Source organism: Salvia splendens, chromosome 14 (genome assembly GCF_004379255.2).
Source record: "Salvia splendens isolate huo1 chromosome 14, SspV2, whole genome shotgun sequence".
NCBI lineage: Eukaryota > Viridiplantae > Streptophyta > Magnoliopsida > Lamiales > Lamiaceae > Salvia > Salvia splendens.
The window spans coordinates 28576167-28720345 of NC_056045.1; the positions used below are offsets into that span (position 1 = coordinate 28576167).

The 144179-nt window shown below is 38.4% G+C and overlaps 12 protein-coding genes and 2 pseudogenes across 13 annotated transcripts; 9 read left to right on the forward strand and 5 right to left on the reverse strand.

Annotated features, from left to right (window-relative positions):
• The first annotated feature begins 9054 nt into the window (after positions 1-9054).
• Positions 9055-11844, forward strand: LOC121764581 (alpha-soluble NSF attachment protein 2-like). The gene is made up of 9 exons (XM_042160595.1): positions 9055-9337; positions 9536-9585; positions 9735-9807; positions 9974-10053; positions 10324-10475; positions 10659-10818; positions 10909-10956; positions 11127-11207; positions 11469-11844. The coding sequence occupies exons 1-9, from the start codon at positions 9193-9195 to the stop codon at positions 11547-11549; spliced, it is 870 nt and encodes a 289-aa protein (XP_042016529.1). The 5' UTR covers positions 9055-9192; the 3' UTR covers positions 11550-11844.
• On the reverse strand, positions 11808-24914 carry LOC121764580 (serine/threonine-protein kinase Nek6-like). Its single transcript, XM_042160594.1, has 13 exons — positions 24633-24914; positions 24489-24555; positions 14306-14371; positions 14155-14201; positions 14018-14063; positions 13850-13930; positions 13732-13774; positions 13612-13661; positions 13444-13525; positions 13317-13366; positions 13049-13122; positions 12909-12960; positions 11808-12340 (listed from the first exon to the last, which is right to left on the reverse strand). Exons 1-13 carry the CDS (start codon positions 24716-24718, stop codon positions 11879-11881), a joined length of 1206 nt encoding a protein of 401 aa, XP_042016528.1. The 5' UTR covers positions 24719-24914; the 3' UTR covers positions 11808-11878.
• A 9985-nt stretch (positions 24915-34899) lies between these two features.
• On the forward strand, positions 34900-35787 carry LOC121765932 (wound-induced protein 1-like). Its single transcript, XM_042162230.1, has one exon. It carries the CDS (start codon positions 35127-35129, stop codon positions 35454-35456), a length of 330 nt encoding a protein of 109 aa, XP_042018164.1. The 5' UTR covers positions 34900-35126; the 3' UTR covers positions 35457-35787.
• A 5269-nt stretch (positions 35788-41056) lies between these two features.
• LOC121764010 lies at positions 41057-42919 on the forward strand. 2 transcript variants are annotated; one of them, XM_042160105.1, is made up of 4 exons: positions 41057-41535; positions 41939-42008; positions 42110-42187; positions 42627-42919. In XM_042160105.1, exons 1-3 carry the CDS (start codon positions 41176-41178, stop codon positions 42163-42165), a joined length of 486 nt encoding a protein of 161 aa, XP_042016039.1. In that variant the 5' UTR covers positions 41057-41175; the 3' UTR covers positions 42166-42187; positions 42627-42919. The 2 variants fall into 2 exon arrangements, with proteins under 2 accessions (XP_042016039.1, XP_042016037.1); XM_042160103.1 differs by lacking the exon at positions 42627-42919 and having other exon boundaries at positions 42110-42595.
• Positions 42920-43115: 196 nt separating this feature from the next.
• Positions 43116-44969, reverse strand: LOC121764011 (annotated as a pseudogene).
• A 969-nt stretch (positions 44970-45938) lies between these two features.
• On the reverse strand, positions 45939-53085 carry LOC121764473 (G-type lectin S-receptor-like serine/threonine-protein kinase LECRK2). Its single transcript, XM_042160486.1, has 2 exons — positions 52767-53085; positions 45939-46645 (listed from the first exon to the last, which is right to left on the reverse strand). The coding sequence occupies exons 1-2, from the start codon at positions 53083-53085 to the stop codon at positions 45939-45941; spliced, it is 1026 nt and encodes a 341-aa protein (XP_042016420.1).
• Positions 53086-61031: 7946 nt separating this feature from the next.
• Positions 61032-63650, reverse strand: LOC121764474 (G-type lectin S-receptor-like serine/threonine-protein kinase LECRK3). The gene has a single exon (XM_042160487.1). It carries the CDS (start codon positions 63648-63650, stop codon positions 61347-61349), a length of 2304 nt encoding a protein of 767 aa, XP_042016421.1. The 3' UTR covers positions 61032-61346.
• Positions 63651-68560: 4910 nt separating this feature from the next.
• LOC121764475 lies at positions 68561-69406 on the reverse strand (annotated as a pseudogene).
• Positions 69407-74246: 4840 nt separating this feature from the next.
• LOC121763549 (G-type lectin S-receptor-like serine/threonine-protein kinase LECRK3) lies at positions 74247-76812 on the forward strand. The gene has a single exon (XM_042159589.1). It carries the CDS (start codon positions 74307-74309, stop codon positions 76620-76622), a length of 2316 nt encoding a protein of 771 aa, XP_042015523.1. The 5' UTR covers positions 74247-74306; the 3' UTR covers positions 76623-76812.
• A 1874-nt stretch (positions 76813-78686) lies between these two features.
• Positions 78687-82228, forward strand: LOC121765729 (G-type lectin S-receptor-like serine/threonine-protein kinase LECRK3). Its single transcript, XM_042161937.1, has one exon. It carries the CDS (start codon positions 79059-79061, stop codon positions 80964-80966), a length of 1908 nt encoding a protein of 635 aa, XP_042017871.1. The 5' UTR covers positions 78687-79058; the 3' UTR covers positions 80967-82228.
• Positions 82229-82431: 203 nt separating this feature from the next.
• LOC121765728 (G-type lectin S-receptor-like serine/threonine-protein kinase LECRK3) lies at positions 82432-85171 on the forward strand. The gene has a single exon (XM_042161935.1). It carries the CDS (start codon positions 82725-82727, stop codon positions 85050-85052), a length of 2328 nt encoding a protein of 775 aa, XP_042017869.1. The 5' UTR covers positions 82432-82724; the 3' UTR covers positions 85053-85171.
• A 12743-nt stretch (positions 85172-97914) lies between these two features.
• LOC121764476 (G-type lectin S-receptor-like serine/threonine-protein kinase LECRK3) lies at positions 97915-99882 on the forward strand. The gene has a single exon (XM_042160489.1). It carries the CDS (start codon positions 97915-97917, stop codon positions 99880-99882), a length of 1968 nt encoding a protein of 655 aa, XP_042016423.1.
• A 4958-nt stretch (positions 99883-104840) lies between these two features.
• LOC121764477 (G-type lectin S-receptor-like serine/threonine-protein kinase LECRK3) lies at positions 104841-107192 on the forward strand. Its single transcript, XM_042160490.1, has one exon. It carries the CDS (start codon positions 104841-104843, stop codon positions 107163-107165), a length of 2325 nt encoding a protein of 774 aa, XP_042016424.1. The 3' UTR covers positions 107166-107192.
• Positions 107193-132988: 25796 nt separating this feature from the next.
• LOC121763892 (receptor-like protein 12) lies at positions 132989-138106 on the forward strand. Its single transcript, XM_042159988.1, has 6 exons — positions 132989-133618; positions 134105-134248; positions 134365-134508; positions 134725-134940; positions 135024-135167; positions 136673-138106. The coding sequence occupies exons 1-6, from the start codon at positions 132994-132996 to the stop codon at positions 138007-138009; spliced, it is 2610 nt and encodes an 869-aa protein (XP_042015922.1). The 5' UTR covers positions 132989-132993; the 3' UTR covers positions 138010-138106.
• Positions 138107-144179: the final 6073 nt, after the last annotated feature.

A 144179-nucleotide genomic window follows, 5' to 3' on the forward strand; every position in this document is an offset into this window, starting at 1 on the left:
AGTAACTAATTAAACGATGTCATTTTGAGTCTCGGAAATTAAAAGTAATGAAAAAAACAAATTTGGTCAGATGGGACAACTGAAATTTTTTGAAACTTTGTGATATGTCGTACAAACTTAATTATTTCATAGGCAATCAACCCTTGTTAATATAGATATTGACATGATTATGCTTCACAAACTTCTGTTGAATAGAGTACGATGATGGTGCACAAATTTGTAGCCCAAAATCCACTTCATTCTTGTCTTTGATTAGGTTTAAGACTAATTTAACATACGTCGTGGAGATCCACTTGTGTATGGAGTTCGATGTGTTAGTTGGTTTAGAAATGGATTCTTGTGCGGACGTATTCAAGGCATTTTTTTAATTTCTTCCATACTTTTTTACGATAGTGATCACTTTTTTATTTTTACTTAGTTCGAGCTGGATAAAATAATAAATGTCAACTTTCTTAATAATGAGTGGCACGTTTCTTAATAATAATTTATTGTCACTTTAATGTGTTTGCATTGTGCGAACGCCCTCAAACGAACATTTGGAGTTTAGAATTTAAGATGCTACATATGTCAATTTAATTGTTTAATTAATTCCATCTACAAAAATTTCATTACAAATATATTATACATACATATCAAACAAGATTAAATTGGGGCTATGTTTTGATTTCAAAATTTTATGTCTAATTAAACAAAAATATTTTACAAAAGATAATCAATTCGGACAGTTAGAAAACAAAATATATAGTACAAATATCATGTGAAAATATAAATCATTATGTCCCACTGGAATAAAATTAATTACACTAAAAATATTATGCAGTTACGTTAATACCCTCTTATCTTTATGTCTGGTAATGCATCATATATTCCTCTATGCAGACGGAGCCAGACAATTCACGTTGGATCCCAAGAACATATATCTTGTCTTCATCTTCTCATACTATTCTCCAATATACGACCTTGATCGCAGGGAACCGTTGGCTAGCCCAGCTATAGTCATGGCTGATGAGAAGGAACAATCATTCAAGCACAAGGGACAACAACGAGCTTGCCCTACACACCAGTATCATTTTTTTATTGACTACCTGTGAATTCATTTGTTCAAACAGTTCTCATTAGTCATGTCAATTCATTTGTTTTTTTTATTTTAACATTATGTATAACTATTTTACTAATTTACAACTGTAGAAGGGAAAAATTATGCATTAGGAATGTAGCAATGCCATCAATTTGACCTCTCTGGGGGAAATGTGTAATTTACAATACATAAGCAGTGACTAGGCCAACTGTTAATTTGTTTATCTAAATCGATAATTAAGTCACCTATTTATTGTGATAATCGAATATCATCATTAGTTATTATTCTCGGTGTCTAATTAATCAAATTATATCTGGAAGATTTGATTTATTGTGGGGCCAATACTTTTGCAAAATGTCACATTAATTTTGTTGTTTGTAATTTTGTATCACTAGAATATCGGATTGTGTTTTAATAAAATTTTACAGCCTGAGAATTTAAAGGTCTCCATCAAGATGTGAAACAAGAACCTCGTATTTATTTGTGATTGGTAAATGTGGAAGGGTAAAACATAAGAAGTGATCTCAATGCCCTATAAGATTGATCGAATCCAAAAATTGATGGTGAAAAAAGTTTATCCGCTAGACTAGTTATATAAGGTTTGAAAACCCTAATACCCGGAAAGGACACAAATAGAAAATACGAAAGTTAAATAAAATCCAGAAAATAAAATGATGTTTTTGCTTATCAAACGATGTATGATGACCAAAATTCATTCATCCAGCACGTTTCGCAAGTCCAATGTGAATTTGAAGCCATTTCAAGACTGACTTTTTCAGCTTCGTAGACTCAAGCTATATTACAATTCCAATGTCCTTGAAGAATTACATCCACACATATATATTGGCCAATACAATTTTTTTTATGATGCTTTAAGTTAGCATATAAATTTGGCCACTATTTTACGGAATTATTACTATAAAATAAGTTTTCAACTATTGAATGGAGAATTATTTTATTGGCGTGACTGCATGATATCTTCCCATAATTTTAGGGTACCATCAGCAAACTTTTTACTCTAGTAATACTCCCTCCGTCCCGTACTACTCGCACATTTCCTTTTCGGCACGGAGATTAAGGAATGAGTGTATAGCAAAGTCAACAATTGCGGCTATAGGTGATAATTTTTACTAAAAATGGAAAGAGTGCAAATAACTTGGGACGCCCAGAAAGAAAATAAGTGCAAGTAGTCCGGGATGGAGGGAGTATTTGTCTAAAGAAAAACGCCGAATATATTATATAAACAACCCTAATAACTAATACTACCACCATTAACCAAGAATTAAGACTATAAAATCCAGTATGAGATAATGAGATAGTTAATCAACCCTAATTATTAATATTGCAATATTTCTATTCATTACTATATGCGGTAATATAATAATTAATTACTATTATTATACTTATATACAACAACCGGCAGAAAAATCTATATCAGGAAAACTGTCAAAAACCCATGAGCAATTTTTGGCTCCAAATGGATTCAAAATAAATCTGAAATCAGCTATTTATATAATTTTATTTTATCCTATGGTCAGTGAGTATATCACGAGATGTCATCAGTATCTGCATAATAACATAAAGTTTTATTTTCGAAAAAAAAGTGATTTGGTTATATATAGATAGATATGTGTGTGTAAGTTGGCATTGCTTCTGGCTATCAAAGATTGTCTCTATGCCTCAAAGACAAATCACGTACCCACCTATTCACATGTGCACCCCTTCCATCATTACATAAAACAATCCTCTCCACACATATCTTGTAACTTCCCTCCTAATTAGGTTTTCAACATAATATTCTATATTAAGAAATTATATAAAATAATTAATTACATATTCATATTTACATGTAAGTTTTGAAAGAAATTGATAATTTTCGTTTGGGCGTTCACCTAATAGTGAATTTCGTATTTGTAGGTCAGATGTCTCAAGTTCGAATATCACCAAAACTATAGTCATTTGACTCGGCCCTTGTATATTGAAAAAGGGCGAAGAGGGTCGAAATGAAAATGCAAGTTTTATAAATGCGTTTAGTTATCATGAGAAATAAAGTCGATTGATGAAGTTTTGGGGTTGACTTCATATTGTTTTCCTAATGTTTCTATTGGCATATTGCATATTAATGACTGTACCAATTGCTAGCAACTTAGCATAGAAAAGTTTTCAAAACTGGAGTCGAGTATATTATTTCACTATGTGTCAAAAGGTTAAATGGGCTAGCAATTTTGTGCATTGAAAATTAGGGTTTGGAAAAACTTGAATTTGAGGATGTTACTTGTTAGAGCATCCCCATCGCTGCTCGATGGGGCGGACGGCATCCGTACCGACGGCGCGGCACACTCGTGTCTGCCACTATGCTCGCGCCGACGGCACGGCGCTGCTCGATAATAAGAGCACGCCTGTGCCGCTGAGCAGGTCGACGTGCCAGTCTCCTATTGGCCAACGGCAATGCCGTTGGCTTTTTCTATATTTTTAAAAAAATTTAATTTAAAAAATCATTTTTACATAAATAAAAAATATTTTCCCACTTCCCAATAAATTATATCCGTTTTCTCCCCACTTTTACTTTATTTTTCATTTTTCCCCTAAAATTCACATTTTTCATCTATAAATACCTCCATTTCCACATAAAAAATTTCACACCACATTATACAATTATCATCTAAATTCTCTCATCAATTCTCAATCTTTTCACTATTGCAAAAAAAATGTCCGGCTCCGATGATCACTCCTCCGACTCCCGCGGATGGAACCACGAACGGTTCAACCCAACACCATTCCCCCATCCGGATACAGAATTCTCGGCCCCTCCTCAAACCCAAGGTTCTCAAATTTTGAGTGGCTATCGGCCTTATCCAGTGGACGAGCAAGATGCCACCGATTGGCGATACGGGTGGACACCCGAACAAGGATCAGGAGGGATCGGCGGCTCCCAAACTCTAGAGGACAACCCCAGCGCTCCTCCTCCTCGTCCTCGTAATGTTCCAACTCATAGTCGTGGCGGTGACGTTCAAGTCCGCACCGCGTACACTCCGCCGGATATGGAGAAGATATTCACTGCCTATTTCGAAGTATCCGAAGATATGGAAACCGATACGAACCAAACCGTGGAGAGGTTTTAGCGGCGCGTTTCTCGCCGGTACAATGCCAACCGACCGGAGGGAACCATCGATCGCATGAGAGTATGGTGCGCAATGCCATCTTCAGAGCCAACGAAGAAATCCAAAAGTTCCAGGGGTATTACCTCCAGGAACAGCGGTCGGCGGGGAGCGGCATGATCGAGGCCGACATCATCACGACCACCATGTCGACCTACCATTCCTTGCATTACAAACCATTCAAGCACCTCGGCGCTTGGCAGCAGGTGCGTAGAAATCCGAAGTATAGGGGAGGCTTATCATCCTCCTCCAGCTCCTCCAGCAGAGGTCGTTATCCCTATCCGACGGCAGCTCTGATGAGATGGCTATCCAGCTTGCCGGAGCTAACTTGGGTAGCCCAAACGCCGGCACCAGCAGTTCCCAACGCTGGCCGCAAGGAAGGAAGAAGGCGACGGCCAACCGCCGCCGCCCCGAGACTCTATCCGCCCCTGCTCCCGCTCCTTTTGTGCCATCTCAACCCCCATCAACTCGTTGTGGACCCTTTTGGCTCAACTCAATTAGGCCGATAGGTCTCGGATGACTCCTGAGCAGCTTGATTCACATTTGACAATGATACGGGGTCTCCGAAAAACATTGGGGATAGGGCCAGAGGACTAGTCTTCCACGGGGGTATTTTTAATTATGTAATTTTTAATTTTTAGGATTTTAATTAGGTAGTTTTTATTTTTTTTGGATTTTAATTATGTAATTTTTAATTTTTAGGATTTTAATTATGTAATTTTTAATTTTTAGGATTTTAGTTACGTACTTTTTTAAAAAAATTTAATTTGTAATAGTATTCCGAGTATTTTTAATGCATTTTAATATTGTGGAAATATTTTTATTTAAATTGAATAATAGAATGATGGGACCCTTGAGCATGTCATTGCGGAAGAGCATGAATGTGAGTGTTGTGCTTTAGGAGAAGAACAGGGAGTAAAAAATGAATAAAAGTGGGTTCGGACCCACTTCCATGCTCTTGCCTAAGAGCACGGGTGGGGATGTTGTTAGTGATTTAGTCAAGTCAAGTTAAGTCAAGTGTGTAGATGGAAACGAGGATTCTTGAAACTTCATTTTTAATGGGTCTATTTCTTTTCTTTTCACCTAGGGCCCTCGAAGTGCCATGATTGGCTGTCACCTGAGTCTGTCACACTTGATTTTTCAGTTGTGATTTTCTTTTATGCGTGCCTATCCAATGCATATCTGAATTTAATTTTTATGACATACATAATACTTTGTCTCACAAATCTTAAAAATCACGTCTTAGTGAATACTTTGTTATCGAGTCAACTATCAGCTTGTAGTTGTAGATAAATTAAATGAATTGGACATTAATTTACCTAGGATTCCTCGATCTATTTATTTTCCATACAATGAAAATGAAGTGGTGGGCAATAAGTAGTAAGAATTACATTCAATTAGTGGTGTTGTGTTTACCTTATATACTCCCTCCGTCCCGAACTACTCGCACATTTCCTTTTCGGTACGGAGATTAATGAATGAGTGTATAGTAAAGTCAACAATTGCGGCTGTAGGTGATAATTTTTACTAAAAATAGAAAGAGTATAAATAACTTGAGACGCTTAGAAAGGAAATAAGTGCAAGTAGTCCGGGACGGAGGGAGTATGAATCATGACAAGGGGCGTAGTGTACCGTACGAGACGATTCTATCTCTTATTAGTGTATAGTTAGAAGAGAGGTACGTACGGACGTATTGAAACGTAGCTGTCCAATTTTTCGTGGAAGCTTAGCTCGCCATGATTAGTCATCAATGTTGATAAATTAATTAGTATCGTACACTACTTTATAAGAAAATAGTACTATATACCATTATATTGGTATCAATTATAAAATGCACTTATATTGTTGGGATCACCTTCCGTGAACACCGATTAATGTTTAATCCATATTAATATTTTTTATATATTTATTTTGATAGTAATATCTGATAAATTGCTATTGACATTTTTAATTTTACAATTTATTTAAAAACGAAAAATAGATAGAGTTAATAAATCTTATCCAGACTGCACTGATGCAAGGAGTACTGAAGAGAGTTGACGAAGAAATTAGTACTATCTAGAATAATAGTATTTTCTAATGTTTAAATAGTTTACCTATAGTTGGTATTACATATATCCCCCACCATTGTGAGAATGTTTTCAAGAATATATTCCATTTCGAAAAAATCCGCAGAGGATGAATATGCATTTAAAAGGTATGTTTATGCAAGAAAGATGTGATATTTAGAAGATAGAGTTTTATGTGTTCAATTAATCTCTTGTGATTATACTGTATTTAGTGAGTTTCAAAGGAGAATAATAGAAGAAAAACTTAAACAACAATATAAAAGGTTGATTGTTGAGTTCAAATTTCACCATCATGATCATCTATATCGCATTGGTTATTTTTAATACTATTATTATTATTATTATTAAACAAACGAATTATAAACCGCGTTGGTATATTGGTGGTACCTTAATTGATCACGTGAGTTGCTCTTCGGGAAAGTACATTCACATGCAAATGTTACCAATCAAAACAAGATAATTTAAACCATTAAGTATAAAGAAATAAACTACAAATAGGATGTACGCATCAAAGGGTAAAAATTGCCATAGTAAAATACTAAAATACATTATTTAACCTCTCAACACACATACTCATAAATTGCAACTAAACAAGTCAGACAAAACCTGATACACAAGATCGGATCTATTATGAACCCTCTTTAATTTGTCCCATGACCTAAAATTCATCCAAAACATACTTCCATTAACGATTAAATACATATTTCCACTTGTAACGATTGTGCACATCATGACCCATCGCGCAAAGATCGTGGTTGCTACGAGGCCTTCTCGACCCGTGAGCTAAATCTTAACGCGATGCATCACGTAGTGATTGATCTTTCCAAATTAAGAGAGTGACTAAAAGCCATAGATTCTATATACATAGAATTGTGGGTCGCTCTCACAAGAGAATCTATATAAAAGCTGTGTAGGGGAGAAGTCATTTTCAGTTTATCAATGGCTCGTGAAATTCCAATGTACAGTCCAAAAAATATCCATCCATTTAAGGGCAAGCATTCTGTTTGTGGAGAAGCCTACCCGTGCGCCATAGGAACCCTCCAACTGTGACAGCTACATGCTTTTGTCTTTACCTTTCTTTTCATTCACTATATAATATCATTCATTGAAACGTACCTCATACGAAAGGTAAGACCAATCAAAGTACCCTAATGAGGTTCTATCTCAAAACCAATTGTAGACTCTAATATCTCAACATTACCGCGATTCTAGCCCGATACAATCTTGATGAGCCGTGGTAGGTAGACGCTGACTGTTAAGATATTCACATGTGATTTGTCTCGCGTAAAAAAATGTGAAGTAAACAAATCTACTTAATATCAGGTGAGTCATTTAGAGTTCATCTCACATCTTCTACGAGAAAATTTCAATCTCAACCATTTTGAATCATCACTGACAAAGATAGGCATGTTTCTTGAGACATTTGATAGTGAAATCGAAATCTTGAAAGCCACTGTTATCTAATGGGATATAGAGTGTTTTGGACCAGAAATAATTTATTACATCAACTTGTCGTAGAAAAAGACATATCATATCCTCATAATTGAGTAAGTTCGAATTTCACACACACACACACACACACACACAAGCATGCAAATACACATCAACGCATATGACTAAATATTTTAGTAAATGGTTATCATTAATTTATCAACACTAACATATATAGAGGTAAATACTTGTTTTAAAATCTAGTTTGAGTGAAAGTGTCAAAGCATAAGCCAAAAATGTGAAGTTAATCAAATAAGATGGAGTATTAATTAGCACATGCATTAAGACCACTCAATAAAGTGAAGTTAATGCAATTACCTATTCAGCTAGTTTGAGTGAAAGTGTCAAAGCAGAAGCAACAACGAATTAACAAGAGAAAATCGCAAATACAAAATCAATCGTTTTATTCAAAATAATAGTATACAATAAATACTCGACATAACATTGGTGGAAATAGGCATGCAACTTGTAATCACGCCAAGTATCATCATTATCGACGCTATAACTTTTTTTTATCTCACTATTTGATGTATTACTTTCTTCGATTTTTATTTCTTCTATTAGTATTTCATTTTCTTGATTCTGATTTTACTTACGATTGTTTATAATTATTTTAGTGTTTATTTTTATACTTTTAGTGAATATTAGGATTAGTTATCTTATATACTTAGGATTTTTAATTTTTAGTATTTTAATTACTCCACTAATTAATAAATTATATTCCTTCCATTCCTTAAAAATAGAAACTCTTGAAGCATCACGAGTTTTAAGGCAAAATTGAGAAAGTAAAAGAGATGTAGAAAAAAGTGTGTTAGTGGAAAATAGGTTTCACATCGTTAGAAAGAAATAAATTTCCTTGAATAGAAAGTTTTTATTTTTAGGGAATGGAACAAAAAAGAAAGAGTTTCTATTTTAGGGGACGGAGAGAGTATTTATGATTATCATTACAATTAGTTTTAATATTTCTAATCATTTATCATTAACATAAAAAAATGATATGAGATATTTATTGTACATCAAAATTACCCAACAATAACAAATTGTCTCTCAATCAGTATGAGATTTATTTTTGTTAAATATATTCGATTAGATTTTAATATATTAGAGATTGTTATTAATATTATTAATTTTGAATTGTGAATACTAATTATGAATTGATTTGGCATGGAATACTGCAAATATTGATGCAAACTATATTACCAAATATAGCATAAACTAAAATAGAGATTCAATTTCATTTGATTGATTTGATAAAGAGAATTTAGTGGACGTATAAATGGATACATGAATAAATGAATGGTGGTTTCTGATCTCTCTCTGCCCCCAAAATTCCATCAATTTCTGCTTTCATTCCTGCAAAAAACCAACCGCAGGAAAATTCGCGTGAAGAAGAAGAATGGGCGATCATCTAGCGAGGGCGGAGGACTTCGAGAGCAAAGCCGTGAAGAAGCTCAGCGGCTGGGGCTTATTCGGCTCCAAATTCGAAGACGCAGCCGACTTATTCGACAAAGCCGCCAACTCTTTCAAGCTCTCCAAATCATGTAAGCCGCCGATTCCTCTTCTTCATCTTCGTTTGGTGTGATCGTCCTTCTCGCATTTTCCTTCCGTGAATTCAACTGTAAACAATGGGGGATTAAGTCGAAATTGAAAATTATGAATCGAAATTGAATTTTTTTATAGCTAGGGATTCAATTTGGGCGATGACACGAGTCTAATCGATTATTTTGATTCATTGTCAGGGGATCGAGCGGGAGCAGTTTATGTAAAGTTGGCTAACTGTCATTTGAAGGTAATTCGATTGCGATTTGTGCTAGAAATTGAAATGATTATTTCTTAGCACATTATCGTATTAGTTTCCAATTCCATCACATTTTTTCATATTGTTATAAATAGTAATATGAATTTGATTAAGTATATCTTCCGTTCCCCCTTTTGCAGTTAGATAGCAAGCATGAAGCTGCTAATGCGTATGCTGATGCAGCTCATTGCTACAAAAAGTGCAATACACAAGGTGTGGTTATCTTTTGTTTAGCTTTAATTCTCTCCGTTTGTAAATGTTCTGGTTGGTATTTTTTGATATTCATGATGAATAGTAATTTTGATCATACATATTATGCACACTCGTCTTGTTTCGCTTTCTAGTTTGAATTGCTCTGATTCAGTTTCATGGTTGGCAGAGTCAATTTCATGCTTGGAGGAATCTGTAAATATCTTTCTGGATATTGGAAGGTTCAATATGTCTGCCAGGTATTATAAGGTAATGCATTAAATGTTTGCAGATTATCTGATATTGCCATTATTCCGTAAGAATTTATCACATTAGACCACCGGGTTCTGTTTCATCTGCTGAATTTGTCAGCCTTCGTAGCAAAAGTAGTTCGACATTGTTATGTTATAGCTCATAGTTTAGGTCAAAACTTGATTCTTGTAGAATTTTATTGCATTGAAATAGCTGAGTTGTATGAGCATGACCAGAACTTAATTGAAAGATGGCAATTTGACTATTTGAGAGATCTTAATTTTGCAGGAAATAGCTGAGTTGTATGAGCATGACCAGAACTTGGAACTAGCTATCGTGTATTTTGAGAAAGCTGTTGATCTCTTCCAAAGTGAAGAAGTATCAACATCAGCAAATCAGTGCAAGCAGAAGGTAGCTCAATATGCTGCTCAGTTAGAACAGTAAGTCTGTGTTCTCTCTTGTTATTACAAAACGGGTTGTTGGATGATTTTATTCCATTATCATTAGTTAAACCATTTCATTATGCTGCAGAGTGTGAAATTTTGTTTGTTTAGCATTATAGTTATGTGTTTTACGAAGATTGGTTATTACACTATTAAATTAATACTGTTCACCATTATCAGATATCAAAAGGCAATAGAGATGTATGAAGAGATAGCACAACAGTCTCTCAACAATAACCTGCTGAAATATGGAGTAAAAGGGCACCTTCTCAACGCTGGCATTTGCCAGCTATGCAAGGCTGATTTTGTCGCAATCAACAAGGCATTAGAGCGATACCAGGTCCTTTAGATTTTTTTTTCCTCTTATCTGCAGCTCTACTGTTTGTCTGGTAATGATGCTAAAGATGTGCTTATTTTCTTAATTTTTTAGGATCTAGATCCAACATTTACTGGAACACGTGAGTACAAATTGCTAGCGGTATGTGATAGCTCTCAATCATTTATTTTCCTTTCTGTTTCCTTACACCACCCCCTCTCCCGTGCCCAACATGTTATGAATCTCAGCCTTCTGATGTTATGAAAAATAACTGCTTTAAACCCCTTAAGAATTGGTTATACGATTTTATGTTTCATATCTATTGGCCATAGGACTTAGCTGCTGCCCTTGATGAGGAAGACTTGACCAAGTTCACTGACGCAGTCAAGGAATTCGATAGCATGACTCCGCTGGTAAGTGTGTTTTGGCATTATAATGTTTCTTGAGCTCGTGTATGCTGGATAAATAAATATCACAAAAATCAACATAAAAACCTCGAGTTCTGTATATGGAGTTTTGGAGTAAGACGATCATAGCCAACTAATATAGAACCTTTTGAAACTTTAAAAAAAGATCATCTTACAAAGTATGACACGGTATTAGAAATGTGTGTAGTTTTCCTCACTGTGGACGCAGTTATTGCTAACACTTTCGGGTATTACTTGGTATGATAGGACGGTTGGAAGACAACTCTGCTGTTGAGAGTAAAGGAAGCTCTGAAGGCCAAAGAAATGGAGGAGGATGATCTTACTTAAATACACTCTTTCTAGCTCTTCTCGTATCACTACTAACTCCATTTTTTCGTTTCATTTTCATTTTTTTGTCCTACTGATGACTATACCTTGAGTTACACATCATTATGCCTATTGCAAAGCAATAATGTCATAATAATGTAAAATCAACTTTCAGATTGCTGCATGCCTATGCTTTTTCATTGGTGAAATGCATATTTTTGTAAATACATCTATTGTTTTATTTTATCACGACAGTTGTGGAGCTTCCATCAAGCTGTATTTACTCGTAGTGAACCAGATATATATATTGAATTAATAATATGTGACACAATCACAAACACAATATCATGTTACTGAAAAAAATGCAGTCTAGGTAGTTGATTTACTCTCTGAATATTCATCAACCCTTTAGTCAGCCAAATGGCAGTCTCTCTAGAGGAAACAGCTTCCTCTTCTCCAAAGGGTTTGAGCACTCCAGCCAGCTCCTCAAACCTCTCCCTCTTTAGCAGCTGTGCGCATAGCTCAAGCAACGACTCCATCGCCTCCGCCTTGTCGTCTCCCATCCCAGGCTGATGGTCCTCGCTCAGCGTGCTCGAATCCGATGAGGAGGATAACTTGCTCGCTTTCGCCTGCACTTTCACTTTCACATCATCGTTTTTTTTCTCCATTTTTGGGATGGCCTCCCTCTGCCCTGTTCTGCAAGGTTTCTGTGGAGACTCAGTCTCGGACTTCACCGGGAGGAAGACGGGAGATAGGTTGGTGTACTCGGCTAGATATGGCTGCAAATGCTGATGCCTCAGTAGCTCGGCAGCCTGCACAGTTTCATTACAATCTCATGCAGTTGTCAGAAAATACCAAAAATGTCCCAAAATTTGATGTTTCTTAATAACATTAGCCATGTTATGTGGCCATGTAAATGAACTGTAGAACATCTTTCCTGGCCACAACCACACTTATTAAGCAGTGACGAATCCAGAACCTGAGACGGGAAAACCAAACCGAAAGGACAAAGGTGGGGCAATGAGAGAAGAGAAGGATCTCACACCTTCCTATTGGGAATGTGCTATTTAAAATCTAAATGGGCATTGGGCCTTCTTTCAAGACCCAAACACAAAATGTAGATTTTCGAAAAATAAAACTACACCCTATAGATTCCGGCCTTCTCCTTCCGGAGATTCCGGCTATCAGTTTTTCGTCGACCCTAAAGGAAAATTTTCCATTGGGGGGCACATCCGCCACTAGTATGAAGTCAATTTTTCTCACGACTTAGAAATTTTGACGCTAAAAAAAGCTAGGCCAGTGACAGTACTATAATAAAAAGGTTGTAACTTTGTGACATTATTGAAAAAAAAAATAGAAGTACAAGTATATTGCACTAACCGTTGGTCTATGCTCGGGGCTTCTCCTTAGAATGCTTCTGATGAGCTGCTTTCTGCATTATTAAGTGATTCTTCAATTTATTTATTTTTTGATGAAATGTGACATTTTTTTAATCAAGTACACAGATTTATTTAACTTACATGGATGAGGAATATAGTGTAGGCAGAGGAGAAATTGAGGATCTGTTAATTTTGTTAACTAGGGCAGCCATATCCTGTTTCATCACAATTCACAAATAGTTGATTTTAGAGTAAATTGATAATTTGCCTAAAAAAACTCTAACACATCATTTGTTTTTAAAAATGTCTCATCATTTTAATGTTTAGCCGAAAATTAATGTGGAACATTTTTAACCTAACTTGCTAATACGATGGGACAAAAGCGATAATTTATCCTACAACGACTTACCGTAGCCCTGAAGGGAGGTTGATGGGCAGCGATTTCGAACATGCAACACCCTGGCATAGTTTAATTTAATTAGAATTATGCATCAAAGGTTAAAGTGAAATATGCAAATTAATCAATGTATTGTTACCTAAAGACCATATATCAGATTTGTAGCCATAGGGTATATCTGCTAATATTTCTGGACACATGTAGTTTGGAGTCCCCACTATCTGAATCTCATCACAAACAACACTAATATCATTAACTATAAAAACACAACAAAGAAATCTATTTTAATGAGAGAGAGGAGTAGTACAGATGAAGCAAGATCATCTTTGACAAGAAGCTTTGCAAGGCCAAAGTCACCTGCAACGACTCTAATTAGAAGACGAAGACATCACCAAAACATCGTAAAGATGCAAGTTGTTGGCCTTACCGAGTCTAATCTCGCCGTCTCTTGTAAGGAAAATGTTGGAGCACTGCCAAAACAGAACAACAAAGGAATAGATTACGAGATGCATGCAACAAGACACGGGGCCAACAAACATACGTACCTTGAGATCTCTATGAAGGACGCGGTTAGAGTGAAGATAGTCCAAGGCTAGTAGCAACTGAGTAAGCCACCTGCAGATCTTCTGCAAACACGAAAACACATAGTACTACATTATAACAAGCCTTCACTTCTTGCCTAAAAAATGGATAAACTCATTGCGAATCCATACCTCTTCGGAGAAATACACACCTCTAGCCTTCTTGATCATCCCTGCCCTGAAACATCGCAAAACGATAAGTCGAAAACATTGTGTAATTGATCAAGGAAGATTGGTGGTTAAATTGTGTAGTTTTGAGCTCAACTCACATGTCTCCACCTTCACAATATGTTGTTACAATGCACACAAATGAGTCCTGATTCAACACAAGAACAAACTTCCACATTTAGTTTTCTTTAATTTCAACACACAAAAAAAAACAAGATTCCATTTTGTATTTGTTTCTAATTGTAAATCTACCTTCTCCACCCATGCATCTTTGTAACCGATGATGTAAGAATTTTTTAATTTTGCCATCAATGCCATCTGCAAAAAGAAATTCTTTCACATTAAAATTTGATAAAAAAAAGGACCTAGAAACAGAGCTTTAGGAAATGTAGTTACTATATATTTCACAATCCAAATTGCTTTAAAAAAATTTCATTCTATATTTGTTGCTCTTATGCGTACTATGTTAAAATTGGTTTCATTATTCCCCCAAAAAGCCTTATAAGGGAATTAATAATTGAATATGGTGCCCTCAGTTCAAGAACCGGCGATACCGGTTTAAAATATGAAAGGATATGGGCTAGATTAGATTAATATGGATTAAATAATTATAGTTGGGCTACAATTATAATTAGTCCATAAGCCCAACAATCATGAAACCCTAATGACCTTTTGTCTATATAATGGTTATTTATTCTCCATTGTGGGTGATGAAAAAGATCGTAATATTAGAGAGAAAATACGTAAAGCTTTGTAGAGAGAATTCCTAGCTTTCTTCTACGAAGCAATTGTACCGGGATAGTTCCTGCATCGGATCAGAATACACGTGGACCTCGATAGTAGTGGATTCAACTTGCAGGACACAATCATAGAAGAAAACACAACAACAAGTAAGATTTAGTTTCGTTGTGTATTACGTGCTCAACTTGCAATATGATTATGAATCTAGATCTGTTATTCTTGTATGCAATTTCCGCTGCGCTCATTAGATGAATACAAGAATTCCTAACAGTGGTATGATACGAGCCTCTTTTGCATATTTTGTTTAGATCCTTTTTCTATTATTATTATTTGGTTTAGATATATTAGGGATTTGCATATCTATTTCTATATCTTTATTTTCTTGTTCATTAAGTCAGTAGCATTATAAATAGGAGTTATTGTTATCACTTTAAGAATTCAATGAACATATTATTTTCCACAAACTTGTCTTGAGTAACAAGAATATCATATTTCGTTTCCAAATTGTTATTCATCGGAGAACGTCCGAAAATCAGCAATTCGTGAGCTTTCCTTCGAGCACGTCGAAGGTTCGATCACCTTATCTCTCCGAGAAGTTAGCCATCCGGCCTCGTTACGGAGAACGTCCGTAACAACTGGTGCTTTCATCCAGAGCTCATCCTCCGTCTTCGTTCATCCATATCTCCCAAACAACTCACCAAAAAAAAAAAAAACAAAAGTCAGTCGCATCACCACCATCTCTACCACACCCACGCTTCAGTCCGTCGACATGTCATACGACTACGCCGGCTACCGCCGTCGTCAATACAACTTCCCTCAGACCACACAGCCATTCCGTCCCTACCAGCCGGTCCAACCTCGCCGTGTAACCTGTTGGGACCCTCCGAGCAGCCGGGCGGAAGTACTCCGTCCGCCGTCGTGGCCTGATCCAGAATCACCCTACGTCTCACACCATTTGGATTCACCCGATCCATCGCGTCGCTTGTCGGTGATGACCCACTGCGGGGATGGTCAACCGGGGTGGTCCCTGCGCGGTAATTCGGAAGGCAACAATCCTTCCCGGGATCAAGCGAGATTTTCTCCGCCGAGGTAGAGAAGATCATGGCCCGATTTGACAAATTAGAGTCCAGGCTGGAATCACGATGTGAAGTAATCGATCGTCGTGTGAAAAATTTGCATGCGTCAAAAGCAGCGTATGGAAGACAACCCTATGCGGATTTCGATTCGGGAGCGCCTAGGCGTTGTCCAACTGGCTGGGATCCGCCCTTCCAAACTTCCAGTCACCGTGTGGGAGAAACTCGTGCTCCTCCGCTGTCGGAATCACCGCTATACCGTAAGTCGCACTACACCGACTTGGATTCGTCATACGAGCAGCCAAGGCAATACACGACCTCGACTTTAAGGCACCCACCCTATTCGTCGGACGCCCCCCCACGAAATCCCCATGTCGAGTATCACCAATGGCGGCACGAATACAAACCATCGCGGTCTAAACCACCGCCGCTGCCACCAGGTCACCGCCGCTCGGCAGCGCAACTGCCTTTTGCGGCTGCAACGCCGCTGCCGAGGCAATCAGATCGCCTGCCACAACAGTCAAGTCCGGCATCACCCTTAGAGCTGCAGCCATACGTCTCACCAGGGGCTTACCGGCCCTTGCAACCACTGCCCGTGACATCTCCATTATTGGCCGTTAGTCCACATCCACAAGCTGTTGTCCCGAGCTCGTTGAAAAATGAGGAAGAAGAAGTGTTAGACAATTTGCCCTCTCCACCAGCTATGGTCTCTCCGCCGTGCAGCCCCTATATCAGTGGAGAGGAAGAAACATTGTTAGATGGCGACGAGGATGTTGATTCCATTGAGAAAGTGAAGAAGGTCGTCGCATCTCTCGATGCTGCTCGAATGACATCTCACGATGTTGTTGAGAATTGTTTTAGTGAAAATGGTGGTGCTTATCTATGTGCATTAGTTGGAAATAAAGTTGCACCGTCCTTTCCAATACATTTGAAGGAGATTGCCTTTATCTGTGGGGATTTGCATCTGAGGGGTGCTACACGTCGGAATTCTCGATCAACATCACTCGACACCGATGCAAGGTTGATCCCTCCGGGCAATGACACGTCATGTTTGAGCATTCTTGGAAGCGTTGACAAGCTTTTTGTTTTGGCATGGAATTTTTCTGACCACAGTGGGTCTCCTTTGTTGATTTTTGATGGAGGTGATAAAGGGAGATATTCAGTTGTTCGATATGTGTTTGATCCAGGAGGAGATACCTCGCCAAAGCTTCTGCGTTCGACTCTCGCCCTTGCTTTGTGGTTCCCACCTTGAGGACAAGGTGGATTTTAACCGCGGGGGAGTTGATACGAGCCTCTTTTGCATATTTTGTTTAGATCCTTTTTCTATTATTATTATTTGGTTTAGATATATTAGGGATTTGCATATCTATTTCTATATCTTTATTTTCTTGTTCATTAAGTCAGTAGCATTATAAATAGGAGTTATTGTTATCACTTTAAGAATTCAATGAACATATTATTTTCCACAAACTTGTCTTGAGTAACAAGAATATCATATTTCGTTTCCAAATTGTTATTCATCGGAGAACGTCCGAAAATCAGCAATTCGTGAGCTTTCCTTCGAGCACGTCGAAGGTTCGATCACCTTATCTCTCCGAGAAGTTAGCCATCCGGCCTCGTTACGGAGAACGTCCGTAACATGGTATCAGAGCTCGGGGCTCGATTCATAATTATTTTGTGTGATAATTATTCGTGGATTAGTTTAAAAAAAATTAAAATTAAACCTATGTAATTGGTTCGCATGGAAGTCGGACTTCAACTATGCGTTGGAATTGAAATTTGATTTCTTGTGTTTAACTTTTAAAGTCAATCTCACGTTAAAAGTTTTGGAACCAACAGTGATTTTGAAACATGGAAATCAGATTTCCACAATTTGGGAAATTAAGAAAACTGAATTGCGAAAATTCTCTTGACGAAAATCCTTTTGGTAGTTTTCTTTAATCAACGTTTAATTTACAATGAAATATTAATTGGATTAATATTTTATAATTTTATATTAATTTAGAATTAATATAAATAATTAAATCCACGTTTAATTAAAGAATAAAATTTGATTTTATTTGTTGAGCATTATTTGATATCCTATGTGATAAGCATGCTATTTGATTTATGCTTATTTATTTAACTATAGTAGTTAGAGACCGTGTTATATTATGTCTGGGTAGGCGGCGCCCAGTATGTGTAGTCCGTGTTATACTATGTCTGGGTAGGCGGCGCCCAGTATTTGTAGTCCGTGTTATACTATGTCTGGGTAGGCGGCGCCCAGTAATTGTTTGAAATTTAATATTGGATATTATATTCACAAAACTAGTATCACACTTTTCCCCATAAAATATAAGTCTTGTTTTGATACAAACGCATCGTCCATCATAATTGTTTGATGTTCCTAGCCTTTTCGACCACGAGTTTTACCCCAAAGTGTTTACTCTAAATCTACAAGGCCTAGGCTCATTCATAGATGCATGGTTGGCATCGTGTGATGGGGTTGACTTGCTTAAATTGTTTAGTGACGCCAAAGCGACCTAAATAGTTTATGGATGCATATTAGTTGGATTAATAAACCAAGAATTGCAAAATAGTTGTTGCAATTGGCTTGGAGGCCTACCTTGTGATATTATTGTAGTGATCAGCCAAAGCAGGGGCTGCAATAATGTAGACTTGGATCTTGGACCACTAAAATTTATATTTGATATAAATTCGTATTTTATGTTTGGGGGACATAATATACGTTAAAATTAGTGGGAGCTAATCAATACAATAAACCCTTGTTTGATTAGTGATCCGAATGTGATCTTTGTATGCTTTTCTAATTTGCTTTTCGTTTTATTTTCTGTTCAGATAATATGTCAAACTTATCTTATGAGTGTATGATGGAAACAAACAAATTGACTAGGTCAAATTTCACGGAGTGGCAGAGAGACTGCCCAAAACTCAAGGCACAAGGTGCAATGAGTGGGAGTTCAGCTATGTTTGTCATTGAGATAAATATGTCTATGAATAACTCACAATCCTGGGTATTGGATACCGCTTGTGGTTCACACATTTGTAATAATGTGCAAGGTTTAATTGACAGCAGGAAAGTGAGGCCTGGGGAAGTAGACCTATGTGTTGGAAATGGAGCAAGGGTTGCTGCCGAACGCGTAGGAACTTATAGATTAGATCTTCCCTCAGGACATAGACTAGATTTACATAATTGTTATTTTGTTCCAGTTATTTCAAAGAATATTATTTCCATTCCGATGTTGGACATCGAAGGTTTTTCCTTCCATTTTGCAAACAGCAGATGCTCGTTTTCTAATAATGGATTGTTTTATGGAAATGCCTCTTTAGAGAATGGATTGTATATGCTTGAATGCAAACGGGATATTCTCAATATGCAAAATAAAAGACTTAAACTAAGTAATACGAATAATGCAACCTATCTTTGGCATTGCAGACTTGGTCATATTAATGAGAAAAGAATAGCAAGATTGAGAAAGTTAGACTATCTCACTTCATTTGATTTTGAATCATATGGTGCTTGTGAATTCTGTCTCAAATGAAAGATGACTAATAAGCCACTTTCTGGGAAAGGGGTGCGTGCTAATGGTGTGCTGGAGTTGATCCACACAGATGTGTGTGGACCGTTTCCAACTCAAGCAAAAGGTGGTTATTCGTACTTCATTACTTTCACTGATGATTTGACAAGGTATGGATATGTGTATCTTATGAAACACAAATCTGAGGCCTTTGAGAAATTTAAAGAGTTTAAGTGTGAAGTTGAGAAACAACTTGGGAAAAGTATCAAGACTCTCCGATCAGATCGAGGAGGGGAATACTTGAGCCGGGAATTTCTTGATTACTTGAAATCACATGGAATTCAGTCAGACTGGACACCTCCTGGTACACCACAAATGAATGTAGTATCTGAAAGGAGAAACTGAACATTATTAGATATGGTTCGATCCATGATGAGTTTAGCTAGTCTTCCTTTGTTCCTATGGGGTCATGCCTTACTAACGGCTATTTACATTCTAAATATGGTTCCTTCTAAATCAGTCGAGAAAGCACCATATGAGTTATGGTGTGGCAAGAAAGCAAGTCTTAACCATATCTGGACCTGTGGTTGTCCAGCTTTTGTTAAGAAAATGATGACTGATAAATTGGAAACCAAAAGTGAGAAATGTTATTTTGTGGGATATCCTAAAGAAACTAAAGGGTACGATTTCTACTATCCTGAAAATCACAAGGTGATAACATCAAGGAATGTGACGTTCCTTGAAGACAATTATGTCGGCAAGGAACAAGGTCAAAATACAGTAGATCTTGAAGAAATTCAAGAACCACAAGTTAACAATGAGGATGAAGTATTATCCACTGGATTGGACAATAACTTAGTGGGAGTTTTTGATGATCTATTGGGATGGGAAATTACTCTTAGAGAGGACCTTAGAGAGACTCTCGAAGGACCACCTCAAAACAATGAGATGCATCAAAGACAAGATGATACAATAGTTGCATCACCTCTACCTCAAGAAGATCATAGTGATATTCCTGAACCTTCTCACATACAGAATGAACAGCCTGAACCAGAGCAAAACCAACTCAATAGGCCTAGAAGGATTCGTCGTGCACCTGAGAGACTGAATCTAATGGTTGAGAACCAAGATGATGAAGTTGATTTAGATGATGATGAGCCTAAGACCTATACCGAGGCGGTGTCAGACACCGATCGAGAGAAGTGGCTTGAAGCCTTGATATCTGAAATGGACTCGATGTACTTCAACTTAGTCTGGGAACTAGTTGACTTGCCAGATGGGGTTTACCCCATAGGTTGCAAATGGATCTTCAAAAAGAATAGAGATGCATATGGCAAAGTACAAACCTACAAGGCTAGGTTAGTGGCAAATGGTTATAGTCAGCGTGAAGGCATTGACTATGATGAAACCTTTTCGCCAGTTGCTAAGATCAAGTCCATTAGGATATTACTTGCAATTGCTGCATACTACAATTTCGACATTTGGCAAATGGATGTCAAAACCGCATTTCTCAATGGAGAATTAGAAGGCGATGTCTATATGACACAACCAGAAGGTTTTGTATCGAAAGAAAGGCCGAATGCAGTGTGCAAGCTAAAGAAGTCCATCTATGGACTTAAGCAAGCTTTGAGGAGTTGGAATATTTGTTTTGACAGAACAATCAAATCGTTTGGTTTTGTTAGAAGCAAAGAGGACCCATGTGTTTATAGTAAACGCGAGAATGGAAACGTTGTCTTCCTCATCATATATGTTGATGACTTCTTGATTATGGGAAGCGATCGTTCCATGATGCAATCCGTGAAAGAATGGTTGTCTAGTTCTTTTATGATAAAGGATCTGGGTGATGCTTCCTACATCCTTGGAATTAAGATCTATCGAGATAGACCAAATAGGATGTTAGGATTATCACAATCCACTTACATAGACAAGTTGCTAAGGCGCTTCTCAATGGAGAATTCTAAGAAAGGTTTTCTTCCTATGGGACATGGCATTGTATTGTCAAAGAAGGATTGTCCTTCTAACGACAAAGAAAGAGACAACATGAAAAGGATCCCGTATGCTTCGGCTATAGGATCTATTATGTATGCCATGATTTCTACTAGGCCAGATGTGGCCTACGCGCTTAGCATGACAGACAGATTTCAGCAAAATCCCGGTGAGAAACATTGGAAAACTGTTAAGACTATTCTTAAGTACCTTAGAAGGACTAAAGAATATTTCTTAGTCTATGGTGGACAACCAGAGTTATCAGTTACTGGGTACACTGATGCTAGTTTCCAAACAGACCATGACGACTATAAGTCTCAGTCTGGATATGTTTTTGTCCTCAATGGTGGAGCAGTGAGTTGGAATAGTTCCAAACAAGGTACAACTGCCGATTCCACCACCGAAGCCGAGTATATTGCTGCATCTGAAGCTGCCAAAGAAGTTGTTGCTTTGTTAGAGTTCGTTAAAGAACTGGGTGTCATTCCGAGTGCCAATAGTGCAATACCTTTGTATTGTGACAACACTGGTGTTGTTGCGCAAACAAAAGAACCCAGAGCTACGAACAGGAACAAGCATGTTCCCAGAAGATATCATCTGATCAGAGAAATAATTGAAAGAGGCGACATAAAATTAGAAAGAGTACCCACTGATGATAATTTGGCTGATCCTTTCACCAAACCGTTATGTATAGCAAAACACAACAAGCACTTTGAGAGCTTAGGTGTTAAGCATCTTGGTAGATGGCTTTGAATCAGTGGGAGTTACAGTTTTATATGTCTTAGAAACATTTTGTGTTGAGACAATATTACTTGATCACATTATATGAAAATTTCATTTTCTATGGGTTTTGTGCACTTATTGGAATAATTGTTTTAAATGTTTGATTTTATTCTAAATATTTGTTCCCTTGAATTATGACTGTCGTTAATGGTGTGAGACATTAATGATATAGTATAATTCTAAAATAGCCCTAACCAATGATCATCAAGAATGGGATATTGATGATATGTTATAGGTTAGCATGGGGTTTGCATCACATTCTTCGAGAATGTAGTTGTTCTCACAACTATGAGATATTAGATACTCGTGATGGACACATGGTATACTTTGGAGAGTATTGGTATACCCTACTATTAAACTGTTTTGTTGAGTGTCTACAGTTTATTAGTACATGAAGTATGTAATATCCTAGTATCTGAGGTCATTACACATTTTGTTTGTTGAGTGGTGTGCTTTGATCTTGTCCAACGCTTTGCCTCCCAAAGGAGGATTGAGACACGGACTTGTGTTGGGTACATCATAAGATAAATGGAAATGGTAGTTGAGCCAAGAATGAGATTCATTCCTCGATTAGAATTTCGAGAGAACACTCAAATTCTCTATATTACTTGACCATTAAGTCATTGGCCAATGCAAATATATATTCAATTAAAGTAATTGAATATGATCGAATGGGTCATTTAATAAAGATGAGATAAAGTGATTGAGCTATTTGGATGACACATGACAAATCTTAGGCTCAATCGGGTGGTTCGTGAATGAAAGGATATTACTATAAACTTTGTGTAAAGGTTTGTTTACCGAATTCACGTAAACGTCCGTCATATATCGAGCTACGCTGCCAACGCAGTCTAGGAGTTTTGTGCAGACTTCGATTAGATCGTCGTCGATAATGAGGGCCTAAAGGGTCACACTATAAGTGTATTTTGATCCGCTCAAGGGTACAAAGTTGGAACTGCGTATTATATCTAATGCTAGTCCAAGTGGGAGATTGAAAGGATATGGGCTAGATTAGATTAATATGGATTAAATAATTATAGTTGGGCTACAATTATAATTAGTCCATAAGCCCAACAATCATGAAACCCTAATGACCTTTTGTCTATATAATGGTTATTTATTCTCCATTGTGGGTGATGAAAAAGATCGTAATATTAGAGAGAAAATACGTAAAGCTTTGTAGAGAGAATTCCTAGCTTTCTTCTACGAAGCAATTGTACCGGGATAGTTCCTGCATCGGATCAGAATACACGTGGACCTCGATAGTAGTGGATTCAACTTGCAGGACACAATCATAGAAGAAAACACAACAACAAGTAAGATTTAGTTTCGTTGTGTATTACGTGCTCAACTTGCAATATGATTATGAATCTAGATCTGTTATTCTTGTATGCAATTTCCGCTGCGCTCATTAGATGAATACAAGAATTCCTAACAGTGGTTTCATTATTCCCCCACAATCTGTTATTCTTGTATTCTTGTATGCAACTTTCCGCAATCGCTCTATAGAGAAAGCTAGGAATTCTCTACAAAGCTTTACGTATTTTCTCTCTAATGTTACGATATTTCTCATCTCCCACAATGGAGAATAAATAACCATATATATAGACAAAGAGTCATTAGGATTAAATAATTATTCTTGTATACAATTTCCGCTGCTCTTTTGCGTACTATGCTAAAATTGGTTTCATTATTCCCCCAAAAAGCCTTATAAGGGAATTAATAATTGAATATGGTGCCCTCAGTTCAAGAACCGGCGATACCGGTTTAAAATAGGCAGTAGGGTTCTGAAAAAAGCGGAATCACTTCTGACCTAGCAACATATTTGACTGGTCCGATTTTGAACCAGTGACCAACGGTTCTGGTTCAAAACCAACAGTTTTTTTTTACAGTTTTTCCCGATTTTTCAACGTTTTCCCAGCATTCCACGGTTTTTCTCGGTTTTAGGCCAAAATCGATGGTTTCAGTTTGAAAATAATGGAACCGGAAATAGAGCTTCGAAAAATCTTTTAATTAATTAATTTTTTCATTAAGAGATGGCATCATAACTTACCTATAGAGCAAGAGACAGAGTGGTAGGTAGTTATGTAGTAATGAATGAGCAATGTCAATCAAGAAAGAGTGGTAGGTGCATCTGATCCGACACATTGTAACTACATAACATAATGACAAAACAACTTGTTCAATGATCTTTTTGTAATAAAGGGCCTTATCTCATTCATTCCAATCACAATATTTGTTGCCTAATTACAGATAGTGTGATCATATCTCAAAAAAACACATCACTAATTAATCTTGCAAGAAAAAACATAACAAAAAAAAAAGAAATATAATGACCTCTTGATGTGCAGTGTGCTTGAATTTCTCAGTTTGCTTTGCCAGCCTAATCTTCTTCAAAACATACCTGCATTCATATCACAAAACTTCATCAAATCACCAAATAAAAAACAGAAAATTATCTTAAACTAGACCATCATTTACCTCTTCTTTTCAACTTTGTGATGAACAAGAAAAGCAGCACCAAAAGCCCCTCTTCCAATCTGCTCCACCACTTGATAATTCTCCATTCTTCTTCTTCTTCTTAGAAGATGCTGTTTATATTTATATTCACTAAAATTGAAAGATGAAATTTCAAAGTGAGATCACAAAAAATGTGAAGAATGATGAGAAAAGCATGAGCAAGAGCGAGGGGTGTATTGAATGGCGCACGAGTCAACAATAAAAAATATTAATGCAAGAAAAGGGAATGAGGAAAATAATGGTTGGTAGGAGTAGTAATATTATTAAATTGGCTGCGTTGAAATAAAATTTAAAGAAAAAGGTGGAAGCAACCACTCACTCAAAATGAGGTGAAATATTTAATTGGCGAGGGAGGGAAGATTTGAGCCAAAAGCAAAGGGCTATGCAAGGGTTAAAAAAAAGAAAAGGAGAGTGTGACAGATGTGATGCATATCATTTAAATAAAATAGGTACTACTATAAAGTTTTGCTTGTATTATCAGACACTAAAGTGTAGAGAGAAGAATGTATGTTTTACAAGTGTGTCTTTGTTTATGGTAGGTATGTCGGTTTCCTTCTTCTCTTCAAAGAGAATTTGTTTTTAGGATGAATTAAGATATTCACATTATATGTAGTAGCCAACTACCTAAATCAATAAAAAGGAGTATATAAATTTGATAGAAGAAGGGATGATTGACTGTGAAATTTCAAAGTTTCAACAAATTTTGATTTTGTATATCAATTTTAAAATTGACTTCGAAACTTTTGATTTATTCTGATTTTGCAACCAATCAAGATTTTTGTGCAACGCAGCTTTAATTTAGTATGTATGATACTATATTGTGTCACTCTCTAACAATGTGATATCATTTTGGTTAACGTCCTGTGTCATATAAGTAAGATAAGTAAGTTATAAGCTATGCTAGTAATAATATTTTAATTGGTTGCAAAATCTGAATAAATGAATAATTTAGTTAAAGTTTCAGAACAAATCCAAAGTTTAGTTATTTACAAGCAGATTTAGAGATGGTATTCAAAACTAGAATAGAGCGAAAGTAAAGAAATTTACAGGAAAATTACTTTAAAAATAGGTTAGGGAAGAAGATACAGCTAGCTTAGTCTTTCTTTGTGTATCCAGTTGGAGAATTTATATTGATGTATTTGACAATAATTATAATCAATATGAAAATATTTTATTTGATTGAGGGCATTAAAAAGTTTTTGTGATGCAATGATTGCATCTATATTTCTTTTATCTTTCATCCGATACAAATTAGTAACTCCTTCAAATTTTATTTTTAAAGTGAAGTACATACTGAATATGTTCAAACTAGTTGGGCTAATTTGGTTTGGTGGGCCATGAATAATTGGGCTGGATTAAGCTTTATGCAGCCAAATCGTAGGCTCAACTCAACCCCTGTATTTAACTTTTGGCCCAATGGGCATTGGCTGGGTAAAAGACTTGCCCAATTCAAATGAGTTTTTATCAGATCATCGTCAGTTCAAGAAGAACAAAAAAGTTTTAATTTAAAAGTGCAAAATAGATGAAAAATCATGAAGTTTAGTATAAAAAATTGGTGTGCTTGCGCAACTTAAAAATAGCTGAAGAGATCATGATGTTTGAATTTATTCGCAATTATTTCATGGGAAAAAATCAAACGACCTATGTGCAATAGTATTTTTTATGTTATTATACTAAACGAACAAATCCAAACTTCTTAATTTTTTTCATGGATAGATGACATCGTTCTCGTAGGCGGTGATGTTAACGTATGATTCCACGGTTTCAATATATATCAAACCACAATTTAACTAAAAGGATTGGTAACGAGATATTGCGAACAAATTCAATTTGTAGCTAATTTTTTAGAACTAATTGTCAAATAGACTTAAATTTGCTCGAATTTCATGAATGATTTCTCGTTTACCTTTGTGACTATGGTAATTCGAATCTTAATTTATATATCGAAAGGAAAAAATGTTCTATCAACTAAGCAGTAAAGACTAAAGATTTATCTATCCATACAATAGATTCTGTAACTTTTTATTTGCGACAATTGTCACTTGCCATCACCAAGAGACATTTTCATAATATAAATTTGGGTGAAAGAATTAGCCTCAACATATTATTATAATTGATGAAAGACAATAAAGTAGTTGATGAGTTCAGTGGGTTCGAACTCTTTCGGCATAAAATGCCAGATTTTAAAAGTGTAGCTTCACAACACTGTTTTTAATGAATAAACTAAACTCTGTTTCGACCAATCTTAGATATGTCCTTAGATTCGCTTCCACATATGTTTCCATTTTTGGACAAGGACGGTGGCTAGAAATATAAATATTTTTCTTCTGCTAATTATGTGTATGTTTCCTCATAAACATTGTTTTTTACAAGAAATATATGTACGGTGCATTGAAAAACTAGGGTCCATTTTCAAATCATAAAATAAGCTATATTTTTATACACTCAGCCCATTTATTTTGTGATTTGGACTTTTGATTTCTTATTTTAGACCAATAGACTATTACTAATATATATTCGAAAAAGAAAAGAGAGAGACACTAATTAATGAGAAGTGAAAAGTACGAAAATCAAGAGCTCACATACTCCCGTTATTGCCTCGTTTCGGCCAACAACTACTTAGCCTTCAAAGTTCTAAGTCATTGGAATTATTTATCGCACCTGAAAAACATGAATATGTTGAGATCTAATTTGGCTGGATTACAACATTGCCTATCGTATCGAAGAACTTTGTACTATAAATTTTCTCCTCATCAACATTGTTTCTTATTTCTATATTTTTTTTGTTAGACCAAGGGTATTCACCCGCTAGTCTAATAACTATTCTCCATGATAATTAATAGGTATCTTGAAGTATTGGATGGCTGGCTCAAGGATTTAAAGCTGCTTCATACTCAAAGACAATGATTGTCTCCTAACCATTTGGATAAAAATGGATGAGTCTCTGCGACTCGAGCGTACCCCTAGGTACCTTTTTTTCATTTTTAGTAGGCTCTTAATCACAGCATTATGAAAATGAATGGAAATATTAAATAATCATATTTTTTTATATATTCGTTAATGTTTTTTATACACATATAATAACACTTCCTATATATCGTCATATAAAGCGTGGTTCTTCAAATTTAAAATATTACTCCATAGAGTATGAAATACTAATAAGCTTTACTAGATGTTAAGTAGACTATTAAAAAATTGATGAAAAACTAAATCTTTTGTACAAAGAATCATTCATGTATATATAAAACAAAATAAGCATGATTATGATAACTAACAATTCAATTGATTCATAAATCATATGGCAGCCACAAAAAGAAGTTGTGCGACAAACGACAGAAACATGACATAATTTCATTTACATATTTTCCCAATAGAAACAAATTATATGACTAGCTATATGTGTTTGTAAATGTAGGATATATGTGTGATTCGTGGCTCTACTCCCTCTTTAGTTAAATACATATGAATGACTTTTGAATCAAAATTGCCTCTTGCTTTTTTGTGAGAACAAAGATTACTATTGCCCTCTGCCCAAATGAAAGGTCAATATTAATTACTTTTAACCATTTGATCTCGCCAGTTTGTTCATTGTTGAAATATTTACATTTGCTAGATTCATATTTAAAATACGTACTTTATGAAATAAGGAGATCAACTTAAATGTTTAGCTTGAAACTCTTCCTATTACCAATTGATTTAAGATGGAACTTTATTAGGCATTGATTTCTCATTCACGTATCAAGTATTCAAGTGCGCTTCATGTACAATCAAACCTCATTTGATTGAGATAAAGATCAAAAAATTTAAGCATATATTATTAAAACAATAATATTTAACTACATAATACAAAACATAACAAGCAATCTAATTATAAATTTGTATTCATATGAACGGGCTAAGTACTACTCCCTACTTCCACTCAGTATAGAAATTAAATATAATACTTTTTGTCAAAATATGAGTACCATATAATGTTTTAATGAGAAATGACTCATTTATCTCGAGACAAAGTTACATCAAACTAAAGTGCATTATTGAATTATTTCGCGCTCTATATGCAAATAATGCAATAATTAAAGTGTTTGGCGTTACAAAAATCAAGCACAGAAACGGAATTAAACAAATTTTAACCACACATTATTATTATATCATTAAAAAATGATGGGTTCAATTAGGAGCTTAAGATATTAATTAATGATTAGATGCTGAGATTATAGCATATGCTTTGCTTTATAATGGCAGACACGGATTTTCCACTCTTCGAGTCTGTTGATATGTGTTTGTCATTTTCTTCTAATATTATTGCAATATTTATAGTAATGCATGTAAGGTAATGGAACCTCAACAAGTCACCAAATCCACCAAATATTAATTAATTAGCCCAATTATCATTTATTCCCTATTTCCTTCTCAAATTCAACTAAGTTATTTAAAAAAAATTTGATGGAGAGGTGTTTAAAATCGTTTTCTAGTTGTTTGAGCTTCTGCCGAATATCTTAAATGTGGTTTATATTTAATTTTTATGACTTGATTTTGCAGTATTGTTGATATTTTCTCGTAATTGTTTAATGGCTGTTGTGGAAATTAAAGTTGCATTGGTGTAATATATAATTGAATCGTTTTTTTTAGAAAAAAGCGATTGAATTAATAATAGTTGCTAGTTGGATATATTACTTTTAAAACTATAAATTATACTATGTAGGAATAGTATAATATTAATTCAATATGAAAGTTTCGTAACATTTTTTGTCGTTATTCTATGTAAAATATTTTAATATTAGAATTCTTAGATAGTAATAAGTTCCCCGCGCACTCAACTCATAAAGTCTGCAATTTTATATGGACAAGCACACACATCGTTCACAAAAACTAGTAGTACTATCTATACTAATATAAAGGTTGAGTTTTGAGGGCAATTTGGTAAATGAGAGATGTTTTTTTAGGACAATTTAGGTAGCTGAGAAATATTAATGGAATTTGGATTGAAAGTAATCGATAATAAAACGGCGTTTTCAAAGCATCAATATGATAATTGTATTGGTTTCATTTCCTTAATGACATCATTATATACTAACTTGGCGTTTTAAAAAATAACCGCAATTGTCGTTACTTTTTATAAATAATAACTATGGCTACTATGTGCAAATAAGTAGTACTATAAATATAATTATCTCCACTTTAGAATTTGCATTAAATATTTGTTCAACTCTTGCTATTCAATCAACTCAAAAGTTTTGAAAAAAAAAACAGTAACACCCTAATAATAAGAAAATTGTGGCCCGTACATTAATTCTCACAATTATTATTCATTTAAATGCACAATTCTCATCCCAAATATTGACGACACTTAATATTCAGCCATCCCTATATATCTTTTTTCTCTTGAATCCCTAGGCACTCACCATGCTTGATGTTTGAGAGCTATCCGTCATCACAATGGTATAAATCATTCGTTCTTTAATTTCCGTTTCTCAATTTTAATATTCTATGTTTATGTATGCTACTTTAGCATTTTATCTGTTTTTTATGGATTATGCTTAAACTGCAGAAGTTGTAAACCCAAAGCATTTCCGTCAATTGTCCATAACAATTCTTGATTTAGTTCACCAAGCTGCCAATTTACATGCAGCATAAAAAGGGTGCTAATGAAGGTGTGGTGTTTTTATGTGTTGTTTCTCAACACTAATAGGATTCTAATAGTGTATTCATGGTCCATGAAATCAATATGGTGTTTGTGTTTTATTGAGTATGCGATTTCTTATCATTTCTTTATATTTTTGGTAATCTTAAAACATATTTTATTCCTGTGTTGAGACATCATACGTAATACTATTTGGTTTTCTTGCTGTTTTAGAGTTGAGTTTCCATAATTTTCTATATCCATTAAATAGAAAAATTAGTATTTGGCTCGATTATTTAATGCTACAAAATTATTGTATGACTACTAGCCATTTTAGGGTTTTGAATTTCCATAATTTTCTATATTGATTTTAGATTTTGTATTTTAGCCATCTGGCATCTGGGATTCGATTATAATAATGATAAATCAGTTTGGCTATTGAAATTCATTGGCTTCTTTTAATAAATGAAATATTTTGGAAAATTATGACATTGTATTTAGTTTTGGTTAAAATTATTTTACTATTTAATCTGTATCTATTTTTTAGGCTTGGGTTTAGAGAGTTTTAAGTGTCGGGCTTAGTCTTAAAAATAATTTTCATGTACCATTATTGCAAGCAATATATATTAACTAGGTTGATGATATTTGTGATTTCACTATTAATATTTTTTACAAAGAACTTTTCCAAAATTTATGAATTATTATATTATTATCATCTTATAAACTTTTTTTACGTCTTGCATACTTAGCTACTCTATATCCATATTTCAATGACTCTTTATTAATGATGATTATTATTATTGTATGTTAATATTTTTTATATGAATGATATGAGAGTGTTTATAATGTCCATTAATATAAGAAAGTGGTCATTCAAAGTAAAATGAACTGGGGCGGAGAGAGAATTTTATTGATATTTGACTCATTTGTAGGTCACGATGAGTATATTTTAAAGTTAAGGGTTTATGATTTAGGTTTCAAGGTTTGGGTTTTTAGTGTATAGGGTCACTATATTGCAATGAAATGAAGCTCGACTAGGAAGTGTCTCACCAATGCAATCTTAAATTATTGCAAAGTAAACTTGCTCCTGCAGTTATAACTCAACGGTTAATTCATATTTTCACAGAATTAAAATGCTTTTTAATTTTAAGTCTGATATTTAAATGTCAAGACAGTTTATTAAAATGTCAACACAAATATGTGTTGACATTTTAATGTGATCGTATTGACATTTTTAAGAAAAGTTAGCATTTAAATGCATTCTTCGGCCATGTGGGGTTAATGTGATTGAAAAAGTATAATCCAAAGTAAGAGGATGTCGAGTATTCTTTTGTTTATCATTTCACAAATTTTATTTCGCATAATAAAATAAATACGAAGAAATTAAAATTACCCGTGCATCGCACGGGCGTGATACTAGTTTTTATTAATACAACTGTTAACTTTATTCAATGGGATCAACAGATGATGATTTGAGTAAGGCTATAGGGTGGAATGAACCCAAATAGCCTCGAGGAGTCATGAGCCATATGATAGTTGATCAAGGTGAGATGACGTCTTCCTCGGATATAGTGGACACGTTACTTTTAATTCCAGAGGGAAATTCGGATATCCGTAGATACCTGATTCGAAAATTTTGGGTAGCCACACCTGAATAATGGTTGTCCACCCCTCTTGATACCTGACCCGATAATAGAATTAGGTCAGATACCCGAACTCGACCAATAAGATAGCTGAAGAAACTGATTTTTTGGTGCCGATATATAATGATTTTAACTACTCCATATTCCTAATTTTGTAACTCTTAATAACAGTTTATATCCCTTTTTCGTATAAATATATTAAACTATATAACATCAAATGAAATTCATAAAGAATAAACACCAAAAAGTAATAAGTTTATGCCCAACTCAATATATACTATCTATAGAAAAAGAGATAAAATGGTTAGAGAATTGCACTCATGTAACTTGATTTTTTTAAGTGAGTATTATTATGTAAAAATTTATTTAATTAAAATAAATAAGTTGTTTATATGATTTAAAAGTGATTAAAAACAATACTATTAATAATAATTCAACACTGAACTGGCAATTAAACTGAGAAAATTTATATGTCATGAAATGACATAATGAAAATTTTCAGCTTTAAAAATCGGAATATTTGAATCTCAATAAAAATACCCCTTTTTTTCTTAGAAGGTACATGTAAAATGACTTGTGACTGTGATAATTAACTAATGATCATCGAAAGTAGGTATGAAAATTTCCCACCCAAGTAATAGTATATACTTACTATAAAATCTTAAATTAATACTAGTACATTATATCGAATTGTGTTATTAATTGTGATTTCTTGCAACTCCAAAATCCATATGTAAATAAATTGTTAGGAACCCAACCATTATTCGAATACAAAAACTACTTTACGAAACTTGTTTGTATTCTTCCTATTTGTACACTTATTAATTTAATTAAAGTAGTAAAAATAAAACTGTTTATTTATCATTTAACTTTGAACTAATTAAGAAAACCGGCACACAAAAACAGAAAATATGCTTTATTCATTTGCATCCAATGGAATGTTCTAGTAGAAAGGGGAAATCATTTGGTTAGACTTCGAAACTATTTTATCAATAATTCAAAAGCTATTTCAATTGATGATTGATGATAGATGATAGGTTTTATGTGGTTGTCCTTGCATCATCATTAAACCGTAATAATTGACAGATTTTAGAAACGGAATTTATTTCCTAAAAGAAACAAAATAGAATTTGCGGTTGATGATATATCTTTGTATTTGAAATCAATTTTTGTTAGGTTGAAGTGTTGAACTTGATAGCATACTTCCTAAACAATCAAAGGCTATATGAAAAGAAGAAATAAGAATCCCAATCTTCCTAGTTGATCAATTTGATGGGTGACAAGGTAAAATTGCTAATAAAATTGCGAAGGTTGTTTGAATAATGATTTGTCTCACGCTTTTCAAATTTTGAAGACAATTGCAAATTTACAAATAAATGAAACGATGTCGTATTTTAGCGTTAAAAAGACATAGTTTTCCTTAAATCATCCCATTTTCCATTTTTTTTAATATTAGGGTTAACTACCTAGTGGGTTTTGATACTATGAGACTGGATCTTGTTCAAGGTTTATTCTTTTTCGATGAATCAATTGTTTGATTAATGTTTGATTAATGTTTGATTCAAACTATAAAAATTTGTACAGTTGGATGAGTGAGTTAATTCATTGTGCTGCATAATTTGATTTTTTGGTTGATGGACAATGATGAGGAAGAAGGGACTACGGGAGAAGATGAAGAAGTAAAGAAGGTGATGATGAAGAGGAATGGAAGTGGAGAGTGATTATCTTGATGATGAGTTGAGTGCTGAGAGTGAAGATAAGAAGTTGTTGATAGATATATGAATAAAGGCACCAAGTGAAATATATGACAAGATCCAAGGATTATGGTGAGACGATGCGATGATTGAGGCAAAAGTATGGAGTGATCGACAGTGCAAAGACACAAACAAAAAGTAGTTTATACTTTAGAAGCGGACGAGGAGATAAATGAACCAAAATATATCTGATATGCGTTACTCATGTCAACAAGTGCTTCTTCTTTTCTAACACATGTGCTTTGCAATTAATTATGAGTGGATGGCCTATTAGGAAGTTTCTCATGGTAACAAAACATGCTGGAAATACATGAATTGATATGTAGGACAGTTGTCAATTTCGGAATCGGGTCGACTTATGTTAGCACGTGGGAATAATTGTTAATTTGAAAGTTGGAACGTTACAAATGAACTCAATAAGTATTACTATAACGAAAAATATGCTAATGAAATTATAAAGATGAAGACGAAAAGACATTTAGGAAACTTCTCTATCATTTCCTTTTTCATTTACTACGAACTCAGTAAGTATTACTATAACGAAAAATATGCTAATGAAATTATGAAGATGAAAAGACATTTAGGAAACTTCTCTATCATTTCCTTTTTCATTTACTACGATCTCAATAAGTATTACTATAACGAAAAATATGCTAATGAAATTATGAAGATGAAGATGAAGACGAAAAGACATTTAGGAAACTTCTCTATCATTTCCTTTTTTATTTACTATTAATTTATATCATCTAAATCATTAAACGTTTGAGCCACATTATTTTTTAATTTGCCGGAAACAGTTGTCATGGTCCATGGAACAATTGCGATTTCTCCAAACTTCTATATAGAACACTCAATTTGACTTGCATTTGCATATCATTATTTCAAAACAATTTTCCACTTGTAAAAATGAATTTCTCATTTAATTTAATGTTTATATTCTTGACCAAAATGGTAAGGATCCAAAAATACAAAACTGAAGCAGCGGGCCCCGCATACCCCCTTCTGTCTGAAAAATCCCATTCCATACACCTCAACCAACTTGCTAAGCGCCACGTAGCTTTCATGCTACTGACTAGGAATATGGGATCCCAATATTCCCCATTCTGCCCTCCACAACCTAAATCCCAAATCTACCCTCTACACTCAAAATCCCTCCAAATCCCCAAATTACCCTCACACTCATCTCTATAAAATCCTTCTCCTCTCTCTCCATTTCCTACCAATTCCCCCAAATTCCTCCAGCAAAATCACAAAAAAAAAAATCCCCAATTCTCAGGAACTGGCGTTACCCACGGAAATTCTGGAGGATTCTCGAAACAAAGGGGTGGTGACCGCCCTGTATGACGCCCTGAGCCGCCGCGACGCCGAGGCAATCCAGCAGATCCTCGCCCCCGATCTCGAGTGGTGGTTCCACGGCCCCCCTTCGCACCAGTTTTTGATGCACCTCCTCACCGGCAGCAACAAGGACTCCTCCTCCCCGGAATTCAGCTTCGTCCCCCACAGCGTCGCCGCCTTCGGCCCCACGGTCCTCGCCGAGGGCTTCGACCCGACCCACTCCATCGCCTGGGTCCACGCCTGGACCGTCACCGATGGGATAATCACCCAGGTCCGCGAGTACTTCAACACCTCCCTCACCGTCACCCGCTTCTCCGCCGCCGCCGGCCAATCCGACTGCAGCATTGCCACCCTCCACTGCCCCTCCGTCTGGGAGAGCAGCCTCCCGGGTCGGGTCGGCAAGTCCGTCCCCGGTCTCGTCCTCGCTATCTAAAAACTTAAATTACCCGACCCGATTCCCGGGTCCGGTTTCCCGAATATAATCGCCGCCTTTTTCGACTTTTTATTTTATTTTTAAATACTGCTGTGTGTGTGGAGAATAAATAGGCATGGGCTGAGGTGGCACCGTCGATCTTTTTTTTATCCGTCTATCAACGGCTAGGATTGATCTCGGTGGTGGTGATCAGCTGCTTGTCACGTGTTGTGGAGTCGACCAATACGATGTGGATTGGGAGTCTCTTTTCCTTTTATTGTGTGTGTGAAGTGGAATTTGCGATGAATGAAGTGTTGTGTGATTGGTTAATGAATCGATTGTTCCTTTTTAATGGGCCCGAGTCTAGTCGACATAAACCACACGTGATAATTTCGCGTATAAGCTATTCAAACGAATTGATGATTTTTGTCTTGGACCTAAATGTTAGATAATCTAATAATTGACAGCTATATTTTAATCAATTATTTTCAATATCATAATCAAACCAGCAAAATTATCTGTTCTTGAGTCAATGGATTGGACCAATTTGATTATTGGTTCTTGAATCATAATACATCAAATGCCAGTAAGTGCATAAAATACACAAATAAATACAGTAACTTTTTTCAAAATATCTTAATAGAAAATTACAGTATAAACCTAAACATGATATTCAATAATTGTCTCCTTTACAATTTGTGGATGGTTAATACGACTCAAATCATTAAATATACTATTATCACTATACAAAATTAATCGTCTGTCAAAATACTAGGAGTAGTAATTATTTTTTTGATTTTAGATTAAGAGAAAACAAGTTCTTTTACCATTTCTTTTCTTGGAGGAATTGCATAATAATAAATATTAAGGTATTATAAATGTGGCTAGCTAGTCATATTCGTTGTGATTTGGAGAACTTATCCAACTCCATGTAGAAAAATTGTTATCTGATTTGATGATAAGATGGAGCGTTTATTGGACGATAAGCAAGATTTTTCAGCTAAATGACATCTTAACGTTGAAAGTAATAAATAAATATTTGAAATATTAAGGTATTCCTAAAGTCATGATCAGACTAATAAAAGTCTATATCATACGTATATCAGTGGTGGAATTGGGAAAAATTAGTGCTCATGCCGTGCACATCATAACTTTTGCAAAATAAAGTATTAGTAATTATGCATTACCTCATATAGTATTAGTTCATGGTGGGCTTATTCTATGCAATATAAATTATTAAGAAAATCATTTTACTGTTGAATAATTCTATTTTAATATTTTTCAATAATTTAAAATCTCAAATTTCAAATTTACTTGACAAAATAGTTTTTTAAAAGTATTGTGTGAGCAGTCATAACATGATCATTAATATGGTCGTTTAACGTCAATGTGAAAAATGAGTATTTATTGATTTATATTTCATATTCAGTTAGGAGCATATTCCAATAATATTTTTTTTATTTTATGTTTCCTTTTTTTGGGGGAGGGTATACTGTAAAATTCTATTCCTTTATGCCTTTAAATGGATATGATTTATTCCATCAAATGTCACACAGATATTCAATAGGAATTATCAGATTATGAATTATGGACCAAATTGGTATATATTGATGGGAATTAAGATGTCATTAAATTCGAATTAATCCTAAATTCATAGTATATTTTGATCCCTCGAGTAATTTGATGCCTTTAGTATTTCTCTCTCTTTTTAATGTAATTTTTGATAAGCTATCGTCTTTAATTGCAAGAAAAGTAGTAGTGATTTTAGGAGTTAAAAAGTAGTATGTAGAATAATAATAAAAAAAAGCATTCTTAAAGAATATCAATTATTTGACATACCATATCATTACTTTTTTGTGGTCGGCCAAATAATCATATAGGTCCAACTGATTGTAATTAATGAAATATGTTATGTGTGAAAATCATATCAAGATCCACCATTAAAAGAAAAGTATCACCTACAAAAAAATGAAAATAGAAGAAAATTAAACATGAGTAGATATGAATTATGCATAGGGATGTGGTTCAAATGGTACATATAGTAACAACTTAATGAAATATCCCTAGAATTATATTCTGAATTCGCCATTAAATGTTACGTACAAGATATACGTTACTTCAATGTTATTTAAAAGAATACTATAAGCACTAGGTCTTAAATCTTTAACAATACTACAAGTATACAAAGCTTTAGATATCAATTCCAGCAAACCTAAAATTAATTTCATAAACCATTTATGTAGTACTAATGAAGTCAACATCGATGGAGTTGTAATTTACGATATTTTAGTTGAAGAATAATGGACCAACCCACCACTTTCATTTGATAATATGGTGAATCGAACAATTGGATTCCACTATATAAATTTGCTTTTATATACCCAAAACCTATGTGCATCGAATAATTTAGTATGTCTAGCTGGAAACATCGTTATGTTATAAGCATTATTCTATTTAATTTGTCAATTATATTGGTGTGATATGTCCACTTTTATGTTAGCAATGTTAAGAAGTCTTCAATAAATAGTGTTTATTAATATAGATCTATTTTGGTTGCTTTCGGCTTTGTAAAAGCTCCTTTTCCCCTTTGAATTACAGTGTAATTATCGATTTTCACCAATCTTTTAAAAACCATATTGGTAAGCAAATCGAAAGCTATCAGTTCATGATTCATTTGATCGGATCAATTTAATTACTGATGGAGACGAAATACTATGACATATACTTCCTCCATTCCATAATAATGGTCACTTTTATTATGGACACGAGTTATAAGAAATGTAAAAAAATTGGTTGGAAAAGTTAGTGGAATGCAGGACCACTTTTTTTTTTATATTGGTATTACAATAAAATGGGAGTAAAGTGAGTTAGTGGAATGTTAGATAGACCTATTTATCATTTATGGTAAAAATGGTCACTTTTATTATGGGCACGAGTTATAAGAAATGTAAAAAAATTGGTTAGAAATGTTAGTGGAATGTAGGACCACTTTTTTTATATTGGTATTATAATAAAATGAGAGTAAAGTGAGTTAGTGAAATGTTAGACATACTTACCATTTATGGTAAAAATGTAGTGTGACAATTAGTGTGGGACGGATCGAAATAGAAAAGAGTGACAATTAGGGGTGAGCATTCGGGTTTCGGTTCAATTTTTTGCCTAAATCGAATTTAGTTCAAAATCCAAACAGAACCGAACCCGAAAAACCGAAAATCGAACATAAAAAATCGAACTAAACTGAAATTATATGAAATAACCGAAATTAATATAATATAATATATTTTATTTTATATATATTTATATATACAAATAGAATATATATATATATAATATAAAATTAATAGAATATATATATATATATATATAATACATATTGTAGAGAATATATTAAAAGAATATATATTATGTACATAATATAATATATTACATTAATATAATATTATATTTAAAATATGATTCGGTTTGTTATTTCACCCGAACTGAATCGAAAAATAAAAAAAAATCGAACCGAATTTTAAAATTTCGGTTTGCTTCGGTTCTGATATTCGGTTTTTTTGCTCACCTCTAGTGACAATTATTGTGGAACGAAGGGAGTAGTATATAATTAAAAAAAATCGATAATCCATTTCAAATTTTACAAAAAATAAATAATAGTTATAATTGATTATTAATTTCTTCTATATATATTATTCCTTTCGTTCTGAAAAAATAGACAAACTTATAAAAAAATAGTACGATTTTTAATGTGCAATGAGTAAAATAAGGGATGGGGAAAAAGTAAAAGAAAGAGGGAAATGATAGTGATATTATTGTTAATGGATTGTGGACTCTATATTATTAGTGGTGTGAATTTTTATATTTAATCTTCGTTTATTTTTGGAGGATGATTAAAATGGTAAAGTTAATCCATTTTTTTTAAGGAACAGAGAGTATAAATAGTGAAGTTTTTTAAATCGATCCATGAGATTAGAACCACATAAATATGACAACGCAACATCGACTATATACATAAAATAATGTGTCTGAATTGAGTTGTTGCAGTATCAATTTACCACGTCCATTGTAACTGTGTATTAATAGTATCAACATAAAATAATGTTTGCAATTAATAAGAAAAAGTAAGTATCAAACTTTATATTTTAAGTTGGGTCTTGATTTCTGATGTCTAAATTTTAACTTTTGTTGGAAATTTGTGACACTGACGACAGTGGAACTTTTTTTGTTAGATTGTGACACATATTATATCTCTGAAATATCCAAGCCAGGTTTCTTTCATGCTAGCAAATCATTCATTATATATACTCAAACACCATCATTGATTTATATAACGAAAATTTAATTCTTGATTTCATTGGACAAATGCATACTTTTACCTGAACGCCAATAATCTTCTAAACATTAAATATTGGAACACCGAACACAAATAATCTTGAAATTAATTCAGCGACAAAAATTTGTGCAATATATTCAACAACTACATTCATTAATCATTAGTGGGAGTTTGGTAAATACAAGTTTAAATGGAAAAATCGGTGTATTTAATATATTTAGGTAGGGAATAGATAACAAGATAATCATGATAAAACTTTTTTTAAAGTCAAGAACACATATTAATATCAGTTCGTAAAAAGTGCCAAACAAACATATATCGATGATCCAGTTACGCTTCTCATCCTATAGAAAAAAGAAAAATTGATAACAAAAAAATAATTCTACAATTACGATTAATTAAATACGCTATATGACATTATATGTGGACCACAAACCTCTAAATTTTACTAGCATTTCACAGCTTAACTTAGATTATTTTTGGAACATCCAAAAAAGAAAAGAATTGAAAGATTTGTAGTAAATACACAAATTTTACAAAACATTTCATATTTATCTCATATTTGTATAAAAAGTTTGAAGTGGACATAAATTATACAACGAGTTTCATTCATGTTATTTATGTTTAGAAGCCATTTTCTCTTTGTCTAGTAGTACAAAATATATCATCATTGTTTTATGTTGTTACAAAAAATTGTGTCATTGGTACAACAAATATCATTATTGTTTCTCATTCGTGTTATTTATATTTGATGTCATTATATCATTGCTTATTAACATGTACAAAATGCTTCATTATTATTTTATGTTGGTATAAAAAATTATCTCATTATCTTATGTTGGCATAAAAAATTTCATTATTATTTTATGTTTTGCTAACGATATTCAAACACATATAAATCATTGTTTTATATCTGGTATGCTCAAACTAATATGACAAAAAGTATTAAATTGAAATGTTAACAAATTTTTTGTACTCCCTCCGAATATTTTCTCCCGTCCTACACTACGTGAATGATTTTCCATACTTAGTTAAAATCAAAACATCTAATATCAATTACTTTACTCTCTTTTATACTTTACTCTCTTATCTTATCATATTTTTTATTTTATTCTTTCTATTTAATTTTAAAATATTATTTTATTAAATTCCGTATCGAAAAGAAATTAACCACCAATGGTGGAACGGAGTTACTGAGGCTGAGGGATTTATACAATTCTCAATATTTTTTTTAACTATATAGTCTAAAAATAAAATATTTTATATGAATGTAATTATTCAGGAAAAAATCAAATGATGTAACCTATTCCTTTTGCTAAAACCCCAAATCAAGATAATCAATTTGGACGAAAGCCTCGCCCTACCCACACACCGAACTGGAAAATTTCCTCCCAATTCACATCACCCTTTATGTTTATGGGAAGATCAATTCAATCTGCACAAAACATCCAGCAATTTGTCCGATTCATCTCTTCCCCTCAAATAGAGTCACGCCGCGCTGTCCAATTGAAACCCAAATCCAGTGCTCGACCCGACCCGACTGAGCCCACACCCGACCCGCAAAAGCTAAGGGTGCGCACCCGCCTCATGGAAGCGGCCGAGAACTCCGAGCGGCAGCGGAGGACGCCGCTGGCGGATGTGGTGTCGGACTGCGCAAGGCGGTGGTTTCAAGACGCGCTCAAGGAGGCCAAAACTGGCGATACCGCCATGCAGGTGCTTGTGGGCCAGATGTATACAAGTGGATACGGGGTTGCTAAAGATGCCCAGAAGGTGTTTGATGATATGCCTGTGTTGCTTTAGTTTGTTTATTTTTCTTCTTTCTTAATGTGCAAATGTTATGTCTAGGCGAAAGATTATATTTTGTTGCAAGAAATGAGCATATATATGTAAATTGAGTTGGGAGAATTGGGAATTGATTCAGGTAAAGGTTATAAATTACACTAAGCTGCAAGTCTTGTGGTAATTGCCAATTGGGAATTGAATTGAAGTGCGAAATTTCGGAGAATAGGATTTAAAATGTTAAATATCCTGATTTCTTTGTTTTATCAGCCTTTTGAACATAAAGGAAGTCATAGTTGCAATGTATAGTGATAAGAGCATGGATTAAAGTAGCTTTCTTTATATGCTATGGATTCTTGGATTAGCTAAGTTTGTCATTGCATTTGGTTTTCAGGGAAGAGCGTGGATTAACAGGGCAGCGAGAAGTCGGTCTTCGGCATGGAAAGTAGGCGATAAGCGTCCAGGTATTTGATTTTGATCATGCTGTCGTTGAACTCAATTACTAGTGGTTCCTGCCATTTGCTATTGCTCTTGATTGATTTGTCATATTTTTGTCCTCGCCAAGGTTATAATGCTAGTGATTCAGATTCGGACGAGGCAGAAGAAGTCTCAAATAGTTAAATGAGTGTACATCGATGATAATGTGAGTCCTCTTCTCGCCACATGTCATCGAGCTTTCTCTTCTTGCTCCCCCCTGTTATCTATAGTGCTTTACTGAAATTGGTTTGTATTGAGATATGCAATCCCTTCTCTCCTTTTCATATCTCCTACTATCTTTTACTCGTATCTTTTCACTTTAATGTTATAACCATACTTTTGTAATGAATGGCTTGATGTTTGCTATTGATGGAATTGATGCAATGCAGCCAAAAAAGGAGGCTTAATATTAGATTTTACAATAGGTCTGATTGATAGCAAAGTTTGGCCTTAAGTAGAGCTCCACAAGGTGCAACCAATACAACTATTGTAATATAATACCGTATACTAGTATGTATTTGTTCGGCTTCCCAGACTTACATTATGTGAACGAAAGATATCGATACTTGTTTTAGTTATACTAGTAAAAGCTGGTTTTATTGCAGTGTACTTCTATGCTGACTGGACACCTCTGGCTGCCATGCTCGCGATGATCTGCCTCGTTCTCACATCTCACATTTTTCTTCAAATTAAGATATTGTTTGGATCTTATTTATCTTCCAAGTGCTCAATTTTAAAATTGTGTTTTCTTGTTCTTGGTCATCTGCTTACATCTTAACACAGCTCTTCATTGTTGTTGGATCACTCCATCCCTTTTCTTCCGATTCTTCCTGAGTTTGGTTGATATGCTGTATATCTGTGGATTCTGGTTACTACGGGAAACCATTTATTCAGTTTATATTTGCTGGGTTTCAAATATGGAAACTACCTATCATACTCTTTCCTACATTGCGCTCACGACTCATGCATGCATCGCAAAGAGAGGAAAATAACACTTTCGTTGCGAAACACCACTTGATCAATAAGCAATCTTAACCTCATGTGGATCTTGAAAATGGGTGAGGTTTTGAGCATAATTACATAGCTCTAATATGTTAGGAGAAACAAAAGATTTCAATACCATTCCTAAATATAAAGGCCTATCCAAAATAACGGGACAACAAGTTAATGTGTACTACGAAGATAACCTTATCCAGCTCCGGACGTCGATCATAGGCTTTGTAGTGCCATGCTATCCCCTTTTTAATCATCAACTCCTATCAAAACGACGAAATCCAAACATTTTATATATCACATTGTGTTAAGATGTTGTTGAAAAGACTGATACAGGAATCTGATCACACTACCTGGACGAAGATGTCGTTGCAATATACATCTCCCACGCACCTACCGTAACGATCTTCACCAAACACAAGCACTCTTAGACACTTGTTCTGCACAATTTTCACCTGTTCTTCCTTGGCTTCTTGTCCAAATGGCATTTCGTGCTCGGGTGCATCAATTCCCCTGTTTAAGCAAGTCCACACACATCAGAAATGTCTCAACAAACACCAAATGCATTCAAGAAATCACTACCTTAGCTGTATTCTGTATTTTTTGGCAAGAACCTCCTCATTTTGAAGTTTTATCACCCTGCATACAAAGCCTAATCAGCATCGATTTTCCGATCTCAACATTGATCTGCAAGCCAAGAGATAACACATATCCAACCTGTATCCTGCGTCAATAATAAGCTTGTGGAGTTCATCAGCATCACCATAGTTCCTCCGTGCACGAGCCTTAGCTTTTTCATCAGCAGCAACTTGGACTACCCTAGGAACATTAGCAGACTCTCTAAGGTCCGCAACACTTACATAGTTATTGTATCACCATCCGCCACAGCCCTCGGGTCTACCTGTGGACACACACCAATTGCACAGTTATTGAATCAGAAACAACTGCTGATTTCAGGCTGTAGCAAAGGTTGAAAGAAAACATCTTTCTTTTCTTACTGGGATAGTATGTAATTCGAACATGAAACCTTGAGGCTCGGAGGGAGGAGCCCAGGTGGTGAGCTCGGCCTAAGAGTGAGGCAGAGGAAGGCCATAGTAAGCTAAGAGACCCTTGAAAAGCAGAGCAACCAAGATTATAAATATCCACATTTTGCTACTAATCAGTATTGCAAAAATGGTTGTAATGCCATCAGCTTCCGTGCTTAAGAAAGGGAAAAACATGTCCATGCGCGCCTTAAGCAAACACAGCCGATGCGCGCATTTTGTGAATAAGCATGGTCACCGATGCTTCAAGTTTACAGTTTCAGCTACTTTTGCACTTTTTTCATTTTCATTATCTAATGCATAAAGGGCATTTTAGTCCAAAAAATGCAAAAACGTGCAAACTTCAAAATCCAGTGCAGAGAAAAACACGTGAATAGTGCTAGTGCTAAAAAATTTAAGTGCTTTTGCATGCACATGGTTGCTAATGCGCTAAGAAACCTCGACGTCGGCCTTTTGGTGTCTTTTGAGAGTCCGAATCACGAGGCGGGAGGCTTCTTCCGCCGATTTAGGTGGTGGTTTTGTCTCTCTCCAAGCTCCGGCTAGATTCTTGTACCTTTTATTTTCATTGTTGCTAACATCAATTTAATGCAAAGAAATAGATAAGTGAAACAAATTGATCGAGTGATTACCACTTGCATTGAGCTTTTCTGGATGAGACAACATGCTTACACAGTTCTCGAGGAACCTAAAATCCAGAAACACCAAAAATTAAAATTTCTGGTCTCTTTATAGAACACAAAAGAGATTTTGAATAAATGTCAGAATCGGGGTTACCTGGTTGGTGATTTCAAAGTTGTAAAGATCCTGGGCGAGGGCGGAAACTCCGACCGTGACGCCGCCGTGGTGGCCGCCGGAATCGGATCGTTCGCAGAGTTTGGCGGACAGAAACCTTAGAGCGTTCCCCATTTACAGATTTTTTTTTGTTTTATTTCGATTTGGGTGATTTTCGATTGACTTGAAAATGATGAAATATCTTGCAACCGCAGTTGGGGTATTGACCGGCTGCTACATGTTTTGTTGGGGTTTTGACTTGCTATTCAATGTTACTCCCACGTTCTCATCATAATTGTCACTCTTTTTTATTTTGGTCCGTCTCATAATAATTGTGACATTTCACTTTTATCATAAATGGTAATTAGGCCTCACATTCTACTAACTCAATTCATTCACATTTTATTATAAAATCAATATAAAAAAGTGAATCTCACATTCCACTTCGTCTCTCAAATTCTATTGGGGGGGGGGGGGGGGGGGAATTTGGGATGTCGCCGGTTCAAGAAACATCGGTTCGACTACTGGGGCCTTGAAATGTTTCTTCGTCGGGCTAGAATTGTAGTTGGTCTCGAAGCCTAGCTTGTGACGTCAAAAACTAATTCTATCGATAGATTGTTAAACTTAGTTGTTAGATTAATGTAATTAAACTTAGTTGTTAGATTTTTTTTAGAATCTATTGATAGATTATGTTGTTAATTGATGCATTATAGTATGATGATTGCAAAAAGAAGATTATATGTAGAGATTGAAGTTTGAAAGGGACAAATTTAAAGAACAAGTGTGATGCCAAACAATGAAGGAGGGTGTTTTGAAAAAAATCTTTTCTTAAAGATTGAAAAGTGTGTCACTCCAAATTGATGTTGATAAATTAGGCTTCAAAAATCGAATGCGAAAGTTTGTAATTGTGCCGTTGTGTGTTATAATTGGATTCAAGCTCTTCCATAACATCTTTAATAGTGAGTTGAAATTTGTTATCAATAGGATAAAATTTGAACTTCAATAAAAATTCATGATAATAAAGTACTAGACCTTAAAAGATTTATAGGACATTATTCGAAAGAAAAAGAAAACAAATTACATTAGAGCACACTCGTATAGTAAACTATGCTAGATGGAACTTGAGAAAGAAATGGGATTTGGAGGAATGGGAATCTCGACAGTCCCCTCCAACATTAGCAGAACTTTTTTCATTGCTGGACGCAGCGACGGATCATATTGAACACACCATATCCCTATCTTCACCATCCTCTCCACTTTCCTCACTTCCACCATCTCATCCCCCACCAGACTCCCAATCTTCTCCATTGCATAACACTCGTAAACCCATTCCTCAAGAATCGCCTCATCCTCACTCCTGCTATAGTCAACACACTTTCTACAACATATGATCTCCAGCAGCATCACTCCGAAGCTATAAACATCTGCTTTCACCGTGATCGCCTGCTTTTGGTACCACTCTGGCGCTACATAGCCATTAGTCCCTCTTATCTCAGTATACGTATTACTCTGATCTTGCTTAAGAAGCTTCGCCAGCCCAAATTCTGATATCTTAGCGCGCCAGTTATCGTCCATGAGTATGTTTTGAGGCTTTATATCGCAGTGAATGATCTGCGTCTCGCACTCTTGGTGCAGATACAGTATCCCTATAGATATATCTCGAGCGATATCCATTCGTTCCTCCCAGTTCGGCCGTTTCTCTTGATTCAAAAGCATGTCTGCAAGGGATCCGTTGCTCATGTACTCAAACACCAACAGTTTGTTGTCTCCATCAAAGCAGTAACCTAGGAGACGGACTAGGTTCCGGTGTGATACGGCTGTCCCGATATCACGTCCGGAGCCTGCCCCAGTATCACTCCCGGAGCCGGAGCGCTCCCCAACACACGAACAAGAGCCAGAGCCCGACGCAGAGCCAGAGCCCGATGCAGCAGCTAGGGTGAGTGACAGGGAGAAAGGGGAGGCAGCCCCGAAGAGGAACTTGAGGCCGCGGGACAAGCTACGAGCGCCGAGCAAGTTCCAGAATTAGGATGATGGGGTCTGTTTTAGTTAGCAAGTCTTTTTGTTTTTCTTTCCTTATACGTTTTTATTTCCTTTAAACATTATTTTTGTTTATTGAGTCGGGCCTGATTTATAAGCCCCGTTCGGGTTTTCTTTGTGGTTCTTTCCCGAATCGAATAGGATACGTCGAACCACCCTAGGGTCCTTAGTATAAAATAGGGTATTTCATCCATTACTTGCTATGAAATATTTTCCCTAAAACCTAACTTGTGAAACAAACTTTGATTATTCTTGATTCTCGTCTATTGTTGCCGCACGGAACACGTCCGTTCAACAGCAATCTGTTCAATTCTTCGAGCTCGTCGAAGAGCTTGATCGTTTCTGCATTGAGAAGAAGTCTGAAAATCGGGTCTAGCGGAGAACGTCCGTAACATCTGGTGCTTTCATTCCGATACTCGACTGCAACTGTGAAGACATTCTGAATGGCGTCGGACCTGCCACTGGCCGAATCAATATCGGCGCTGCACTTGGGACCGACGCAGCGGAGGAACGACGGCGAGGTTGGGGGGCGACAGAACCCGACTGACCCGGTCACGCTAGGGTTTGCGCAACTGAATGCGCGCTTCGATAAGATGGATCGACGGGTGGATAATTTAGAACGCCGACCGATAACTCATGACAGCCCTGAGGCGGAGTTTGATGAGGGCGATCAGGAATGGGAGGAATACCGTAAGCAGGATCGGAACCCACGTGAGGGCCACGACCGGCCATACCGACATCAGGCTAGAGGGCGTGGGCGACCAAATCGTGGGGGTCGCGGGGATCGCTTGATAGACGGGTTCAACCAGGGCCGTGGGGGCCGTCCTATGCAGCGCCGTGGTGAATACACATCGGGCCGCCGTCGCGACAATTGGGACCCTCCCCAGAGACACGACGAGTGGGATGATGAGGGGTACGACGATCGCACGGTAACGTGCTGGGACCCACCACAGCGCCGAGACCGATTGAACCTTCAGGGGTCGGAGTATTCTCCGGGCATGAAGATGGATGCGCCACACTTCGATGGCTCCGATGCACCCAATTGGATTTCACGCGTGCAATATTTTTTTGATCATAAACGGATCCCGGAAGCAGAACGCTTACACTATGTCGTCATGCTTTTTGATCCACCGGCTTCGGAGTGGATCTTCAACTATCGAGAGACCAATGGTTTTGTGACGTGGCCAGAATTCTTGATCGACGTAAGACATCGATTTGACCCTCAGAGCTTCAAAAATTACACGGGATTAATTGCCAAATTGGTCCAGACGACCACTGTGGCGGATTATCACGCGACGTTCGAACGTTATCTCAATCGGGTGACTGATCTATCGGAGTCGGCCTTAATTCCAATTTTCATTCAAGGCCTTAAGCAACCCCTGCAGGAGAAGGTAGAATTACAATACCCGGAGTCATTGGCAGAGGCAATGTCCTTAGCGCTGCGACTAGCAGCTACTCACGAGGACCGGCCACCTACGTCGTCTTACTCGCGCCGGCAATGGCCAGGCAGGGAGCAACGGCCTAGTACCGTCCCTATGACCAACCAGCCCCCGGCACCCCAGCCGCAAGACCCGCAAGGTCGTGAGCCAGACAAATCGCGCCCATACCCGATTCGGGTGTCCAATGCGGAGAGATCAGAGCGAGCTCGTCGAGGCCTTTGTTATCACTGTCCCGAAAAGTGGGTAACGGGCCACGTCTGTAAGGTTAAGTTGCTTTGCTATATGGATGACTAGGTTGAGGAGCCGCAAACTGCCAAGGCAGGCGAGCCGACCTCCGAGGATGAGCTGATTACTGCAGACTTATCACACCTCCACGCCTTGGATGGCCGAGGGAGCTCGAAACCATTCATTGTACCGGGGACGGTGGGCGAGACAGCCGTCAGGGTCTTGATAGACACAGGCGCGACTCTGGACTTCCTCCATCCCAGGATTGCGGAAGCTCTCCAATTGGATCTATCGCCGATTCGACCGTTCCGTGTACTAGTGGGTAACGGTGAATCGTTGCCTTGTACTCATATATCACGGGGCACAAAACTAACGATACAAGGTACATTGTTCTTGGTGGATCTCCATATTCTCGCCCACCACGGACCGGATGTCATTTTGGGGATGAATTGGTTGGAGTCACTAGGGAAAGTGTCAGCAGATTTTGTTAAAAAGACGTTGGAATTTACTCACGGAGGTCGTACAATATTTTTGCAAGGATTGATGCCGGGCCCGAAGCAGATCTCGTTACACTCGTTATATGCATTAACGGCCCAATTAGCTGACAACGAGTTCTATGAAATTGTACCGATTGACAGTACGCCCAAGGAAGGGGGCGCCGCCGGACAGGAGTCTTTCCCTCCCGACCTGCCGTCAGCAATTATGGAGGTATTGTCGGCACACAAGGCCGTCTTCGATCAGCCCCGAGGCGTACCCCCGCCTCGTCCTTTTGATCACAGGATTCATCTCTTGCCTGGAACGAGACCGGTTAATGTTCGACCTTACAGATATCCTTACTTTCAAAAGACCGAAATTGAGAAGCAGGTACGTGACATGTTGGAACAGGGCATTATTCGCCACAGCCATAGTCCTTTTTCGTCGCCAGTATTACTGATCCGTAAGAAAGACGGCACGTTTCGCTTTTGCATAGATTACCGCGCTCTCAATACGGCGACCGTTCCGGATCACTTCCCTATACCCACGGCGGAGGAGTTATTTGATGAACTAGGTGATGCAAAATACTTTTCAAAATTGGATCTCCGCTCTGGTTATCATCAAATTCGTATGAGTGAGGGTGACATCTTTAAAACGGCCTTCCGGACCCATGATGGTCATTTTGAGTTTCTTGTGATGCCCTTCGGCTTGACGAACGCACCCTCCACCTTCCAGGCGGCTATGAACAAAATTTTCCAACCGCTACTCAGACAATGTGTCATTGTCTTCTTCGATGATATCCTGATTTACAGCCCAACCCTCGAGTTGCATGGCCAGCACTTGGAGGCCGTTCTGGAGCTGCTTCACAAGAATAATTTCTTCGTCAAACTGTCGAAGTGCTCATTTTGCAGTATCACGGTGGAGTATTTGGGGCACATTATTGCCGACGGCCAACTCAAGGCGGACCCCTCAAAACTCAACGCGATGACGGCATGGCCGACTCCGAGGACGGTGAAACAACTTCGCGGTTTTTTGGGGCTAACAGGCTACTATTGACGATTCGTCGCACACTATGCTATGATAGCAGCCCCCCTAACGGATTTACTTAAAAAGGAGGCCTTTCGATGGTCGGCCGAGGCCGAAACGGCTTTTGCAGCATTGAAAACAGCGATGACGTCCGCACCAGTTCTACAACTACCAGATTTCACTCTGCCCTTCTGTGTAGAAACTGACGCTTGTGAAGTAGGCATTGGCGCAGTCCTAATGCAGCGCAATCATCCTGTTGCGTTTTTTAGCAAGAAATTGGGCCCAAGGAGGAAAATAGCCTCGACATACCATAAGGAATTGTATGCTATCGTGGAGGCAGTGCAAAAATGGCGACAATATTTGTTGGGGCGCGAATTCATTATACGGACGGATCAGCGGAGTCTAAAGGAATTATTACAACAGGTTGTACAGACGCCGGACCAACAATTGTATGTAAGGAAGCTAATGGGCTACAAGTTTGTGATAGAGTATAAGCGGGGGATTACGAATAAGGCAGCCGACGCTCTGTCCCGTCAACACGACGCCGAGGGTACCCAGGCCGACGACAACCCGAGCTCCGCCGCAGATGTCGTCGAGATGTCCGCCGAGGGTCCCGCAGCTGTGGACCAACTGCTGGTCACGGTATCCAAGCCCGTGCCGGACATAATGCGCGCACTGCAACACGAGACGGCATCCCGGCCAGAGTTAGTGGAGTTGGTGACCAAGATCAAATCGGGAGATGCCCCGCCACACTTATCATGGGCAGATGGTCTCATATACTATCATCGGCGGGTGTTAGTAAGCGCGGACTCCAAGGTAAAACGAGCATTGCTGACGGAACATCATTGCTCCCCGATTGCAGGACACCCCGGACATGAGCGAACTTTTCGCCTTCTGGCAGCAGGTTTTTTCTGGCCCAATATCCGTAAAGACGTGGTGACCTTTGTAAATGAATGCGTGGTGTGTCAGTCCACGAAGTATTCGACCCGAAAACCAGCAGGTTTATTACAGCCGTTACCAGTCCCCTCGCAAGTATGGAAGGATGTGTCGATGGATTTCATCACCGGGCTTCCGCAATCTCGGGGATATACGGTCGTCATGGTGGTGGTAGATAGGCTTTCAAAATATGCTCACTTTGCCCCATTGCCCGCCAGATTCGATGCCCTACGGGTCGCACAACTCTTTGTGAATACGGTTGTCCGACACCACGGCTTCCCCAAGACCTTGGTTTCGGATAGGGACTCGGTTTTCCTAAACGCCACTTGGGAGGAGATGATGCGTTTGAGCGGCACGAAGCTTCATTTTTCGACAGCCTATCACCCACAGTCGGATGGCCAGACGGAGGTCCGCAATAGGGGATTGGAGCAGTATCTGCGAGCGTTTACAGCGGAGAAGCCATCAAAGTGGGCAAATTTCCTGCCTTGGGCGGAGCTAGCCTTAAATTGTTTTCATCACTCGGCGTTAGGAACGTCTCCTTATCGCGCCTTGTATGGCAGAGAGCCGCCATTGCTAGTGGCGTCACCGCCGTCAGCTCGAACCCCACCTAACGTGGCAGAGATCATTCGGCAACGGGGGGAGTTATTGGTGACCCTACGTGGGAACCTTTTAAGAGCACAACAGCGTATGGCGAATGTGGCCAACCGTCACCGCCGCCACCTGGAGTTTGAAGTGGGGGATGTCGTATGGCTTAAACTGCAACCTTACCGCCAGCACTCGGTGGCGAAGCCGTTGTCGGCAAAGCTCGCACCACGGTACTATGGGCCTTTTGAGATCGTGGAGCGAGTCGGCCCGGTGGCTTACAAATTGCGACTCCCGGAGGGTAGTAAAATCCACAACGTGTTTCATGTGAGTCTATTGAGGGAGTTCGTGGCGGGAGATGGTGATGTGGATGGAATTAAACTCCCACCTAATTTTGTGGGGGGTAGGCCGGTGGTACGGCCAGTGGCAATATTAGAGGAACGAGTGAGCTGGCGCGACGGACGACCGGAGAAACAGGGCCTAGTACAGTGGGAAGACGACGAGTCCACACCTACGTGGGAGCCAATGGAGGCAATAGGGCAGCAGTTCCGTGACGTTCACCTTGTGGACAAGGTGATTTTTAACGGGGGAGGGGTTGATACGGCTGTCCCGATATCACGTCCGGAGCCTGCCCCAGTATCACTCCCGGAGCCGGAGCGCTCCCCAACACACGAACAAGAGCCAGAGCCCGACGCAGAGCCAAAGCCCGATGCAGCAGCTAGGGTGAGTGACAGGGAGAAAGGGGAGGCAGCCCCGAAGAGGAACTTGAGGCCGCGGGACAAGCTACGGGCGCCGAGCAAGTTCCAGAATTAGGATGATGGGGTCTGTTTTAGTTAGCAAGTCTTTTTGTTTTTCTTTCCTTATACGTTTTTATTTCCTTTAAACATTATTTTTGTTTATTGAGTCGGGCCTGATTTATAAGCCCCGTTCGGGTTTTCTTTGTGGTTCTTTCCCGAATCGAATAGGATACGTCGAACCACCCTAGGGTCCTTAGTATAAAATAGGGTATTTCATCCATTACTTGCTATGAAATATTTTCCCTAAAACCTAACTTGTGAAACAAACTTTGATTATTCTTGATTCTCGTCTATTGCTGCCGCACGGAACACGTCCGTTCAACAGCAATCTGTTCAATTCTTCGAGCTCGTCGAAGAGCTTGATCGTTTCTGCATTGAGAAGAAGTCTGAAAATCGGGTCTAGCGGAGAACGTCCGTAACACGGTGATACATCTTCCCAATCGTCTTTAGCTCCGTCTGGAACTCTACCTCTCCTTGTGCGAAATCCTTCTCCAACCTCTTCACCGCCACCATTTTCTTGCCATTCTGCATAACCCCTTTGAAAACCGTGCCAGATGCTCCTCTCCCCAACTCTTCCTTGAAGCCATTTGTTGCTTCCAACCGATGCTCGAATGTGAATACTTGCAGTGAAATGCCCTCGGCAAAGTTAGCTTCATCATCCTTACTGATCTTCTTGTAGTCCTTCCGTTTCTTGTTAGCGAAAAACAGAGAACTCAACAAGGCCAAGACGCCTATAGACATAAGCACAATGCCGGTGATGAGGTAGTCACTACGCCATTCTTTCTTGATGATTCACTTATGGTCGGAATCGCCTCCCATGTCGGGTACAATGGCTTTACTAACGCGAACAAGAGCCAGGTTTGAGTTATGCAGAGACCTTCTTCTGAATCTTAACGGAAGCCTCTGCTTTTTGCATTCGCCGTCTTTAAAGAAGGCTGCTTCGCAGCTGCAGTCATCGAGGCATGCTTTGCTGCACTCTTTTTCACTTATCATCATTTTCAAACTCTCATACGAGTCATCCTCCAATTCTGTGTTTTCGATTATTTTCATTTCGTACTTGAGTCTAGCATCAACCATGGGACAGCCCTGCATGGAGAAGGTTCTAGAACATCCGGCTGTGTTGTTGCCGGAATGAGCAGAGACGAAACCGGGAAGACACTGACATTCCGGCACACTATCAATCAGAATGCAGAAGGAGTTGACACCGCAGAAACCTTTGGGTTGACACTCGTCATAGGTGGAGGACCATCTCCTCGTCCTGATGTGATCATCAAGAGACAGAGAGTAGATGCGGAAGATTCCTCCGACGTCGAGCCTCATGAGATTGACGTATCCCTGTGTAGGGAATCCACCATCGCATATAATCTTCAGAGGCAAGCTACCGTTGAGCAGATAAAGACGGCCGTCGCTGTCGAGGTTGAGAGAGACGTTACTACCTGCTCCGTTTGTGCCTGTTGCATTGTTGGAAAGCTAAGTTGAAGTGTTCCAAAGAGGATGTGGAGTCCCAACATGTTGGAAGTGTATAACATTTATTATGGAGGGTTCCAATAAGTATAGTTCCTAGAACATTTATATCTAGAGTCCTATATAATGTATCCTCCATGTACTCTCAAACAATCAAGTAAATAAAAACATCTTTCTTCCTATCTTTCTTCATGGCATCAGAGCAGAGTAAAATCTGGCTCAGAAAAGATTCATCATAGCCAAGGAACCATACCAATCACGGCCAAGAGGCTGCCCAAAAATCCCTACACATAAAACATGTCAGGATCAGATTCCGAAGGAGAAAATAAACCCACAATCAAAACATCCAAGATGAAAACAAGGAAGCACGTCACTGTTGCATTCAAACTAAATGGGAAGAACTATCCTTTATGGGCCCGACTAATGAAAGTCGCGATAGGAAGCCGAGGAGGGTATTCCCACATCAAAGATCCACCGCCAGAACCAGAGAACCCCGGGTATGCCGAATGGGAGGACACTGATCTCGTGGTGTTTTCGTGGATCATCGACAACGTCGAAAATGACATAATTGCCGACTTTGCTCACCACCAAACCGCAAAGGCAATCTGGGACAATCTCGATGTAACGTTCGAAGGCAAGAAAGATCCGTATCTTATATACGATCTAGAGGATAAAGCCATCGCACTCCGCCAAGGAAGTCTGGATCTCGAAACCTACTACAGACGAATCCACGGACTGTGGATCAATGTAGATAGGTGTCGAAAACAACCGGTGGATTGTTGCGACAAGGGGGTCAAGCAGTTCCGAGAGTTCTCAAACACCATGAGGCTATTCAAGTTCCTCACTGGACTTAACCCTGAGTATGATACAATTCGAATGGATATCCTCAAAGAGGAACCTTACCCCTCAGTCGAAGAAGCTTACGGAAGGGTCCAGAGGGAGGCGGCTCGATTGAAGATCATGCCACCGGCATCCTCGACACCTACCGAAGTTCCTGGCGTTGGAAGCGCGATACATCATCGGGGGAGATCGGCTACGGGTATGGAGCACAGAGAGACCGGCCAATCAATCGAGGACCACCGCGACCGCCACCCACCAGAGCCAATCACCAAGACGGAGGAAGAATCGACAAAACCAAGCTATGGTGTTCACATTGCGGGAAAAACAAACACACGAGAGATACCTGCTTCCTCCATGTGGGATTCCCCGAATGGTGGGACGAAAAACAGAGGGCACGAGCACAAACGAAGTTCGCTGCCGTCGGAATCGGCGAAACAAGGCAGGGGAATCCCCAAAATCAACCCAGAGAAGGACCAAAGGGAGGACCGAATCCAGGTACCCCAAAATACCCCGGTGATAATGGCGGTGGCAGCAGTGGCGGCGGAGTTCGGGTTGGAAATTTCGTCGAGAGAACGGAAACTCAGATCGAGAGACAGAAATGGAATGGAGGCGCAGCAATAGGAGGTATCGGGTTTGGTCAAGGATCAAACCCTAGATCTTATTGCATTTTAATCCCCAGAATATGAAAGTCATGCAATTTAGTCCGCCACTTATTGATAATCCCAAATGTGACCCCCCAGATCTGGATATTTGCGAAACCAACCCCAAATTCCCTAGAAAGTCCGACTTACACCCCCCAATTAGCCATATCTCCACACATAATCGGTTTACACCGTTGATGAATTTTTCCGCTGCTTTATCTGTAAAAAATACAAAAAATGTTGATAGGAAGGGATGGATTTTTGATTGTGGTGCCACAGACACTATGACACTAGAAAGATCTGATTTTAGTAATTTTAAAGAGGTTACTAAAACTTACATTAGAACTGCCAATGGGGAATTCATTACTGTAGCAGGGGCAGAAACCATAAGAATTTCCCCTACTCTTCGATTATCAAACTGTCTGTTTGTCCCTAGCCTGTCTCAGCGGATAATGTCAGTAAGCCACGTAACAAGGGAATTAAATTGTACACTGCTAATGCATCCAACTTTCTGCATCTTACAGGATATTCAGACGAGGAGGATCATTGGGCGTGGCACTGAGGATCGAGGACTCTACTACGTGGATGGGGTAGCTCAACATGGCAGTGCGATGCTGGCTCACGGGTCCACGAAAGAGGAGGCTTGGCTGTGGCACAGAAGACTAGGACACCCGTCTCATGGTTACTTTAAACTTTTGTTCCCAAATTTTTCTTTACCTAAAGATTTTTCTTGTGAAACTTGTGTTTTGGCCAAAAGCCACAGACAGAGTTTTAAACCTTCAGATACTCGTATGAAATCCATGTTTGATTTAGTGCATGCTGATGTGTGGGGGCCGGCACCTGTTATTGGGGGTAGTGGATTTAGATATTTTGTTACATTCATTGATGATTGCACGAGAATGACTTGGATCTATTTCTTGAAACATAAGTCAGAAGTAATTGACAAATTCATTCTTTTTTTCCATATGATACACACCCAGTTCCACAAAACCATAAAAATTCTTCGTTCAGATAACGGGAGGGAATTTGTTAACACCGCTATGTCCAATTTCTTTCATAAACAAGGTCTCCTTCACCAAACATCCTGTGCTTATACGCCCGAACAAAATGGGGTAGCTGAGAGAAAAAACCGAACCATTCTGGAAATGACCCGTGCCCTTATGATTGAGTCCAACGTCCCAAAATTCCTTTGGCCAGAAGCCGTTGCAACCTCTATCTACCTCATAAACAGACTACCCACCAAAATTCTAAAAACCAAAACCCCCCTTGACATCCTTTCCCAACAAGCCCAAATACCAGAATCCCTTAGCATGCCACCAAAAGTCTTTGGATGCACTGTCTATATTCATATCCCTAAACATGAAAGAACCAAATTTTCCCCTTGCGCAACCAAATATGTCTTCGTGGGATATGAGGTCAACCAAAAAGGGTATAGATGCTACGATCCAAACACTAGGAAAATCATCACCACCATAAACTGTGACTTCCTTGAAACCGAGTTCTTCTATAAACACCACCTTAACAGTCAGGGGGAGACATCCGAAAGTAATTATGGGGACTGTCTAAGTTGGTTTGTGCCACTTCCAAGCCACTCGATTGAGGATCCACCCGAGACGGTTGTCACTGTCGCCGAGCAGGCCCCTCCAGAGTCTCCTCAACCGCGCCCATCTGACCCTCCTTCACCAATATCCGAGGTATGTCCGGAACCAATCTCTGAGGAAAGTTCTACAGTTAATACTAACAATGCAGAAACTGAGGATAATACTGTAGACAGTGATACCGGGAGGTATGTTCTCCCTCCACGAAGTACTCGAGGAATTCCTCCGAAGAGATACTCTCCGGAGAGGATTGGAAAGAAAAGCAGATATGGAGTGGCAAACTTTGTTCAAGGCAATCTGACGAAAATGGCCCGAGCATTTGAGGCTGCATTATATGAAGAACAGGAGATCCCGCAGACTGCTGAAGAAGCAATGAAGTACAAACACTGGAGAGAAGCTATGCTTACCGAGATGAAAGCCTTGATGAGGAATGATACTTGGGTGAAAGAAAAACTGCCAGAAGGAGTGAAGGCTGTGGGATGTAGATGGGTGTTCACTATCAAAAGAAGGCCAGACGGGTCAATCGAACGATATAAGGCCCGACTAGTAGCAAAGGGATATACTCAAACATATGGAGTCGATTATTCCGAGACTTTCTCCCCAGTAGCAAAAATCAACACCGTACGAGTATTATTCTCGATTGCAGCAAACAGAGACTGGCCTCTCCATCAGTTCGATGTCACGAACGCATTCCTACACGGTGAACTACCAAAGCCCGTGTTTATGGTTCCTCCCCCAGGGTTCACTAATGAATTTATGACTGGAGAAGTGTGCAAGCTGAAAAGAACGCTATATGGGCTGAAACAGTCCCCGAGAGCCTGGTTCGGCAGGTTCACCGAAGTAATGAAGAAATATGGGTACCAGCAGAGTAACTCAGATCATACATTATTTCTCAAAAAAAGGGGAGGAAAGATCACGTGTCTCATCATCTATGTCGACGACATGATTATCACAGGAGACGATGAAGAGGAAATAGGTGAATTGAAAAAGAACTTGTTCACAGAGTTCGAGATGAAAGACCTAGGCCTCCTCAAATACTTCTTGGGCATTGAAGTCTTGAGATCAAACCGGGGAATCTTCATAAACCAAAAGAAGTATGTGCTTGACTTGCTTGCAGAAGTGGGAATGATAGATTGCAGACCTGCCGACACTCCAATAATACAGAATCATGGATTACAAATACGTGAAGGAGGAAAGCTCACCGACAGGGGGAGATATCAGAGATTGGTAGGAAAACTCATCTACCTTTCACATACTCGACCAGATATAGCATATGCAGTAGGTGTCGTCAGCCAGTTTATGCACTCACCGCAGGAAGATCATTGGGAAGCTGCCATAAGGATCGTTCGATACTTGAAAGGAACGGCAGACCATGGGGTGCTGTTTGAAAAACATGGTCACTTGGAAGTACATGGGTTCACTGATGCAGATTGGGCAGGAAACCCGAATGATAGAAAGTCAACCGCCGGGTACTTCACTTTTGTAGGAGGAAACCTTGTCACTTGGAGAAGCAAGAAACAGAAGGTGGTTGCGTTATCAAGTGCAGAAGCAGAGTTCCGAGGCATAAAGAGTGGCCTCACCGAGATATTATGGTTAAAAAGACTCATGGCTGAACTTGGTCTTCATTCATCACAACCTTGTAAGTTGTTCTGTGATAATAAAGCTGCGATTAGCATCTCAGAAAACCCGGTTCAACATGATAGGACTAAACATGTGGAGGTGGATCGACATTTTATAAAGGATAACATTGAAGCCAAAATTGTCGAGTTACCGTTTGTTAAGTCCGAAGATCAATTGGCTGACATATTGACTAAGGCAGTGAATTCGAAGTCGTTCCGAGAAGCACTTGACAAGTTGAGTGTTGGAAATCCCATCACTTAACTTGAGGGGGAGTGTTGGAAAGCTAAGTTGAAGTGTTCCAAAGAGGATGTGGAGTCCCAACATGTTGGAAGTGTATAACATTTATTATGGAGGGTTCCAATAAGTATAGTTCCTAGAACATTTATATCTAGAGTCCTATATAATGTATCCTCCATGTACTCTCAAACAATCAAGTAAATAAAAACATCTTTCTTCCTATCTTTCTTCATAGTAAGCGTAAGGCGCTTCGTCGGGCACGTTGAAAGGATACTGCACGAGGTTTCCATCGTCCTGCATCTTCAGCCTGAAAATCCCTCTCCCGTGGTCGGTCTCAGAGGCGCTGGCCGGGGAGGAGGGTGTCTGTCGGGTGGTCGAAGCTCTGCCAGATTATTCTTGAATTTGAATCGTAGAGAACAAAGTTGCCGTTGTCGAGCATTGAGGCGGACGCGATGGCTGTGGAGAGGTTGATGACGTCTACGTCTTGGCCTTGCCTCCGGCGCAGGATTAGGTGTCCCTCGGGGGATAGTAGAAGGGAGACGGTGTCGTTGGGGACGGTTGGATTGGTGTCCCTATTGGCTGTCCAGACTACGGTTTTGTCGGGAAGAAAGATGCCGAAAGCGTAGGTGTTGAGGTGTTGGGGGAAGAATCCGAAGGCGAAGACGCCGGAGGGGGAAGGCCAGGAGGAGTTGGGAGTGATGGAAGAACCTAAGGTGATGTTGGATGATCTTATTTGAGCTTCTGCTGCTGAAGATATCAGAAGGAGAAGCAAGATTGTTAGGATGGACATTGCTGTTTGTATGTGTACTGCTTTGCTGCTGCTTCTATTTTGAATTGATTAAACTCAATAGTTTACTTTCTGTTTTTGTGTAAGAATATGGTAAAGAAAAAAGTTTTGCGAAATATTTCTCTCTAGTGTTCAATTTCTTTTGTGTTTTCAATTTAAGTCTTGGGATCTTAAACACATTCCACATAATTATCATTAAATTAAAGTCTTGGTCTTAAAGAAATTCCACATAATTATCATTACGTCTTGGACTTGAAGTAATTATCTTTAAAATAGAAAAAAATTCTAAAACAGTGTGAAAAATAGGAAAATTTTCTGAAAAAATCAGAGATCTTTTTGTAGTCGGAGTAATTCACTCATTACCGTGGAATCCTACTTGATAATTTCGTTGCCTCTTTGCTAATATCCCTGCTTTTCTTTCTATATGAATAAATAAATATTTCACAAATGAAAATTAATATTATAATCTAGAAACTGATCACAACAAACAGAAAGGAGGGTTTGTAGATTCCAAGCATTTGTGTAGAAAAATAAAGGGTTTTGATTTTTTCAACATTTTGAAATTAATTAGACGTTAAAGAAGACATGATTAAGAAGTATTTTGTAAAATAGAAAATTATAGTATTTTGAACTTTTCAGGATGAATTTTTAGATATTCAGATTTTTTATAATTAATAAAGTAAAATATAAATGGGTATATCGGGATATGATGGGTATAGTTATATGCTTATATTAATTCTAGTTTTATGATTAGAATTAATCCCTACATGCATAAGAAAGATGATTAATTTAATTTTTGGCTCTTATAGTAGTAAAGATGTATGAAATGAAACAGTGATTATGAATTATAGATTTTTATAATAACACAGTTATTTTACTTTATTACAAGAAAGCTATTAACATCCATTTATTCCAAGTATATGTAAGACCAAGACATCACGGAATTGACAGCACTAAATTTGTTACATTTGTAGAACTAGTTTTACCATCCGTGCTATGCACGGGCTAAATTATCTTCAGGAAATAATAAAATATGTTTTTTTAAAAATAAAATATTGTTGAATTTTTTGATATTCATCAATAAAAACGATTGAAATATTGTATAAATATGATTATTAACATTTCAAAATCATACTTTTACTACTACATCTATTAATCTATCGATCTCCTATAACGGAAAGATATGAGAGAAAGAAATAGAAATAGAATAGGATATACAAACATAAGATTGATAGTTACTAAACACAAAAATAAATTAAATACTTCTTATAAATTCGAACAACACATAGAATTCAAACATCTTCTTAACAAAAACGTTACAAACATCTCTCTAAAGCAAGTAATTCATACATTTTGAAAGACTTCTTTGCATACAACATTAAGAGTAGAATCACTTCTACTATCAATCTCATCCCCACAAACAAAAAATCTTCAATCCTTCACGACTTGTGACTCTAGATATAGCAACATAAAGTTGTCTATGACTGAAGACCGGTTTTTTAAAAAATAATCCAACATGGGACAATGATTGGCCTTGACTTTTGTTAATGGTCATTGCATATGACACAGCCAGAGGAAATTGGCGTCTTTGGAATTTGAAAGGTAGCCTTGGATCAGACGATATCAATGACATTCGCGGAATCAGAACCTTATCACCAATATTATGACCCCCCAAGACACGCGCCTCCAAAACATAATCACCTAAACGGGTAATTATCAATCTAGTGCCATTACACAAGACCAGCAAGATGCAGAACATTCTTAGAAAGAAAAAGAGAGAAAAAACATTAGAGCAGACTTGTATAGTAAATCAAGCTAGGGGGAACTTGAGAAGGAAGAAGGTCTTGGAGGTATGGGAATCTCCACAGTTCCTTCCAACATTAGCAAAACTTTCTTCATTGTTGGACGCAGCGACGGGTCATATTGCACACACCATATCCCTATCTTCACCATCCTCTCCACTTTCTTCTCCTCCACCATCTCATCCCCCACCAGATTTCCAATCATCCTCGATGAATAACAGTCGTAAACCCAATCCTCGAGAATGGCCTCATCCTCACTCCTGCTCCAATCAACACACTTCCTACAACATATGATCTCCAACAACATCACTCCGAAGCTATAAACATCTGCTTTCACCGTGATCGCCTGCTTCTGGTACCACTCCGGCGCTACATAGCCCTTAGTCCCTCTTATCCCAGTATACGTATTAGTCTGATCTTGCTTCAGGAGCTTCGCCACCCCGAAATCTGATATCTTAGCACGCCAGTTATTGTCCATGAGTATGTTCTGTGGTTTTATATCGCAATGAATGATTTGCGTCTCACACTCTTGGTGTAGATACTGTATTCCCCTCGATATATCTCGAGCAATCTTCATCCGTTCCTCCCAGCTAAGCCGTTTCTCTTGATTGAAAAGTATGTCTGCGAGGGTTCCGTTGCTCATGTACTCAAACACCAGCAATTTGTTGTCTCCATCAAAGCAGTAACCTAGGAGCCGGACTAGGTTCCGGTGATACATCTTCCCGATCGTATTCAGCTCTGTCTGAAACTCTACCTCTCCTTGTTCAATTTCCTTCTCCAACCTCTTCACCGCCACCGTTTTCTGGCCATTCTGCAGAACCCCTTTGAACACCGTGCCGGAAGCTCCTCTCCCGAGCTCTTCCTTGAAACCATCCGTTGCTTCGGAGAGATGCTCGAATGTGAACGCTTGCAACGAAATTCCCTCCACAAAGTTGGCTCCGTCGTCCTTATTGATCTTGTTGTAGTCCTTCCGCTTCTTGTGAAACAAGATCCCAGAAATTGACAATGCTAAGACGCCTATAGACATAAGCACAATACCGATGATGAGGATGTCTATACACCGCTCTTTCTTGTTGATTCTTTTACCTCCAATGTCGGGTACCACCGTGTTTGTATTGAAGCGAATGAGAGCCATGTTTGAGTTTCCCAGAGACCTTTTGCCGAATCTTAATGGAAGCTTTTGCTTTCGGCATATGTTATCTTTGAAGAAAGCTGCTTCGCAGTTGCAGTCATCGAGGCATGCTTTGCTGCACTCTTCTTTACTTGTCATCTTGTCCAAAATCTCATACGAGTTATCCTCCCATTCGGTGTTTTCGACTGTTCTCATATCGTCCGTTTTGGGACAGCCATGTGCCGAGAAGTTTCTTGAACAGCCGGCTGTGTTGTTGCCGGACAGAACAGAGACGAAACCGGGAAGACACTGACATTCCGGCGCATTATCCATGAGAATACAGAAGGCGTTGACCCCGCAAAAACCTTTTGGATCACACTCGTTGTCTGTGGAGGACCATCTCCTGGTCATGGTGAGATTATCGAGTGAGAGAGAGTAGATGCGGAAGATTCCTCCGACGTCGAGCCTCATGAGATTGATGTATCCCTGCGTAGGGAATCCACCATTGGATATATTCTTCAGAGGCAAGCTACCGTTGAACAGAGAGAGTCGGCCGTCGATGTCAAGGTTGAGAGAGATATTACTACCTGCTCCGGCTGTTACTGATGCATAGTAAGCGTAAGTCCCTGTGTCCAGCGTGTTGATAGGATACTGCACGAGGTTTCCATCGGTCTGCATCTTCAGCCTGAAAATCCCTTTCCCGTAGTCGGTCTCTAAGGCGCTGGAGAAGAGCTCTTTCCCTGGCTGGAGGCGCTGGCCGGGTAGGAGGGAGTTGGTCGGGTTGTCGAAGCTCTGCCAGATTATTCTTGAATCAGAATCGTAGAGTACAAAGTTGCCGCTGTCGAGCATTGACGCTGATGCGATGGCTGCGGAGGGGCTGATGACGTCTACGTCTTGACCTTGTCTCCGGCGCAGGATTAGCCTGCCGTCAGTAGATAGTAGCAGGGAGACAACGTCGGCAGGGACGGTTGGATCGCTGTCCCTATTAGCAGTCCAGACGACTGTTTTGTCGGGAAGAAAGATGCCGATGCCGTAGCTGTTGACGTTTTGGGGGAAGAATCCGAAGGCATAGACTCTGGAGGGGGAAGGCCAGGAGGAGTTGGAGGAGGGTGTGAGGGAAGAGCCTAAGGTGATGTTGGATGATCTTCTTTGAGCTTTTGCTGTTGTAGAAATGAGAAGGAGAAACATGATTGTGAGGATGGACATTTCTGTTTGTCTGAGTACTGCTTTGATGTTTTCGCAGCTTATTTATTGATAAAATATGACTTTTTTTTTTCCTGAATAGATGGAGTAATAGTTATTCTTATGATAAAAAGTTTAAATATGGGACACTGAGATCTGTTTATTTGATATTTTAAATTGAATGATTTTTAAAATTCATCAGATTTTCTTTTTCTTTGACTCCATGGATATTATATAGGGAAAGAGTCAGCGTTTTCTTTTCTTGTAGGACTGGAATTTGGAAAATTGCACACACATTTATTGGAAGTGAACGTAACGCTTTTATTTTAAAGAGTGGACTAATATTGTGGTGCTGTTAATTTCCAGACTGAAATGGGTAGAGTATAACGTTTATTATGGGACAGTGGAAATTACTATTTGTATCAGATATTTAGATAGTATTGTTATGGGTAAAGAGTATAACCTTTAAAATGAATTACTTCTTACATCACACAATAAGACTCCCATTTGATGGGAGCACATATTTTAAGAAATGTAAATAATAGTAGTGAGTTGGTAAAGTTGGTAAAGTTAATGGAATATGAAATTTACTTTTTTATATTGGTTTTATAATAGAATGCGAGTAAAATAAATTAGTGGAATTTGAGACCTACTTACCATTTATGATAAAAGTGAAATGTGATTCAGGACGAACCAAAATAGAAAAATATGACTCTTATTGTGGGATGAAGGGAGTACTAGTATTTTTTACTTAAAATAAAAAAAGTTTTTTTACTTGAATTAATCTCAATCAGATTTAATGCCTTTTTTCCAAGTCTAAATTCTACAAAGGTGACAATCTAATTTCCACGAATGTTTTTTTCTCTATTCAATTTTCGTTGTAACTTTCATAATGAAGTCTTGGTCTTGAGAAAATTCCACAACTATACACATATGGAGTACTTGTGAATGAATAGTTATACTTCCTTAGTCCCATAATAGGAGTTACATTTGTGCACGATTTTAAGAAATATGAAGAATAGTGAGTTGGAAAAATTAATGAAACATGAGGTTCACTTTTTTATATTAATTTTTATAATAGAATCTGAATACAGTGAGTTAGTGAAATATGAGATCTACTTATCATTTATGGTAAAAGTGAAATGTGACTCTTATCGTGAGATAGATTAGATACTGATAGGATAAACCTCCTATCGGGCTGATCGGCGTCCGTAGATCGGCGATCGATAAATGTCTGTCGCGGGCGAGTGCCCGTCGAGCACGACGGTTTTCTCACTTGGAGAAGAGAATGAACAATAATATTGATATTCTTGATTGATTTCTCAAATGATTACAATAACTCCTATTTATAATGCTAATAATTAACTTAATGAACAAGAAAACAAAGATATGGAAAAAATATGCAAATCCTAATTTATCTAACTAATAATGCTCGTATCAACTCCCCCACGGTTGAAATCCACCTTGTCCTCAAGGTGGGAACTCGACAACCAAATCTGGTGCTGTGCGCGGAACGTCTTCCGTCGGGCAGCGGCGCAACTTTGGTTCGAGATGGTGGAATGCATAACTGGTTGCAATGTGCGGGCGGATTCCCGTCGGGCAGCGTCGTAGCTATGGTTCGATCGGTATGGCTAGTTGCTGTGCGCGGTGGATTCCCGTCGGGCAGCGACGTAGCTGTGATTCGATCGGTGGAGGGTGAGATCGCGATGAAAGCACCAATTTGATAGGATAAACCTCCTATCGGGCTGATCGGCGTCCGTAGATCGGCGATCGATAAATGTCTGTCGCGGGCGAGTGCCCGTCGAGCACGACGGTTTTCTTACTTGGAGAAGAGAATGAACGATAATATTGATATTCTTGATTGATTTCTCAAATGATTACAATAACTCCTATTTATAATGCTAATAACTAACTTACTTAACAAGAAAACAAAGATTTGGAAAAGATACGCAAATAAACAAAGATGTGGAAAAGATACGCAAATCTCTAATTTAACTAACTAAATAATGCTCGTATCAACTCCCCCACGGTTGAAATCCACCTTGTCCTCAAGGTGTGAACTACGACACAATGAAGAGAGTCGAAAACATCAGAAACCAAATCTGGTGCTGTGCGCGGAACGTCTTCCGTCGGGCAGCGGTGCAACTTTGGTTCGAGATGGTGGGAAGGCATAACTAGTTGTTGTGCGCGGGTGGATTCCCGTCGGGCAACGAGGGTGTTTCCCTTAACAAGCACCGGTGGCGAGTTTCGCTCGGCGGTGGAGATAAATTTCCGGCGGCCAACAGGCTCGGCGGACGATGGTGGAGTTTCTGTGCGCGGGAGTCGCTCCCGTCGGGCAGATAACTCGGCGGCTGATAGAATACTCCGGCGTCCAATTAGGATCGGCGGAGGGAATCCAAAATTAGGATTGGAAAACACACGTTATCTTTGGTGGAGAAAATATTTCATTAATTGATTGAATGAATAAAAAAGATAACAGTCTATCCTATTTATAATGCTACTGACTTAATGAACAAGAAAACAAAGATATAGAAAAAGATATGCTAAATCTCTATAATATCTAAACTAAATAATAATAATAGTGGTTCGTATCAACTCCCCCACGGTTAAAATCCACCTTGTCCTCAAGGTGGGAACCACGAAGCAAAAAGGGGAGTTGAAAGCAGAAGCTTCGGTGAGGCAACTCCTCCTGGATCAAACACACACAGAACAGATGAACGTCTCCCTTCTTCACTTCCATAAAAAATCAACAAAGGAGACCCAACTTTGTCGGAAAAATTCCTTGCCAAATCGAAAAGCTTGTCCACGCCTCCCAGAATGCCCAAGCATGGCATGTCATTACTCGGAGGGATCAACCTTGCATCTTTGTCGAGCGATGTTGATCGATGATTCATACTTAGAACATCACCGACATTCAAATCCACATAGACACAAGCAATTACGTGCAAATCGGTGTAAGCACCACTCCTTTCTTGCCCCAACAATTTCCAACAACATTTTTGGATGACACTTGAACAACATTGAGTGAGGCGATTATCTTCTCCACTTCACCAATAGAACCATCCTCCTCTTTATCTTCTAGCAATATCTCCTCATTTTCACCAATCTTCTCATCATATACCCCAACGAGCACTTGCGGTGGCTCATTGTCGTTCTTGACAATCCCTTTGTTCTTGAGGAACTCTCCAGGGGACTCGTTGTTTGGAACATCAAGAGGAGCGCCATCATTGTGAACATCGGTAATGTCATTGGGAACATCATCACCGAATACTATCGTGGGAGTATTATCAGTTTTCTCTTCGGCTAAATTCTCATCTTGAATGTTCTCCTCAAACTCCTCCCCATCATCCGCATAACAGAGAATGCGTTGTTTACACACATGTCCCATCACCCATTTCTCGGGACAGTGCCAGCAGAGACCCAACCTGGATCGTTCTGACTTCTCCGCCTGGGAGACCCGTATTAGCGGCAGGCGTGGCTGCTCCGGAGTTTGACTGGTCACACGTGCGGGCTGACTGTACAGGTCCCGCGTTGGCTTTTCGGTGGAGTAGCGGGGCTGGTGGGAGGCGGGCTGGACTCGCGCTCTCACCTCCTCTCGAGGGCGACGGTCCCAGCACGTCTCCGAGCGTCTAGGCCGGTCCACGGTCGGGTAGCCGAGGGCCTGCTGTTGCACCGGTGGGTCCCAGCACGTTGGGCGGTGCCGCTGCGTTGCGGTTGTCGGGTAGCGATCAAACCCTAATTAGGTCTGATGATCTCCGCAATCAGATAGGTGGCCACCCCTCTCGACGTAGCCACCGCGGTGTCGGGGCCAAGCGTCTTGCGCGCGATCGCGGTACCGGATGGGCTCGTATCTCGGCCGTGGGCGACGATCAAGTGGATCCAAGTGGTGTGAGACATAGGGTGATTCTGGATCAGGCCACGACGGCGGACGGAGTACTCCCACCCGGCTGCTCGGAGGGTCCCAACTGGTTACAAGGCGAGGTTGGACCGGCTGGTAGGGACGGAATGGCTGTGTGGCCTGAGGGAAGTCGTATTGACGACGACGATAGCCAGCGTAGTCGTATGACATGTCGACGGACTGAAGCGTGGTTGTGGTGGATGATGATCGTCTGACTTCGACGCGGCACGCCGGAATCCTTCTCGTCGGGCGTTGTAGAAGTAGTGTTGTTCGGCGGCTAGAGCTCGGCGGACAGGCGGGACTCGACAACCAAAGCAGTTGCTGTGCGTGGAATGTTTTCCTTCGGGCAGCGGTGTAGCTTCGGTTTGAGATGGTGGGAGGGCCAGCTCTCAATGAAAGCATCAGTTGATAGGATAAACCTCCTATCGGGCTGATCGGCGTCCGTAGATCGGTGATCGATAAATGTCTGTCGCGGGCGAGTGCCCGTCGAGCACGACGGTTTTCTCACTTGGAGAAGAGAATGAACAATAATATTGATATTCTTGATTGATTTCTCAAATGATTACAATAACTCCTATTTATAATGCTAATAATTAACTTAATGAACAAGAAAACAAAGATATGGAAAAAATATGCAAATCCTAATTTATCTAACTAATAATGCTCGTATCAGATACATTTTCTTTAAGCCTACATCGTAGAAAGGAATTAAAACACAATCCAATAGATATGAATAATAGTCCTTAAGTTAAAACAACTTATGGGTATTATTATTAATCAACCAAGCGCAGAGAAAAAAGATTTAAAATGACAATGCCTCTTCTCTCTACCACCTACCTATCTTGAAGATATCAATCGAATTCTGGTGAAAGGATTGGATTAAAGAACGTTCTGAAAAAAAAGGACTAAGAATATATACTTAAAATAATGCTTTGCGCTACTTTCTATAGTAGGAAACAGGGGGGATACAATCGGTAATCCGCATTTTTGATTTTATAAAAATGAAAAAAGTTCATGAGATCACACTCGAGTAAAACTAAATGGAGCTTAAGAAAGAACTCGGACTTGGAGGTATGGGAATCTCGACAGTTCCCTCCATCATTAGCAGAACTTTTTTCATTGTTGGACGTAGCGACGGATCATATTGCACACACCATATGCCTATCTTCACCATCCTCTCCACTTTCCTCTCCTCCACCATCTCGTCCCCGATCAGACTCCCAATCTTCCTCGTTGCATGACAGTCGTAAACCCAATCTTCGAGAATGGCCTCATCCTCACTCCTGCTATAATCAACACACTTCCTGCAGCATATGATCTCCAACAGCATCACTCCGAAGCTATAAACATCCGCTTTCACTGTGATTGCTTGATTTTGGAACCACTCCGGTGCAACATAGCCCTTAGTCCCTCTTATCCCAGTATACGTATTAGTCTGCTCTTGTTTTAGAAGCTTTGCCAGCCCAAAATCAGATATCTTGGTGCACCATGTCTCATCCATGAGTATGTTCTGAGGCTTTATATCGCAGTGAATGATCTGCGTCTCACACTCTTGGTGCAGATATAGTATCCCACTCGATATATCTCAAGCGATATCCATCCGTTCCTCCCAGTTTGGCCGTTTCTCTTGATTGAAAAGTATGTCCGCTAGGGATCCGTTGCTCATGTACTCAAACACCAACAGTTTGTTGCCTCCTTCAAAGCAGTAACCGAGGAGCCGGACTAGGTTCCGGTGATACATTTTCCCAATTGTTTTCAGCTCTGTTTGGAACTCTATCTCTCCTTGTGCGAATTCCTTCTCCAACCTCTTCACTGCCACCATTTTCTGCTGCAGAATCCCTTTGAACACCGTACCAGCTGCTCCTCTCCCCAGCTCTTCCATGAAGCCGTTTGTTGCTTCGGACAGATGTTCGAATGTGAACAATTGCAGCGAAATGCCCTCCGCGAAGTTAGCTTAATTTCCCTTGCTGATCTTGTTGTAGTCCTTCCGTTTCTTGTGAGCAAAGATCACAGAAATTGACAAGGCCAATATGCCTATAGACATAACCACAATGCTGATGATGAAAAGGTCTATACGCCGCTCTTTCTTGATGATTCCTTTATAGTCGGAATTGCCTCCCATGTTAGGTAGAGTGGTTGTACTGACGCGAACGAAAGCTATGTTTGAGTTTTCCGTAGACCTTCTGCCAAATCTTAACGGAAGCCTCTGCTTCGTGCATTGGTTGTCTTTAAAGAAGGCTGCTTCGCAGTTGCAATCATCCAGGCATGTTTTGCTGCACTCTTCTTCACTCATTATATTCAAATTCTCATATGAGTTATCCTCCCATTGAGTTTTCGACCCTTCTCATGTCGTATTTCAATCTTTCATCAATTTTGGGACAGCCTTGCGCTAGGAAATTTCTAGAACAGCCAGCTGTCTTGTTGCCAGGCTGAACGTAGACGAAACCGGGAAGACACGGACAGTCCGGCTTATTATCCATCAGAACGCAGAAGGAGTTGACTCCACAGAAACCTTTTGGATCACACTCGACGAGCGTGGAGGACCATCTCCTTGTCACAGCGAGATTACCGAGAGACAGAGAGTAGATACGGAAGATTCCTCCGACGTCGAGCCTCATGAGATTGATCGACCCCTGCGTAGGGAATCTACCTCTGGATATATTCATCAGAGGCAAACTACCGTTGACCAGATAAAGGCGGCCATCGCTGTCGAGTTCTAGAGAGACATTACCACCAACTCCGTATGTTTCTGATTTATAGTAAGCGTAAGGCCCTGAGCTCGGTGAGTCGACAGGATACCGCACGAGGTTTCCATCGTTCTGCATCTTCAGCCTGAAAATCCCTCTCCTGTAGTCGGTCATGGAGGCGCTGGAGAAGAGCTCATTCCCCGGCAGGAGGCGCTGGCCAGGGAGGAGGGTGTTGGTTTGGTGGTCGAAGCTCTGCCAGATGATTCTGGACTCGGAATCGTAGAGAACAAAGTTGCCGCTGTCGAGCATTGATGCCGACGCGATTGTTGTGGAGGGGCTGATGATTTCTACGTCTTGGCCTTGACATCGGTAGATAGTAGCAGGGAGATGACATCGTCAGGGACGGTTGGATCGGTGTCCCTATTGGCTGTCCAGACTACGGTTTTGTCGGGAAGAAAGATGCCGACAGCGTAGCTGTTGACATGATGGGGGAAGAATCCGAAGGCGTACACACCGGAGAGGGAAAACCAGGAGGAGTTGGAGTTGGAGTTGGAGTTGGAGTTGGAGTTGGAGTTGGAGGTGGGTGTGAGGGAAGAGCCTACGGTGATGTTGGATGATCTTCTTTGGGCTTCTGCTGCTGTGGATATCAAAAGAAGAAAATTGTGAGGATAGACATTGCTGTTTGTCTGTGTAAGGTTCTGCTGCTGCTTCTATTTTAACGTGAATTAAACTCAATAGTTTACGTTCTGTTTTTTTTAAGAAAATAAAAAATAATGATTTACGAAATATTTATCTCTAGTGCTTCAATTCAATATCCACGAATGCTTTTGTCTTTTCAATTTTCGTTGTAAGTAACTTTCATTTAGTCTGGGTCTTAAAGGAACTTTCATATAATCAGCGAACCACTAAATTCTTAAATTCTCATTTTAGTTTAGTTATCAATTTATCTCAATTATACATACACTTTTCTTGTCCCATAAAAGTAGATATTTTAGCAATATTATGGATTTTAAAAATAGAAAGAAAAAAATAAATTAACATTAGTAGATAATTAGGCCTACACTGCTACACCATTAATTATATAATGAGTGGTAAAAGAAAAATCTCTAAAAATAAAATTGAACTGCTTTTCATGTATGAATCACAATACTAACAAAAAGAGACTATTTTATAAGGACAAAGTCACTAATAATATAGTAGAACCCCGGCTAGGTGTGCACAAACCGAACCGGCCCGGCGGTTAACCGCCGGTTCGGGCCCGCCGGTTCATGAACCGGAACCGGAACCGGAACCGGCGGTTTGAACCGTCCGGCGGGTTGCCGGTTCCAACGGGCCGGTTCAGGGTCAGGGCCTTCTTGAACCGTGAACCGGCGGTTCAAAACCGGCGGTTCGCCGGTTTGAACCGCCGGTTCAACCGAATTTAAAAAAAATATTATTTATAAAAATTGTTTTTATATTTAAAAACAATTTTAACAAATAAATGAATACTAGAAATTCATAATTGCCCATATATATTTAATGGGTTTGCGAATTTGTGAAACCATTCTTGGTTGTTTCTCTTTTATAGAGACATCGTAAAATGTTTTATGTTTCACTTTCGATGTGGGACAAAATCATTCTTGGTTGTTTTTCTTTTATAGAGACATCCTAGAATGTTTTATGTTTCACTTTCGATGTGAGACAAAATCATTCTTGGTTGTTTCTCTTTTATAGAGACATTCTTGAATGTTTTATGTTTAACTTGCGATGTGGAACAAAATATGTTGAAGTATTTTCTTTTATAACTACATGTTTAGAGCATTCATTCATCTTTTTCCAATGTGGGATACACAACTTTCTTTTGTCTTCTACTTTCTTCATTTTTTGTGTGATGTATATAAACAAAATTATTATTCAAATATATTCTTGATTGATAAAAATAAAGAATTATTGAGAAATATGATTTGTACATAGAAAATATTTATTTGTATAATAATTATTGTTAGGTTTATAAAATTTGTATAAGAATTATTCTTTTAATGTGTATAATATTATTTATTAGTTAACATATACATAAATTTATAAACATAAGCAAATCATTAATGATAAATAACTAATGAATAATAGTTTATGTAATAATATTTGTTATTAATTTATAATAATAGATGATAGAGTATTAATATAGACGAAAAATGATGGACGATCTATCATATACTTATAAATAATGACTTTTATTCCACATTGAAAGAAAGAGTAACACATCCAATACACTCTCCTCCAATTTAAATGCTCAAGTCCAATATTAAGTATTGATATTTTAAAAATTAAAAGGTTTAACTGTAAGTAGTGTGTATTAATTTTTATAAATAAAATATATTCATTATAAGTTGTAATTTTTAGTCTTATTCAAATTTATTATCAATAAAATTGTAATTTTTCACCTTATTGTTTGAAATTTGTTTAAGCACATTTTATACATAATAAAGACTAAAAAGACAAAAAAAAAATACTCCATACTTAAAGTTGGATTTGATTTTTAAATGTCAATACTTGGATGAGAGTATATTGGATTTGATTTAATTTGGAAGATAGTATATTGTATTATTCTCTTTTATAGTTACACATTCTTGGATGTGTTACTCTTTCTTTCAATGTGGAATAAAAGTCATTATTTGTAAGTTTATAATAGATCGTCCATCATTTTTCGTCTATATTAATACTCTATCTTCTATTATTATAACTTAACAACAAATATTATTTCATAAACTATTATTCATTAGTTCTTTATCATTAATGATTTGCTTATGTTTATAAATTTATGTATATGTTAACTAATAAATAATATTATACATTGAAAGAATAATTCTTATACAAATTGTATAAACCTAACAATAATTATTATACAAATAAATATTTTCTATGTACAAATCATATTTCTCAATAATTCTTTATTTTTATCAATCAAGAATATATGTGAATAATAATTTTATTTATATACATCACACAAAACATGAAGAAAGTAGAAGACAAAAGAAAGTTGTGTATCCCACATTGGAAAAAGATGAATGAATGCTCTAAACATGTAGTTATAAAAGAAAATACTTCAACATATTTTGTCCCACATCGAAAGTGAAACATAAAACATTCAAGGTTGTCTCTATAAAAGAGAAACAACCAAGAATGATTTTGTCCCACATCGAAAGTGAAACATAAAACATTCAAGGATGTCTCTATAAAAGAGAAACAACCAAGAATGATTTTATCCCACATCGAAAGTGAAACATAAAACATTCTAGGATGTCTCTATAAAAGAGAAACAACCAAGAATGGTTTCATAAATTCGTAAGCCCATCAAATATATATGGGCAATTATGAATTTCTAGTATTCATTTATTTGTAAAAATTGTTTTTAAATATAAAAATCAATTTTTATAAATAATTTTTTTTTTTAATTTCGGTTGAACCGCCGGTTCATGAACCGGAACCGGCGGTTCAGGCAAAAAATTGGCGGTTTTGAACCGCCTCATGAACCGCCGGTTTTTTGAACCTGAACCGGAACCGCCGGGAGCTAGGCGGGCCGGTTCAGGTTCAAGCATTTCTTGAACCTTGAACCGCCGGTTCATGAACCGGAACCGGCGGTTCATGACCCTTGTGCATGCCTAACCCCGGCCAATAAAATTTCCTGCGTCCGCCACTGGACACTACACATAATTGCTGAAGGAGAGAGTGTTTGTTTAAGGCCGATAGAGAGAGAGGGAGACATATTCCACACCATTATTGCGACGGCCAGAGGTGAATTTAATAGCGTCGCTGTATTTACACAGTCGATCGCTACATTAGATGGTGATTGTATTGGAGGAGATGACTCAGTCTTGATACATCCAAAAATTTTCATACATCTATTCAATAAGTAAAGTCGTGGACCATGCTTTCATGGAAATTTACAGCTCTTATTGTCTCATATTTGACGTAATTGACATGACACAAGACTGAATTTTTCTATCCTACAAATAAATGTAAAATCAATAATACTAACTATTCATAGATAAATGAAAGTATTGTTTAAGATAAGATGTTAAGTAGAGCAGCCTCAAACCAATACTCAGAAAAACATCAATGTCCATCCTAACAATCTTGCTTCTCCTTCTGATATCTTCAGCAGCAGAAGCTCAAATAAGATCATCCAACATCACCTTAGGTTCTTCCATCACTCCCAACTCCTCCTGGCCTTCCCCCTCTGGCGTCTTCGCCTTCGGATTCTTCCCCCAACACCTCAACAGCTACGCCGTCGGCATCTTTCTTCCCGACAAAACCGTCGTCTGGACAGCGAATAGCGACACCAATCCAACCGTCCCCGAAGACGTCACCTCCCTTCTACTATCCCGTGAAGGCAGGCTAATCCTGCGCCGGAGGCAAGGCCAAGACGTAGACGTCATCAACCTCTCCACAGCCATCGCGTCCGCCTCAATACTCGACAACGGCAACTTTGTTCTCTATGATTCCGATTCGAGAATCATCTGGCAGAGCTTCAACAACCCGACAGACACCCTCCTCCCTGGGCAGCGCCTCCTGGAAAGGGAAGAGATCTTCTCCAGCTCCTCGGAGACCGACTACGGGAGAGGGAATTTCAGGCTGAAGATGCAGACCGATGGAAACCTCGTGCAGTATCCTGTCAACACGCCGGACGCGCCACCTTACGCTTACTATGCATCTAAAACTAACACAGATGGTAACGTCTCTCTCAACCTCGACACCGGCGGCCGACTCTATCTGCTGCACAACGATGAAGAGACTCTGCTGAATATATCCAGTGGTGGATTCCCTACGCAGGGATCCATCAATTTCATGAGGCTCGACGTCGTAGGAATCTTCCGCATCTACTCTCTCTCCCTCGGTGATCTCAACTTGACCAGGAGATGGTCCTCCACGGAGGACGAGTGTGCTCCCAAAGGTATCTGCGGAATCAACGCCTTCTGCATTCTGTTGGATAACAAGCCGGATTGCCAGTGTCTTCCCGGTTTCTTCTTCGCTCAGTCCGGAAACCACAGAGCTGGCTGTTCGAGAAACTTCTCGGCGCAGGGCTGTTCCATAACAGACAATAGACTGAAGTACGATATGAGAACAGTCGAAAACACCGTATGGGAGGATAGCTCGTATGAGATCTTGCAAATGACGATGAGTGAAGAAGATTGCAGCAAAGCATGCCTCGATGACTGCAACTGTGAAGCAGCTTTCTTCAAAGATAACATATGCCAAAAGCAGAAGCTTCCGTTGAGATTCGGGAGAAGGTCTCTAGAAGACACAAACATGGCTCTCATTCGCTACAGTACAAACACGGTGGCACCCGACATTGGAGGCGATTCCGACCCTAAAAGTATCATCAAGAAAGGGCAGCATATAGACATCCTCATCATCGGAATTCTTCTCATGTCCATAGGCGTCTTGTCGTTGTCAATGTCTGTGATCTTTGTTCGCCGGAGACGGAAGGACTACATGAAGACCAGTAAGGAAGATGGAGCTAACTTTGTCGAGGGCATTTCGCTGCAAGTGTTCACATTCGAGCATCTATCCGAAGCAACAAATGGCTTCAAGGAAGAGGTGGGGAGGGGAGCATCTGGCACGGTTTTCAAAGGGGTTATGCAGAATGGCAAGAAAATGGTGGCGGTGAAGAGGTTGGAAAAGGATTTCGCACAAGGAGAGGTAGAGTTTCAGACAGAGCTGAAGACTATTGGAAAGATGTATCACCGGAACCTAGTCCGGCTCCTAGGTTACTGCCTTGATGGAGACCACAAACTGCTTGTGTTCGAGTTCATGAGCAACGGTTCCCTCGCTGACATAATTTTCAATAAAGAGAAACAGCCGAAATGGGAGGAACGGATGGAGATCGCTCGTGATATATCTAGAGGGATATTGTATCTGCACCAAGAGTGCGAGACGCAGATCATTCACTGCGATATAAAACCACAGAACATACTCATGGACAATAACTGGCGTGCCAAGATATCGGATTTCGGGGTGGCGAAATTCCTGAAGCAAGATCAGACTAATACATATACAGGGATAAGAGGCACTAAGGGCTATGTTGCACCAGAGTGGTTCCAAAAGCAGGCGATCACGGTGAAAGCAGACGTGTATAGCTTCGGAGTGATGCTGCTGGAGATCATATGTTGTAGGAAGTGTGTTGATTGGAGCAAGAGAGAGGATGAAGCGATTCTTGAGGAATGGGTTTACGCCTGTTATACAACGGGGAAGATTGGGAGTCTGGTGGGGGGTGATGAAATGGTGGATGAGAGTAAAGTGGAGAGGATGGTGAAGATAGGGATATGGTGTGTGCAAGATGAGCCGTCGCTACGTCCAACAATGAAGAACGTTCTGCTAATGTTGGAGGGTATTGTCGAGATTCCCGTACCTCCTAATCCTTTTTTTTCTTAAAGTTCCATCTAACTTTGCCATGTGTGTGTGCTATCTCCGTTCGTGAACTAATAAATTGTTGGTTATGACTCAAGTTTTAATAAATTGTTTGAGAGTATTGTGAATGGAATGTGTTTTAATTTAACAATTCTTAAGAGTGTTTTGTGAGTGGAATGCATTTTAATAAAATTTTGAATAAATTGTTTGAGTATATGAATGAGCATGTTGGGTATGATAGTACATGTTTTAATAAATTGTTTGAGTGTATCGTGAGTGGAGTGTGTTTTAATAAATTATTGAATAATGTGTTGTAAGTGCAGTGAGGATTTCTTTAAGAAATTTGTCTTTACATACAGAGCAGAGGAACAAAGATCCTTTCCAAATTTGGAGGACAATCAACGCAGAAATCAATTACTCCGTCCATCTTCTAGAAATATGCCAAATTTCCATTTTCGTCCGTCTCATAGAAATAGTTCATATTCATTTCTATTAGTCATTTTCTCATTCTTTTTTGCTTTATCATTTGTGGGCCTCTGTCCACTCAATTATTTCAATTAACCATTTTCACTACAAAAAAAATCGCCTATTGACGGATATTTCTGTCACTATTTGCTTGCTATATTGCGAGCACAAGAATAATTACTCGCAAATGTACTTGAAATATATTTTGTAACCAATATTTTGCATTTTGCTCGCGATTTTGCTTGCAAGTCTTCCAGAATTTGTAAGCACTACATGTGCTTGCAAATTGGTGCTTGAAAATAGACATTTTTTTTGTAGTGTAAAACTTTGATTTAATTTTTTTCTTCTTGTGATTATTAAATGTATTTCACTGGATATATTATGACTTTTAAATAATATTTTATGATATTTAATGGAAGAGAGTGGGTGACTTAAAAAGAAATTGATATAACTGCAAACTCTAAAAATGTGGAGGAGAGAGGAGAAAAATACACGATTTCTTAGCATATATATCCTCAAAGGATAAATGTGTTATATATTAAATAATCAAGTACCTAAAAATCATGAATCGGTTTATAAGGTAAAATACCTAAAATATCCAATTATGTAGGGAGAATTTATGTACGTTTATCACTACTCATATATATAATAAAAGGTAAATAAGATATATAATGGCAGACGTAGGAAACATATTTGCTGATGAAGGGTGTAATCGGAGAGGGTTGAAAAATAAATTACTCTATATTTCTCCATTTTCAACGATTTCATGTAGGTAGACTTAAAGAAACATCTATCTAGAATATGAGTAGTTGTGGACTTAGCTTTCAGTAATTCACAGCCTTAAATTCTAATTGTGTCAAATTTGAATCTCGCAGCTTGACTTCGAAATCAAAGTCTACGTAATGAGTGAATATTAGAAAATTGATAACACGACCCAACTATACGCCATTTTTATTTTTATTTTTCTAAATTCATGTCCTACAAATAAAACGCGTGAACTACGGCCTATACTTACAAGAGGGAGAGTGGATCCCGTAAATAAAGAATGTAATTAATTAAATATAGTAATGAGTAAACAATACGAGAAAATATTCACTACTAATTAAATACATACGGTAGTATTATTAAATAGTATGACCAACCAATAATTTTTTTGACAACTGAAAATAGACGAACACCTAAACTAATCTCACCTAATAGAACATTCATTATTTTTGGAAAAAGACCAAAATATATTTTTGGACTTCCTATATATACATTATATCCCATCCAGACATCTATATATACACATATATTATAGTATAATACTCCATGTATAGAAGTTAATTATAAGAAGATGATATAAATTTTAATTTGATTATATTTAATTCATGTTCACATAGCAAAACTATAAAGTTAAAATACAATACTAGATTACTTCCACAAAAGTAGCAATCACATTCAAAATTAAAAATAATTATAATGATCACAAAAGGTTTAATCTTATCAAAGTTACTAAATATATATGTACAATTTATTGTAATGATCACTACAAAATAATCACGGTAATAGTATACAATTTATTATGATGTTACAGCATGATTAGTATCATATGCTAAAAATTAATAAAATGAAGTCGCTATTAATGAATTGCATGTAGATATATTTTAGTACTAAATAAAATCAAAATGAAATAGAATGTTTTATTGCTTCATCAAAAGTAATGAGCAAAACTAATAGCGATTTAAGTACGAAAACAATTTTTATTCGTCGAAATATATCTATACGTTATATACTACTAGTATACGTGTATATGGGAGCATATAGATAGATGTCCTATTAGTTATGTGAATGATGTCATAATACAATCTTTGTATGTCTTGACTAGACTAAACCAATACCTACTGTTCATAGATAAATAAAAGTATTGGTTAATATAGGATGGTCAAGTTCATGCAATATCCTCTATAAAGTGATAAGTAGCATCATCAAACCAGTACTCAGACAAAAACAACAATGTCCATCCTCACAATCTTGTTTCTCCTTCTCATTTCCACAGCAGCAGAAGCTCAAAGAAGACCATCCAACATCACCATAGGCTCTAGCCTCACACTCACCTCCATCTCCTCCTGGCCTTCCCCTTCCGGCGTCTTCGCCTTCGGATTCTTCCCCCAACACCTCAACAGCTACGCCGTCGGCATCTTTCTTCCCGACAAAACCGCCGTCTGGACAGCGAATAGCGACACCAATCCAACCGTCCCCAAAGACGTCACCTCCCTTCTACTATCCTCGGATGGCCGGCTAATCCTGCGCCAGAGGCAAGGCCAAGAAATAGACGTCATCAGCCCATCTGCAACCATCGCATCGGCGTCTATGCTCGACAATGGCAACTTTGTTCTTTACGATTCCAATTCCAGAATCATCTGGCAAAGCTTCGACAACCCGACCAGCACCCTCCTCCCCGGCCAGCGCATCTCTAATGGGCAAGAGATCTTCTCCAGCGCCTCCGAGATCGACTACGGAAGAGGGAATTTCAGGCTGAAGATGCAGAACGATGGATACCTCGTGCAGTATCCTGTCAACACGCCGGACACAGCGACTTACACTTACTATGTTGAAAAGCCAGACGGAGCAGTTAACATCTCTCTTAACTTCGACAGCGACGGCCGCCTTTATCAGCTCAACGGTAGCTTGCCTCTGCGGAATATATCCAATGGTCGACTCCCTACAGAAGGAAACATCAATTTCATGAGGCTCGACGTCGGAGGAATCTTCCGCATCTACTCTTTTTCTCTCAGTAATATGACCACCACCAGGAGATGGTCCTCCGTGGTCGACGAATGTGCTCCCAAAGGTTTCTGCGGATTCAATGCCTACTGCACTCTGAGGGATAGTGCACCGGTATGCCAGTGTCTTCCCGGTTTCGTTTCCATTCAGTCCGGCAACAATACAGCCCCCTGTTCTAGAGACTTCTCGGTCCAGGGCTGTTCCAAAAATGACAATAGATTGAAGTCTGTGATGTCAAGAGTCGTAAACACAGAATGGGACGAAACCTGGTATGAGAATACGGTCATGACTGAAGAACAGTGCAGCAAATCATGCCTCGATGACTGCAACTGTGAAGCAGCCATGTATGTAGACAGCCAATGCAGAAAACAGAGGCTTCCCATAAGATTCGGCAAAAGGTCACTAGGAAAATCAAACGTCGCTTTTGTTCGAGTTAGTACACCCACGGGACCCGACTTGGGAGGTGATCCCGAACATAAAATCAACATCAAGAAAGAGCAGCATATGGACATCCTCATCATTGGCATTGTTCTCATGTCTATAGGCATCTTGGCGTGGTCAATTTCTGTGATCTTTGTTCGCCAGAAATGGAAGGAATACAACAAGATCGGTAAGGAAAATGGAGATAACTTTGTCGAGGGCATTTCGCTGCAAGTGTTCACATTTGAGCATCTGTCCGAAGCAACAAACTGCTTCAAGGAAGAGCTGGGGAGAGGAGCATCTGGCACAGTGTTCAAAGCTGTTCTACAGCAGAAAATGGTGGCAGTGAAGAGGTTGGAGAAGGAATTCACACAAGGAGAGATGGAGTTCCATACAGAGTTGAAGACGATTGGGAAGATGTATCACTGGAACCTAGTCCGGCTCCTAGGTTATTGCATCAACAGAGACAACAAACTGTTGGTGTTTGAGTACATGAGCAACGGATCCCTCGCGGACATACTTTTCAATCAAAAGAATCGTCCGAGCTGGGAGGAACGGATTGAGATCGCTCGAGATATATCGAGGGGGATATTGTATCTGCACCATGAGTGTGAGACGCAGATCATTCACTGCGATATAAAGCCTCAGAATATACTCATGGACGACAAATGGTGCGCTAAGATATCAGACTTTGGGCTGGCGAAGCTCCTAAAATAAGATCAGACTAATACGTATACTGAGATAAGAGGGACTAAGGGCTATGTAGCGCCAGAGTGGTACCAAAAGCAGGCAATCACGGTGAAAGCAGATGTTTATAGCTTCGGAGTGATGCTGCTGGAGATCATATGTTGTAGGAAGTGTGTTGATTATAGCAGGAGTGAGGATGAGGCGATTCTTGAGGAATGGGTTTACGACTGTTATGCAACGAGCAAGATTGGGAGTCTGATAGGGGACGAGATGGTGGAGGAGAGGAAAGTGGAGAGGATGGTGAAGATAGGCATATGGTGTGTGCAATATGATCCGTCGTTGCGTCCAACTATGAAGAAAGTTCTGCTAATGTTGGAGGGAACTGTCGAGATTCCGATACCTCCAAGTCCGAGTTCTTTCTTAAGTTCTATCTAGTTTTAAGCGTACACGGTATACAAACTAATAACCCAGTTGGTTTTGATACGAATTTGAATAAATTGTTTGAGTGTGTTATGAGTGAAATGAGTGGAAACTACCATTGTGAAACACAACGCCGTTGGAAATTCCCCTCAGGAGTTGAAATTGGACGTTACAAGAGACAAAGATTTTTTAATAAAATAGTAGAAAATTAGATTTTGATCTTTTTAGATAGAATTTAGATTTTTGGATTTCTTATAATTAGTAAAATAAAAATATAAAAGGGTTTTTCTGGTGAGGGTGGGTATGATTATTATATTTCTAGTTTTATGATTAGAATTATTCTTTACTTCGTAAAAATTGATTAATAAAGAAGTATACTAAATAAAATAGTAATCATGAATTAGAGAACGTAGTAAAATAGGTTGGAATATACTCCTAGCAGATAAACAAATTAATAATACTATATCTTTTCACAAAATATATAATAAGCAAATCAGGTTTTTTTTTATAAAGCTTTTATTGGCTGGTATGTGTTCATATAAAACCATGCTCCATGTGAATCTGTTAAAAAATTCTGTGTTAATAGTTTAAGACCAAATCAAATTTGTGGAATCTAGTGTAGTCAGTTTGACTAACAAATAAAAGTCCATTCAAAGAGACCATAAGTTTGTCACATCACCCAACTAAATACGTGTGCCATTTTTTTCAAATTCCTTTACTACTGAAAAAACGCGTGAAGCAAGCAAAATCCTTTACTACAAAGAAAAAATCATATTTTAATTACTATACTACTCCCTAAAAATATGTGCACTTTCCATTTTGCCAGCAGGGGCGTAGCACAGTTGGCAACGGAGGGACAGATCTTGCTGCAATATGCAGTTTCCATTTTCGTCTGTCCCACAAAAATATGTGCATTCCATTTTTAGAAAATTATATCAATTTAATAATATAGTTCTCACTATCCACTAACTCTACTTTAACTATCATTCTGCTGCTCTCTCTTATTTTACCATACCATTCTCCTCATTTCTCTTACTTTAACAATTTTATCTTAATTCTCGTGTCATCTCATCCACCCATATTTTTATGGGATGGATGAAGTATTTTTTAATAATTTTATCCTTATTTTTCACCTATAAATAAGTCTTTCCCCATTTTTACCTAGGTTTAAGAATTTCATTTATTTCAATTACAGAATTTTTTTAATGATGTATCTCTTTTATTTATAGAGTAATCAACCCTCTATAAAAATCAATTAGTACTAAACTATTTATAAATAAATACAAATAATGTTTAAAAGGGAGTCAAGTCAATGCAATATGCCCTTTAAAGAGATAAGTAGGGAATGCAGCAAAGCAATACACAGAAATGTCCACCCTCACAATCTTGTTTCTCCTCCTCGTTTCTACAGCAGCAGAGGCCCAAACAAGATCATCCAACATCACCTTAGGCTCTTCCCTCACACCCACCTCCAACTCCTCCTGGCCTTCCCCCTCTGGTGTGTACGCCTTTGGATTCTTCCCCCTTCATGTTAACAGCTACGCTGTCGGCATCTTTCTTCCCAACAAAACCGTCGTCTGGACAGCAAATAGGGACACCAATCCAACCGTCCCTGACAATGTCGTCTCCCTGCTACTATCTGACGACGGCAGGCTAATCCTGCGCCGGAGGCAAGGCCCAGATGTAGAGGTCATCAGCCCCTCCACAATCATCGCGTCGGCATCAATGCTCGACAGCGGCAACTTTGTTCTCTACGATTCCGAGTCCAGAATCATCTGGCAGAGTTTCGACCACCCGACCAACATCCTCCTCCCCGGCCAGCGACTAACATCGGGGAAAGCGCTCTTCTCCAGTGCATCCGAGACCGACTACAGGAGAGGGATTTTCAAGCTGACGATGCAGGGGGATGGAAACCTTGTGCAGTATCCTGTCGACTCACCGAGCTTAGGGCCTTACGCTTACTATAACTCAGAAACAGACGGAGCAGGTGGTAATGTCTCTCTAGAGCTCGACAGCGATGGCCGCCTTTATCTTGTCAACAGTAGTTTGCCTCTGAAGAATATATCCAGTGGTGGATTCCCTACGCAGGGGTCGATCAATCTCATGAGGCTTGATGTCGGAGGAATTTTCAGCATCTACTCTCTGTCGCTTGGTAATCTCACCATGACCAGGAGATGGTCCTCCACGCTCGACAAATGTGATCCCAAAGGTTTTTGTGGAGTCAACTCCTTCTGCGTTCTGATGGATAATAAACCGGAATGTCCGTGTCTTCCCAGTTTCGTCAACGTTCAGTCTGGCAACAACACAGCTGGCTGTTCTAGAAACTTCGTAGCGCAGGGCTGTGCCAAAATTGACGATAGATTGAAATACGACATGAGAAGGGTCGAAAACTCAGAATGGGAGGATAACTCATATGAGAATTTGAATGTAATGAGCGAAGAAGAGTGCAGCAAAGCATGCCTCGATGACTGCAACTGCGAAGCAGCCTTCTTTAAAGACAACCAATGCAAAAAGCAGAAGCTTCCGTTAAGATTCGGCAGAAGGTCTATTGGAACCTCAAACATAGCTCTCGTTCGCGTGAGTACCACCACGGAGCCCAATATAGGAGGCAATTCCGACCATAACAGAATAATAAAAAAAGAGCAGCATATGGTGCTCCTCATCATCGGCATTGTGCTTATGTCTATAGGCCTCTTGGCCTTATCAATTTCTGTAATCTTTCATCACAAGAAACAGAAGAACTACAACAGGATCAATAAGGACGATGGAGCTAACTTTGTCGAGGGAATTTCGCTTCAAGCATTCACATTCGAGCATCTGTCCGAAGCAACAAAGGGCTTCAAGGAAGAGGTGGGGAGAGGAGCATCCGGAACAGTGTTCAAAGGGGTTCTTCAGAATGGCCAGAAAATGGTGGCAGTGAAGAGGTTGGAGAAAGAGTTCACACAAGGAGAGAGAGAGTTCCAGACAGAGCTGAAGACGATTGGGAAGATGTATCACCGAAACCTAGTCCGACTCCTCGGTTACTGTCTCGATGGAGCCCATAAACTGCTGGTGTTTGAGTACATGAGCAACGGCTCCCTTGCTGACATACTTTTCAATCAACAGAAACGGTTGAGCTGGGAGGAACGGATGGAGATCGCTCGAGATATATCGAGAGGGATACTATATCTGCACCAAGAGTGTGAGACACAGATTGTTCACTGTGATATAAAGCCACAGAACATACTTATGGACGAGAAGTGGTGCGCTAAGATATCTGATTTCGGGCTGGCAAAGCTCCTGAAACAAGATCAGACTAATACGTATAGTGGAATAAGAGGGACTAAGGGCTATGTTGCACCGGAGTGGTACCTGAAGCAGGCGATCACAGTGAAAGCAGATGTGTATAGCTTCGGAGTGATGCTGCTGGAGATCATATGCTGCAGGAAGTGCGTTGATTGGAGCAGGAGTGAGGATGAGGCGATTCTTGAGGAATGGGTTTACGACTGTTATTCATCGAGGAAGATTGGGAGTTTGGTTGGGGATGAGATGGTGGAGGAGAGGAAAGTAGAGAGGATGGTGAAGATAGGGATTTGGTGTGTGCAATATGATCCTTCGCTGCGCCCAACTATGAAGAAAGTTTTGCTAATGTTGGAGGGAACTGTCGAGATTCCGATACCTCCAAGTCCGAGTTCTTTCTTAAGTAGTACAATCTAGCTAGCTTAACTTACTTCGATTTTGCTCGTGTAATTTGTTTCTTTTTCTTTCTAATAATCTCAAGTATCTTGCTGGTTTTAATCTATATCATAATCCAAACCAAATCATTTCTCTAAAAACTAATTCAGCAACGTCACTCACATCAGATGAGATGAGATATCATTGAAAAAAATATTCTATACCAGAAATTAACTTAAAGTAAATAAAATTAGCCACAGACAATAAAAGTATATAAATTCTAATCACAGAATATCAAAATAGATAATTGTAAAAAAAACGTATGCATAACAAAATCTTACAATTTTGGTTTCTGCGCGATCGAAAGCTGCAGATGCTAGACGAAATTAGAATACAGAATCGCCGCCAATGGCTGCTTCTTCCACCTCAACATCCTCTTCGATTTCTCCGCGGATTGAATTAATTTGGGCAATCGCGTGAGCTTCAAATTTCGGGTGAAATATAACCTTGTGGTGGACGGTGATGATTGCGGCGGAGGCCGCGCGACGGAGAAACTGTGGCCGCGCAAACGCATCTGATTCAGGGGCGCTTTGTTTTTTTTTATTTTTTTTACCTTTTTTTACAGTATCAATTTTTGACATTACTTTGCAATTTTGCATTTCGGTTAAAACTACTAGTAGTACTACAATTAATATACTTTTAAACACTGGTTAGTGGGGAAGTATGGTATTTACAAGAGGGTCTCTTTTTAGCAATGTTTTAAAAACCGGACCGGCAAGCGAACCGGCGACGTTACTGGTTCACGGTTCAACCGGTCCAACCGGTCCAACCACCGGTCTAACCGTTTTACTGTTGCAAATATATATAAAAATATATTAAATTTAGTAAATGATTTACAATTAATAATATATCACAAAACATTAAACTTTATATAAAATTAGTGATGTATAAATATAAAAAATATTAAAATTTAGTAAATATAATCAGATATATATATTTAATATTAGTTAGTCTAGATAAAAAATTTAATATTTCATGTATTAAAATAGATAATGTTTATATTAATTTAAGAAAATTTATTTCATAAAATAATATATAATTAAATACGAATTAAGTACTTATTAATTAGTTTAGATAAGATTATTCATTAATATCAATAGCTAGGGTATATAAATTAAGTATGTAATATAAAAAATTTATTTATAGTAAATAATGAATCTTATATGGTACTAATAATAATATAGGTGGTAAGTAGAGCATCATTAAAATCTAAAGGATGATAATTATATATATTATAATTAACAATCATATTAAAGAATAATAAAATTAAAATGAATTATTAGTTTTTTAGATAAAATTAATGGTTAATGTATAAAAATATTTAATGTTCAAATTGTTCAATGAGCCCATGTGGTGGAGTGGTAGAGGTCTTCTTAACTAGAAGAGAGGTCATGAGTTCAACCTCTACCAACAACAAATTTTAAAAAATTTTGAAAAAAAAATAGAAAACCGGTTTCCGGTTCACGGTCCAACCGGTCCGACCGGCCGGTTCCACCGGTTCACGGCGGTTCAATGCAGTGGTGGTTTAAAGGGGTGAACCGGACCGGACTACCTACCGGTTCGCGGTCCGACCGGTCGAACCGGCCGGTCCGGTCCGGTTTTTAAAACATTGCTTTTTAGTCTTAGATTTTAAAATGAGTGAATGAGATTAAATTTTATGAATTTTAATAAACAGTAGACAAAATATCAACAAAATGGTAAGATCGTCATTCTGTTATCATATCATAATTTTCGTGTTTTTTTATATCAACATAGTGTATTACTAATATCAACACAATGACATGATTATTTAAGCACAAGTACACGAAAATATCAACACAGTTTTATTGAGATTTTACATGCATTATATTGAGATTTTTTGATGCATTTGTTTATAAAAAATCTGCTTATCAACATATACGAAAACTGAAATAAAAGTCATTAAATTTCATCATCCGAACGTCGTCGGAACATATGCAATTGAGATCTCGCTAGAATCCTTATAAAATTACCTTTAATTTGATATATTTTTTGCAAAAAAATAATTTAAATCGAGAGAATTATGTAAATTTAAAGTTTTAGGATATTTTTAATAAGAGAGATTGACATTAATACTCGTTAATTTTATTTAATAATTATTTAAATTTTAAATATAATTCACTTAGTATTATATCAACCACTAAATCTCCTAATTTAATAATTAAAAATTGATCTTAATTTTAATTTGCTAATTAGTTAGCAATTGATCACATCCCTTTATTAGAGGGGATGCATTTAAAAAGATAAAAAAATACCAGAAATAATAGTTTAATGAAAACATAAAAGAAAAAAAATAAAAAAATGAGTACGATTTATTTCAATTGCTGCATAATAATTAATACTCCCTCCATCCTTAATAAAAATAAACTATTTTCTTAATAATCCGTCTTTAGAAATTATGAACTTTCTAAATATAAACAAAACTAAGTAACGTGGAATTCACTATCTATTAACACTACTTCCATTTACATTTTCTTTTTCTTTTTTTTTTTAAAAAAATTAACTTCATATATTTATATCATATATATGAAGGAGGAAATTACAAATCAACTCCTATAACAAGGAGGAAAGACAAATTACGCCACCCAAGGTTCGAACTCAAGACCTCCAGGATGGACGCGATATCCAGCACCCTTTACCGCTAGGCCAAGGGGCTTGGATTACATTTTCTTTATCTCTCTTATTTTATAAATTTTATATTCAAACTCATACTCCAGTAAAAGTTTATATGTATCTGTGAGTGAGGGAGTAGTTAATTTGCATATAGTAGTATCCATGGCATACATAATATCTAAAAATTTGATAAAAATATCAGTAAGTGCAAAACAAAGATGAATATTTACTAGCGGGATTTGGTCATTTTTAATTCCCAAATGTAATCGTATCAAACCCCCAATCAAGAGTCGTTCTCCATGTGGATCCAAATTTCTTTAAGCCCATCACTGAATTAAAAAAGGCTTAGATTTTATATTGCCCAATCCAATATAAATGAATAATCAGGCCCAATACTTCAGTTAAAACAGCTATCGGAATTATTCAAATAAGCCCAAAGAAAAAGGATTTAAAATGGCCTAATCCCTTATCCCTCTACCCTACATGGATTACTGCATCTACATTTGCAGTTTACAACAGACTGATCCATGAAGCTAACCCTTACATTATTATATTAATCCATGCACATTCAAATCAAGAGTATATACTGTATCATATACAGTGATGGACTCATACGTGCTGAAATTTACTATGCTTATAAATTTATTGATGGATTTAATAGGTAGTTGAGACAACACATCATTTATTGCAACTAAAGATTATAGATAACTCTCTATATTGCCTATATGGCTATATATATGGAGTTGTTTCTCGTTTTATAACTTGCATCCGATTAGTAGATAGTGGAATCTCTAGCTTAGTATCACCTTCAAACATAAATATAGTACTACATTGTATCGGATAAACGAGTCATTTGTTTATTTTAGTTTTACGTTTGTGATTATTTGTAATTTGCATTTTTTCCCCTTTATTTTAGCATCAAGCTCATTTTCAATATTGCGTAATCCTTTCATTCCAAATTTGTGTCCAATATAAGTACCACCATTTCAGCAAAGCACAGCCAAATATCAACTTTAACAAACAAAAAAACTCGAAATTGCAATGTAGTAAAACATTTTCTTCAACACATGGTTTTCTCCTCGAAAGTGTGCAAAAGCTATATTTATCGAAGCTCCAAACTTAACCAGTTATTTTCTTCTATTTGAAACATTAATTTTCAACCATAATTCCTTGCCAAATTTATCAAAGCAATTTGCCAAAAAGTTCAATGTTACAACCATACCTTTGATATTTGCGACAAAGTTCTTTCCTTTGTTAATAAAAAGTTATAAATGAAAATTAGTAGTATATGTTAAAATAATAAGCAGGAAAGTTTAAAAAAATTCCAAGATTCTACGTAAATAGTCATATACCACGATTTAAAAAAAATATATTGCTTAGTCTAATTCTAATATACAAAAATTCTTTTCGTTTGCGGACTCGCCTACTATAGCAAAAAAATAAATAAAATCAAATTAGTAAAGTACGAAGTGAAACAGTATTAATTATGAATTAGATAAGTAATTTGCAAAGTAGTAAGTTTTTATAGTATATAAGAAATCGAGTTCCATGTTAAGGAGACCAAGTCAAATTTCTAGAATCTAGTGCTGTTAGTTTAACTTCAAAATGTAGGTCATTTAAAAAACAAGAGTGAACATTGATTTCCAAATCAAAGTCATGGAGTTAATATTTAAATAAAATAACTTGTATATTTCCAAGGCATTTCAGCCTAAGGCTTGACGCGGAGGAATCTTCCGCATCCACATTCTAATGCTCTATCTCTCGGTAATATTCTCCATGAGATGATCATCAATATCGTCACTAGCATAAATATCGATGATCCTTTACTACATGGAAAACGCGTGCCATTTTTTCCAAATTTGTGGATCAAGTGTAGTTAGTTTAACTACAGCTAAAAATTCAAAATGCAAACAACCGCAACTGGCACTACCACCATGTTGAGCACGTACCAACTATGTTATGTCGCGCCCCTGAGCATGTTGGTCAATGTAAAAGCACGCACTCACCATGTAGCATTTAATTTTTAATAATTCGAAAAAATTAGACTTTTTTTATCTTTAATTTTCACCTATAAATAAGTCGTTCCCCATTTTCATTTAGGGTTTAAGCATTTCATTTAATTAAATTATAGAGTTTTTAAATTTAATCATGTACTGAAACTTTTTATTTGTAGAGTAGTCAACCCTCTCCTTAGGGAGTCAAGTCAATGCAATATCCCCATTTAAATAGATAGATAATGAAAGCAGCAAAGCAATACACATACTAACAGAAATGTCCATCCTCACAATCTTGTTTCTCCTTCTTATTTCTACATCAACAGAAGCTCAAAGAAGATCCTCCAACATCACTGATGGAGTACGTACTAAACAAATACTAAACAAGCCCAACAGCAGTAAAGCCCAAGAAAGAGTATCAGTTCGGCATGGCTAAAGAGTATCAGTCCGGCATGACTCAAGAGTTCAGTTCGGCACAACCACAGAGTTCGGCCCCAGCCTACAGCTCGGTAAAAGCCAACCAATCAAACTCTGCTCTCTGGTCGGCATCAAGCTCTACTCTCAGATCGGCAAAAGCTGCTCGGCAATAATTCAGCAGTCCGGTCTCAGTATTCGACCGAACTAGGAAATAGTGGACTCATGCAAGATTTCCACCTCCGCTACACCGACGATCTATTTAGTGGTGTCAAGCAGTCATTAACTCATGCAGGATAGTGGACCCATGCAAGGTCGCCACGACCTCCACGACATCCACTACCTAATAAATGCTGCATGCCACGATCTTGGTTCAATGTATAAATAGAACCTAGGTCAGATAGATAAGCTCCTTCTGTTAACTTCTGTTAAGCTCTCTAGAGAGAAAATAGCAAATAGCAAGTCTGTATTGTTAGCTGTAGAAAACAGATCAAGCAATACAACTCTGCCCTCTTTTCTTCCCGTGGACGTAGATTTACCTCAGTAAATCGAACCACGTAAATCTCTGTGTGTTGATCTTCCTTTATTTTTACAAGCATTCATCACCATCAAAAATTCGCAGATTCATCACTGGCGCCGTCTGTGGGAACCAGAGAACCAAATTTGTGATAAAGCGAATTTTTGACCCTTTTTCCACCCCAAAAAAAAATGCATACCAGATCACATACCACCCGTAATACCGTTCGTGATCACCGTGAGGAAGCTAGTCCAGCTCGCAGGTCTGAAAAACGGCCTCGGGAGACATCTACCTCCGGTTCTCACGAGGAGGAACAAGCCACTCCAGGAGTCATCGCACCGAGTCTTCCCAGCAGCCCGATTTAAATGAAGCTGTCAAGCTGTTCTTGGCCGAGAAGCAGGAGGAGTTCTTAACCTTCCTGCAGAAGAGCCAACAGCTGGAGAAGACAACGGCGGATTCTCCCTCCTCATCCAGACATGAAAGTCACTACCGCAGTAGTGACGTGTCTTCCAGGAGAAAGAATCCTCAACCCCGACATGTTCCAGTTCCTCCTCGGTACCGGAACCACAGGAGAACTCCATCTCCTCCGTACCGAAGAGATGTCGGGTTCGCCATGTACGGAGTATTAAAGACTCCGTTCTCGGACGACATCACCCGAACTCCTTTGCCGCGGAACTACCGGACACCGTCAATGACTTATGACGGGCTAGAGGATCCACATGACTTCTTGGGACGCTATCAATATAATATGGCGAACCAGGGTCTCAATGAGGTCCATATGTGCAAGCTGTTCCCCGAGCTGCTCATCGGGAACGCCAGAAGGTGGTTCGACAGCCTTCCTCAAGGCAGCATTAGATCCTACCGAGATCTAATGGATGCCTTCCACAGGAGGTTCTTTCAGAAAGCAGAAGCCCGGATCACTTCGGCTCAGCTGCTTTCTATACGTCAAGGTCGCGACGAAAAGATCAGCGACTTCCTGACGAGATTCCATAAGGAATGCCTACAAGTAGATAATCTCAATGATCTACTTGTCATTTCGGCATTCCAAAATGGAATCCTGCCCGGAGCTCTCTACAGAAAGCTCGTGGAGTGCGGTCCGCAAACAGCTCAAGAAATGTGGGACATTGCGGACCAGTTTTCCCGTGCGGATGAGGCAGACCGTCGAAAACGGTCTTTAGACAGCTCATCCCGAGGAGACGAAAAGAAGCCCGATCATAGCGATCAGAGGCTTCCTCGCCGAACTCCTTTTGAAAGAATTCAAAGGGCACCGGTACAAGGCAGATTGGGACCACGTCTCAATCCTGAGAAGCCGCCCGCTCAGTTCGTACCCTTAAACAAGTCAAGAGCGGAAATTTTCGAACTACATTCCGATATGTTCGAAAAACCAAGGCGGATGACGAAATCGGCCGCGCGCCGACCTCAGGATCAATTTTGCTCCTTCCATCAAACCCACGGTCACGATACCGAGGAGTGCCGAAATTTGGCTGCAGGTATTGATGTTCTTGTGAAAACAGGAATGTTAGAAAAATACCAAAGCAAGCAGCCGAAAAAGAACAAAAAGCAGAGAGGTGCGAACTGCAATCCTCAGGATCCGAAAAGGCATGAGGATCCCGAAGACGACGACGAGCCGCAATATGATGGAGTAATCCTGACTATTGATGCTCTCCCTACCGGGAAGACTAAGTCGTCCCTAAAAGCAGAACGCAGAGGTTCCAATCAAGAGGAGCCAACACATAAAAGGCTGAAAAAAGACGAAGTGATTACATTTTCAGATGCCGATCCCGTCCCCGCCATCTCTCCTCACCAAGACGCTATTGTCATTCAAGCCGGAGTGGCAAACAAACTGATCCACAGAGTATTTGTGGATACAGGAGCGTCAGTCAGCATTCTTTTTAAAGAATGTTTCGATAAAATGGAAGTGGATCCAGCTCGGCTCAGTCCGGCTCCACTTCCTCTGAAAAGTTTCGCCCAGGAGGACACCCGCCCTGAAGGTATTATCAGCCTTCCGATCACGGTGGGAAAAGCGCCTACAAGCTCCAATACGATGATCGAGTTCTTTGTGGTGAAAGCTCGGTCCCCGTACAACATCATCCTGGGGAGAGACTGGCTCAACACAGTTCGGGCCGTTTGCTCTACTTATCACCTCACCATCAAGATCCCTACTAAAGGAGGGATAGCGGTCATCCGAGGTGACCAAAAGAGAGCAAAGGAATGTCTACAAATTGCGCTTAGAAGTGCCGAGCAGTCAGATCGGCACCACCAAGCATAGCAATCACAGCAGCCGGAGTCAGAGGCGATGACCGAAGCCATACCGGAGCCGAACTCGATGACAGTTCAGCTGTACGAAGACGATCCATCCAGAACGGTTAAGATCGGCTTCGCGGGAACGCCCCTACTTCGGGAAAAAAACCATCCAGCTCCTCAAGGAGTATAAAGACGTCTTTGCATGGTCTCCGTTGGACATGACCGGAGTGCCCCCCGAGGTAATCACTCATCGGTTAAATATTGATCCTTCGGTCCGGCCGATAAAACAGAAGCAAAGACTCTTTGCGGCAGAACGAAGTCAAGTCATCCATGACGAAGTCCGTCAATTATTGAAGGCGGATGTGTTATTCGAAGTGAAGTATCCTTCGTGGGTGGCCAATCCTGTCATGATCAAGAAAAAGGAAGGAGGATGGCGGATGTGCATAGATTTCACCGATCTAAACAAGCACTGTCCTAAAGATTGCTATCCCCTTCCGAATATAGATAAAAAAGTAGAAGCTTTGATCGGCTTCGAAATTTTCTGTTTTCTTGATTTATACAAAGGATATCACCAAGTATTGATGGATGAGAGTGACGCTCCGAAAACAGCTTTCATTACCGATTTCGGCATTTTCGCTTATAAAAAGATGCCATTCGGTTTAAAGAATGCCGGAGCAACTTATCAAAGGATGGTAGACAAGCTTTTTCGGCACCTAATCGGAAAGCAGGTTGAAGTGTATGTTGACGATATAGTCGTCAAAAGCAAAAGCACTTCGGAGTACGAGCTCAACCTCCAGTCCACTCTCAACGTGCTCAAGAAAGCCAACCTCAAACTTAATCCCCAAAAGTGTACCTTTTTGGTAGATTCGGGAAAGTTTCTGGGTTGTTGGGTTTCAAAGGACGGACTCAAGGCAAACCCCTCAAAAGTTCAAGTCGTTCAGAACATGGCAATGCCGAAGTCCATACATGACGTGCAAAGGCTAACCGGATGTCTAGCCGCACTGAATCGATTCCTTTCCCAAGCAGCCGAAAAGCAACTGCCGTTCTTCAAGGTGTTGAAAAAGGCACCAAAGTTCGAGTGGGGAGCCGAGCAGAAAAAGGCCTTTGACGAGCTCAAAAGTTATCTAGCCGAGCTTCCTATTCTCTCTGCTCCAACCGAAGCCGAAGTAATATTCTTATACTTAGCGGCATCAGATCAAACCATCAGCGCGGTGCTTGTACGAGAAGAAGGCCTAAAGCAGTTTCCCATCTACTTTACAAGCCGAGCATTAAGAGGTCCAAAAACAAGGTATCAACCTCTGGAAAAAATTGCTCTGGCATTAGTAAATGCAGCAAGGAGACTGCGGCCATACTTCTATGCTCACAAGGTATGCGTCTTAACCGATCTGCCTCTTCGGCAAGTTTTGACCAAGCCAGAAGCATCAGGCAGAATCGCCAAATGGGCCATAGAGCTAGGAGAACACTCAATCGAGTACCTACCTCGGAAAGCCATCAAGGGACAAGCCTTGGCAGATTTTCTTACAGAAGCCAAGTTCGATCAAGCAATCCCTGTCATTGCCGAACAGAAAAAGTCTGCCAATGCCGAACTAGCACAGCCCTTGGAATCCGAAGTAGAGCCGCCAGACTGCTGGAGCGGATTCGTAGACGGAGCTTCAAACAAGATGGGAAGTGGAGCTGGTATTTTACTCGTCGCTCCCGATGGACACGAGGTAACCTATTCACTTCGTTTCCTATTCCCCACTACTAATAATGAAGCCGAGTACGAAGCCCTCCTGGCCGGACTCCAGTTAGCGCAAAGTCTGCTCGTCAAATCTCTCAAAGTCCATTGTGATTCACAAGTCATAGTAAATCACATGTTGGGTACAAGTGAAGCTCGTGACGAGAGAATGAAGAAGTATTTGGACAAAGCGCAAAGCATCAGCCGAAGTTTCTCCTATTTTCGGATAATCCGCGTTCCCAGAGCGGAAAATAGCCGAGCAGATACCTTAAGTAAGTTGGCCTCAGATCCGAGCTCAAAGGCGGAAGAATTAATGCATCGAAGCATTGATGAAGCCGAGGTACATTCAGTATCCAGCTCGCCGAACTGGATGACGCCGATCTTGCAGTATCTGGATCAAGGACAACTGCCCGAAGATAAGAGAGAAGCTCGGAAGATCACGTGCCGAGCACTTCGGTACGAACTTCATGAAAGAGTCCTCTTTAGAAAGTCTTACCTCCAGCCGTTATTGCGGTGCGTAGGACCAGAAGAGACGGACTACATCCTCAGAGAAGTTCATGAAGGATCGTGCGGCAGCCACATCGGAGCTAGAGCTTTAGCTAAAAAAGTTCTAAGATGGGGATATTATTGGCCAACCTTGGTACAAGAAGCAGTGCAGCTCGTCAAGACCTGCCCGAAGTGCCAAATCCATGCAAATATCCCAAGGATGCCGCAGACCGATCTATCCACTATGCAGAGCCCTTGGCCTTTCATGCAATGGGGCATAGACATAGTGGGACCACTTCCTCAAGCTCCTCGGCAAATGAAATTCCTAATCGTTGCCGTGGACTACTTTACGAAGTGGGTGGAAGCTGAACCATTAGCTACGATAACGAGCTCGAAGGCATTGGATTTCGTCTGGAAGAACATAGTGTGCCGATTTGGCATACCCCACATCCTCATCTCGGATAACGGGACTCAGTTCACCGACAAGACGTTCAAGAATTGGTGCCAAGAGCTGAATATTCAACAGCGGTTCACTTCGGTCTCTCATCCACAAGCAAACGGACAAACGGAGGTAACAAATCGTATCCTGGTGAAAGGGTTAAAAGCTCGGTTAGAACAAGCCAAAGGACAATGGGTAGAAAATCTCCCTCAAGTCCTATGGTCCTACCGAACTACACCCACAACCTCCAACGGTGAAACTCCGTACAGCCTTGTGTACGGCACTGAAGCCGTAATTCCGGTGGAGATCGGCGTACCCAGTCCCCGAACTCTAAATTTCTCCTCAGAAATGAATGACGACGGACTGAGAGCCGAGCTAGATCTTGCCGAAGAAAGAAGAGAATTGGCATGCATAAAAGCAGCCAAGTACAAGGAGCAAGTAGCCCGATATTACAACCAAAGGGTGAAGAAGCTGCAATTTCAAGTGGGAGATCTCGTCTTGAGAAACAACGAAGTAAGCCGAGCAGAAAAGCTGGGCAAGCTCGAACCCACATGGGAAGGTCCGTATCGGGTGTCAGAAGTCCTCGGCAAAGGGTCTTACAAATTGGCTCACATGTCAGGAGAACAGGTACCCCGAACATGGCACATTTCCAACCTCAAGAAGTTTCATTTGTAAGAGACAGTCCGGTCAGTCAGTCTTGAGTCCTGTCCGGTCAATATGCTTTATTTGGTTTGCTTGATCTTTGTTTCTCTATGTGCTTTTTATTTGCCTCTATGCGTTTTGTCTATGTGTTTTGTCTGTCTCTGTGCGTGTCGTCTCTTACAAATGTTACTGAGGTATCTTGTTCTTCGAAGGCTGATCCCCTTCTTAGAACATATATAAGCTAACGATTGTAAGTCAAAGCTTCTACAGAAGATACAAGACCACAATTCAGCTTAAACAAGCAGTTCGTCTGAAACGAGCTGCAACAAGCCAACGATTGTGAGTCAAAGCTTCTACAGAAGATACAAGACCACAATTCAGCTTAAACAAGCAGTTCGTCTGAAACGAGCTGCAATAAGCCAACGATTGTGAAGTCCAAGCTTCTAAAGAGGATACAAGACCACAATTCGGCTTAAAAATCAAGCACTTCGTCTGAAACGAACTGCAACAAAAGTCTGATTCTCGCGATAAAACTTGCCTGAATTAGGACTAGGGAAAGTCCGATCCACGCGATAAAACTCGCCGAATTAGGACAAGGGAAAGTCCGATCCCCAAATTAGGACAACGGAAAGTTCGATCCGAGCGATAAAACTCGCCAAATTAGGACACAAACCAAGTCCGGTCAAAGAAGAGTTCACTTCATCAGACCGAGGACAAACATCAACTTACCCCGTACCTTTATCCAGAATGCCGAAGTGATTCACTTCACTTTTCGGGGGGGGTAGTGATGGAGTACGTACTAAACAAATACTAAACAAGCCCAACAGCAGTAAAGCCCAAGAAAGAGTATCAGTTCGGCATGGCTAAAGAGTATCAGTCCGGCATGACTCAAGAGTTCAGTTCGGCACAACCACAGAGTTCGGCCCCAGCCTACAGCTCGGTAAAAGCCAACCAATCAAACTCTGCTCTCTGGTCGGCATCAAGCTCTACTCTCAGATCGGCAAAAGCTGCTCGGCAATAATTCAGCAGTCCGGTCTCAGTATTCGACCGAACTAGGAAATAGTGGACTCATGCAAGATTTCCACCTCCGCTACACCGACGATCTATTTAGTGGTGTCAAGCAGTCATTAACTCATGCAGGATAGTGGACCCATGCAAGGTCGCCACGACCTCCACGACATCCACTACCTAATAAATGCTGCATGCCACGATCTTGGTTCAATGTATAAATAGAACCTAGGTCAGATAGATAAGCTCCTTCTGTTAACTTCTGTTAAGCTCTCTAGAGAGAAAATAGCAAATAGCAAGTCTGTATTGTTAGCTGTAGAAAACAGATCAAGCAATACAACTCTGCCCTCTTTTCTTCCCGTGGACGTAGATTTACCTCAGTAAATCGAACCACGTAAATCTCTGTGTGTTGATCTTCCTTTATTTTTACAAGCATTCATCACCATCAAAAATTCGCAGATTCATCAATCACCTTAGGCTCTTCCCTCACACCCACCTCCAACTCCTCCTGGTCATCCCCATCCGGTGTGTACGCCTTCGGATTCTTCCCCCATCACGTCGACAGCTATGCTGTTGGCATCTTTCTTCCCGAAAAAACTGTTGTCTGGACAGCAAACAGGGACACCAATCCAACCGTCCCTGACGACGTCGTCTCCCTGCTACTATCTACTGATGGCAGGCTAATCCTGCGCCGGAGGCAAGGCCCAGATGTAGAAGTCATCAGCCCCTCCACAACCATCGCGTCAGCGTCAATGCTCGACAACGGCAACTTTATTCTCTACGATTCCAATTCCAGAATCATCTGGCAAAGCTTTGACCACCCTACCAACACCCTCCTACAGGGCCAGCGCCTCCCGCCAGGGAAAGTGCTCTTCTCCAGCGCCTCTGAGACCGACTATGGGAGAGGGATTTTCAAGCTGTCGATGCAGGGCGATGGAAACCTTGTGCAGTATCCTGTCATTTCCCCGAGCTCAGCGGCATACGCTTACTATTCCACAGGCACAGCCGGAGCAGGTGGTAATGTCTCTCTCAACCTTGACAGCGACGGTCGTCTTTATCTACTCAACGGTAGCTTGCCTCTGCGGAATATATCCCGTGGTAGATTCCCTACGCAGGGATCCATCAATCTCATGAGGCTTGATGTTGGAGGAATCTTCCGCATCTACTCTCTCTCTCTCGGTAATCTCACCATGACCAGGAGATGGTCCACTACAGACGACGAGTGTGTTCCCATAGGTTTCTGCGGAGTCAACGCCTTTTGTATTCTGATGGATAATGCTGCGGAATGTCGGTGTCTTCCCGGTTTTGTCTACGTTCAGTCCGGCAACAACACAGCTGGCTGTTCTAGAAACTTCGTAGCGCAGGGCTGTGCCAAAATTGACGATAGATTGAAATACGACATGAGAAGGGTCGAAAACTCAGAATGGGAGGATAACTCGTACGAGATTTGGGATGTGATGAGTGAAGAAGAGTGCAGCAAAGCATGCCTCGATGACTGCAACTGCGAAGCAGCCTTCTTTAAAGACAGCCAATGCAGAAAACAGAGGCTTCCATTAAGATTCGGTAGAAGGTCTATGGGAAACTCAAACATAGCTCTCGTTCGCGTCAGTACAACCACGGAGCCCAATATAGGAGGCAATTCCGACCACAAAAGCATTATCAAGAAAGAGCGGCGTGTAGACATCCTAATCATCGGCATTGTGCTTATGTCAATAGGCGTCTTGGCATTGTTAATTTCTGTGATCTTCGCTCACAAGAAGCGGAAGAGCTACAATAAGATCAGTATCCAAGATGGTGCTAACTTTGTGGAGGGCATTTCGCTGAAAGTGTTCACATTTGAACATTTGTCCGAAGCAACAAATGGCTTTAAGGAAGAGCTGGGGAGAGGAGCGTCGGGCACAGTGTTCAAAGGGGTTCTGCAGAATGGCCAGAAAATGGTGGCGGTGAAGAGGTTGGAGAAGGAATTCGCACAAGGAGAGATAGAGTTCCAGACAGAATTGAAGACGATTGGGAAGATGTATCACAAGAACCTAGTCCGGCTCCTAGGTTACTGCCTCGACGGAGACCACAAACTGCTGGTGTTTGAGTACATGAGCAACGGATCCCTCGCTGACATACTTTTCAATAAAGAGAAACAGCCAAGCTGGGAGGAACGGATGGAGATCACTCGTGATATATCTAGAGGGATTTTGTACCTGCACGAAGAGTGCGTGACGCAGATCATTCACTGCGATATAAAGCCTCAGAACATACTCATGGACGGGAATTGGTGCGCTAAGATATCGGACTTTTGGCTGGCGAAGCACCTAAAACAAGATCAGACTAATACGTATACCGGGATAAGAGGTACTAAGGGATATGTTGCACCAGAGTGGTACCAAAAGCAGGCGATCACGGTGAAAGCAGATGTATATAGCTTTGGAGTGATGCTGTTGGAGATCATATGCTGTAGGAAGTGCGTTGATTGGAGTAGGAATGAGGATGAGGCGATTCTTGAGGAATGGGTTTACGACTGTTATGCAACGGGAAAGATTGGGAGTCTGGTTGAGGACGAGATGGTAGAGGAGAGGAAAGTGGAGAGGATGGTGAAGATAGGGATATGGTGTGTGCAATATGATCCGTCGCTGCGTCCAACTATGAAGAAAGTTCTGCTAATGTTGGAGGGAACTGTCGACATTCCAATACCTCCAAATCCTTCTTCTTTCTTAAGTTCAATCTAACTTAACTTACTCCGACTGTGCTCTAATGTAATTTGTTTTCTTTTTCTTTCTAATAATCTCTTGTATCTTGCTGGTCTAAATCTATATCAATTATCATAATTCAGCAAGCATCACTAACATCAATTGAGATGAGATATTATTGAAAAAAGTACTTTCAATACAAGAAATTAACTTAAGTAAATATAATTAGCCACGGAATAAAAGTATATAAATTCTAATCACAGAATATCAAAATAGATAATTGTAAAAAAAACGTATGCATAACAAAATCTTACTATTTGGATTTCTGCGCGATCGCAAGATGCCGCGCGACGGGGAAACTGTGGTCGCTGTTGGCAATCATATCAGGGGAAAGGGGTCGCTTTGGGGATTGATTGTACATTGTGTTTTTATATTTTTCAGAGTTTTTTGAGAGATAATAGTATATCAATTTTTAATATACTGGTTAGTGGAGTGTGGTATTTATGAGAGGGGATGCATTTAATAAAGTTAAAAAGACTAAAAAGTAGAAACAATTAGTAATGTCGACATAAAAGGAAAAATTTTTTTTAAAAATGAATACTACGATTTATTCCAATTGCATTATAATACTCTTTCATTCCATAATACTAGTCATTTTTTATTTTAAACCTTCTATAATAATAGAGTTATTTCTTTTTATAGTAAAAAGTACTAACACATTTTTCCACTCTTATTTTTCTCTCTTTTATTATATTATCTCTACTTTTTTTCCCCTCTTACTTTATTATTTTATTACAACACATTAAATAATTTTTTTCTTAATTTCTATGTCGGAAAGAAATATCTCTACTACTATGGAACAAATGGAGTAGTTAATTTGTATCTAGTATCCATGGAATATATCATTTTTTAATTATTAATATCTACAAATTTGAAATACTATCGTCTATTTACCTGTTGATAATAAAATCAGCAAGTATAAATTAAAGTGAAACATTACTAATGGGTTTTGGTCGTTTAAAGTAATGCAAGGAATATGACCTCTTCCGTAGATGGTACGGAAATTTATGCAATTTATTTGTAAGTGAAGTGGAGAGTAAAGCAAGAGAAGTGCAATATAGGTAGAGAGAAAATTGTTTCTATTTTTATAATGAGTCATCTTGATTGGAATAAATTAAAAAGAAAAGTGAGTCATCTTAAATGGACAAGAAATAGTACTTATTAATATGGTAAAAACTTCAATGGGACAAGAGAGAGTTTTTATTACCCCTTCCGTCCCTTAAATTTTGTCACAATTTGACGGGGCACAGGTTTTAAGAAAGGTAATGAAAAGTGGGTTGAAAAAGTTGGTAGATGTGGATCAATACTTTTAAAGGCATTAGTTTTATAATAAAATGTGAGTGAGAATAAGTTAGCGGAATGTAGGAGTCTACTAACAAATATGATAAAAGGTGAACTATGACAAATTTTATGGGGCGGATAGAAATGAAAAATGTGACAAAATTTAAGGGACAAGTATATTAAAAACTTCGTACCAAAACCCAATCAGGAGTCGTTAACCATGTGGATCCAAAATTATTTTAGCCCAACATGGAATTAAATGATGCTTATATTTATTCAACTAAGCCCAAAGCAAAAAGATAAAAGGGCTAATCAATTCTCCCTCGAGTCTCTACTGTTCCGATCATATCGTTGGGTCTGTGGCACCTCCACAGACCGACATATATAGTCATGGACTCATAGGTGCTGAAATTTACTATGCCTATAAATATATTCATGTATTTAATAGGCAGTTGGGACTACACATCATGTATTGCAACTAGGATTACAACTCTATATTGCATATTGTTTATAGAGTTGTTTCTCTTATATCCGGATAGTATATTAGTATATAGTGAAATCTTTGGTTTGGCGTCATCTAGACATAGACATACATCGTTACAGATAAACAACTCATATGTTTATTTGGTTTTATGTTTGTAATTATCTATAATTCGCAATTTTCATTTATCTTCGTAGAAACTCCTTTTCAATATTGTGTCGTCTGTCCATTCCAAATTTGTGTCCAACATGTTGTACTACTACTAACAAATTATACTCAAAACTGCAATGTAAAACATTTGAACACATGGATTTCTCCTTGAAAGATAAAACTGTGTTTATCGAAGCCCTATTTGTAACATTAATTTTCAATCATTGATAGCATATTTCCTTGCTAAATTTCTCAAAGCAATTGCCAAAATGTTTTATTGTTACAACTATGCCGTTGAAATTTGCAACAAAGTTCTTTCCTCTGTTAATAAAAGGTTATAAATGAAAATTAGTAGTATATGTTAAAATAATTAGCAGGAAAGTTTTAAATAGGTTCCAAGAAATTCTACGTAAATAGTCATCTACGACTACGACCATGAACATTGATTAGTCTAATGTTAAAAAATTCGTTTCGTTTGCGGACTTGACTTATAACAAAAAAAATTCAAATTAGTAAAGTACGGAATGAAACAATATTGAACAAATTATAAGTTAGATGATTTTGTAAAGTACATAAGTTTTTATAGTAGATAAACATATTGATATTAGCCCATTACCCTTTCACATAGGGATGGGAAAAATACCTAAATATCGTCCTTATCGTACTGAAAAAATACCGAAAATACCAAATTTTCGGTACGGTATGATACCTTACCGAAAAGATTTCGGTAAGGTAATGGTATGAATATTCATATACACCAGTATACCGCATCATACCGAAATTCAGTATGTATAGTAAATTAAGGTATATACCGTAAAATATAAATAAAATTATATATAAAATATATTTTATATGTTTTTGAATTATAAAATATATTGTGAAATATAAATATAATTATATACTCCCTCCGTCCCATTAAAAATGACTCACTTTCCTTTCTGTTTGTCTCATCCAAGATGACCCTTTACAATAAATGGAAACACTTATATCTCTATTTTATTCTCTCTCTCTTACTTTACTCTCTCCACTTAACATACAAAATAAAATTGCATAAAACTCCGTGCCGCCCAATGAATGGATCATCTTTCTTGGGACGGAGGGAGTATAAAATAGGTTTAATAGTATATTTATTAACTTATAAAATAAAAATAATATTCTAAAAATTCAAATATTCTTTTTTCATTAATTGATGTTGAAGTTAGTTATACCGCAAAAATATTGTACACAGAATTTCAGTACGATATACCGAAAATGAGGTACGATATCGGTATGAAAATTTTCCATACCGTAAATAAGGTATACCGCAAATTTTGGTAAGGTAAAGGTACGATTTTTTCGCATACCGAATTTTCGATAAGTATACGGTATACTGATTTTGGTAGGGTATACCGTAACTACCCACCCCTAGTTTCACATAATGTATATAAGCAAGTGTGTTTTTATAAATAAAGTTTTTTTTGGTAGGCATGTGTTTATAGTTTATACGAAATCGAGTAGTACTGTGTTAACTGTTAAGCTGTTAAAAAAATTTTGAAAATTTTCTAAGACCAAGTCAAACATCCCGAATATAGTGATCTTAGTTTGACTTCCAAATCAAAGTCAAGTAATAGACAGGAGTGAATATTAAAATGAATAACTGGTAGATTTATGTCGGAGGAATCTTCTGCCCACGTATCACGGTAATCTCCATGACCAGGAGATGAAGTCGTTGTGGAAACATATTGTATTTAATTTTGACTAACTAAATACATTTTCCATTTTTTCAAATTTCTTTACTACAGCGACAACGCGTGAAATAAGCAATCGCAACTACATGCTCTACCATTGTCTTAAGCACGTACCAACTTGTTCTATAGCCGTTACAACCCCTTGAGCACGCTGGTGTATGTAAGGACTTGGTATAATAGAAGTGACCATGTAACAATTAATGTTAACGATTTGAAAAAAACAAATTTTAATTTAATAATTTTATCCTTAATCTTCACCTTTAAATACATACTTCCTCATTTTTATTCAAGGTTTAAGCATGTTAACTATGAGTTGTGATCAATGTCGAACTAATTTTAAAGATCAAAGTAGAGACCAAATTAGAGTCATTAGATCTAGTTTTTTTGATGAGATGCCCACAAGTGTGAATTATTTCAGTCTTCATTACAAGCCAATTTTACGTCATTCTAGTAGGTTTATTACTTCATTCTGATATGTAATACCTTGAAACTACAATATATTTTTACTTACTTCTTGCAGGTTTTGAAATGATTCAACACATGCTTCATTCAAATTCATCGAACTGAGATTTTACTTTATTCACTTTAAAAAATACAATCCATTCCAGTAGGTTTATTACTTAATTCAACAACGTTATTACTTCATTGGACAATGTTTTTACTTCATTCATTCATTCAGTAGAACTTCAAATGTTTCTACACATACTTTATTCAAATTGTTTATTACATCATTCCATTTGTTTATTACACCATTCAATTAGGCTATCACTTCATTTGTTGTCATAGCTGGAATTTTAAGACTGTCACAGCGTCGACGGGATGACCTTGATGTCTTCGTCGCCGACTCATGCCGAGAGAACGAATGAGACAAGGCCAATCACGGCGCCAGTGTACGCGAAGTCGATTCACAGTAGTGGCCAAAGACCGTTGTGGCGGCGGTGATAGACATTGCAGAGAGAAAGAACGGTACGCCACTGCGGAAATAGAATGAAGTAAAAACCTACTGGAATAAAGTAATATATTTTGAAATGAAGTTAAAATTGTCTTGTGATGAAGTAAAATAGGCTTGTGATAAAGGCGAAAATAATTTATACATCTGTGTATCTCATGTATAAAAAACTAGATCTAAAAACCTTAATTTGGTCTATTTATGTAATTTTGCAATAAAGAGTGGGTTTGTATATTATGAGGCTAAGTCATCCATAGAATAAATATAAGTAGGGAGTCTAAGTCAATGCAATATCCCCTATAAATATATAAATAGTGAAAGCAGTAAAGCAATACACAGAATAACAGAAATGTCCATCCTCACAATTTTGATGCTCCTTCTTATTTTTACAGCAACAGAAGCTCAAAGAAGATCCTCCAACATCACCTTAGGCTCTTCCATCACTCCCTCCTCCAACTCCTCCTGGCTTTCCCCCTCCGGCGTCTACGCCTTCGGATTCTTCCCCCAACAGGTCAATGGCTACGCTGTCGGCATCTTTCTTCCTGACAAAACCGTCGTCTGGACAGCAAATAGGGACAACAATCCAACCGTCCCTGACGACGTCGTCTCCCTGCTACTATCTACCGACAGCATGCTAATATTGCGCCGGAGGCAAGGCCCAGATGTTGAGGTCATCAACCCCTCCACAACCATCGCGTCGGCATCAATGCTCGACAATGGCAACTTTGTTCTCTATGATTCCGAGTCCAGAATCATCTGGCAGAGCTTTGACCACCCGACCAACACCCTCCTCCCCGGCCAGCGCCTCCTGCCGGGGAATGAGCTCTTCTCCAGCGCCTCAGAGACCGACTACGGGAGAGGGATTTTCAGGCTGAAGATGCAGACCGATGGAAACCTCGTGCAGTATCCTATCAACACACAAGACATATCAGCTTATGCTTACTATTCAACACGCACATCCGGAGAAGGTGGCAACGTCTCTCTCAACCTCGACAGCGACGGCAGCCTTTATCTTTTCAACGGTAGCTTGCCTCTGCAGACTCTATCTGATGGTGGATTCCCTACGCAGGGGTCAATCAATTTCATGAGGCTCGACGTCGGAGGAATCTTCCGCATCTACTCTCTCTCTCTCAGTGATCTCACCATGACCAGGAGATGGACCTCCTTGAACGATGAGTGTCTTCCCCAAGGTTTCTGCGGAGTGAACGCCTTCTGTACTCTGATGGATAATGCACCGGAATGTCGGTGTCTTCCCGGTTTTGTCTACGTTCAGTCCGGCAACAACACAGCTGGCTGTTCTAGAAACTTCCTAGCGCAGGGCTGTACCAAAATTGACTATAGATTGAAATACGATATGAGAAGAGTCGAAAACACCGAATGGGAGGGTAACGCGTATGAGGTTTTTCGTATGATGAGTGAAGAAGAGTGCAGCAAAGCATGCCTCAATGACTGCAACTGCGAAGCAGCTTTCTTTACAGGCAGCCAATGCAGAAAACAGAGGCTTCCATTAAGATTCGGTAGAAGGACTACAGGAAGCTCAAACATAGCTCTCATTCGCGTCGGTACAACCATGGAGCCCAACGTGGGAGGTAGTTCCAATCATAAAAGCATTATCAAGAAAGAGCGGCGTGTAGACATCCTAATCATCGGCATTGTGCTTATGTCAATAGGCGTCTTGGCCTTGTTAATTTCTGTGATCTTCGCTCACAAGAAGCGGAAGAGCTACAATAAGATCAGTATCGAAGATGGAGCTAACTTTGTGGAGGGCATTTCGCTGAAAGTGTTCACATTCGAACATTTGTCCGAAGCAACAAATGGCTTTAAGGAAGAGCTGGGGAGAGGAGCGTCCGGTACAGTGTTCAAAGGGTTTCTGCAGAATGGCCAGAAAATGGTGGCGGTGAAGAGGTTGGAGAAGGAATTCGCACAAGGAGAGATAGAGTTCCAGACAGAGCTGAAGACGATTGGGAAGATGTATCACAAGAACCTAGTCCGGCTCCTAGGTTACTGCCTCGAAGGAGACCACAAACTGCTGGTGTTTGAGTACATGAGCAACGGATCCCTCGCTGACATACTTTTCAATAAAGAGAAACAGCCAAGCTGGGAGGAACGGATGGATATCACTCGTAACATATCTAGAGGGATATTGTATCTGCACGAAGAGTGCGAGACGCAGATAATTCACTGCGATATAAAGCCTCAGAACATACTCATGGACGGGAACTGGTGCGCTAAGATATCGGATTTTGGGCTGGCGAAGCTCTTAAAACAAGATCAGACTAATACGTATACAGGGATAAGAGGCACTAAGGGCTATGTTGCACCAGAGTGGTTCCAAAAGCAGGCGATCACGGTGAAAGCAGATGTATATAGCTTTGGAGTGATGCTGTTGGAGATCATATGCTGTAGGAAGTGTGTTGATTGGAGCAGAAGTGAGGATGAGGCGATTCTTGAGGAATGGGTTTACGACTGTTATGCAACGGGGAAGATTGGGAGTATGGTGGGAGATGAGATGGTGGAGGAGAGGAAAGTGGAGAGGATGGTGAAGATAGGGATATGGTGTGTGCAATATGATCCGTCGTTGCGTCCAACAATGAAGAAAGTTCTGCTAATGTTGGAGGGAACTGTCGAGATTCCCATACCTCCAAATCCTTCTTCTTTCTTAAGTTCAGTCTAGCTTGATTTGCTGTACGAGTGTGCTCCAATGTTTGTTTTTTCTTTTACTTTGTAATAATGTCATGTACCTTGCTTGTCTTCATTTTTATCATAATCCAAACCATATCACGATAAAAAAAGATGGGATATGAGAAGCTATGTAAAACAAGATAAGAAATACGGGCTTCTTGTCAAGATATGCAAAGATAATAGTATTTTTTTTATTGTTTGATAGAATTTAAATTATCTAAATTTGTATAGTATGTTAAATAACATGACTTAACTTGACAAATTGATGGGTTACATAAATATTGTTAAAGTTATAATTTTGGTAAGATTAGGGAGGGCTATGTCTTATATTGGGCTTTAAGTTAAGCTTAACTGTGATATCAAACAATTAAAAGTATATAAATTATAAGCACATTGTAAAAAAATGTACGCATAAGAAAACTTACTATACAATTTTGATTAACCCAATCAAGAGTCATTCTCAATGTGGATCCAATATTATTAATTTTAGCCCAACATTGAATAAAATAGTGCTTAGATTTATATTGCTCAATCCATTTTAAATGAACAAAAGTAAGGTGCAATACTTAGTTAAAAAAAAGCAAAACACATCATTAAGTCCTTATACTTTGATTGTTTATTTCAATAAGTCCTTATATAATTTTTTTTTATTTTTGTAAGTACTTATACTTTTATATTCGATATATTACAATCCTTACTTAACGGAACCGTTAACTTTTTCATTATAAAATAACACATCATATGCTAATTATTTAAATATATTCCACGAAATATCATATTGAAAAATATGAATATAACATAAATATAAAAAAAAAGATAAAAACAAAACAAAAAAAACTAAAGAATTCCAAATCGTTAAAAGAAATTTGTTGTTTGATTATTTGAAGTTCGAATATTAATTTATATTTGGTTCTGATACGATTATTATTATTATTATTATTATTATTATTATTATTATTTAGTTAGTTAATTATGGATTTGCATATGTTATCCATATCTTTTGTCTTGCTCATTAAGTTAGTATCCCTATTATAAATAGGACTATTGTTATTCTCATTATTCAATCAATGAAATCATAATTATTTGTCTTTTATCTTTATCTAGTTTTCCGTTTAGAATTTTCGATTGTCGACAGAGCACGGTTTCTCTGCGACTTTCTTTATCTTTTTCACTTGATAAGGGTTTTTCCCTTACTACCAGCAGCCGCAGCCGACGTATGGGCCTGCTCCGTACTTTTTGCCGCAACCCCATCACCAAAATCCTAACACTTATGGGTACCCGCCTGCGTCGCCTCGACAGCTACAACCGGTTCGAACCCGACTCCCGACCTGCTGGGACCCACCGCAAGAGTGGCAGCCCTCCGCTTGGGAACAACCCGCTCCATACCCCGACCAGCTTGATTGGCAGAAGGCATATCAGCCTTACACTCAGCCCCCACACGCGGACCGTCAGCCCTATGCGTGGCCGCAACCGCCGAGCCATCACCTTCGACACTACGACCTCCCTCTGCCTGAGCAGCCTTACCACCAAGGAGCACCGCAGCAGCAAAGCACATCATCGTCTATTGAGCTGCCGCCCTACCATGCCGCACCAAGACCTTGGCAGCCCTTGCAACCGCTGCAGATGACAACCCCATTATTTATCGCAAGCATCCGAAGACTTGCAACTGAATTCAATAGCGGCAACGTTGGAATATATCCTCGCTTGGCATGCCCGACTCGAGACCCGATTGGTTGAGCATGAGCGCAGGGTAGCAGCAACACTCCCTCCGTTGTGCCCAGTACCTGACCCACCCGACGGACCCCCGCTGTACGCCGCTGCACAGTCGCCTTACACAGCCCCGGTCTACATAACTCCACCGAACTCTCATCAATTCAGCCACCAAAACTGGCAACAAATGGTGCAGCCCTCCTATCCACCGGCGAATTCGACACGGCAAGTTCGATCACACCCTCCGCCCCAACATCTACGGCCAAATTCCTGGTATCCACCGCCACCATAACCGCCTACATATGATCATCCGCTCCCTCCCGGCTGACCGCCCCCGCCACTGCAACGTCCATTAGAATTTGATGACATGATTTCTGATTTTGCAACTATCGGTGATGGAAAGAGTCAATCCGTATATTACCCTAATGATTATTGGGAGTCTGATGAATATGAAGACGATGTTGATGTTAGCTATATGAGAAGTGACGATGAGAAGGGGGCAGGACATAGGAGTATTCCAGCCACTCAACCAAGAAATTGTCCTGGGCAGCCGGAACACCTCCTGTCGCAACCAAATGCGCCGGCTGACCGAACGTTGCATCCACCACCAGGGCAGCCCTCCTGCCCAACAACAACAACAATGTCTGTTGTCCCGCCTCCCCCAGTCGCGATCTCTCCGCCGTGCAGCCCTGATATCTGTGGAATTAGATTAAATGAGTCGGATAACAAATGGAACTTGGATGGGAGCTTGAATGTTTCGGTTGTAATCTCGGGAGTTGCTGATTTGGACGAGTCAGAGAGTAAAGCTGAAGGTCAAGTCATCAACTTCAAGAAGCCAAAGTCGACTATGGCATATGATCGTTTCTTGCTATACACCTTAACTTTGAAAACATGGGATATATATTCACTTGAGTTATATGAACCTCAGTTTGTAGATTTGATTGCTTTATCAGATATTACGACTAAGTGTGTTAGTGATTTGGATAGGCATAATTCACCATTCATTCTCGATTTACCCGTTCCGGTTGCGAAGTTGTACGAAGGGAGAAATTCACTTGTTCTATGCCCATTTGATACTGGAGGGTATGCCTCGCAAAGCTTCTGTAATCTCATCGTTGCTTCTTGATTTTCACCTTGAGGACAAGGTGATTTTCAATCGCGGGGGAGTTGATACGATTATTATTATTATTATTATTATTATTATTATTATTTAGTTAGTTAATTATGGATTTGCATATGTTATTCATATCTTTTGTCTTGCTCATTAAGTTAGTATCCCTATTATAAATAGGACTATTGTTATTCTCATTATTCAATCAATGAAATCATAATTATTTGTCTTTTATCTTTATCTAGTTTTCCGTTTAGAATTTTCGATTGTCGACAGAGCACGGTTTCTCTGCGACTTTCTTTATCTTTTTCACTTGATAAGGGTTTTTCCCTTATCAGGTTCCAATGATATATTTGAGAGCCGACGAAGCCGGCGGCGCCGGTGACAAGGACGGAGAAGCCGTGGGGGCGGTGGATCTGGGCAGAGGAGCAGATAACGGATCTTTTTTTATATATATTTATGTTATGTTCATATTTTCCAACTAGAATATTAGGTGGAATATATTGAAATATTTATGTTATGGTGTGTTATTTTATAACAGAAAAGTTAACAATTATGTCAAATAAGGATTGAAATATATCGAATATAAAAGTACAAAGACTTACTAAAACGAAAAAATTGTATAAAAACCTATTGAAATAAACAATCAAAGTACAATGACTTAAGAACGTGTTTTGCCTTAAAAAAAACAGCACGTCGGATTCAATCAACTATGCCGACAGAAAAAAGATTCAAAGGCTGATATATATGGTCCATGAGGCAACCTTTCCACTCTTACATTAATCCATGCACATTCATGTGAAGACTATATATCATACACAGTCATTATATGTGCTGAAATTTACTATGACCATATATTCATGGATTTAATAGCAAGTTTAAAGTACACACACTACAAAAAACTCGCCCATTTAGTGACGGAAATTTCCGTCACTTATCATCAAATTTCCGACACTAATCAATGTTAGTGACAGAATACAATCGAAATGAAGCCGTAATTAAAAAGTTTGTTAATAAAAAATTTTGGTGACTGATTTGTTCGTCACAAAACCGATTGGATACTGCATTCGAATGTCCTAATTAGTGACGGACTACGGCGTCACTAAAACTCTGCTACCCAGTCTCATGTTAATGAGAATAGTATGTCACTGATTAGAGACCGACACGTCTCCATCACTAAATCTTTGTTGCAAATTTACACGTTAGTGACGGATTAGGCCGTCACTAATCTGAAATTTGGATCATATTTTTTAGTTTAATAAATATTTCACCTAAATATAAGAAAAACCTAAAATCAATAACCAATAAAATTAAATACAAAAATAAACATTAAATACAAAAATTATGATTAATAGGCATAAATGTTACTCCCTCCGTCCCACAAGCATATACACTCTTTCTTTTTTAGTCCGTCCCACAAAAATAAGCACTTTCTAAATTTGGAAACTCTTTTCTCTAATGAGGTGTGACTCATTCTCCACTAACAATACTGTATTTATTTTTTGCCTCTAGTTCTCTCTTACTTTACCAATTTTGCATTAAAACTCGTGCCGAACCCAAAGTGCATATTCTTTAGGCGCGGAGGGAGTAATAGTTAAAACAAGCAGCAAAAGTATGAAATGTATAATTGCATTATGTTAGGGCATCCACAGTGGGGTGGATAATAGTCCGCCCGATGCATCGGACGGACCATCGTCTGCCACTGTGGGTATGCGGACGATGGCACATCCATCGTCCGCGCCCTATAGATTGTCCACGGACGATACGCGTTTGACATCGCATCGTCCACACTATCGTCCTCCCCACTGTGGGCGAGGCGGACGATAGCGTGGGCGATGCGACGCGTTTACATTTTTTTTTATTTTTTTAATTCGAATTTATATATATATATATATATATATATATATATATATATATATACCCCACACCCTCTTTTCATTTTCACACTTCCATTTTTACATTTCCACTCTCAAATTACATTATAAAATGAATTCCGGTGATTACCCAAGTCCAAATAGTCCGATGTTTGGGGGTGGTGCACGGTGGCCGGGTACAGACTCTGAATATCGGCCATTCGACTCCAACACCCAATACGATCTCGATTTCAGTACGGATTCGTACGGGCTATCAGATATGGAGCCGCCTCCCACCCGCGCCCCAACCCCACCCCGCCGCTCCTCCGCCGCCCTTGGCTCCGCCACCAGAAAGAAGTGGAACATGCACCGGGCCCAGAAGTTGCCCCCTCAGGAGAATAATGAAGAGTTCGCCCCAGGGAGGACAAACTACAACCCGGATGAAACCCTCGTCTTGGCGAGGTGTTGGATAGATATTTCTGAGGACCCGGTGTTTGCCAACAACCAAAGGCAAATCGCGTACTGGGATAATCAAAGTATATCATGATTCAGGACGTGAAATATGTTCTCCAGAGATAGTAATCTCCACTTATCACAATTTTATCCTTTGTTTTCTTTTCTTTTTCTCAGTTATCTTTGTTTATGTACAGTAGCAACTGCTAAGAGCATCCGCAACGGTGGCGCCATAACCCGCGTCCGTCCGCGCCGCTGACACGGACGTGTCTCGCCGCCGCTGGCAAGCGAGCAGGCGACGTGGCGGCACGCGATTGGGCATCGGCATAGCCGTTGCCTTTGAATATTTTTTTTATTTAAAATTCGTTATTTAATTATTAATAATGATAAAAAATAAAAAAAATTATTTTCCAAATCCCAAAAATATTGCCGTTTTTTTGCCCGTTTTTCTGAATTTTTCTGAATTTTTTTTATTTTTTTTCCCCAAAATCATCTATAAATACACACATTCATCATCCATTTATCACTTCAAATCATCTCTCATTCATCTCTCATTCATAATTCTCATACAAACTATCAACACATTCATCCCTCACTCAAAACCTCAAATGGATTTCACCCATCTCATGGCGGAAGCGGAGCGCGAAGAACAAGAATACTACGAACAACATCGTGCCTCTTACGAAGCATATGTCGCGGCGAATACCCCCGCTCCTCCTCCTCAACGAACTAGATCAACTCGCCGCTACATCCATCGTGACCGGGAGGGAGCCCACGAAAGGCTCGTTGTCGACTACTTTGCCGACCAGCCGCGGTTTCCGCCAGATTACTTCAGGCGCCATTTTCGCATGTCAAAGCGCTTGTTTATGCGAATTGTCAACACATTGTCCGCACGTGTTGAATTCTTCCAAACAGGTCCAGATGCAGTCGGCCGGCAAAGTATCACGCCATTGCAGAAGTGTACGTGTGCCATCCGACAACTCGCTACTAGGCAAACGGCTGACATCTTCGACGAGTATTTGCATATCGGTGAGTCCACTGGAATCCTTTGTCTAAAGAATTTTTGCGAGGGCGTTCATTCAGCCTTCGGGGATGAATTCCTTCGGGTACCCATCACCGATGATTGCCAACGGTTGTTTCGTCTTCACGAATCAGTTCATGGCTTTCCCGGAATGCTTGGCAGCATTGACTGCATGCATTGGAGGTGGAAGAATTGTCCGACTGCTTGGAGGGGGCAACACTTAAGCGGTCACAAAGGCGGCGGCCCAACACTTATCCTTGAGGCGGTCGCCGACCACCGCCTATGGATTTGGCATGCATATTTCGGCGTTGCCGGAGCCAACAACGACTTGAACGTGCTCTATTCGTCACCCCTCTTCAATGATGTGATGAATGGTGTAGCACCGGCGATCGACTTCACCGTCAACGGAACTACATACCACATGGGTTACTATCTCGCCGATGGTATATACCCAAGGTGGTCGACTTTCGTGAAAACGCTCAGCAACCCGCACGACCCGAGACGGGTTCTTTTTGCGCAGCGTCAAGAGTCCGCCCGGAAAGACGTCGAAAGAGCCTTCGGGGTCCTTCAAGCCCGATTCAACATTGTGAAGGCCCCCGCTCGGCTGTGGTACGTGAATAATATCGCCGACATCATGTTCACGTGTATTATCTTACACAACATGATTATAGCCGACGAAGGGCCGAGGGCGGCTAGCTTCTACGACGAGGATGAAGCCGGAAGCTCAACAGCGAGGTCTCCCCCACGCCGAGGTGAGCATACGACGGTTGGCCAGAGGATCGAGACAAGGCACACAATGCACGATACCCGAACCCACATTCAGCTACAAGAAGACCTAATCAAACACATGTGGGCGAAATTCGGCAACGAGTAGTGGTTTTTTTTAATTTTTAGTATTTTAATTATGTAATTTTTAATTTTTAGGATTTTAATTATGTCGTTTTTATTTTATTTGTCATTTGTAATATTATTTAGGTTTTTTTTAATAAATTTTAGTATTATGAAAATGTTTTTGTTTAATTGAATTTTAAATTAATTGTGCTCGTCCTTGCGGAAGAGCACATCTGTGGGTGTTGTGCTCTTGCCAGAGAGCAGGCAGAAAAAGTGGGGCCGGGCCAACAACCGTGCCGCTGGCAAGAGCACGGTTGTGGATGCTCTAAGTTTGTTGGGGTACAATATATTTTTGCTTGATTTTTTGACTAGTTTTTTCAACAGATAATGACAACTCTTTTTTTCTACTTATTTTAATCTTTTCTTATCATATATTACAATGCTCAAACTTTCATGCTACAGCTGTAGTTGTTGTAGTTGTCATGTCGTGGGATTGCAGATGTGTAAAATGAGTCTTGCCAGCAGCCTTGATACTACTTTTCTTTGTGGGTTTTGCCAAAATGATTCATCTACATTTGATTAGTTGTAACTTTTTAGGGCTTTTCCTATAGGAAATTATCGATTCTACCTGTCTTAGTCAATATTCAAGAAAGTAGATGTATTAGTTCTTAGATTATAAGTTTTGAAGAGGTCTCCTTTTCAAGAGTAGAAAATGTTAGGTTTTGTATTGCATTGTGACCTTGTCTAAGCTGCTGGTCATACGGTCTTAGTAAGCGTAGAGCTGGTGGTGAACACGGATGAAACTTATATGAAGTTTGATGTGAAATTCCTGAGCATAAAAATAGTGAGTAATGCATGCTAGTATACAGTTTGTGCAGTTGTAGCACATAATAGTTTATTAATGAAAACCTAGGTATGGTTGGTTTCTGTAATTGGATGAAAAAAAGTCACTCTCGACTATAAGCTGATGAGAATTGCTGATTTAATATCTCTTTGACATCGTGTACCATCAGTGTTTCATATATATCTATCTATCTACGAAGGCAACAGGCGGTCTCATATCCATTTTAAGTTTCTCCTTGTGGAGACACAGAAAAATGGAGAATTGTTGAAGCATTAAAGGCACAATGCAACACTAACTGTATCTTCACTTTCCATGTTTGTATCTAGTCTACGAAACAATGAGCTTTGGCAAGAATACTAGGATACAACAATCCAACAACTAATATTTTAATCTTTAATTTACTTATTTTAAAATATATGCACATGATATTATTATATTGATGGAGTAGTAAATGATGAAGGAGATTTTATATTTTAAAGAATATACACATGGCACTATTATATTAGTTGGGTAGCAAATGGTGTAATCAATTAAAAAAATAGTCTGTCACTAACTAAAAAAATACAAAAAAAAAACTAAAAATGCAATCAATTTTTGTGTCGGACTTAATTCTGTCTCTAAACTGAAATTAAAAAAATATAAGAAATATGCTTAGTGACAAAAATGTCTGCCACTAATTAAAAAAGTACAAAAAATAATTTAAAAGAAAAATATTTAGTGTCGGACTTATATCCGTGTCTAAATTGAAATTAAAAAATTCAAAATATATTTAATGACGAAAAGGACTGCCACTAATTAAAAAATCACAAAACATAATAAAAATTAAATAAAATAATTTATTGACGTAATCTTCCGTCACTATTTTAAAAATAAAATGTTATTAATTTTAGGAACTCATACTGTCACTAATGCGGCCAATAAATAAGAAGGATAGATTTTCATCACTAATTTCGAGTAACACCATGTGTTGCAATTACTAGGATTATAACTCTATGTATTAGTGTACACTTTCAACAAAGCGCGCACAACCAAATATCAACTTTAACAAAAAAAAAATCTCGAAATGCAACACATTTCAACACACGAGTTTCTTCGAAGAAAAACATAAAGACGTCCTGGAAAGAGTACAAAAACTATGTTTATCGAAACCCCAAACTTAACCCGCGCGTTATTCTCTTCTATTTGCAACATTTTCAACCACTGATAGCAAATTTACTTGCTAAATTTCTCAAATCAATTTCCAAAAGTTTTTAGTTACAAATACCGTTGAATTTGGCGACAAAGTTCTTTACTTTGGTAACTAAAAGTTACAATATGAAAATTAATATACTCCATGTTAAAATAATTAGCAAGAAAGTTTAATAAATTAGGTGCCAAGATTCTACGTAAAAAGTCATATACGATTTTAAAAAGACCATGAATATCGTTTAGTCTAATGTTTAATGATGGTGGAAATACTATTAGATTAAATAAATGCCACATTAGTCATTAAAGAGGGATCAGATGCTCCAACTTTCGTTTCATCTGCGGACTTGGCCCATGGAAACTTCTCCTCAAGATTAGGAAAATCTAGGTTTAACATATTTTACATAAAAGGTGATATACTTAAGTGGATTGATTATTATTGATGTTCGTGGCTAGACATGAAAAGTCGACGTGACACATAAAAAATGAAATGTTGTACTTCTCCCAACAATAAAAGATTGCAACATTTTTTTATAGAGGATTCTTGTCTCTTGATGACTTCTTTTTGGAGGATAACCTTTTCCTTTTCGTGTTAGATACTGCATAATAGGCTATTTAAAGTATTTTACACTTCCTATTTGCCCATGCAGAAAATCAAGTCATATTGAGATGTTTTGCCATACATTGTTACTTGCTCTTCTTTTGGCAGTTCATTGTATAATGGACTGCAGCTTAGCCTTTGTAACCAATACCAATATTGATCGTTCTTCACTTCTTTTCCTAAAATCTCATATCACATCTGATCCTCACAATTTCTTGAGAAAAAATTGGACTACCGAAACACCTGTTTGTAACTAGTCTACGAAACAATGAGCTTTGGCAAGAATACTAGGATACAACAATCCAACAACTAATATTTTAATCTTTAATTTACTTATTTTAAAATATATGCACATGATATTATTATATTGATAGAGTAGTAAATGATGAAGGAGATTTTATATTTTAAAGAGTATATGGCACTATTATATTGGTGGGGAAGTGACTCAACTTATTTTAACACAAGAAATTCCCGCAAGTGTATGGGGCTAGTGTAGCACAAAGCAAGCAAGAGTATCGTATCCCACAGAGACAAATTGTATAAACTCAAGTACCATGGACCGATGTTAACTACTATATAGACAAATCAAACGTTTGGTTTTGGTATGTAACTACTAAACATAAACAAAGTAAAACAAGAGACAAAAGAGCAAGTTTCAAATAAGAGAACGAGGTAGAGCCGTGCATCCGACTACAACACCCACAATGTAAACAACTCAACAACTTTGATTACCCATTGAAGTCTCTAGGATTAGTAGGAAAGTCGCTAGTCTAGGCTAAGCCCCCTCTCGAGTGCACTCAACCCGTTGATTAACTATTAATATTGAAGTCTCCTTCTAATACTTCACAATTAACTCCTTTAAACAAAAGACTCAAGCCCTCACTCTAGAATTCCTTCTCTCGAATGCAAATTATCTAGGCGTTGTTCATTCTTTTATCAATCCTAAACCGGTATCTCTCGATTACACAAATCTAGGTCAACATATCCAATTGGTAGCTAAGCAATTGAATTGAAAAGGCATAAGAATGAAACAAAATAATCTCAAGAGCATAGGTAATCAAAAGCTATTGAATTAATCACAAGTGTTCATTGTAGTCTTCACCACAACTCTACAAAAGATTTAGCTACTCATATTCAACTCAAAAACACAAGAATAATCCATAAACATTGAGTTGAACAAGAAAACTAATGAAAATACTCCCAATGATGGATTGAACGACAATTCGTCTTCGTCTTCGTCTTCAACCTTGATGAGGATTGGGACTCCTTGTCTCTCAAATCCGCTCTCAAACCTTCAAAAACTGCTTCTGGACGAGTCTGGTGTGTCTTAGTTCGAAACCCTAGGTCTCTTTTATACCCGAGGCGGATATAACAGCAATTGTAGCGTCCGCACGAATCGCCCGGTCGGGCGATTTTAAGCCGCCAAAACGCCCGGTCAGGCGAACTCTCTGGATTCCCGATTCCTTCACAACGCCCGGTCGGGCGATTTTTCCTAGAGAAAGCGCCCGGTCGGGCGAATTCTCTGTACTCCAGCCCCGAACTTCTTTTCAACTTATTTTCACCTGTTTTACTACAAACACTCGACAAACTCATCAAAACACCTAAATAGTGGATAATGGATACAAACTCAAGTAGTATGCTACAAAACACTGAAATATTCACGTTAAACATCCAAAATATTTGCTAAACTACGATTTTATCAGGTAGCAACTGGTATAATCAATTAAAAAAATAGTCTGCCACTAACTAAAAAAATTCAAAATAAACTAAAAATGCAATCAATTTTTGTGTCGGACTTAATTCCGTCTCTAAACTGAAATTAAAAAAATATAAGAAATATGTTTAGTGACAAAAATGTCTGTCACTAATTAAAAAATTACAAAAAATAATTTAAAATAAAATATATGTAGTGTCGAACTTATATCCGTCTCTAAATTGAAATTAAAAAAATTCAAAATATATTTAATGACGAAAAGGACTGCCACTAATTAAAAAATCACAAAACATAATAAAAATAAAATAAAATAATTTATTGACGGAATCTTCCGTCACTATTTTAAAAATAAAATGTTATTATTTTTAGGAACTCATACTGTCACTAATGCCGCCAATAAATAAGAAGGATAGATGTTAGTCACTAATTTCGAGTAACACCATGTGTTGCAATTAACCTATGTGGCTATGTATAGAGTTGTTCTCATACTGTAACTTGCATTCGTTCGGACAGTACATAGAAAAATCTCTGGCCTAGCATTACCTTCAGACATAGATATGTTTGTGATTATCAAAACTTTGCATTTTTTTCCCTTTATCTTCGTATCAAGCTGCTTTTTAGTATTAAGCAATCCGTCAGCTCAAAATTTTTCCCAAATATACTGTACACTCTCAACAAAGCGCGCACAAAAAATTTTAACATATACTACGTAAATAGTCATCTACGACTACGACCAAAAGAACAAGAATACTACGAACAACATCGTGCCTCTTACGAAGCATATGTCGCGGCGAATACCCCCGCTCCTCCTCCTCAACGAACTAGATCAACTCGCCGCTACATCCATCGTGACCGGGAGGGAGCCCACGAAAGGCTCGTTGTCGACTACTTTGCCGACCAGCCGCGGTTTCCGCCAGATTACTTCAGGCGCCATTTTCGCATGTCAAAGCACTTGTTTATGCGAATTGTCAACACATTGTCCGCACGTGTTGAATTCTTCCAAACAGGTCCAGATGCAGTCGGCCGGCAAAGTATCACGCCATTGCAGAAGTGTACGTGTGCCATCCGACAACTCGCTACTAGGCAAACGGCTGACATCTTCGACGAGTATTTGCATATCGGTGAGTCCACTGGAATCCTTTGTCTAAAGAATTTTTGCGAGGGCGTTCATTCAGCCTTCGGGTACCCATCACCGATGATTGCCAACGGTTGCTTCGTCTTCACGAATCAGTTCATGGCTTTCCCGGAATGCTTGGCAGCATTGACTGCATGCATTGGAGGTGGAAGAATTGTCCGACTGCTTGGAGGGGGCAACACTTAAGCGGTCACAAAGGCGGCGGCCCAACACTTATCCTTGAGGCGGTCGCCGACCACCGCCTATGGATTTGGCATGCATATTTCGGCGTTGCCGGAGCCAACAACGACTTGAACGTGCTCTATTCGTCACCCCTCTTCAATGATGTGATGAATGGTGTAGCACCGGCGATCGACTTCACCGTCAACGGAACTACATACCACATGGGTTACTATCTCGCCGATGGTATATACCCAAGGTGGTCGACTTTCGTGAAAACGCTCAGCAACCCGCACAACCCGAGACGGGTTCTTTTTGCGCAGCGTCAAGAATCCGCCCGGAAAGACGTCGAAAGAGCCTTCGGGGTCCTTCAAGCCCGATTCAACATTGTGAAGGCCCCCGCTCGGCTGTGGTACGTGAATAATATCGCCGACATCATGTTCACGTGTATTATCTTACACAACATGATTATAGCCGACGAAGGGCCGAGGGCGGCTAGCTTCTACGACGAGGATGAAGCCGGAAGCTCAACAGCGAGGTCTCCCCCACGCCGAGGTGAGCATACGACGGTTGGCCAGAGGATCGAGACAAGGCACACAATGCACGATACCCGAACCCACATTCAGCTACAAGAAGACCTAATCAAACACATGTGGGCGAAATTCGGCAACGAGTAGTGGTTTTTTTTAATTTTTAGTATTTTAATTATGTAATTTTTAATTTTTAGGATTTTAATTATGTCGTTTTTATTTTATTTGTCATTTGTAATATTATTTAGGTTTTTTTTAATAAATTTTAGTATTATGAAAATGTTTTTGTTTAATTGAATTTTAAATTAATTGTGCTCGTCCTTGCGGAAGAGCACATCTGTGGGTGTTGTGCTCTTGCCAGAGAGCAGGCAGAAAAAGTGGGGCCGGGCCAACAACCGTGCCGCTGGCAAGAGCACGGTTGTGGATGCTCTAAGTTTGTTGGGGTACAATATATTTTTGCTTGATTTTTTGACTAGTTTTTTCAACAGATAATGACAACTCTTTTTTTCTACTTATTTTAATCTTTTCTTATCATATATTACAATGCTCAAACTTTCATGCTACAGCTGTAGTTGTTGTAGTTGTCATGTCGTGGGATTGCAGATGTGTAAAATGAGTCTTGCCAGCAGCCTTGATACTACTTTTCTTTGTGGGTTTTGCCAAAATGATTCATCTACATTTGATTAGTTGTAACTTTTTAGGGCTTTTCCTATAGGAAATTATCGATTCTACCTGTCTTAGTCAATATTCAAGAAAGTAGATGTATTAGTTCTTAGATTATAAGTTTTGAAGAGGTCTCCTTTTCAAGAGTAGAAAATGTTAGGTTTTGTATTGCATTGTGACCTTGTCTAAGCTGCTGGTCATACGGTCTTAGTAAGCGTAGAGCTGGTGGTGAACACGGATGAAACTTATATGAAGTTTGATGTGAAATTCCTGAGCATAAAAATAGTGAGTAATGCATGCTAGTATACAGTTTGTGCAGTTGTAGCACATAATAGTTTATTAATGAAAACCTAGGTATGGTTGGTTTCTGTAATTGGATGAAAAAAAGTCACTCTCGACTATAAGCTGATGAGAATTGCTGATTTAATATCTCTTTGACATCGTGTACCATCAGTGTTTCATATATATCTATCTATCTACGAAGGCAACAGGCGGTCTCATATCCATTTTAAGTTTCTCCTTGTGGAGACACAGAAAAATGGAGAATTGTTGAAGCATTAAAGGCACAATGCAACACTAACTGTATCTTCACTTTCCATGTTTGTATCTAGTCTACGAAACAATGAGCTTTGGCAAGAATACTAGGATACAACAATCCAACAACTAATATTTTAATCTTTAATTTACTTATTTTAAAATATATGCACATGATATTATTATATTGATGGAGTAGTAAATGATGAAGGAGATTTTATATTTTAAAGAATATACACATGGCACTATTATATTAGTTGGGTAGCAAATGGTGTAATCAATTAAAAAAATAGTCTGTCACTAACTAAAAAAATACAAAAAAAAAACTAAAAATGCAATCAATTTTTGTGTCGGACTTAATTCTGTCTCTAAACTGAAATTAAAAAAATATAAGAAATATGCTTAGTGACAAAAATGTCTGCCACTAATTAAAAAAGTACAAAAAATAATTTAAAAGAAAAATATTTAGTGTCGGACTTATATCCGTGTCTAAATTGAAATTAAAAAATTCAAAATATATTTAATGACGAAAAGGACTGCCACTAATTAAAAAATCACAAAACATAATAAAAATTAAATAAAATAATTTATTGACGTAATCTTCCGTCACTATTTTAAAAATAAAATGTTATTAATTTTAGGAACTCATACTGTCACTAATGCGGCCAATAAATAAGAAGGATAGATTTTCATCACTAATTTCGAGTAACACCATGTGTTGCAATTACTAGGATTATAACTCTATGTATTAGTGTACACTTTCAACAAAGCGCGCACAACCAAATATCAACTTTAACAAAAAAAAAATCTCGAAATGCAACACATTTCAACACACGAGTTTCTTCGAAGAAAAACATAAAGACGTCCTGGAAAGAGTACAAAAACTATGTTTATCGAAACCCCAAACTTAACCCGCGCGTTATTCTCTTCTATTTGCAACATTTTCAACCACTGATAGCAAATTTACTTGCTAAATTTCTCAAATCAATTTCCAAAAGTTTTTAGTTACAAATACCGTTGAATTTGGCGACAAAGTTCTTTACTTTGGTAACTAAAAGTTACAATATGAAAATTAATATACTCCATGTTAAAATAATTAGCAAGAAAGTTTAATAAATTAGGTGCCAAGATTCTACGTAAAAAGTCATATACGATTTTAAAAAGACCATGAATATCGTTTAGTCTAATGTTTAATGATGGTGGAAATACTATTAGATTAAATAAATGCCACATTAGTCATTAAAGAGGGATCAGATGCTCCAACTTTCGTTTCATCTGCGGACTTGGCCCATGGAAACTTCTCCTCAAGATTAGGAAAATCTAGGTTTAACATATTTTACATAAAAGGTGATATACTTAAGTGGATTGATTATTATTGATGTTCGTGGCTAGACATGAAAAGTCGACGTGACACATAAAAAATGAAATGTTGTACTTCTCCCAACAATAAAAGATTGCAACATTTTTTTATAGAGGATTCTTGTCTCTTGATGACTTCTTTTTGGAGGATAACCTTTTCCTTTTCGTGTTAGATACTGCATAATAGGCTATTTAAAGTATTTTACACTTCCTATTTGCCCATGCAGAAAATCAAGTCATATTGAGATGTTTTGCCATACATTGTTACTTGCTCTTCTTTTGGCAGTTCATTGTATAATGGACTGCAGCTTAGCCTTTGTAACCAATACCAATATTGATCGTTCTTCACTTCTTTTCCTAAAATCTCATATCACATCTGATCCTCACAATTTCTTGAGAAAAAATTGGACTACCGAAACACCTGTTTGTAACTAGTCTACGAAACAATGAGCTTTGGCAAGAATACTAGGATACAACAATCCAACAACTAATATTTTAATCTTTAATTTACTTATTTTAAAATATATGCACATGATATTATTATATTGATAGAGTAGTAAATGATGAAGGAGATTTTATATTTTAAAGAGTATATGGCACTATTATATTGGTGGGGAAGTGACTCAACTTATTTTAACACAAGAAATTCCCGCAAGTGTATGGGGCTAGTGTAGCACAAAGCAAGCAAGAGTATCGTATCCCACAGAGACAAATTGTATAAACTCAAGTACCATGGACCGATGTTAACTACTATATAGACAAATCAAACGTTTGGTTTTGGTATGTAACTACTAAACATAAACAAAGTAAAACAAGAGACAAAAGAGCAAGTTTCAAATAAGAGAACGAGGTAGAGCCGTGCATCCGACTACAACACCCACAATGTAAACAACTCAACAACTTTGATTACCCATTGAAGTCTCTAGGATTAGTAGGAAAGTCGCTAGTCTAGGCTAAGCCCCCTCTCGAGTGCACTCAACCCGTTGATTAACTATTAATATTGAAGTCTCCTTCTAATACTTCACAATTAACTCCTTTAAACAAAAGACTCAAGCCCTCACTCTAGAATTCCTTCTCTCGAATGCAAATTATCTAGGCGTTGTTCATTCTTTTATCAATCCTAAACCGGTATCTCTCGATTACACAAATCTAGGTCAACATATCCAATTGGTAGCTAAGCAATTGAATTGAAAAGGCATAAGAATGAAACAAAATAATCTCAAGAGCATAGGTAATCAAAAGCTATTGAATTAATCACAAGTGTTCATTGTAGTCTTCACCACAACTCTACAAAAGATTTAGCTACTCATATTCAACTCAAAAACACAAGAATAATCCATAAACATTGAGTTGAACAAGAAAACTAATGAAAATACTCCCAATGATGGATTGAACGACAATTCGTCTTCGTCTTCGTCTTCAACCTTGATGAGGATTGGGACTCCTTGTCTCTCAAATCCGCTCTCAAACCTTCAAAAACTGCTTCTGGACGAGTCTGGTGTGTCTTAGTTCGAAACCCTAGGTCTCTTTTATACCCGAGGCGGATATAACAGCAATTGTAGCGTCCGCACGAATCGCCCGGTCGGGCGATTTTAAGCCGCCAAAACGCCCGGTCAGGCGAACTCTCTGGATTCCCGATTCCTTCACAACGCCCGGTCGGGCGATTTTTCCTAGAGAAAGCGCCCGGTCGGGCGAATTCTCTGTACTCCAGCCCCGAACTTCTTTTCAACTTATTTTCACCTGTTTTACTACAAACACTCGACAAACTCATCAAAACACCTAAATAGTGGATAATGGATACAAACTCAAGTAGTATGCTACAAAACACTGAAATATTCACGTTAAACATCCAAAATATTTGCTAAACTACGATTTTATCAGGTAGCAACTGGTATAATCAATTAAAAAAATAGTCTGCCACTAACTAAAAAAATTCAAAATAAACTAAAAATGCAATCAATTTTTGTGTCGGACTTAATTCCGTCTCTAAACTGAAATTAAAAAAATATAAGAAATATGTTTAGTGACAAAAATGTCTGTCACTAATTAAAAAATTACAAAAAATAATTTAAAATAAAATATATGTAGTGTCGAACTTATATCCGTCTCTAAATTGAAATTAAAAAAATTCAAAATATATTTAATGACGAAAAGGACTGCCACTAATTAAAAAATCACAAAACATAATAAAAATAAAATAAAATAATTTATTGACGGAATCTTCCGTCACTATTTTAAAAATAAAATGTTATTATTTTTAGGAACTCATACTGTCACTAATGCCGCCAATAAATAAGAAGGATAGATGTTAGTCACTAATTTCGAGTAACACCATGTGTTGCAATTAACCTATGTGGCTATGTATAGAGTTGTTCTCATACTGTAACTTGCATTCGTTCGGACAGTACATAGAAAAATCTCTGGCCTAGCATTACCTTCAGACATAGATATGTTTGTGATTATCAAAACTTTGCATTTTTTTCCCTTTATCTTCGTATCAAGCTGCTTTTTAGTATTAAGCAATCCGTCAGCTCAAAATTTTTCCCAAATATACTGTACACTCTCAACAAAGCGCGCACAAAAAATTTTAACATATACTACGTAAATAGTCATCTACGACTACGACCAAAAGAACAAGAATACTACGAACAACATCGTGCCTCTTACGAAGCATATGTCGCGGCGAATACCCCCGCTCCTCCTCCTCAACGAACTAGATCAACTCGCCGCTACATCCATCGTGACCGGGAGGGAGCCCACGAAAGGCTCGTTGTCGACTACTTTGCCGACCAGCCGCGGTTTCCGCCAGATTACTTCAGGCGCCATTTTCGCATGTCAAAGCGCTTGTTTATGCGAATTGTCAACACATTGTCCGCACGTGTTGAATTCTTCCAAACAGGTCCAGATGCAGTCGGCCGGCAAAGTATCACGCCATTGCAGAAGTGTACGTGTGCCATCCGACAACTCGCTACTAGGCAAACGGCTGACATCTTCGACGAGTATTTGCATATCGGTGAGTCCACTGGAATCCTTTGTCTAAAGAATTTTTGCGAGGGCGTTCATTCAGCCTTCGGGGATGAATTCCTTCGGGTACCCATCACCGATGATTGCCAACGGTTGTTTCGTCTTCACGAATCAGTTCATGGCTTTCCCGGAATGCTTGGCAGCATTGACTGCATGCATTGGAGGTGGAAGAATTGTCCGACTGCTTGGAGGGGGCAACACTTAAGCGGTCACAAAGGCGGCGGCCCAACACTTATCCTTGAGGCGGTCGCCGACCACCGCCTATGGATTTGGCATGCATATTTCGGCGTTGCCGGAGCCAACAACGACTTGAACGTGCTCTATTCGTCACCCCTCTTCAATGATGTGATGAATGGTGTAGCACCGGCGATCGACTTCACCGTCAACGGAACTACATACCACATGGGTTACTATCTCGCCGATGGTATATACCCAAGGTGGTCGACTTTCGTGAAAACGCTCAGCAACCCGCACAACCCGAGACGGGTTCTTTTTGCGCAGCGTCAAGAGTCCGCCCGGAAAGACGTCGAAAGAGCCTTCGGGGTCCTTCAAGCCCGATTCAACATTGTGAAGGCCCCCGCTCGGCTGTGGTACGTGAATAATATCGCCGACATCATGTTCACGTGTATTATCTTACACAACATGATTATAGCCGACGAAGGGCCGAGGGCGGCTAGCTTCTACGACGAGGATGAAGCCGGAAGCTCAACAGCGAGGTCTCCCCCACGCCGAGGTGAGCATACGACGGTTGGCCAGAGGATCGAGACAAGGCACACAATGCACGATACCCGAACCCACATTCAGCTACAAGAAGACCTAATCAAACACATGTGGGCGAAATTCGGCAACGAGTAGTGGTTTTTTTTAATTTTTAGTATTTTAATTATGTAATTTTTAATTTTTAGGATTTTAATTATGTCGTTTTTATTTTATTTGTCATTTGTAATATTATTTAGGTTTTTTTTAATAAATTTTAGTATTATGAAAATGTTTTTGTTTAATTGAATTTTAAATTAATTGTGCTCGTCCTTGCGGAAGAGCACATCTGTGGGTGTTGTGCTCTTGCCAGAGAGCAGGCAGAAAAAGTGGGGCCGGGCCAACAACCGTGCCGCTGGCAAGAGCACGGTTGTGGATGCTCTAAGTTTGTTGGGGTACAATATATTTTTGCTTGATTTTTTGACTAGTTTTTTCAACAGATAATGACAACTCTTTTTTTCTACTTATTTTAATCTTTTCTTATCATATATTACAATGCTCAAACTTTCATGCTACAGCTGTAGTTGTTGTAGTTGTCATGTCGTGGGATTGCAGATGTGTAAAATGAGTCTTGCCAGCAGCCTTGATACTACTTTTCTTTGTGGGTTTTGCCAAAATGATTCATCTACATTTGATTAGTTGTAACTTTTTAGGGCTTTTCCTATAGGAAATTATCGATTCTACCTGTCTTAGTCAATATTCAAGAAAGTAGATGTATTAGTTCTTAGATTATAAGTTTTGAAGAGGTCTCCTTTTCAAGAGTAGAAAATGTTAGGTTTTGTATTGCATTGTGACCTTGTCTAAGCTGCTGGTCATACGGTCTTAGTAAGCGTAGAGCTGGTGGTGAACACGGATGAAACTTATATGAAGTTTGATGTGAAATTCCTGAGCATAAAAATAGTGAGTAATGCATGCTAGTATACAGTTTGTGCAGTTGTAGCACATAATAGTTTATTAATGAAAACCTAGGTATGGTTGGTTTCTGTAATTGGATGAAAAAAAGTCACTCTCGACTATAAGCTGATGAGAATTGCTGATTTAATATCTCTTTGACATCGTGTACCATCAGTGTTTCATATATATCTATCTATCTACGAAGGCAACAGGCGGTCTCATATCCATTTTAAGTTTCTCCTTGTGGAGACACAGAAAAATGGAGAATTGTTGAAGCATTAAAGGCACAATGCAACACTAACTGTATCTTCACTTTCCATGTTTGTATCTAGTCTACGAAACAATGAGCTTTGGCAAGAATACTAGGATACAACAATCCAACAACTAATATTTTAATCTTTAATTTACTTATTTTAAAATATATGCACATGATATTATTATATTGATGGAGTAGTAAATGATGAAGGAGATTTTATATTTTAAAGAATATACACATGGCACTATTATATTAGTTGGGTAGCAAATGGTGTAATCAATTAAAAAAATAGTCTGTCACTAACTAAAAAAATACAAAAAAAAAACTAAAAATGCAATCAATTTTTGTGTCGGACTTAATTCTGTCTCTAAACTGAAATTAAAAAAATATAAGAAATATGCTTAGTGACAAAAATGTCTGCCACTAATTAAAAAAGTACAAAAAATAATTTAAAAGAAAAATATTTAGTGTCGGACTTATATCCGTGTCTAAATTGAAATTAAAAAATTCAAAATATATTTAATGACGAAAAGGACTGCCACTAATTAAAAAATCACAAAACATAATAAAAATTAAATAAAATAATTTATTGACGTAATCTTCCGTCACTATTTTAAAAATAAAATGTTATTATTTTTAGGAACTCATACTGTCACTAATGCGGCCAATAAATAAGAAGGATAGATTTTCATCACTAATTTCGAGTAACACCATGTGTTGCAATTACTAGGATTATAACTCTATGTATTAGTGTACACTTTCAACAAAGCGCGCACAACCAAATATCAACTTTAACAAAAAAAAAATCTCGAAATGCAACACATTTCAACACACGAGTTTCTTCGAAGAAAAACATAAAGACGTCCTGGAAAGAGTACAAAAACTATGTTTATCGAATCCCAAACTTAACCCGCGCGTTATTCTCTTCTATTTGCAACATTTTCAACCACTGATAGCAAATTTACTTGCTAAATTTCTCAAATCAATTTCCAAAAGTTTTTAGTTACAAATACCGTTGAATTTGGCGACAAAGTTCTTTACTTTGGTAACTAAAAGTTACAATATGAAAATTAATATACTCCATGTTAAAATAATTAGCAAGAAAGTTTAATAAATTAGGTGCCAAGATTCTACGTAAAAAGTCATATACGATTTTAAAAAGACCATGAATATCGTTTAGTCTAATGTTTAATGATGGTGGAAATACTATTAGATTAAATAAATGCCACATTAGTCATTAAAGAGGGATCAGATGCTCCAACTTTCGTTTCATCTGCGGACTTGGCCCATGGAAACTTCTCCTCAAGATTAGGAAAATCTAGGTTTAACATATTTTACATAAAAGGTGATATACTTAAGTGGATTGATTATTATTGATGTTCGTGGCTAGACATGAAAAGTCGACGTGACACATAAAAAATGAAATGTTGCACTTCTCCCAACAATAAAAGATCGCAACAATTTTTATAGAGGATTCTTGGCTCTTGATGACTTCTTTTTGGAGGATAACCTTTTCCTTTTCGTGTTAGATACTGCATAATAGGCTATTTAAAGTATTTTTCCACTTCCTATTTGCCCATGCAGAAAATCAAGTCATATTGAGATGTTTTGCCATACATTGTTACTTGCTCTTCTTTTGGCAGTTCATTGTATAATGGACTGCAGCTTAGCCTTTGTAACCAATACCAATATTGATCGTTCTTCACTTCTTTTCCTAAAATCTCATATCACATCTGATCCTCACAATTTCTTGAGAAAAAATTGAACTACCGAAACACCTGTTTGTAACTAGTCTACGAAACAATGAGCTTTGGCAAGAATACTAGGATACAACAATCCAACAACTAATATTTTAATCTTTAATTTACTTATTTTAAAATATATGCACATGATATTATTATATTGATAGAGTAGTAAATGATGAAGGAGATTTTATATTTTAAAGAATATATGGCACTATTATATTGGTGGGGAAGTGACTCAACTTATTTTAACACAAGAAATTCCCGCAAGTGTATGGGGCTAGTGTAGCACAAAGCAAGCAAGAGTATCGTATCCCACAGAGACAAATTGTATAAACTCAAGTACCACGGACCGATGTTAACTACTATATAGACAAATCAAACGTTTGGTTTTGGTATGTAACTACTAAACATAAACAAAGTAAAACAAGAGACAAAAGAGCAAGTTTCAAATAAGAGAACGAGGTAGAGCCGTGCATCCGACTACAACACCCACAATGTAAACAACTCAACAACTTTGATTACCCATTGAAGTCTCTAGGATTAGTAGGAAAGTCGCTAGTCTAGGCTAAGCCCCCTCTCGAGTGCACTCAACCCGTTGATTAACTATTAATATTGAAGTCTCCTTCTAATACTTCACAATTAACTCCTTTAAACAAAAGACTCAAGCCCTCACTCTAGAATTCCTTCTCTCGAATGCAAATTATCTAGGCGTTGTTCATTCTTTTATCAATCCTAAACCGGTATCTCTCGATTACACAAATCTAGGTCAACATATCCAATTGGTAGCTAAGCAATTGAATTGAAAAGGCATAAGAATGAAACAAAATAATCTCAAGAGCATAGGTAATCAAAAGCTATTGAATTAATCACAAGTGTTCATTGTAGTCTTCACCACAACTCTACAAAAGATTTAGCTACTCATATTCAACTCAAAAACACAAGAATAATCCATAAACATTGAGTTGAACAAGAAAACTAATGAAAATACTCCCAATGATGGATTGAACGACAATTCGTCTTCGTCTTCGTCTTCAACCTTGATGAGGATTGGGACTCCTTGTCTCTCAAATCCGCTCTCAAACCTTCAAAAACTGCTTCTGGACGAGTCTGGTGTGTCTTAGTTCGAAACCCTAGGTCTCTTTTATACCCGAGGCGGATATAACAGCAATTGTAGCGTCCGCACGAATCGCCCGGTCGGGCGATTTTAAGCCGCCAAAACGCCCGGTCAGGCGAACTCTCTGGATTCCCGATTCCTTCACAACGCCCGGTCGGGCGATTTTTCCTAGAGAAAGCGCCCGGTCGGGCGAATTCTCTGTACTCCAGCCCCGAACTTCTTTTCAACTTATTTTCACCTGTTTTACTACAAACACTCGACAAACTCATCAAAACACCTAAATAGTGGATAATGGATACAAACTCAAGTAGTATGCTACAAAACACTGAAATATTCACGTTAAACATCCAAAATATTTGCTAAACTACGATTTTATCAGGTAGCAACTGGTATAATCAATTAAAAAAAATAGTCTGCCACTAACTAAAAAAATTCAAAATAAACTAAAAATGCAATCAATTTTTGTGTCGGACTTAATTCCGTCTCTAAACTGAAATTAAAAAAATATAAGAAATATGTTTAGTGACAAAAATGTCTGTCACTAATTAAAAAATTACAAAAAATAATTTAAAATAAAATATATGTAGTGTCGAACTTATATCCGTCTCTAAATTGAAATTAAAAAAATTCAAAATATATTTAATGACGAAAAGGACTGCCACTAATTAAAAAATCACAAAACATAATAAAAATAAAATAAAATAATTTATTGACGGAATCTTCCGTCACTATTTTAAAAATAAAATGTTATTATTTTTAGGAACTCATACTGTAACTTGCATTCGTTCTGACAGTACATAGAAAAATCTCTGGCCTAGCATTACCTTCAGACATAGATATGTTTGTGATTATCAAAACTTTGCATTTTTTTCCCTTTATCTTCGTATCAAGCTGCTTTTTAGTATTAAGCAATCCGTCAGCTCAAAATTTTTCCCAAATATACTGTACACTCTCAACAAAGCGCACAAAAAATATCAACTTTAACAAAAAAAAATCTCGAAATACAACACATTTCAACACACGAGTTTCTTCGAAGAAAAACATAAAGACGTCCTGGAAAGAGTACAAAAACAATGTTTATCGAAACCCCAAACTTAACCCGTGCGTTATTCTCTTCTATTTGCAACATTTTCAACCACTGATAGCAAATTTCCTTGCTAAATTTCTCAAATCAATTTCCAAAAGTTTTATTGTTACAAATACCGTTGAATTTGGCGACAAAGTTCTTTACTTTGGTAACAAAAAGTTACAATATGAAAATTAATATACTCCATGTTAAAATAATTAGCAAGAAAGTTTAATAAATTAGGTGCCAAGATTCTACGTAAAAAGTCATATACGATTTTAAAAAGACCATGAATATCGTTTAGTCTAATGTTTAATGATGGTGGAAATACTATTAGATTAAATAAATGCCACATTAGTCATTAAAGAGGGATCAGATGCTCTAACTTTCGTTTCATCTGCGGACTTGACCCATGGAAACTTCTCCTCAAGATTAGGAAAATCTAGGTTTAACATATTTTACATAAAAGGTGATATATTTTTAGTAGCCAATAACATTACTATCATTATTATTACTACTATGATTATTTTCTTAATTAATAATTTATTTAAGGAAAAATTACTTTATTATTAGAAAGATATTATGCATATTATAATTCAATTATCATTTCTATTAGTTAATTAAATGAAAAAAAGTAAGTAGTATAAATTAAGAATTATATCTAACCGTTTTTTTGATATCCAAACACAAAATAAGTAATTGCCAGAAACTATTCCTAGGATTCATAATTCATGAATTAAATTCCCAAACAACATTATATTTTCACCATATAAACTAAATTGATTTATGTCATGCATCCATTTCAAATTTTAATGCAGGAATGATGAATGATTATATTATTAGGGGTGCACATTGAAGCCGCACCAGGGGCAAAGGTGCAGGTTGGGTGTTGGGGTGCAGGACGTACCGACAACGCATGCAGATGTGCAGCTGGCCCTGAATGTGCATTGCCTTGCCGCCCGAAGAATCAGCCGAGAGGCGGCACAAAAGGGCGCGAGGCTAGGTATGCCATGGTTTGTGGATTGATTATTATTGATGTTCGTGGCTAGACATGAAAAGTCGACGTGACACATAAAAAATGAAATGTTGTACTTCTCCCAACAATAAAAGATTGCAACATTTTTTTATAGAGGATTCTTGTCTCTTGATGACTTCTTTTTGGAGGATAACCTTTTCCTTTTCGTGTTAGATACTGCATAATAGGCTATTTAAAGTATTTTACACTTCCTATTTGCCCATGCAGAAAATCAAGTCATATTGAGATGTTTTGCCATACATTGTTACTTGCTCTTCTTTTGGCAGTTCATTGTATAATGGACTGCAGCTTAGCCTTTGTAACCAATACCAATATTGATCGTTCTTCACTTCTTTTCCTAAAATCTCATATCACATCCGATCCTCTCAATTTCTTGAGAAAAAATTGGACTACCGAAACACCTGTTTGTAACTGGATCGGAGTTACTTGTGATTCACTCAATAACCGAGTCACTGAGTTGAATATTTCTTATATGCAACTCGTAGGCACCATCCCACCCGAAATCGGAAATCTTTCATGTCTTGTTTCTCTAGATATGAATGATAACTTCTTCTATGGTCCCATTCCTCCATCCATCTTCAACATCTCATCCATACAAGCAATACATTTAAGAGGTAATCCTTTGTCAAGTAAGCTGCCAAACGACATGTGCATGCAAAGTCTTCACAACCTCAAAACGCTTCGAATATCGTTCACTAAGTTGTATGGAGAAATACCATCGAGCCTGGGTCAATGTTCAAGCCTTGAAGTGCTTTCCTTGTACAATAACAGCTTGGTTGGAGAGGTGCCAAAAGAAATCGGGAACTTGACCTTGCTCACTGAGTTATACCTTGGGTTCAATAGTTTAACTGGTATGTATATCTTCTTTTCTCTATGCAAAATTAAATTTTATTGTGTTCCCCTCATGTTTTTTTGTTGGATCTGTATCAAATTGTCTTGATTACAGTCTTGCAACTTTTTAAATGAAATATTAAATCATAAGGTTCAGTTTTTCTGAATTGTTCCGTTTGCATGCGAAACAAGGTCTTTTGGCAGACGTTGTTTTATTGAAACAAGTATTTTTTTCCTTTCTTTTATTATTTTAATCAAACAATCCGTTTGAGCATCACCAAAGACGTCGTTTTGTGTGCGGATATGACAACTGAGACAAATAAAATATTATGATTTAATATTTCATTTTCAAATATGTGAGCTACCAGAATTTGATCAAATTATGTGTGCTTATAAATTATGTACTACGTATTTATTCATATTTTTGGAGATAGTGTGTTGCTATTTGTCGACCAAAAGCACAACAATTATTTTATTTAAGAGTAGAACAATTTTTTTTTCCACAGGTCATATTCCTAAAGAGATTAGTCAACTTCACATGGTGAATTCTTTGTGGATGGAATCCAACAAATTTAGTGGATCATTACCTCCAGAATTTCAGAATTTGACAGCCATTCGAGATCTAACCCTCTACAACAATAACTTAACTGGCATTTATACCTCTCTTAAAATTTTTCCTTTTATCATTTTACATCATCGTTTACTCTTGGTATATACATAATACACTAATATTAATACATCGAACATTTTAATATTTTTTTCACAGGTAATATTCCCAAAGAGATTGGCTATCTTAATAGTTTAAAATCATTAAACATGGCATCCTCCGGACTTAATGGATTGATTCCAAAAGAAATTGGGAACATGACAGCCCTCCGTCGTATATACCTCGATAACAATGCATTAAGTGGTATGAATTTGCCCGTTTGTTGATCATCATTAATTTCCTTGTTTTATCTGCATTTAATTTAATGGACTGGTACTTCTTCCTTGACAATTTGATACCAACAATCAGTTATACACTCTAACTAGAAATTTGACTCTCTTTTTATATACCTCACTTGTACTAACATTTTTCTAATAAGCTTTATAAGTGATCACTTTTGATGATTCTACATTTTTATAGATGTTATTCCTGGTGAGATTGGCCAGCTTAATAATTTAGAGTATGTGTCCATTGATTCTAACAAGTTGACTGGCCCTTTACCCCTGGCCTTTTTTAACATGTCTCATGTGAAGTCTATTTCCTTGAGACATAACACACTTAATGGGACATTGCCAAGAGAAATTGGGAACATGAAATCACTCCAAGAATTGTACCTTATTAACAATACTTTAACCGGTAAGTAAGACTGTATACATATATACATATTTATATAACTGTTTGAGGACTAAAATTAATGACTGTTTTTCATACATCAATAGGTGTGATTCCAGAAGAGATTGGTGGCCTTGAGAATTTAGTTGCACTATACATGAGTTCCAACAATTTCATCGGCCATTTGCCTCCAGTCATGTTCAACATGAAATCACTTACATCATTATCACTTCACAAGAATGCTTTGACTGGTATGAGTATCCAATCATAAACTTGACTAGCATCGACACGTATAAGTAGGTGTCGTTAGACCATGTTTATCGGTTAGATGTGGCCGACCGCCACATCATATGCTATTTAAAGAAAAAAAATAAAAATTGAAACCCAAGGTCCCTCTCTCTCTTCAATGTCCCTTTGAGGGCAACCGCAGACCGCGCGGTCTTCCTCCATATTTATTACATCAGCCAATGAGATTTTGCCAAATGGCTCGATCTCATTGGTTGATAAATATTGTATTTTAAATTAAAATATCTTTTATACTCCCTTCGTCCCAAAGAAGATGGCACACTTAGGAGATGACACGAGATTTTAGAATATGTTGTTTTGTGTGTTAAGTGGTGAGAGAAAATATAATTTTATAATTAATGTCAGAGGAAACTTTTTCCAAAAGAAGAAATGTAACATCTTTTGTATAAACTAAAAAGGAAAGTGTGACATCTACTATGAGACGGAGAGAGTATATTATATCCAAAAATTATAAAAATTATATCAAATTTTATAATTTTTCATTCTCTATAAATAGTTACCACATTTACTATAGTTTTACATAAAAAATATCATCTTTTTTCCTCCCATATCTTTCTTTGATACAATTTCATGGAGTGTTTTTTAGTCTCCTTTGCTAAAGTTTTACACCAGTTATGTATTTTTAATTTCGTAGTTTAATTATTGTACTTATAATTTTCATTTGTTTATTTTTAAATTTTAGTTGTTATTTATTATGTTTTTTTATAAATTTTATTGTGCAATAATAAATATTTTATTCATTAAAATTACTATAGCAAAATAATATAAAAATAATTATATATTGGTGTGGTTGGGTGGTTATTGATAAACCATGAAAAATGTGTGGTTTGGTTGGATGAATATTAATGAGGTGGAAGATGATGTGGAGGAGATAGAAATATTAAAAAAGTGGATGGTTGGATTGGGTTGAATGATTGCTGATAAACATGGTCTTAAACGGTTAAATGGTACTCCCTTCGTCTCTCTGCAGCTGAGTCGTATTCCTTTTTGGGTTGTGCCACTGTAGCTGAGTCGTTTCCTTTTTTGGCAAAAAACAACAACTTTTCTTCTCTGTTACTTTACTCTCTTTTACTTTATTCTATCTTCATCTCTATACCTTTTTCCTTTTCTACTTTATTATTCATTTACTTAACTCACTTAACACAACTTTTCTTAAATCATGTGATGAAAAGAAACGCCTCTACTACAGAGGGACGGGGGGAGTACTAGTTTTAGCTATGGGTTTTTGCCAATAATCCTTAGTCAATTAACCAACTAAATTGTATCGATGTGGTTGGAAGGTGTATATAATTCCTGTCCAACCCTAATCAGTTTGAGGCATTTTGGGAATGACCCAAAAACAAATTCGTGCGGGCTTGGCCCAAAGCGGACAATATCAAACTACTGTTGCAATCGACAAATCCGAACATAAATATATATCTAATTAATACCAACTTGATATATATTTCAGGTAACATTCCTAAAGAGTTGTTCACTGCCAATATCCAGAGTATTGATCTCTCCAATAACCATTTTCAAGGCTTCATACCACCAGCTATTGCAACATCCCTCAACTTAACTTATCTTGACTTGGCAAATAACAATCTCTCAGGTTCTATACCTTCCACCATTGGAAATCACTACCCCTTGAAAGCCCTAATTCTCCATTCCAACAACTTCATTGGAGTGATTCCATCATCCATTTGCAAATTGAGATTCCTCCAATTCCTCCATCTATCAAACAACAGTCTGCATGGATCAATTCCAAAGTGTTTGGCAAAGCTGAGTAAAACCTTGCAAGTTCTGCACTTGAAGGAGAATAACTTTGTTGGCCTCATTCCACCTTTATTTCCAAAGGGTTGCGCTCTCGAGTCCCTGAACCTCAATAGCAATAACCTACTGGGAACACTGCCACGAACCCTAGTGAACTGTTGGAAGCTGCAAGTTCTTGATATCGGAAGCAATGCGTTACAAGATGTGTTTCCTTTTTGGATGGAGGATCACGTTGATCTCCGAGTCCTCGTTTTGAGAGATAACAGATTCAGTGGTAGTATGCTTCTACCCATTGCTTATGGTGAGATAAGTAGTGATGCTCCATTTGCCAAGTTGCAAGTAATTGATATATCTCAAAATGAATTCAGTGGGCCCCTCCCAACTAGATATTTAACCACCTTCCCAGCCATGATCAATGTCATTGAAGATGTTTCAGAAAAGAGTAACTGGTTCAGCAAGTATGAGGAATCATTGGTGTTTGTTTTGAAAGGCACAAATCAACCATTGGTCAGAATCTTGAAATCCTTCACCACTATTGACATGTCTAGGAACAAATTCTCGGGAAAGATTCCGGATTCCATAGGGAATCTTAATTCACTCAAGTACTTGAATATGTCTCACAACAGTCTCACTGGGAAGATACCATCATCCCTTGGAAGTATAAAAGCACTGGAATCATTAGACTTGTCTTCAAACAGAATGAGTGGTGAGATTCCTAGGCAGCTGACGATGTTGAATTTTCTTTCTAAATTAAATCTTTCAGTGAATGATCTTGCTGGAGAGATTCCTCAGTCTGGCGGACAGTTTCCTACATTCGATAACAGCTCCTTCATTTTGAACTCGGGATTATGTGGATTTCCTCTGACTAAAAAATGCAAGCAAGATCCCTCGACTCCTAAAGAAAGTGAGGGTTCTAATTTTGTGGATGGATTTAGTTGGCGACCGGTGGTTTTGGGATACGGATGTGGTTTCGTCATAGGAGTTTCGATAGGGTTGGTTCGTAATGGTATATGGAAAATTTTCCGTATTCAATAGTGCATCTATAGGCTACACCAATTTATATCTTTATATGTATCACCTTTGCATGTAATATAGGTATAACTCAATAATTTGAACTTGTTTGATTATGTAATCCTGTAGGGTGTGTTTGAATTCGTAGATAGGGAAATTTATAGTGCATTTAATGGCTCAATCTGATGCTTGATTTGTTGGTTAAATTTTCTGTGTGACCAATTCAATAGGTAATGGTCCGTTGAATGAAGGCTGAAAATGGCTGTTTATTATGATGAAAAATTCAGTGATAATAATCTATGCATGTCACGACCGTTCTCACTAAGGATAGTAAAGACGGGGAAATCGTGACTAGGGAAGGGACGAAGGAGCAGGGAAGAAGAAAGGGAAAGCAATGAAATACAATATCTTAAACAAAGCTTCAAAAGAAGAGTTTTAATCAATTAAATAATGAAGCAGCGGGTTAATATCCCAAGGTAAATAATGTCAAAAGTAGTGTGGGGCAAAACGATAGACTTTAACAAGAACGATTTGAAACACGGCAGCGGAAAAACAAGTATCAAAGGAGAGTCAAGGATGACGCCCATGTATGAAGACACGACGCATCCGGAAATTCCTAAAGCTCACTCAACATCCGCCGCAACATCACCACTCAACCTGCACATAAAGAAAACATATGCAGGGCTGAGTACTTGTTGTACTCAATGGGCTCATGCCGAAAACATTTTATAACAGTTATGTCATCCATACCAGTGACTCGAGTTTTACGTTTATTAAAGAAATATCACGAGTATCACCAAAAACAGTTTCATAGCCCGGCCAGGCAAAACAATCTCCCCACTTTCTCATCAATCAATCAATCACATCCTCTTACCATAGTGCGACGAAAGTGTGGCCACACTATTCGCCCACGAGACCGGCCGACTTGCAAGGACGGCTCCCGATCTTTCAGTGTACACAGCCTGATAGGGTTTGCGGCCCTACTCAGACCCGAATTCGTTTATCATAGCCCTATAGCCTAATGGAGCGAACTCACAAACTAGGCATCAAGCACAATCTCAACATAGCTCTATAGCCTAACGGAGCAAGCTCAAACGAACTAGGCATCAAGCGCAATCTCAACATCAAAACAATCATGGCATGACATAACACTTTAAACCACCCTTATAACACCACATCATATTTTTGAAAGCGTAAAAGAGTTTAGTAAAAGAAAGCCCACCTCGTTCGCTTAACAATTCACAATCCAACTTATGGCAACTCTCGTTCCTCGAGTTCACGAATACACAATCACCCTTGTCAACGACAACACAAGTCAGTCTTCCACAAAATCATATTACCATGCATGTCCTATCGTTTCTCTCTCATCGTTTTTCTCAATTTACCCAACCCAACGTTCGTCACAAAGATGGAAAAACACACCATAATATATTTCAACGTATCTCACGTGATCATATCATTAAACACGTTCGTTGGACATACATGCATCATATAATACTTTTAAACTTGAAAATAAGTGTCATTTTATCAAGGCAGAAAACTGGCAGAACTGCGCGACCGTGTTGTAAAAATCACTAAAAATTCACCCGACCTCAAAAGATGCTAAATTTTGGTCACAATACAGAGGACACATTCAAGTTCATCCATGAAAATTTTCACACCGAAATCACGTCATTTAGTCAGTCATATCACATATTGAACTCTCTGGTCGGAACATACAATTTCTGACAGTATTGCGCAGTTCATTTGAAAAATTCACCATAAATTCATACGATGCCCAAAAAGGCTGAAAATTTAACACAACTCAGAAGACACTTCAAATTTTCGTATAATTTAAGAATCACATCGATCGGAGGTCATTTGGTTAGTCAAACAGAAAACGAAACATTCATGGCGAGAACTCACGTTTCTGGCAGATTTGCGCAGTCAACTTCAAGAATTTATTAAAACTTCATTTTTCGATAAAACGGGCTGAAATTCACACGAGACACAGAAAACACCTTGAAGTTTACTCAGTAAAAATTTCATGTCAAAATTCGATCGTTTCATAGGTCAATTACACATCAGAAACCGCTGTTCGAACGTCACAGATTTCAGGCTCACAAATTCGAATTTAGGGTTTCTTCTTCATTCATCTAAGTACAAATTTTTCATGCTTATAATACACAATCATGCTTAAAAAGGTTCTCATAATCATGTTTGCACATAAACTCACATCATTCACCAAAGATTCAAAACAAACTTCACATAAACTCATTCAAAATCGCATATTCATCAAAGTTCTCATGCAAACACAAATTCCCACCGATTAATTTTGCGATCTATGATTCCTACACTCACTATATGCATGTAGGAAATCAAGAACAAGGTTTCAATGGAGAAGATGAGGAAAAGATTTTAGTTATACCTTCTTGAATCAAAAATCAAACGGTAGAAGCAAGTATTGACGCGATTCGTCGGGAACTCTTGAAAATCCAACTCCAATGGATGCAAGAACAAGGATGGAAGGAATTTTGGAGAGGATGAAGAGAGGGAGGAGAGGGAAAAGAGGCGTGTATTATAGGGAAAGAAAGAATCAAATCCTAATTAAAATAGGATATGGAGAGATTTGACAAGATATGGTTGGATTTATATAAGGAAGATAAACACAAAGATTTAATTAAATCCACAAAACAAATCCATCTCCTAATAAATAGAAGGGTTTCGAAAATTTCACAAGGAAAAAGGAAAGGGACCGAAAAGAATTCGAATAAAGTGGCTGACACAAATATGCATGATCCTATTTAATTAAATTCACACACTGGAAATTTAATCACATTATTTCACATAACTGACAACAACTACTTCACATAATTAACTCAACACATAGAAATTAAATTTCATAAAAGCATTTCCCATTCAACATCCACATCAATAAAATAAAATAAGTCACAAATATTCGGGGTGTTACATCCTTCCCCTCTTAACAGAAATTTCGTCCCGAAATTTGGTCGTCTCACATAGCTAATTCGGGGTACTTTCACACATAACACATACCTAGGACATCATGCCAATCATGCTCATGTTCCACATAATCATACCATCACATTATCATATTCACACATAACTTTCATACACATGCATTCTCTTGCCAATACACCCTTACCATATCATCATCAATTTCATATTCTTTCAATAACTTAAAACATACCTCACTTTCTTGTGGTTGAGCGTGATGCTTCGGATGTTGAGCCTTCGTGACACTTTTAGTCTAGGGGTACAAATCTAGACTTAATCTGAAAGAAGACTCTCGGACCAGAGCGAAAGAACGAAGCTCTGATACCACTTTGTCACGACCGTCCTCACTAAGGATAGTAAAGACGGGGAAATCGTGACTAGGGAAGGGACGAAGGAGCAGGGAAGAAGAAAGGGAAAGCAATGAAATACAATATCTTAAACAAAGCTTCAAAAGAAGAGTTTTAATCAATTAAATAATGAAGCAGCGGGTTAATATCCCAAGGTAAATAATGTCAAAAGTAGTGTGGGGCAAAACGATAGACTTTAACAAGAACGATTTGAAACACGGCAGCGGAAAAACAAGTATCAAAGGAGAGTCAAGGATGACGCCCATGTATGAAGACACGACGCATCCGGAAATTCCTAAAGCTCACTCAACATCCGCCGCAACATCACCACTCAACCTGCACATAAAGAAAACATATGCAGGGCTGAGTACTTGTTGTACTCAATGGGCTCATGCCGAAAACATTTTATAACAGTTATGTCATCCATACCAGTGACTCGAGTTTTACGTTTATTAAAGAAATATCACGAGTATCACCAAAAACAGTTTCATAGCCCGGCCAGGCAAAACAATCTCCCCACTTTCTCATCAATCAATCAATCACATCCTCTTACCATAGTGCGACGAAAGTGTGGCCACACTATTCGCCCACGAGACCGGCCGACTTGCAAGGGCGGCTCCCGATCTTTCAGTGTACACAGCCTGATAGGGTTTGCGGCCCTACTCAGACCCGAATTCGTTTATCATAGCCCTATAGCCTAATGGAGCGAACTCACAAACTAGGCATCAAGCACAATCTCAACATAGCTCTATAGCCTAACGGAGCAAGCTCAAACGAACTAGGCATCAAGCGCAATCTCAACATCAAAACAATCATGGCATGTCATAACACTTTAAACCACCCTTATAACACCACATCATATTTTTGAAAGCGTAAAAGAGTTTAGTAAAAGAAAGCCCACCTCGTTCGCTTAACAATTCACAATCCAACTTATGGCAACTCTCGTTCCTCGAGTTCACGAATACACAATCACCCTTGTCAACGACAACACAAGTCAGTCTTCCACAAAATCATATTACCATGCATGTCCTATCGTTTCTCTCTCATCGTTTTTCTCAATTTACCCAACCCAACGTTCGTCACAAAGATGGAAAAACACACCATAATATATTTCAACGTATCTCACGTGATCATATCATTAAACACGTTCGTTGGACATACATGCATCATATAATACTTTTAAACTTGAAAATAAGTGTCATTTTATCAAGGCAGAAAACTGGCAGAACTGCGCGACCGTGTTGTAAAAATCACTAAAAATTCACCCGACCTCAAAAGATGCTAAATTTTGGTCACAATACAGAGGACACATTCAAGTTCATCCATGAAAATTTTCACACCGAAATCACGTCATTTAGTCAGTCATATCACATATTGAACTCTCTGGTCGGAACATACAATTTCTGACAGTATTGCGCAGTTCATTTGAAAAATTCACCATAAATTCATACGATGCCCAAAAAGGCTGAAAATTTAACACAACTCAGAAGACACTTCAAATTTTCGTATAATTTAAGAATCACATCGATCGGAGGTCATTTGGTTAGTCAAACAGAAAACGAAACATTCATGGCGAGAACTCACGTTTCTGGCAGATTTGCGCAGTCAACTTCAAGAATTTATTAAAACTTCATTTTTCGATAAAACGGGCTGAAATTCACACGAGACACAGAAAACACCTTGAAGTTTACTCAGTAAAAATTTCATGTCAAAATTCGATCGTTTCATAGGTCAATTACACATCAGAAACCGCTGTTCGAACGTCACAGATTTCAGGCTCACAAATTCGAATTTAGGGTTTTTTCTTCATTCATCTAAGTACAAATTTTTCATGCTTATAATACACAATCATGCTTAAAAAGGTTCTCATAATCATGTTTGCACATAAACTCACATCATTCACCAAAGATTCAAAACAAACTTCACATAAACTCATTCAAAATCGCATATTCATCAAAGTTCTCATGCAAACACAAATTCCCACCGATTAATTTTGCGATCTATGATTCCTACACTCACTATATGCATGTAGGAAATCAAGAACAAGGTTCAATGGAGAAGATGAGGAAAAGATTTTAGTTATACCTTCTTGAATCAAAAATCAAACGGTAGAAGCAAGTATTGACGCGATTCGTCGGGAACTCTTGAAAATCCAACTCCAATGGATGCAAGAACAAGGATGGAAGGAATTTTGGAGAGGATGAAGAGAGGGAGGAGAGGGAAAAGAGGCGTGTATTATAGGGAAAGAAAGAATCAAATCCTAATTAAAATAGGATATGGAGAGATTTGACAAGATATGGTTGGATTTATATAAGGAAGATAAACACAAAGATTTAATTAAATCCACAAAACAAATCCATCTCCTAATAAATAGAAGGGTTTCGAAAATTTCACAAGGAAAAAGGAAAGGGACCGAAAAGAATTCGAATAAAGTGGCTGACACAAATATGCATGATCCTATTTAATTAAATTCACACACTGGAAATTTAATCACATTATTTCACATAACTGACAACAACTATTTCACATAATTAACTCAACACATAGAAATTAAATTTCATAAAAGCATTTCCCATTCAACATCCACATCAATAAAATAAAATAAGTCACAAATATTCGGGGTGTTACATCCTTCCCCTCTTAACAGAAATTTCATCCCGAAATTTGGTCGTCTCACATAGCTAATTCGGGGTACTTTCACACATAACACATACCTAGGACATCATGCCAATCATGCTCATGTTCCACATAATCATACCATCACATTATCATATTCACACATAACTTTCATACACATGCATTCTCTTGCCAATACACCCTTACCATATCATCATCAATTTCATATTCTTT

Bases quoted from the DNA above. Each gene is read 5' to 3' on its own strand.
- LOC121764010 (XM_042160105.1), top strand. From the start codon at position 41,176: ATGTTTATGGGAAGATCAATTCAATCTGCACAAAACATCCAGCAATTT. The intron at 41,536-41,938 runs GTGTTTGATGAT...TTTGGTTTTCAG, and splicing joins TTGCTAAAGATGCCCAGAAG to GGAAGAGCGTGGATTAACAG. The intron at 42,009-42,109 runs GTATTTGATTTT...GTCCTCGCCAAG, and splicing joins AGTAGGCGATAAGCGTCCAG to GTTATAATGCTAGTGATTCA.
- LOC121764474 (XM_042160487.1), bottom strand. From the start codon at position 63,650: ATGTCCATCCTCACAATCATGTTTCTCCTTCTCATTTCTACAACAGCA.
- LOC121765729 (XM_042161937.1), top strand. From the start codon at position 79,059: ATGTCCATCCTCACAATCTTGTTTCTCCTTCTCATTTCCACAGCAGCA.
- LOC121764473 (XM_042160486.1), bottom strand. From the start codon at position 53,085: ATGTCTATAGGCGTCTTGGCCTTGTTGAGTTCTCTGTTTTTCGCTAAC. The intron at 46,646-52,766 runs GTGTTACGGACG...ATATCGGGACAG, and splicing joins GATTGGGAAGATGTATCACC to CCGTATCACACCGGAACCTA.
- LOC121764581 (XM_042160595.1), top strand. From the start codon at position 9,193: ATGGGCGATCATCTAGCGAGGGCGGAGGACTTCGAGAGCAAAGCCGTG. The intron at 10,054-10,323 runs GTAATGCATTAA...TTAATTTTGCAG, and splicing joins TGTCTGCCAGGTATTATAAG to GAAATAGCTGAGTTGTATGA. The intron at 10,819-10,908 runs GTCCTTTAGATT...TTAATTTTTTAG, and splicing joins AGGCATTAGAGCGATACCAG to GATCTAGATCCAACATTTAC.
- LOC121765932 (XM_042162230.1), top strand. From the start codon at position 35,127: ATGCACCTCCTCACCGGCAGCAACAAGGACTCCTCCTCCCCGGAATTC.
- LOC121765728 (XM_042161935.1), top strand. From the start codon at position 82,725: ATGTCCACCCTCACAATCTTGTTTCTCCTCCTCGTTTCTACAGCAGCA.
- LOC121764476 (XM_042160489.1), top strand. From the start codon at position 97,915: ATGCTCGACAACGGCAACTTTATTCTCTACGATTCCAATTCCAGAATC.
- LOC121764477 (XM_042160490.1), top strand. From the start codon at position 104,841: ATGTCCATCCTCACAATTTTGATGCTCCTTCTTATTTTTACAGCAACA.
- LOC121764580 (XM_042160594.1), bottom strand. From the start codon at position 24,718: ATGGAGAATTATCAAGTGGTGGAGCAGATTGGAAGAGGGGCTTTTGGT. The intron at 13,775-13,849 runs GTACGTATGTTT...CTGTTTTGGCAG, and splicing joins TCCTTCATAGAGATCTCAAG to TGCTCCAACATTTTCCTTAC. The intron at 13,367-13,443 runs GTAACAATACAT...AAACTATGCCAG, and splicing joins ATCTGATATATGGTCTTTAG to GGTGTTGCATGTTCGAAATC.
- LOC121763892 (XM_042159988.1), top strand. From the start codon at position 132,994: ATGTTTTGCCATACATTGTTACTTGCTCTTCTTTTGGCAGTTCATTGT. The intron at 133,619-134,104 runs GTATGTATATCT...TTTTTTCCACAG, and splicing joins TGGGTTCAATAGTTTAACTG to GTCATATTCCTAAAGAGATT. The intron at 135,168-136,672 runs GTATGAGTATCC...TATATATTTCAG, and splicing joins TCACAAGAATGCTTTGACTG to GTAACATTCCTAAAGAGTTG.
- LOC121763549 (XM_042159589.1), top strand. From the start codon at position 74,307: ATGTCCATCCTAACAATCTTGCTTCTCCTTCTGATATCTTCAGCAGCA.